The sequence below is a fragment of the Aythya ferina genome (genome assembly GCF_964211825.1).
Source record: "Aythya ferina genome assembly, chromosome: 5".
In the NCBI taxonomy this organism is placed as follows: domain Eukaryota; kingdom Metazoa; phylum Chordata; class Aves; order Anseriformes; family Anatidae; genus Aythya; species Aythya ferina.
The window spans coordinates 63,080,286-63,224,464 of record NC_140301.1 but is presented as its reverse complement, the minus strand read 5'-3'; the positions used below and the strand labels follow the sequence as shown (position 1 = coordinate 63,224,464).

At 42.6% G+C, this 144,179-nt stretch overlaps 2 long non-coding RNA genes across 2 annotated transcripts; both read right to left on the bottom strand.

Annotated features, from left to right (window-relative positions):
- Positions 1-27,185: 27,185 nt before the first annotated feature.
- On the bottom strand, positions 27,186-133,717 carry LOC311437880. The gene is made up of 3 exons (XR_014693778.1): positions 133,503-133,717; positions 28,121-28,328; positions 27,186-27,362 (listed from the first exon to the last, which is right to left on the bottom strand). It is a non-coding gene; the product is annotated as an uncharacterized lncRNA (long non-coding RNA).
- Positions 133,718-134,887: 1,170 nt separating this feature from the next.
- LOC311437879 lies at positions 134,888-137,129 on the bottom strand. Its single transcript, XR_014693777.1, has 3 exons — positions 137,072-137,129; positions 136,431-136,503; positions 134,888-135,088 (listed from the first exon to the last, which is right to left on the bottom strand). It is a non-coding gene; the product is annotated as an uncharacterized lncRNA (long non-coding RNA).
- Positions 137,130-144,179: the final 7,050 nt, after the last annotated feature.

Sequence of the window (144,179 nt, the reverse complement as noted above, 5' to 3'; positions counted from 1 at the left end):
TCACAGATGAGGAGCTAATGCAGACTGGTGGCCAGGAGGGACAAACCTCCATGGTGGGTGCATTCCCCCTGCCTCAGGCTTCAAAGTAGTCAACTTATTCCATTGTGTTTCTGTACTTTAGTAGCTTGTTCCTGCTAGAAGCAGTGATCTCTTACTGTCTAGTGCAATGACAGTAGTGGGGAGTGTTCATATCCCAGTTTTGAAGGCCCACAAACATATTTAAATGATCCATTGCTTTGGAGAGTCTAATCCAGATAGCAGCTGATGAGGGTGCACCCACAAGGACTCAGATGCTGCAGCACCACGTGTGTGGTGCCATGGAAAATGTCCCCCCCCCCTCATCACAAAGAGGCCTGGTCTAACCACTAAACAAGACAGTCCCAGCCTGGATTTCTTTCCCTTTTTTTCCCTAGTGTACTCAAGTGCAAAGGAGCACAGCTCTGAGCCTGCTTTCCTCCAGAGTATTTGCAGCCTCAGGGTAAAGGTGCCCTCCTGGGAGGCTCTGGTGTGAGCAGAGGGTAGGAAGAAAGTCTCCCGTCTCCTGGTGGCTCTTTTAAACGACTAGGATAGTAAAAGCTAAAAATGAACAGGAAGAGAACAGAGGATGTTTAGTGTAAATGTCCTCAGTGGAGCCAAGCCTTTGGGCAACCCAAGTGGACACGGTTAATTCACCGCTGCTGGGAGGCCACAGGCATGGCCTGGGCCTGCGCTGCTCAGGGCCTGCCAGGGTGAAGGCACTGCCAGGCCTGCCCAGGGCTGTGCTGATGCCTGGTCCCAAGGCCAGACAGCACCAAAGGGTGGATTTTGGGGCTGGCAGGTGGCTGTGTGATTAAGACAAACTTCAGCAATCAAATCCATGCTATCTCAAACATGATGAGCCCAAGGAGCCAGCCTCGGGTAAAGCCAGGGGCAGCCTTAGCTTTCTTGAATCCTGTCTGCGTGCTGTCGTCCTGCTCCCCTCTTAAAGCAAAAGTGCTTTCTCAACTTGTCCGTAAAAGCAAAAGTGCTTCCTTAACCTGTCTGTAAAAGCAAAAGTGCTTCCTTAATGTGTCTGCAGCTCTGGAGGGGGAGCAATCCTGAGACCTCTGGAGCTGGCAAAAGACTTCTACAGCAAACAGTGGAAGCCCAGAGGCAGGATAACACGTCAGTGGTCCTTAACTAGCATCCCCACAGGGCTGGCAGTGTAGGATTCACCTCTGTCCCAAGGGCTGCTCCTTCAGAGGAACAAGATTTTCTATGCATACAATCTCACATTTTCGTCCTCTTGTTCCAAGATGATGTTAATGTACTGATACTCAGGGTAGGAGAAATTGTTGTTCCCTCCTCGTGTGGAGCCTGCAGCTTGGTCACAGCTGTGTGAAAGATGTATTACACTAATGGAATTTTCTTGTTTTCTTGTTTTCATTTGTTTGTTTATTTGTTTGTTTTTGTTTGCTTGTGGGTTTTATTGTTGTTTTTCTTTCAGATTGGGTAAATCGGCAGTATGGCTGCATCTGATTTCTAATCCATTAGTCACCTCTCACCCCTGTTGGAAAATGCTGAGTTATATTTTCCATATCCCATTGCCATTGACTCTTCCTTCCAGCTTAAGCTACATTCATCTTTGCTGTTTTTAACCACAGCTGTGCTCAGCATCATCATTTGTCTGGATCCTGGTGCTTTTTGTGCCTGCTGCAGATGGAACAAGACCCTGGGGACGGATTCAAAAGGACTTTGTTGTCAAGACTGCATGACATGGCCAGGGCTGGCTTTGTGTACCCTCAGTCCTGAGTTTTGCAAGCACACAGAATACAGCATTGCTCAAAATTGCCATCGGGCTGTTTGCAATCCTGTTCATTCAGATCTGGTCCAGAATCCTTAGCTGAAGGCTTTCTGTGTCCAGAACCATCTTTTTGGTCTGTGTCTCTCATCAGTGAGCTCTTCAGCTAGCCAGCTGTCCCTAGATAGCATCATAATGAAATGACAGTAACAGAAGGTTTCATTTTGATTCCGAAGACCAGGAGCCTGCTCATCCTTACCTGATAAAAGAGAAGGATATGTCAGCAGACCAGGTTATCTAGAAGTGTCTGAGTATTTCCTCTCCCTGGCTGTGCCGTGACGCTGGGCAATGTACGAGTGTCACCTCCCCATGCCACCCCCTGCTACTTTAATGAGAAGCTAACCCAAAACCGAGCTTGTGCTGCACTTATTTATCCAGCCTTGAGGTAGCCAGACTCTCATTTGTGTCAACCTGGGTGTCCCTGCTGACAGCCCAGAGGTTGTTTGCTCACTGTTCATAACAGAAATGCACTTGTTACCTTTGACTGCTGATATTTTCTGTATTTCTTAGCGTTCAAAAAACTTATGCAATGACATGGAAGACATAAATGTACCATGTCAGTGCTTTTCCTTTCATTCTGTCTTCTGGGAAAGGTTGAAATGCAGCCTGCTTGTTTCATTGCCTTGTGTATGTCTACCTGGTGCTCTCCATCCTCCAAGGGGCAAGATCATGCTTCACTCCAGTGCTCCTTCCTCTGGGACTACCGACTTCAACCAGGTTGCCTGCTTGCCCACCACAGACATCAGCAAGTCCAAAGCAATGAAACCAGCCACCACTGGCTTTGTTACCTCCTGTCCAAAGGCCTCCCAGGTTCTGCACAAGTCAGTCCCCAAGGTTTAATGAAGGTAAAAGCACTCAGCCCTGCCCTTGTCAGGTTGTATGAAAGAGATAACATGGTAAGAGATCGCAGTAGGAGGAGGCAGAAAGGGCAGTGCTGTACCATGGCATGCAGCCTGCAGAGCATGTAGGGTGCCTCCCCTCTGCAAATCAGTGCAAAGCCTCCTTGGCAGCGCTCTGTGGCCTGAGATCCAAGCCCTCAACTCACCTGGTGAAGCATCCTGAAACTGAAGGTGAGGTGGGAAATTTGCAGTGTCTTATCAAGCGATACAAACATCAGAAAGAGACCACATTCACACCACTGCAGCTGCCAAGCCCCACCTGATCATGCTGGGTGAAGGAGCTGGATTATCTGCTGGTCCCGATGTAACCAGGGACTTTGAGCAGAATTCAGAGCAAGGCCAATGTGTGTTGATCATGACTGTGCTCCCCAATTTCACCCAATATTCAGATGCTATTTCTGATCTCTCACAGCACAACGCAGGTTGTAATTAGCAGCTCATCAGCATGCCCTGCCTGACTTAAGGGTCTAGTATGGAGAGGCTAGCAGGTCCTGAGGCCATAGGAGAAGCAGGCTGCAGGGATGACACTGACTTACCCCAGAACCTTGGGCTCTTACCACACTACAAGAAGATTTTGCAGCCAAAGGATTGTCCCCACTGACTGAACAACACTGGGATCTCAGATGGTCCCTGCTCCAACCATCACTGGGAAACTATCACAAGAACTTCTTCAATAATCATTTTACCTTCTGGGTCCAACTTCAGCATGATAAATTTCAAATCTTTCCATATTCCACTTGTAAATACACCTGAATGTCAGTGAAATGGCAAATGGATGACAATTTTCCCATTGCTTTACTCCAGCTTTACACTGCTGCAAATTCTTTGGAATCCAGCGGAGTCATTCAGAGGCGAGTGGAATACATATTGTGAAGGATTGCCCTTAGCCGTGAGGGTTACACCTGCGATCCATTCTCGGTGTGCTTTTTCCTACCAAGTCCTGCCAAGTGCTAACATAGTCATTGGAGAGGTCACCAAGAGTTCAGTGTTCTCAGGCATCTCATGTTATGTTTATTTGGTTCTGGCAGCACAACAGCACTGCTTAGATTTAATTCTCTTGGAAAATAAAAGACAGCCATGCCTCTTAGTACAAGATTTCAGGCATGTTTCTTAGTCGATAATTACTCTTAACCCATCATGGCCCTTGCAAAATAATCTTGTTCCTCACACACAACAATCTGTTACAGGAATGATTACATTACGCTTTCAATAATAAAGCTCACAAATTGATTTGTTTTCTATTAACCAAAGAAAAACTGCAATGCATCACCTAGCTGTGCTGCAGGAAGGATGAGAAAGTGTTGGGCAAATTCTCGCACCTACCTCTAGCCATTAAACATTACCTGTTATAGTTTTAACAGCAAAGTGTTATTCAGTTTCTATCACGAACATTTTTCTATTTAATTTCTACCTACTTCATGTCTTTTGAGGTCATTCTGTGCTTCATGGCGGGGGGGTTGGAATTGAACAATGTTTAATGTCCCTTCCAACCCAAGCCATTCTGTGATTCTGTGATTCATGAGAACCTCTGTGCCTGTAGCTAGTGGCAAGACACACCGAAATATGCATTTTCCCCTTGGGTAAGTCGAGAGCCCACAATTCCAAAGAAAAACAAGCAGGAAGTGAATAGATATACATAATTTATTTATGTCAGCACATCCTCCCTCCACAGCACAAAAAGACACATGCATCAGACAGCTGCCAGGAGGAGGGGGCAGCAAGACCACAAAGGATGCAGCCCCGATCTCTTTGCTCCCTTCTGGGAAGCACCAGAGGCTCTGTTTTTTCCTGCAGCTGGGCCTAATGCAAGGAAAGACACAAGCTTACTTCGGGCACTGGCACAGCAAGTGACAGGAGGTTTGACTCCAGAGTCAAATGTGCAAAGGGCCGTCTAATAGGGCAGGGCCCTGGTCTCTGATCTCTGCTCTCAGAGCTGCTCTGCAAAGGCTGTCTTTCATCTGCAGCAGCACTAAGAGCAATTTGTGCAGGCTGGCCTCAAAACAGACAGCATGCCCTCTGTGCCTACCCGCTCTAATTTCTAGGACACACTGTGACCATATCATTTGTTTTCCCTTGCTCCTTTTGAGCTTTGGCTTATTGTCCCCAAAAAGGCACACCAACAGAAGAGACAGGGTCCCTTCCATGACCATGAAGGTCTGGCTTTTTATCCCCTGCAGCAGAGCTGGGGTTTGAACTTCGGGCCCATGAACTGGATGAGACCTCTGCCTACACAGCTACCATGCAAAATGAGTGTGTCAGTATGTTACAAGCCATTATACCCTAGAAAAGAACAACGTGCTGCTCAGCTTTAAATTTAGCACAGAAATCAAGGCTCATCCAAAGGCTATAGGTGTGAGCTGAACAGTAGCTGGATATACGCATTTTCCTACAGCCCTGACAGGATAACCTGAGGCTTGTATAGGGGCAATATTTAGCCCCCTGGATGCCCTGATAGCTCTCTGTCAGAGACACTTTGCACCCAACACATGCAATTTTCTCTCTTGCCCTGAATATGGAAGGCAGCTCTAGGCCTGGATTCACTCCAGAGCATCCACCTCAACAGGGGCATAGGACATGTTTCTTGCCTTTCCATCTCTACTGCAGCAGTTCAGAAACCTGAGTTTCAGGTGAGGAGGCAGAAAGATGCAAGAGGGAGGGCAAACAAAGATAAGTGGACTGCTGAAGCCAAGGGAAAGCCTATAAACATGTGCTAAAATGATGAATTATCACATGCAAATGCAGTAAGGACATGATGTAGACAGTCAAGTTTCAAGGATAAAAGGAGAAGGAAGGATTCATTTCAAAAGTTTTTGGTCAATAGCACTCACAGTTCTGGGAGAGTCCTTCTTTATGAATAACAGAAAAGCCAATGGATTTTGAAAACTCCTTTTGTCTCTTGAAAACTAGCTAGGTTTTGTCTCTTGAAAACTGCCTGAATGCAATAGGCACACAAAAACCTGGCCTGACAAGACTCTAAAAAGCATGTTCCATCTATTTGGGCTACAGATCCGTTAAGGATGAGATCCTGCTTTTAGGACACGTGCCATCAGTAGCTGAAATAGCAGAATTTATAGTCAACCTAAATGATCAAGCATGGTATTTTTTAAGAGCAATGCAGGACTTAGATTTATGTACTTAGATATCCATTTAATGTGGGAGACTTGGAAGGACTGATTTGGCTACCAAAGCATAACTAATTCAAGCTTAGTTATATGCCAAGATTTAGAACAACATTTTAAGGTAAAAACTTAATGACAGTGATAATGGAAAACAAGATTAATTTTATTAGAATTTGCAGGTATACTGGACTAAACTCTTTGACAAAAAAAAAGAATGCCACAGGTAGAATTCATTTGGTAGCTTTATCAAAAATAGATTTCACCCTGTATCAGATATGAAATTATGCAAGAGAAGATGAGGCTTAGGCTATCACTGAAGTGGAAAAAAAAGGAAACTAGAAAAAGGAAACGGTCTTACAAGAGTTAACGTATCTTTACAACAAGGCTACCAAGAGGACTTCCATGGAGAATATTAATATTTATATCATTGGACTGGGCACTCAAATACTAGTGCTCCCATTAAACCTGTTAGAGCATTGTCAGCTCTGTGGAAAGCAGGAATACCAAGAGGAAGAACTGGGTGACCTTAAGGCCTAGAGAAATATAATTCAGTGTAGCCATTGTGTTAACATACAATAACACTTCTGAAGAGACAGCAGAACACTCTGCAAGCACAATGCTTGGGGAAGAATATCTGTCACGTGTGACACTTGCATGCGACACTCACCAGTTGGCAGGAATGGACTGGAAATCTAGCCCCCGATGTGATGAGGACATAAGAAAAACAAATACAGCCCTGAAATACATGGACAGAAATAATTCCAGTTGAAACAGACAGGTGAGACCTCACTGAGGATTTGGTTCTCACTGGGAGGATGAGGTAAATCGTTTTATGGCAGTGGGGATCAGACTAAATCAGGTTTTATAAGTTCCCTTGATCCCATCATGGTGGAGAGAGTCCATTGCTGCATATGCAAAGTCAGAATTCCTTATGGGTTTACAGCTGCTGTTATCTGGAATCATTCTCGCTTCCCTGAACTTTTTGCCAACATCTCTGTTTATTTAGCCCAAACAGAATTACAGTAAATACCTCGATAACTAGATCAAGAATCAGAATTCAATAATTCATGACTGTATGAACACTGTATCGTTTCCACATTAGCAAGATGTTTACTCTATGACTATCTAGAGCTGAATCAACAAGGTTGTTAGGAAACAATGCAGGAAGGCAAAATGATATAAATTTTTATGAATGGTTAGGTGTTCGTCAATATCAGCAGCTCCAAATCCACAACACTGAACATTACTCTTGCCTAAAAAAAACAGCAGCCTTCTGATAAGAAGTCATGCTGAATAAATTACCATTTTGCTGCCTCTTCCATGAAAATCTGCAGTTTAAGCTACCACAGACATCAAATGGACAGCCTTCTCTTCTTTTCCATGCAGACCTATGTATTATAGCCTGGGGCATTTCCAAATCCAGCATTTAATCAAGAGATTACCTCTGAGGTGTAAAAATTGCTCTTTAATCTCCAAATCCCAGACAGCTGCCATGTTAAATACAAAGATACCTTATTACTCTCTAGTACCTAACCCTTAATCAGACACAGTGACAATGAGCTGGAAACAGTCCCTCCTTACTTCCAACATCTAATTTTAAATTCCAGATTCTCCCTTAGATGTTCTTGCAAAACACGTTCACCCTCTGGGAGGACAATATGACCTGGAACAAGCATTCTCCAAACACAGCAGCACCGATTACCTGTGGAGTATTTAGCTTTTAAAACAATGCTTTGCAAGGCAAAGATAAGTATGTAGAGGAGGGCAACGTTTTTGATTTTATTTCAAGTCTGGAAATCTTGCCCAAAAGCAAAAGGTGTAATAAGCTCATCTTTAGTTTAACCATGGGATAGATTCACACAAACTAAGGCACATGAGGATCCACGACTGAAAGCAGACGCTGGGAGAAATCTGGCTGGAAATACAAGCTGCACTTCATGACCAAAGCAATTAGCTAGTGGTGTAATTTACTTGTGCAAGTAATGAGTTCTCAGCCATGTGAAGTCATTAAATCAAAGCAGGGAGATTTTCCAAAGGAGATGTCTGAGCTCAGTCAGGTAACTTGCAAGGGGTCTGGTCTGTGGGGAGTGGTACTGAAGGTAAATCACAGCACTCTGAAAAAAGACACCACAGAGATGGAGGAGAATGCTTTGGAGACAATTAAAACCTCTCTCCACTGTGAAAGGTTTTGTCTTTGTCTCAAGTCTTTGTCTCAGTTGCTGCTATCTCAGCTATTCCCTATCCTAATCCATTACTTTGCTACAACCCACCAATGTACTACTACAGCTCAGTTCATCACTGGTCACTTATTAAACCATGACAACTCCATCCTCCACTCACATGCTTGATTCCTGAAGACATTGTTTCAAAGTAATGAGCTTTATTTTTTATTTTTTCCCTTTGGCTGTCTTGTTTGCCAGACCCTAAATTGCTGCATGACAGTTCTGATTACTTTTAGTAATGAATAATTTCTTTTCAAGAAAATTCAGCATTTGACAACCAAATTTGGACAGTGCTCTTGTGCCGCTGCTTCAGCATTCTTGCATCTTGGTCAGACCCATGCTCGATGCCTCTGTGGATGGAGGAGGAAGCTCCCAGCACCCCAGGTAGCCTATTGCCCTACTCCAGTGCTAAACCCCTGCCTTCTGGAGGCCTCATTAACAGCTGATGCCTCCTTTGCTGCATTTCACACCCACAACTTCTTGCACCAGAAATGGAAAATGGGTATTTTCTCTCTGCAGCTGTAATTTAAATATTTAAGCTCTCTTTTTTCTCCCCTTTTGTCTCTTACACTAAAAAATGCCAGCTCTTTCAATCTGCATGTTTTCTAGATCCCTGGCCATTTTTATTGATTTTTTTGGTTTGTTTGTTCCTCTGGATTCCTTGCTTCCTGGGACCCATATCTGGACAGCTGAGACCTCTCCATAAACACACAGAAGGAAGGGTTTATTACGCATACCCCAGCACATACAACCCAGGACATTATTTTTTTTTTAATATATTTTCAAATAGTCTAAGTTTTTCTACTTTGATTCTTTGCAGACTCTTCATCCACCTGTCCCCAGCTGGAAGAAAAAAAAAAACAAAAAAAAAACAAAAAAAAACAAAAAACTAAGTATACCAAAATGCAGAAGTTCTCCAACTTATCCAGCTTGTTGTACTTAAAATCAAAGTCTGTTCAGCCTTCTTCCCCCCTTACCCACTGCAGTGCTGTATAGAGTGGCAGCAGATAAAATTTCCATTTCAAGAGGGCACTTTCAGTGCTGGTCAATGGTCTCTCTCTCAAACCCTCCATTCTGCCACAACATTAGATTTATTCCAATTTTTCCACTCTCATTCCAGTTTCAGTTATATATCTCCAGAAATTCAAATTATCTGTTCTGTGGTTCCACTTTCTAAACACAGCACTGCTTTTTGATCTTTTATAGTCTTTTGGCCTCTCTTCTATGCTACTTGCAGAGGCAAGGGGCTAATGACTGAAGGCTTTGACATTGTTCCTGTTGAATCCTTTCAAATAAATTTCATCATGCCCTTATATAAGTATTTGAAACACTTATGAGTCCAATGATTCATGTTGTATTTTCAGAACTAACATGACAATTTTAAAGGGAATTTAGATGCAGAGGTTATCAATTAAAGAAATAAGATATTTTTTCAAAACCTAAACATAATCCAGAATCTTCATCTACACGGCTAAGAAGTCTTGAAAATGCCACCAGGACCCAAAATCTTAAGTCACAGAGGTGACTGAGGACTTAGGAGCTAGGGGATGGACAACAAAAAGGAACTACACGTCATGTGCCCTGCCCCTATCTAGACTTTGAGGTGCCTAAATGCCTTTCACAGGAAGGCCCCAGGTGGGACAGGAGGACCACAGATGAGCATGGAATAAAGCACCAATTTCTCAAGCCCAACAGGAGCCTGGAAAGCTTTGTGCTAGTCTTACCTCCCAAAGAGGGATGTGGTTTTTCTGGACCTTCTGTCTGAGTCTCTGCCGAAGTGCAGTTTTTTAGTTTATGATAAAATTAGATGTAATGAGACCATGACCATCGCATGGCTACATAACAGCTCAGTAAATCTGGTTTCCATGGACTTTCCCAACCTGTCCCAGCACTCAGCCCTTGCCACAAAGGAGCACACATCTTAAATAAAGCTGCAAGACAGGAAGGGTTACAAAGCCATTTTTCCAGATAGAGCGTCAGGGGAAAAGATGATTAAAGTTTATTGATGCATGGCTTAATATGATACAGAAAGGAAGTGATTTTTTTCAAATCCATGATTCAAATATGTGGGAGAGTGGATTTTGAACTAACATCACTGAAGAACAAGTGAGGGAAGTCACTGCAGTATCACCAGTCATCTTTTTCTGCACACAGCCAGACTTCAGCAATCACAAACGTAGACTCAATTTGGATGTATCTGAGGCAACAGAAGTGGGATTTCACTTCCCCCTTTCAGATTTTTTTCATTCACTATGCCGTTTACTGTGGGAAAAATTAAACATGTAGTTAATGTCAAATCATTTCATTCAATTTATATATTTTGCATACATTCAACAGAAATGAGCAGTGTGTGAACAACCACTTCCTGAGACAGCACAGTGTTATTTCTGCATGAACAGAGCCATCACATCTTATTTATTTTCTTAAGCTAAGTGAAATGTGTCCCATTTGAATGCCAGTTATGCTGGTTTATTTGTCAATGTTTCAGGTGTACAATCCTAAGATTTTAACAGCTTATAGCATTTATGCTCAGTTATAGCTTATTGTCTCAACAGGAGGTGGGTATGAGGAACTCTGAGGACCTTTGGTATTAATACTGACAAAAATGTGGCTGAACTGCATTTAGTTGGTTGCATGCTTGCGGCAAATATTTCACTCAAGATGAAATACTGAATGGTCAAATTAATATTTTCCCAGCTGCACCTCTACGTCTTATTAGCTGACATTGTCAGCAGCATCTCAGTGTCTGTTTTTGCTCCCAGTCTTAGAGAACTGTTTAATATCTGGGAAGGATTTGCAGGTGCTCGCAGCCAGTTACTCTGTGAGTGAATCATGTGCTGCTGTTCTTAGTCAAAAGGCAAATCTCACTGGGAGATATTATCAGGAGAGCTGGAGGTATGATACAGGATACTTTAGTACTATCCCATCTTCTGAGCACTGTATTTTAAGGAAGGAAGATGTAAGAAAATGGGAAGAATTTTAATAAGACAAGCAGAGATTTTTAGTCATACAGCAAGCCTACACTGCTCAGACAGGCAGAGGGATGTGGTCTGACAAAGGGAATGAAGGGGGAAATAACAGTGCTTCTAGTGTTTAGAAGAGGTCATAAGGGTCAGAGCAATCAATTTTTCTTCCACTACTTGAGGAATAAATGCAATTATCACCACCAAGATTTTTTATTTTTTTTTTAGAGAAACATCTTTAAATGTAATGCCACTAAAGCCAGGAGCAGAAGAGTTCTCCATGGTGAATATTTGCAAGAACACAAGGTGAGCAGTCTGTACCCAGAGCCGGGCAGTCATAAAGGATATTTTCCCTCAGTGCAGAGCTTTGAAGTACCCAATCACTAAAGCTTCCTTCCTACATTTCTACAATTTACGCTACTGAATGAACTTGTTGATCTCAGGCTATACAAAGTGGCCCTGGAGGCTCCAGGGGGATCAGAGGTTTCATTTATAGCACACTAGACAAATGCAAACTGGGAATCAATTCCTGCACAGAAAAGATCTCTTTGAAAACCTCAAACTTGCCTTAAAAGCAGCTAAATGCACATTCTCTCTTTTCAATTTTCTTTTATTGGCCAGAACAATCATTCTGGGGAAATAAATAAATAAATAAAGACGCAAAGAAATTTAATTTCTCAGGATTTGCAGTTATCCAGAATCCTGCTAGAAGATCCTCATGCCTAGAAAGTTCCAGAAAAAAAGATCCCTCTGTCCACACTGCTGGCCCAGTCTCAGTATGCAGAGCAAGTCCAAGGCATCCGGAGTACAGTGTGCAGTCTCCAAATACTTCTCCTGGTCACCTACAGCTGTGACACTTAGATTCAAACTTCTGTGGCATTCATTTTCAAACAGTATTCCTGAGGGACATAACAAACTAACACACAACCTATTTCATTAGCTACAGCCCAAAAGTCATAAACAATGTTCAGTGAGTGCGTGGAGGCCTGGCACAACTCTCTTGGATGAAGTGCCTGCCACTACATGACACAATGAAAATCATGGTATCATGGAATGGCTGGGGTTGGAAGGGACCTTAAAAATCATCTAGTTCCAAGCCCCTGCCATGGGCAGGGATGCCACCCACTAGATCAGGTTGCCCAGAGCCACATCCAGCCTGGCCTTGAACATTTCCAAGGATGGGGCATCCACAACCTCTCTGGGCAACCTGTGTCAGTGCCTCACCAGCCTCTGAGTGAAGAACTTCCTCCTAATCTCTAATCTAAATTTCTCCTGTTTTAGCTTAAAAGCATTCCCCCTCATCCTGTCAGATGTGGACACAGGGCTCCAGATGGGGCCTTACAAAGGCAGAGCAGTTCCCTCCCTTGAACTGCTACATCTGTCGATGCAGCCCAGGATGCAGTTGGCCTGAAAATCACCCTTTTTAATCTTCTTTAATTAGATAAGTTTCCCTATTGTCAAAAGAGTGGAAAAAAAAAAATATATATATATATATATATATAGCTTTTGCATCTCACACTACAGAGACATCTTCCAATTTCTCTTTCACAAAATGGTAGCCTTTGATGAACCATAAGAGCTGCCACAATGTACTCTTTGCCCCATTCCTGAAGCTGGGTTGGAAAAGAAGTAGGATGTAACAGACTATTTACATTGCACTTGCACCCACATGAAATATTTTCTTTAAATGAAGTAGCCAAAGAGCTTCTGCATGGAAATACAGTGTTAGAAACAATTCCAGCCAAAGCGTCTTAAGCATGAGTTGTGCCAAGCCAAGCCACTCCAGCTGTACTGAAGATGACCCTTGAAACATTTATTTTGTGCAACAAGAACATAGTGTAAATTTGACTCAGCAGAAAGTCCTTAAAGCCAGGCTTTAATTTATCCAAAATAAAAAGAGAGCAAGGACTTTCATTTCTTTGAATAATGGAAAAGGGTCCAACTTCCCTCAAAATAATAATAATAATTACTGCAGCGCAGAGATTGAGAATGCAAAAGTTATGAGTAACTGAAGACAATTTGGCAATCCCATTTTAAGCTCAAATCTTCCAGTGAATGTAAAATACACAGATCCGTGGAAAGCTATGTGCATTCTGAAAGGATACCCCTTTCAGCATTTAGTTAATGTTTTTGAGGCCTCTACAGTGGTGTAAGGCCTCTTCAGCTGCAGAAATAAGTAACTCAAAAGATTCAAGGTTTCAGGATTTGAAACAGATTTTTGGACAAAACTTGTGAATAATACTTACACTCCAGTGTAAACTAAAAGGAATGTTGAAATCTCAACCTTCCTGTGTGACTATTGCATACAGATAGTTTTCAAGAGACAAAATCTAGCTGGTTTAAATCTCAATTGAAGAACAATTTTGTCTGGATAGTTATTTTTTTGCAAGTGACCTGAAGCAAAGAAAGAGCCAGTACATCACTCATGGAAACCAGGGAAATCAGGAAATCTTGCATTGACACATACTTAAAGCACATGAAATTTGCATGGCAAAGATAAACAAGGGAGGAGGGCCAAAGAGATCCACTAGTTAATAAAAAATTGTTGCACACATCTCTCCTTTTCAGAAGGTATAACATACATAGCATACACCTTTACATGCATACACATGTTTTAGGTTTAAACAATTCAAGGTTACAAGAACACCACTCCTTAAACTAAATTAGAGTCCATGGTTTGAGAATGAAAAATGAGTGTTCAAAATGGGATTTGTACCAGTTTAATGGAATCATTTGAAATTCACACTTTTAATTAACCTCTGCCAATCTCCGCGACTAGGATGCCTCATGTTGCAGTCACAGCTGCACAATTACTGCCCTATCTTACTCCACGCACTCCTCTTCTTCAAATCACCCCGGGTGAATGGTGCCTGGGAGCAAGGAGTCACTGCAAAGCTCTCCATCTTGTGTCTGCCTTGCCCAGTTGTGGGGCCATGAGTAATGGGCCTCAGACAAGTATTCAGGAATACTATCTGCGTGGTACTAGTCAGAAGCCACTCCTAAAATAATCAGCATGTTTTCTTGAAAAATACAGTATTGGTGTACATATTTCCAGTGATGTTGGAATTTCTGGGTGTTGTAAGTTTCACAACACCCAGACAGTTGTTCCATTGGTTAATTTACTGTCATCATCAGACATGTATATTATATCTACTCATAATTTGCCTGGTTTCAGCTTCCACTCTCTAGATATTGTTACATATCAGCCTGCAAGATTCAACAGTCCATTATCTAATTTCTATTCTCCATGTAGGCACTTACACATTACGACCAAGTCATCTTTTTATTTCTTTCTAAATCGCCTACATTGTGCTCCTGTAGCCTCTTGCTACTAGGGCATTATTTTTCAGCATTTTCAGCATTCGTTTGGTTCCAGTATGAGTTTTCTTCAGCCTATTAACCTTCACCACAAACTGGACAAAGGACATAACTCAGTAACACTGTTATACACCCATCAGCACTAAGAACCAATGCAGCAGAAGACCTTTGCTCCTCCTCAATAATTCCCTGTGTTTGTGTCCAAATATTTCATTAACCATTTGGACCACGGCATTGCATGGAGAGGTCTTGTCCATCTGATTATTTGCCACCTACTTTTTCAGATCATTTTTTCCCATAGCAAAGTTCTCCAAGGATCATTTTTCATGGTACAGGTTTTGGGAAAGTGTTATTTAAGCACATGCTATTTCTTTTCCTCTCGCTTACCAATTGCATTTTGTGTAGTGGATTGCCCTTTTTACTTCTGTCAAATAAATTATCTTTAACTATGTGTAGGTAGTAAGTCTGTTTTCCTATGGAGGCCCTGGCCTGAGAACCATAACAGATGCTGGGCTAGAAAGAATAAAATTAGGCCAGCTTTCATTGTATGCCTACAAGCCATCCCCACATTATTTAGTTTCCTGTCATTCTCATTTAGCTCCATAAACGGATTTAGCTGTAAATGATGAGTTCAAAGAGAAGAAAATAAATATATGTATATATTTTTTTTTCTAAAGAGGCATTCATTTACTGTAGCTGGTGAACTGGCACAACCCAGCCACTAACACACTCTATCTTCAAAACTGCTGGCTGAAAACCAGCCTACAGGAGCAGCGTTTGTAATCAGCAATAGTTAGCATATTTGCATGACTTTGTGTTTATAATGTGCTACTGCTGCTTACTGCAAAACAAAACAGAAATATTAATTCAGTGCTGAGAATAAAAATGAGTTTGCAGAAAAAAACATCAGGCTTGGCACAGGAAATCTAAAATTGTACAAGAAGAGCATGTTGCTGTCTAGAACCTGGATTTTTAAATGGCATTGCTGTGGCTGCCAACCTGTTCCTTTGGTTCCTGCCAACACACTGAAAGATTTTTCAAGGTTTCTCTATGAGAATGCATCTCTTCACCCTCAGAGGCTCTCTGCAATTTCTCTTCTATAGAGGGATCAAACTTCTGCCTCCCTGAATTTTTCCCTAGACTCAACTCCTCTGCTTCCCTTACCTCTGCCAAGAGGCGAATCACCTCCTTGACATAAATTATCTGCTCTGCTAAGAGTCTCGGTAGCATGGGGGCAGAAATTTAATTTGCTCCTGCAGGTAGAAATCTTTACAATCTCTTTTTGGACTTTATCACTATAGTAGTACTTCGGGCCTGGACGGACAAGTGAAAGCAGTGACTTATCACAGCTTAATAAATGTATCGCTGTCAGCCAGGCTGAAGTAATTACCCACCGCGCGTACTTCTCTGCTGCCTCAGCGGCAGGGCGAAGCCCATTCAATCCACACACCTGCACGATCGCTTGCTAGGCTGCAAAAACACAGTCTTTTGCCATCATTTGTTCATATCCATTTTTGCTTTCTCTCCTGGGCATACTGTCAATGTGTTCCTCCACTTTTCAGCTCTGGAATTTGCTGCAAAAACACTCTCTCAGCAGTCCTCGTGTTTTGCTCCAATGTTTCATTTCTATAGAGTGCTTTCTGTAGAGCACAGTTTTTACAGCAGCCTCGAAACAAAGAATGAGTGCAACCCAGACCACGACTGCCGCTGCTCTCCAGAAACATTGCTTTCAGCTCCCCAGCACTTACTCTTTTTTGACAGCACTCCATATTTTCAGAGGCTCAGGATCTATTTAGTTCATTTACAAAGAAGCCCTGAATCCATCTCGAAATCCTAACTGGATTTCTTTCCCAAATCCCTGCTAAGGTTTAACCAGGAATTACAGATGCAATGTGGGTTGTGGGGTGAGCATCCATGACCCAGGAGGTCAGGCGAGATTTTCTTGAGGCATGACCCTTAACAACTCTGCCAGGCAATCACAGCTAACAATGTTAATTTCCTCTGTGGTCAGCTCAAGCTCTCTAAACAGCCTTTTCTATTTTTCTGTATTCTGTGTTAAAGATAAGCACAGGGTGTATGTAAAATGCATTGCTTATAACATATTCCCAGATACACTTAGATGTCTATGTTCATAGATAACAGAATGGTACATGAGCAGAGTTATTTACCATGGATCTCTGTTCTCAGACACATTTGTACTGCCTGAGACGAGGTAAATACTGCCCTTTCCCCACCATTCCCAGCACTGACTGGCCAGGACAATGTCATTTTTCCCCAGACTGCAGGGATAAGGCACTGGAAGGAGAGCTTCAGTTTTCTTCCCAGGCTACAATGTGTGATCCAGATCCTTCCTCATGAAATGGCCATTGCCTCTCCAAAAAAACATTTTTTTCCATATAAACTTGGAATTCATTCTCTATTTTCTCCCCTGGCAGTAGAAATCTTCTCTCAGTGGCCATGGCTGTAAAAGCCCAATATTTGGGCCAGTTCACCCAAATATTTTATCATGTAAAAATTGTTCTCTATCTGAAACAGACCCTTCTCCTTCATGGTGTCCTACATCCAACCACCAAGTCCTGGAATGGCTGAGGTCGGAGGCACCTCTGGAGGCTGTCCTGGGCCTTGGGCACCCCCAGGGATGGAGCAGGCACAGCTCCTCAGGGCAGCCTGCGCCAGGGCCTCACCACCCGCAGAGGAAAGAATTTCTTCCTAACATCTTATCTAAATCTACCCGTTTTTAGTTTAAAACCATTTCCCCTTGTCCTATCACCATCTGCCCCTGTAAAAAGCCACTCTCTAACTTATTTATAGGCCCCCTTTAAGTACTAAAAGGCTGCAGCGAGGTCTTCCTGGAACCTTCCCCTCTCTGGGCCAAACAGCCCCAGCTCCCTCAGCCTCTCTTCATGTCAGACATGCTCCAGTTGCTTAATCATCTTCAAAGCTCTTTGTGATCCATTAAGTCCTCAATAGTCCTGTACTGGGTAGCCCAGAACAGGTCCTAGCACTCCAGATGTGTCTCACAAGTGATGACTATGAGAAGTTTGGAAATGCACATAAATGTATGAGTAGATTGTAAAAGGAGGCAACCTGTTATTCTGTGGGTTTTGTGCTGCCATTTGTTATATCACCAATTAAATTTCAGAGATCTTTAACGGGAAAAAGAGCAATTTGATTCTTTAATTTCTACTTCTGAGAAGATTATGAGGCCTAACAACCTGAGTGTGTTTCAACCTTGTATTAATATGTTTTGTTATTGCCGAAGGCAAATACCTCTGCTGCTTGCAGCCTGCAGCACAGGAGCACACCCTGAGCTCCAGTTCACAGCACAGGTGCAGGCGACCAGATGACAGGTGTCTGCATGAGGCATGAGAGACCCGGAATGAAGGAGTGAAATAATACTGACGAGCATCGGTGCTGCTGACAACAAACCAGCTGTCCCCCTTCTATGAAGCATCGTTTTGTACATCACAGGTGGGCCGTGTTAAGGTTCATGGTCTGACAGATGGAAGCACGGTCTCTGGAGAAGATGCAGGGGGCCACACAGAGCAGCTTTTGCAAAGGAAAATCCAGCAGGTGAGTTTGGTGTGGATTTACAGTCCTTTGAAGCAGGAAAGGAGTTAGTTGAAGAGATGGTTGTTTCCTTCTAACATAGGTAGGGCAGACCATCAAAGTGTAGCTAATGTGACAAAACTGGATAAGGTGAACAGCTGGGGGCAAAATGACCTGTTCACTGACATGCAAACTTGAACAGATATATACACCATTGAGAAAAACAGGTACTAATATGAAAGCCCTGGTAGCAAGACCAGGCTGGCTTATTGCCAGACATCCCTGGGCTTTGTGAACATGGAGCTGGTCCATGGAGATTCAGGTGCTCAAACTACAAAGCATGAGCAAACTCAGAGTGTTCCCATGCTCACCCATTCATGACCATGTTCAGGTCACCCCTTATGATCTTCCAGTTCTTTTTATGCAAGTTGGTAACATCTCCACTTACCCCAGTAACTGCTTGTTTTCCTTGCTGGTTGTCACATTTCTTTTATCTTTCCAAGAAAACTTGGAATCACACAGTGACAACATTTCTGCTTCTCACACTTTTCTTTGATGTTGGCAGTGTGTTCAGTCACAGGTAACTTCTGCTAACTCTTTCATGACAGCTACAGGCTACCTGGCCTACAAATTCTCACACTAAATATGTTCCTTTTCTATCCTGTGACAGTTTGTGTCAAAGGTAGATCTGTGCTCTAAAAATCACACTCCTGCATTTATTATCACCAAGCATTTTAAGCCAATCTTGCAGCAAAATTCACTTTACGTTGTGCAGTGCCTGGGATGGAGATTACTCCATCCTATGGGATACAGCGGGGAGAAAGTGCTCAGCAGAGGGTCCATACTGTAGCACCTGTAACAAAGGCTTGCAAATGGCTGTATTATTTGAAGGGAAGGACATTTTTACCACCCAATGATCCCAATAAAGGAGAAAAACTCAAACAGCAATGTCAGGGAAGAGGAAACTGCTGGGCCATTAAGGTCAATCCCTGCAACCACCCAGCAGTAGCACATGCTGGCAGGATGTCCCAAATGTCTTCTCTATGCATCACTAAATCACTACATTGCAGAGAACCGCTCCTCTAACCATTACGATTAATCTTTAAATTAATCAAATTAAAATTTAAATCAATTAAATTTAGATATCACCAAAATCCTGAGGTACAGTGGGAATTTTGTAAATGCTATCAGAGCAAGGATGTTTTAAACACAGCTCCCAGGTGACAGACTTGGCTGAGCAGCCTTGCAGGAAAGCAGTCAGCCTTAAACCCACCTCTTCCAGTTCACCCAGCCTAGGTCGCAGCTGGAGCTCCAGAAATAGATGATTTATTCACATTCCTCCCACCCTGTGAGTCTAACTTCCAGTGCCAAAGTGTCTTTTCTTGTAGAGCTCACCGTACTAAGTGAAAGCACCCTTAAGCATCCTTGGGCCCTGCAATATCTGCATTCCATGGACTGACCCTCTGCTCTGTGCACCTTTACTGGCAGGGAGCAGCACAGCAGCAGGGGCCTATGGTCCACGTTAAACCTATCCAATGTCACATCACCACCCCCAACACCAGAGGGCTACCACTGGGGTTTTATTGTTATTCCAAGGATTGTGGATTTAAGTTGGGTTTCAAATCCTCATGGAGCTTAAAATCATGTCTGTATCACTGCGCTGATCTACACTGAGTGGAGATATATCTTTGACTCTTTAATGTGATAAAATCTTCAGTATCTATTCCTTTTGCAGTAAAGCTTTTATTCTTTTTTTTTTTTTCAATTTTATTCCCCTTTTAGTAGCAGAAACCTATTATCAGAATGTCCTGCCAGATGTAACACAAGGGCTGGGGAGTAGACTCAACACAGATACATTTTTTAATCAACTTTATGTAAGCCTAACAGATTGAAATACCACTTTTATTACAGTATTTAGTTTTCAGGATTCCCAAAATAATTATTAAGAAGGTCTATAATTTTACCATAAACCCCATAATTATTCCTTAGGGATGCCTGTTAGTATCTGAATGCTTTTATAATTATTGAGAAGTAAATACTAAAATGTACCATATAAAGAAGACATAACTATTAAAATAACATAGCATGGTGACTTCTATACCAAGCCTAGCTCACACGTGCCTAGATAATATCTGCAATCTATTTTTCTCATAAATAAAACTTAAGAAATCAACATACATACATGTTAGATAGAATGTTTCCCTTTCCACCTTTCCCTCCCTGGAGAGTTTTAATCAACTTGCTGATATTTTCCTATCTGAACAGCTCAAGAAAATCTCATTTAGGCTGGTTGTGAAGCATCATTGCAGAGACATAAAATGGATGCTTGGTAATAAGGTTCTCACCATCTCTGATGATATTTTAAGGACAAAGGCGCTTTCTTACTGACAGAGGATGAATCACACTGCAGTTATCTTTTCACAGGCCTGGAGAGCCATGCCGACAACTTGATCTACCCAGATCACTCCTAACATTGCACAGCCTGTTTTTTGTACCAAAGTTAAAAACTCCCCATTGGCTGTGACTTAAAATGCAAAGCAGAAGTGCAGAACAAGGGAGAGCGGGAGCAGACAGGAACCTGTCTGTCCATGGCTGCTCACCTGAGGTTTCAACATTGCAGCCGTACCCTTTCCTTGTCATGAATAAACACTTAGTTCTCTTTTTACCTCTCAATAACTCTTGCTGAGAATAATACAGGATATGCATATAAGCCTAAGCATCTGCATGAAAAATCACTGCATTTCACTTCTGGGCAAAATTCCTTACTGTTCAAGTAAAATATTTTTTTTAAATTGCTTATAACAGTGATCTATCAGATGTGTATGAGCTGTTAACAAAACCTTGGAAAAAAGGTGGCTCTATTTTTGCTTCACTCTTCATCCACTGCACAGTAGCGATGAACTAAACACAATGTACACAAAAAACACAATGCAATATCTGGCCTTCAACTTCAAAAGAGCCAACACAGTTGTACGAAGCAAGAATTCCTAAAAAAAAACATCAGTCTGTACTCTGTGAATAGGAAGGTGCTCATATATAGAACATTACACTGGACAGTAAGGGCTGTTCATTTTACCACTGACGACATCAAAGGGCATTATCCATCTGTTTTAAAAATATAACAACCAAAAAAAGCACTATATAAAAAAAAAAAAAAAAAAAAAATGTTCAATTGGATTCAATAAAATGTTTGCACAGTGACCTACAGGATTGTCAGCATCAGTCCAAGCTTGGGTGAAAAATGCATTGATTAAACAAGGATACACAAAGAGGACACTGCATTTATGTAGTTGTCCTCCCCAACCAGAAATGGAGCCCTGAGCTGAAAACCTGTAAGAAAGGACCCAGAAAAATTCCAAAATACACAAGGTTCATATATCTCTGGCCTGGGACATTTTATTCTTTGGTTTTTAGGAAGCTTTTTTTGAGCCATTTCACCTAGCAGCTGCCACAACTCTTTGAAGAAAATGGAAATGGGACTGCTGCATGTAACCACATGGCAAATAAGACCGTTGAGATCTAGCCCAGGAAATGTAGGATCAGGCAGTTCCACCAGATACCATGGGAGAGAAAACTGTATCCACAATGTGCTGTACTCCTGATGAAGCACTGAACATGCTCTCAGTGCCCCTGAGCATGTATCCATCACAGTCGTAAACCAGAGGAAGCCAGAAGGCTGCTGTACTTGGGTCACTTTGTTGCTGCACATCCCCCTTTTTCCCTCTAATCTAAAGCAAAAACCTACAAGCATCTCCAGCATCCTTGTTTTGCTTTTCTCTCCCATGCTACCCACCCAGCTTTCTCTCTTCATTCTCAGTTCTCTCCAAGCGCAGACACAGAGTTCAGTACCTGAGCACCAATATGCTTTATGGGTAGAGATAAAAAATAGATTTAATCATGTCCATTAACTTCTCTAGAAACACACACTGACATACTCTATTAACTGTTCCTCCGCAGACATTTTTCATTTACAGTGTCTAATCCTTGATTCTAAGGCATTTAATTACTCTCACTTTGTTATAAGGTCCTACTAAATCTCTTGACTTATGCAATGCACCATAAATAAGACCTTTTTTCCACATTGCCTGGTTACTTTATGATTGCACAGGTTTGTTGAAGACATCTGCATAAATTTTTATGGGACTTAATAGTCCACTTCATATCTTCCTTGTGTACTGTTTTCCCCATGAATCAGAACTGGCAATCACTGTCCCAAGTACCACGCAATGTAATTACCCAGAATATTAGTCTCCGTGTGTATTACTCTCTCCCTTTTTTTTTTTCACAGACTTAACATTATGAGTGTTCATACATGAGTTATTGGGATTATTTGCAAAATAGGATTAAGACGCAAGGCAAGATTTATTTGGAAAATTACTCATCAGTCTACCGAGGAAGAAGGTCAGGAACTTCATTAAAATAGATTAATGTAGAACAACTGTTATCTAATAAGACTAGAAGCCTAGAGGACCTTCTTGCTTATTGCAGAAATACTACGCTACCATGCATTATTTGTGAGAGCAACACAAGCTACTCGAGAAACACTGCAGCCACAGCCTGGAACATGACAGGAGATATATTCTCTTTAGCCACTACAGCCATTGATAAATTAGTTCTTGCCTGAAATTGGCATTCTGTCAGTAAGCTGAAGGGGACTGCAGCAAGTGCTACAATTAGTGCTCCCCACGGAGCCAAGGCAATGACAGTGTGCCTGCCTGCGAAGCTGCTGAGAATTCCTGGGCTGGTTTATTATGCAGCCTTTACGGCTTATCCACTCCACTCCAGGCTCCAGGGAACAGCCTGGATAATAATTCTGTAACTTGAGTACTTAACCTGCTTGCTTAGTTTGCAAAGCCAAGTCTTCATAAAGGAGTGACTCACGAGGAGTCCCACTCAGAGACAGGCTGAGAAGCATACGCTGAGTGTTACGGGCAGAATGAGTATTGCGGTGATTTCATTTCTCCTTTCCTGCCTCCTGTTAACCATTGCATGCAGGCAACTCCCAACATCTGCTGTCCCATTCCCTGAAGCTAACCAGGTCTAAAGAAACCAAACAATAAAAAGCACAATAGATCTGACAAGACATTTGCATGCATGTGCACACATGGGCTTTTACCATAGGTGGTCTAACATAAAAAAGAGGTGTAGAGTTTTTAAAATGTAGGCAGAGCTAAAATGGCTCTGCTACATTTGTGGCCCTGCCGTCCAACAGGTGACAAATTCTGGTGGGTGGCTGTGGCTTCTAGAATAGCACCTGCCTCTCTCCATTGACCTTGAGGAACGATCAGGCCACAGGCTGAAATTTGTTACGCAGATTTATTACCAAAAATCTTTCCTCTGCAGTACCTGTATCTGCTTTTTCTAACCATTGAAATGGGGGTTTGTTCTGAAGTACCAAATGTCACTAGGAAAAATGTAAAGGTGGGAAAAGAGAAGTGTAATTCTATTAGTTTGTAATTGTAATTACATTTTTAAAAAAGCAGCAAATGTTGTCTGAGATTTATAATGCACGACTAAGGAATGACCTACCTGAAGGTAGTAGAAATTCAGGTCTGTACACAAGCCAACACTTATTTAGGACTAATTTGGGGATGACTTCAGAAAGATTTAAGTTCACTTTGTGCAACAGCAAAGGAAGATTTATAAAAGACTGAGAGTCTGTTTGTATTAAGAAATGTCTAATAGCTGTCACCAGGTGAATATGCCAAGATTTGAGAGGAGGAGACTTTTTCCAACTACTTTTTAGCTGTGTCAGAATGATTAAATGTTTACGCTCTACCACAGCTCCATCTATGCCCTGTTTGGGTCAGCATCTCCTCCATATAGACCTCTGCATCTCTCGCTGCTTCTCCTTAGGCAAAATTTGTTCCAAACAATGCCAACTGGAAATACAGATGTAACTTCCAATGCATGTCATCTGAAGGAATAGGCTCCCTCCTGTTTTTAGACGTAATATGAATATATTCAAAATAACTTGATTTAGCATACAAGTGATATATTAAAAATTTGTTTGGATTCCCCTGTCTTAAAAGCAGAGCCGTCACATTTTATTTTGAAGCCTTTATTTAAATTTAAGCCCACAGAAATAGAGAAACTCAGTCAGAAACTGTTAATGGCACCGCCAAACATTCACAGATTTTGTGCATGCCAAGGTAGCAGAGAAGGAGCACAAGTCAATTAATCTCTTCTTCCCCTTCTTCCCTTCTCCATTGTAACCCAAAGGTCATATTTTTACATTTTTGGAAGAATTTTCATATGCTCAGAACACATTCAGGATGAGCACTAATCTCTCCCTGGAGCCTGCAGGCTTCATGCAATCAGGGCACATTTTAGGTTCTAACCTTTCATATCTGCACATGCAACATTTACCACCAGTTTTTAGGCTATTAAGGGGCTCAGAAAAAATCCTGGTGCTGTCAGTGGTGTTGATATCTCACTCTAGTATGGCTGATATCCATGCAAACCTATGCTTTGACTGTCCTTTCTGCATAGCAAGCAACAGCCTGTAGTGATCTCACCCATATGTGCATAGTAGAATGATGAGGGAAACAGCACTAATTGCAACCTTGGGGACTACAATTAGATATAAGGATTATTTTTGTTCATTGTGATGGTAGTGAAAACTGGAACAGGAGCCTGAAGAGGTGGAGAAATATTTTGAAGATACTCAATATTTGACTGGACAAGTCCTTTAGCAATCTGATCTAATCAGGTCTACTTTGAGAAGGGGTTGTGCTTGAGAACCCCAGAGATCCCTTCCAACCTAAATTACTCTGTGATTCTATAAAAACCATCACCATTAGAAATGAGTTAGCTATTTGTGGAGGAGAATAAATTGGTCGAGTCCCTTAGTGGTTTTTTTAAGGCGCCTTGGGACTTAGACTTCTGGGAAACGCAACCCATGGGTTAGCTCTGAGCATATTTAATATATGAAACAGCATCAAAATGAGCACACAGCTGCAACTTCTATCTGCATTTTATATAAAATCCTGGTGGACTTGCAGAGGAAGCAGGAGATCCCAAAGGGAGTATTTACACTCTGCAAACACTCACAACAGGATGATGCTCGCCAAGATGAAGCCCCACTCCCTTTTCCTGCCTCCTCTCCTATTCCACCTTATCAAATAACCCTATGGAAAAAGAAAAGGTAAAACCTTGCCATACTCTTATGGTCCTCAGTAGAGCGTTGTTTTGAAAGGAGGAAAAAAAAAATGAATATTCATAACACTGTTGGTTTCTGCAGTCTATCAGATGTTATTTTAATCACTAAGGAGAAAGCGGTTTCCCTAACAACGGCTCCTTTTATTTGCTTTGTCCATACAATGGCTGCAGGGATCTGTCCATCTTGTTCTGACTAAGGATCCTGATTTTTCAACGAGATACTTTCCTTTCTCTTTCTGACATTATTAGGATATATTATTTGAATCAGTTGTCTAGTACAGTAGCAAATAGAAGTGAAAAATTTGGAGCAGGACTGTGTGTGGTAGGCAGTACAAATTGATACACAGGAAAAAGAGATATCCCCAACCACAAAGGAATTAAAATCTGAGCAATAACATAATAATGCAGGTAAATGAAGCATACAAAATATTAAGATAATTTTGGTCAACATTATAAGCCAAGGTCCATTTAAACTTCTGCCTCACAGTCATGCAGTTTGGTAGATATTACAGCAAAGGCAAGAACTAAGGAGTATGGCGAGTGAAGTCCTCCCTGCTCCTTATCCTCTGTTTATCTGGACCATGTCTCTGCATGCTGGGTTTCCAAGCTCCTGACACCATCTAGTTGAAGCTATTCAGTTCCCAACAGCCAAAATCCCCCTGCTGCTTCTTTCAAACACACTGCATCTTGTGCACAGCACTTCATTCCACAATGAAAACTTAAGTTTTTCTCTCTGTAATGTATCACTCTGCTGGAATTTGCATTTTGTCTGGGTGATGTGTTGTGCCAGATCCTCCAGAAAACATAGGGAGGATCCTGTCCATCAAGGTGATGAGGCTGGGGAACACTCTACGTTACTGGTGACCTCTGCATTACTGGTCACTCCTGTTCAAGAGTGACATATTTTTACAACTGCAGAGGTGACCAAACAATTGGAAAGGCTGTTTGATGGTAGGACCCAGCAGAATACTCACACTATGCTAATTAGGCCAATATTCAAAGCTAATTAGATCAGAAATCATTCAAATTGTTAAACCACCTGGTCCTTACTCTGGGCATGCTTAGACTTCCCTGGAACCAAACCAATCTTACAAAATCCATTTATGCCAAAGTCACTGGATGTTGGGTCTGGCAAAACTGAAAGGGCAAGGTATTTTTTAATAAATGTATCCAGAAGGCGAAAAGGCAAAACAAAACTAAACAAAGAAACAGAAAAGCAGAAGGGCGCTGAATTATTTAAACTAAAGAAAAATGCTGAGACAAGAACTAATGGTGTTTGAAGAGGCCAGGAGAAGTTCTGGGCTAGAAATAAGAAAATGCTTCAGCTTACTTCCTGGGGGAGTATCAGTGTGTGCAGTAAGCCAGAGTGCTTGTAGTTAGATGATTAAGTTTGATAAGTTTTCTGAAAGAGATTATAATGCACAGTTGCTCAAAAACTAAAGGGAGGGAGTGGAAGGACTAGAAGGACTCTACACTAGTTTAGATCTGCTGTGTTCAATACATAGCTGCCAAGTATACGTGTAACTTAAGGCACAATCCCCCTCTGCACAGTGTTTTCCTCTATGCCAGTGCAGTGCACTTAATAAATTATAAATAACAGTAGTAATTTCTGAGATTCCTGTTTCATTTTGCACTTATTTATTGGCTTTTCCCATAAGGACCGACTTGCTGGAGCTGAGAGATAAGCTTGTTAGAAACCATAGCATAATACTTTGAACACATGATTTATGTGTTTTTGGGCCACTACTGGGTAATCAGCTTATTCTGGCTTCCATCCAGCCAACTTTGCTTGTACTTTAATCAGACCTGCTGTGATCCACCTGGACCACAGATTTCTAAAAACTTGTCTGGTCACTGGGCCAGATTCTCAGAGGTTTAAATTAACTTCCCACCACTGGCAACAACAGATTATTGCTGATTTACACCAGCTAAGCAATCTGTCCACAGTTCACAAGTACAGCAGAGCTACCACCAGTAATAAAAGGTGGGTAGGTAATCATTTATTTTAATAAATGGAGTTGATACATGGTGCGGTTGTTTGAATTCATCAAAAATATTTAGAACTTAATGTGGAAATGATGATGTGGAAATCATGTATAAGGTATTGTTAACAAAATCACTACCAATTAATTTACCCCTTGAATTAAACAAGCACTCAGACATGGGCTTTCTGTAATGGAATGCATGTACACATTGCTGAATCCCAATTTTAAAGTTATGATTGCTTAGATAGACACAAAGAAGCTAACCCTCTTAGGCTTCTGACCTAAAGATTCCTGCAAGTACATCTGCTCATCGTGTTTCTGTTGTTCCTGGGAATGAAAAAGAGATGTAGAAAGGAATTATTTATAGCCAGGGCAACTTTATTGTTTCACTTTTTCACTATACTCCTTGGCCCCATGGGAGCATCTTGGATGCCTTCCTGATCTGCCACGTTCAGGCACTGAGTCTCGCTCAGGCCCAGTGGCAGGCGATGATAAGGAAACTGTGACAGCGTCTCTACTGCTGCAATGGAGACAGCAGGTTCTCTTTAAGCTTATTTATTAAGAATGTCCTTAATTGATTTATTAAGAATTTCTGGAGTGTGTGGGGGAAAAAAAAAAAAGAAAAAAAAAGAAAAAAAAAAAAGTAATATTTACATTTCTTAGCTGAAGCGAACGTAGTTGGGTTCAAAACTCCAAAATGAGACATCTTCTGCAGCTCAAAGACAAGCACTAACTGAAGATGTTCCTCACTGAGACACCAGAAATACACATTTTAGAGAAACCCTTTGTCAAGAGCCTGTGCTTTCTTTGGGAAATGGGAGCAGTGTAATTCAAAATAGGTGGGCTTGGGCTAAGTGCCAAAAACAGTACAGAAAACAAAATGTTTTGTTCATCAATATCATATACTAATTCATAAAACTGCCCCTTTTCTTGCTGGTTTGTTCCCACAGTATGTGTAGCGGTGTTTTTCCCTTCAAAGTCCTAGTATTTTCCTGCATGACTTCAGCAAAATCAGAAGGTCTGAGAGCAGTAAGGTTCTGCAGCAGTCTGTCCAGATAGGTAATTGGCACAAGAAGGGTAATTACCTCTAAAGGTGGAGTGCAATCAGTACACCACACAGTTTCTCTGCTGTAGTTTCTGTGCAGACAGACCACTGGGGAGCCAAAGCCCGCAGCCACTGCCAGCATGGCAACTCCTTTGTCCTCAGCAGCACTCCAGGGCCCACAGAGCAGGAGCAGAGCTTCGAGGAGATGGCAGATGCAGGGCTGCGCTGCCTCTGCAGCAACAAATCACCTGCGGAGTTCACCAGAGGCAGAATTAATCATATTAACCTGTCTTTATGCCAATCCATGGGTTTTACCTTTTTTTTTTTTACCTTTTTTTTTTCCAAATCAGGGGGTTGGGGGATGAGGAGTGAATGAATGTCAGTGCGGTGCTTAGCTGCTTGCTGAGATAAACCACAACACCCTGACTGAGGAAAACATCCCAGTTTTGGAAGGCACTTAAGGGAAGACATGGATATGTCTGCAAAACAAGCCAGCCTACTTTTCTGGAAGATATTCCCTAGGCAAACAAAAGGTTTTGGGCTTCATTTGTCCAAGAAAGCGGGGCAAATATCTGGTCCTTTACAAACATGATCAGTCTCCTGAGGCTGCAGACATTTGAGTTCAAAGTACTTAAGTTCAGCTGAAAGAACTGGATATTATTTATGCTTATGTATTTCACCAAAAAAAGCATTCTGATGACTAGATGGTGGTGCTCCTGGACAGGGGAGCAGGTGAGATGCCATCTTTTTCTCTCCTGTTGTACAGTTTCAGAAGACCCAAGAACCTGCTCCTTATGCTGCTAGTAACCTTCCCCTTTCTCTGTGGAGAAAAGGGAGGACATGGAAAGCCTGCTAGCATCTCACTTCTCGGTCTGACAAAGGCACTTGACTTATCTGACCTAGCTCTGACATGACATCCCAGAGAGGGAGAGAACTGCACTTGTGTTACCTGCCCCAGCCATATTGTCCAACCTTCTGCCCAGGAGACCTCACCATCTAAAACACGTGTGCTGAGACCACTGGCACAACATTAACCCCAATGAAAATGAGCTTTGTAAAAATCTTCTTAAAAGCCCTCTAGGTGCTGATGGACTTTGCAGCAATACCCTCCTCAGAAGCTGGAGTGAGCCCAGCAGCTCTTTACTTTCAGCTGGGCTCGGCTCTTTTCCCTTCTCTTTGTATCTATCGCATCTGCACTGGTTAGTTGATCTGCTCTGATTTCACAGAGTCTGATTCCTCTGATGCCCCACAGGGTTTCTCATTGGGCTCATCTTTATTCAGTCCCCACTGGCTTCCTTTGACTGAGATGATCTGAAGATATGGATAAGAGATCAGGTTTTTTTATGCAGATGACATGCAGATTTATGTGAAGTTCATTCCTAATTATTCTTTCTCTTCTTCTGTTTTATCAGTTTGTCTTGAGGACATGGAGGCGTAGATGTCATTTTTTTTCCTGGTCTATATTTAATACTCCTAAAACCCGCATCTTAATTATTGGTTTCAGGCATTGACTTAAATACGCTTCTTCTTTCTCAAAATCTGATGCGTACGGCTGGCTGGGACAGTGCAGAGTTCATCCCTTCCCAGCACATCACTTGTGACAGTCATGAATCATACATCCAGACTGATTCCATCATTGCAGCTGCACTGGGTGCAGACCTGAGAATTGCTTTGGGTACCTGTACCCTTTCAACAGGAAAATACTGGATAAATAAAAACATGAAAGTGCTTTTGCCTTTTTTCTTTAAAAAATAATAATAATTAAAAAAATAAAAAAAAAAAAAAAAAGATAAAAAGATGCTACCCAGTTTTTTTAATATTTATCCAAATGGTTTTCAGGTATCCTGCACATATTGGTATTTTGGCCCATGCCAATAATAATTTGAAATCAGAACAAAACGAACACAATTCCTTCCAACAGAAGCAAATCCCAACAATGACATCCATTTTTGATCTTGGTGTTCAAATCACTCATAGGCACTATAAACTAATTCAACAAGTTATATACCTCATTCAAAAAGAGTAGCTGAGCAATATCTCAAGGTTTCTGACATATGTTGTTCTTAAGAGTTTCTTTTTTCTGATAGTTTATAACGAAAAATGGATCAATTTTTTTTGTTCATGTGCAGCACCATGCTGCGGCACACTATAGCTAAAGAATTTATTTTGCAATTCCAGATACTGAAATAACCACTAATGTGAAACATGGTGACTGCTCGATCACAGTCACAACTCTATACTCTGAGCCACTCATGGTTTTTAGTTTGCGTGTGAATAATTTTTGTTTGGTTGGTTGTTTTTTTGTTTTGTTTTGTTTTTAATAGAAATTGTGCATGAAATATCCAATGGCTTATTCTGGTATATCACCAACCTATAACAGGAAGAATTTTTAGTAAGCACCTATTTCTCTAAGTTGTTACTGACTGACCCTCTCTAAAATACTAATACTTGGAACCTTTGAAATTTTTCATAAATGAACAAGAAGCCATGAGTATTAAAAGTAGCTCTAGGTCTGATTTCAGGAATATGACTCACTTCTCCAGGTAACTCTATTACTAATGTGATTTTTTTCTTTTAGAAAGAACAATACACGAATTATATAGCAGTCATCCAAATGTCTCATTTTTCTATTTAAAATCTACAAGTCATCATCTCTTCACTTTGCTGTCCAGTGACTGTAAGTGACTGTAAGTGACTTATAACCTAGAGGAGGTAAATAACATGTTGTATGTAAGAAGGATTTTGCTGCAAAACACATGAAAAAAAGGTATCTATAAACTGAATGTCACGGCAAATAGTCATTCTTGTGCAAAATTCATGGCCTGCATTTAATTTCTCCAAGAGCTATGTTATACTATTTCCAAGTGACTGAATTAGTCAACTAGCAAATGAATGGGAGAAACAATATTATTAAATGTTATTTCTTCCCCATGACTAACATGTTATTATAAGCCAGGGAAGATTGGACAGATGGATGGAGATTCACAAAGCTGCATTAGTCATTTGCCATTTTCAATCTCTGTATATCCCCAGATTATTGAGAATAAATATGCAAGGAGAAAAGCACAAGTAAAGTAAATCAGCATCTTTCCCTGGGCTTAATCGAGCTCTGCTGATTTACTAGCGCACGACATTCTGAAACACTGTTTCCTGTAAAAAATATTTATAGAACAGATGAGAAATCAAATGCCTTCAGCGTGAAATGTAATTGAATTTGATAGTATTAGTAGGAATGGAAATGGCATGAAGTTTAGACAAGCGCCTTGCTAATACTTGCCCTATGTTCACGTCTTGAGAAAAGTATGAAAGCAACCTGAAAATGAACGATGTGTGTTGCAGGGTGGTTGAGACCTGCACCACCTTTTTCAGATGAGTAAATAAGAGCCATGTGATTTCTCCCACAGGGTCATTTATTCAGCTGGAGGTCAACCAGAATCAGCTCTGAACAACATATGCATTGAAATGGCACTGGGTGACATTTCGATCCTTCTGCTCATCTTGAGTAGTTTACTCATTCGAGAGTCTCATTAAAATCAGCATTAAAATCAGCATCACTAAGTACAAGCCCAGATACTTTTCAGCAGTCTGATGAAATATAAGAATCAGAGTTAGTGGGAACTAGAGATACCAATGGGAAAAAATGGGTGTAGCATTTTTCCATCGGATAATACAGGTGTTTTTTTGTTTTTGTTTTTGTTTTTTAAATAGATATGTTTCAAGGGGGCTAAATTCAGTGATTTTTCTTGGGGGAATGAGGACAAAAACCTTCTTGTAACATATATTCTGTTTGATGCTTTCACAGTGAGCTCACTTTCATCACCTTTTTTATCATCCAGCCAGGGCTGACTCTACTGATACGAGTTTTCTTGAAGACAAACAATTTGTAAAGCAAATTCTAAATTGACAAATATCAATTCCCCTGTAAACTCAACTTCAAAATTCACATTTATCTTGTTGAGAAAAGAACAGTACTATGTCACCTTAAGTCTGTGTCCAGCAACACTTTCATTTTAAATATTAAAAGCTCAAAGTGTTTGCAAGTATCATGCTGACCAAGAACTAATTCACAGAAATTTTGGTTAATAAGGCAGGTGCTGTATGAACTAAGTATTTTTTATTATTATTTTAACATGATTTCTATTGTCTCTGCAGTATTCTTACACATTTGGACCTTAACTTCACATTTCCTATGTCTCCAATGTTTCACTAATCTTCATCTAATCTCCTATTCACAAATGGGAAATGATCATAATGCAGTATCATATCACCACTATCATAACTTAATTTTGTTAAAGCACTTCTGTGGGAAGTTTATAATTTATTAAAAACCTTTATCTATTCTTTAATCATCTCTTCATTGTAATTGATCCTCTAGAGCTAACAGAAATTCTTCCAAGAGGCTGTCTGAATAAGATTGCTTCAGAACAATGAAAGGTATAAAGGAGCCCATTAAAATTCCCTTTGGCCTTTTTTTTTCATTAGATAGAGGTACAGGGTGGGCTTGTCCATTAGGAGAATAATGCTGGGTTGTGCAGCTGGGAGTGGGGAGCTGTGTGACAGGCAGTTCCTGCGGGACTGCTGGGGACACCAGGGAGCAAAGAGAGCGTCCAGGTGACCTTTCCAATACGCAACGAAACAAAGACAAGAAGAGGCAAGGTCTGGAAGCTCACTCTGTGAAGGGACCGAGGCCAGAAAGTTTTGGAGGCTGTAAAGAATGAGATGGAGATTTCCTCTGGTCGTATAACACCCGCTCAGGAACCCTGAGCTGTTGTTCATGGATGACTACTGGAGGAAGATGAGCACAGGATATCGTGCCATACACCAGCTCAGGGCTGGTCTTGTAGCAGTTGCAAATGTCTGCTCACTGTAGGATCAGAAAGTAAAAGTGTGTTGGTGAACTGCAGGTAGGAGAAATGTGTCAAAAAGCTGTGATCCTGACTGGCTTTGAGGGTGCAGGATCATTAGCTGGGGGTGCTCTAGAGGTTCAAAGACAGATTTCACTGAAAAGAAGCACCCAGGCTTCAGATCATTGCCTGGACCCTCCCAGACAACTTGAAAAACTCAGCTGAGTAGCTCGAGCAAATTATCTTCCCCATGAGACTCACTAATCCAGTTCAGGTGAGCTGTGTGAAAAATAACATCTTGTTTATCATGCTCTTACCATTTTCAGAATCAGGTCTTCAAATATTAAAACAAAATTTTCAGAAGTGGTCACAAAGCTGATTTATCATCACATTTTTTTCAGAGAAAAGCAAGCCTCTTCAGTTCTTATTTGACTCTTAGTTCAGAAACTTAATGTATTTCTCCTATCCAAGCTCCTTCTATGGAAGAGATTTCTTGAAACTTTTTTAAACTTTTTTTTTTTTTTTTTTTTTTTTTAATCAAAGCCAAGCTCCACTGTATGTTTCTTGGTTTAAGCAGCAGAAACTTTCAGAGAAACAGATTTCAAGTGCTGCTTGGAACAATTGAGTCAGATTTGGTAATATTTTAATCCCTGTCCCAACTTATGTGACAGCTCCTGAATTTCTCTGTGTTTTTATACTTCTCATTCCTGTCTTTGGAGGAATCTGAAAATGTCTGAAAATGAAGATCTGCATTTAATTAGCTTTTGCACTCATTTGAATAGGGAAAAAAAAAAAAAAAAAAAAAAAAAAAAAAAAAAAGAAAAAGAAAAGGAAAGAAAAGAAAAGCTCAGTTCAGATTCAGTTCTAATAATGTGCTGCACCAGGAGGGGAGTTTTTCCAACTTTATTTAAATCCTCTCCTCTATCCTTGAAGTGAACACATTAATATCCCTGTAGTAGAGCGAATTCCCTTGACCTTGGAATAGTAAAACCCTGAGCACGGAAGCACACAGGCAAGAGAAACCTCGACTTCTATTTAGAGGAGCACTTCAGCGAGCAGGCTCGGACAGCAAGTAACAATATCATCTGACCCCTAGGCAAAACGCAGTCATCCTGGCAAAATTGTTGAGCAGTGGGGACATGGGAGGAGCAGCCCCCTGCAGAACTGGGCTCCGATGGCTTGTATAACCAGCACACAACCTGAGGCCACCTCCGTGACACAACCTGTGCTTCGGGGGGGGGTTGAAAATAAGCTGGCAGCAGGAAAATTAGATGGAGAGTGCAAGGCATGAATGCCTTAGAAACCATCTGAAAAGGTGAAATATTTCTTATTTTAGAGACCACAACCTTTCATATTTCTCTTAACCTCTTAACCTAAGAGGTGACATGAGCTCCCATAAAAAGATGCTTTGTGTTGTGGCTTAGTTAATAACAACTGGCAGGCATAATTGTCAAGTATCTGTTATGTGGGAAAAGGACAAGGAACCCTACATGTCACCCAAACCTTTGGAAATGCTGTTTCTCTGGAAGACAGTTTATATTTCATGCTGGCCATCATGGTCTTTTATCTGAATGCACAAGATTGGAGTCAGGTTCTCAGATGTATATACAGACTGCCAACAAGTCATGAGTTGCACAAGGTTTAGGTGTTGCTAGTGAAACTTTCCAAAGTAGCTTTCTCCTGCAATGGTTCTTTAAAACATTCTCAAGTCTTTTGGAAGATATTCAGAGAAGATCAGGTATCCTACGAGAAGAACCCAGTGGGTCCCTGACTCAGAGGACCAGCACTGAGGAGTTTGTTGTGCCCATGCCCCAGCAGAGCCCCAGGGACTGGATGCTGCTATTAAAGCTGGGTGGGAGCTGAGTGGTCGTGTGCCAGCAGAGGACTCAGGTTTGGATGGTGTGGGGGTGTGAAATGAAATCATAACAGGACAGGTGACGGGCACTGCCGCTTTCATCAAGTCCAAGACCGAAGCAAAGCATTGAGGCAGCTCTCCTGGTCCTCAGCACAACCTGCCAGGCTCCTGTGATGACCTGCAGAACATCTGCAACCCACTCCTGGGCCCCAGGAAGAAGAGGCAGGATGCGAGGCAGCCAGCAGGGACTGACACAAGGCACTGAACGTAAATGCAGGAGGTAAATGTCAACCTGTCAGCCTGTTAATTGAGCCTCAGAAATGAAAACGTCTCAGTTTGGTGGTCTTGGACTGCCCCAAGGAGCTGCAGAGTCAAGTTCTTCTCTTTCTCTCAAAGCAGAGAGTTTAGTAGGCTGCAAGCTGAGCTGCTACAAACTGCCAGGTTATCTTTTAAAATCCCTGGGCAGGAAAAGGTGGTCAGAAATGGTGAGCTGGCTTTGGCAAGTGACACCTGCGAATCCTGTGCTAGCTGATGCACCTCAGCTGGTTTTAAAAATATCAAACAAACGTTCAATTTCTCATCAATATTTTAAATCAAACATCAGGTACAACCTGGGACAACTGGCAAGAGGAGGAAAGCTGCATTGTTTGGACACGGTACAACGTTAGTGAAAGAGCACTTCTAAAAAGCAGAGAACATTAGGCTGTATTTTTTGTCTTTGTGTGAAAGCTTCTAACGACAGCTTTGATGCTAAAATGAGAGGGAAAGCTATTGCCAGATTTGGCATTATTTATTACAGGTATTACCGACTGAGCACTTCCAGACTCACTGAACACCTCGAGCAGATTGCCTCTTCTGCAGCTTGCTCCCCGTAATTGTTATGATCCGTATGTAACTCCGCAGTTGTCTTTTATTTACATAGATATATTGCAGTAAATGAAGGACTTGTGACTTCCACAACATACACGACATGACCTTGTGTGCAAGCAGCAGCTAAGCGGAAAGCAGAGCTCCAGCAAAGTCTTCGGCTGTTTCAGAGAAAGGAGCCGTGCCAAGAATACAGAAATAGGGGAACAATTTCTCTCCATTCAAAAGAGGTCAAAAACTGTGGGGCAGAACCTCTGCAGTCTGAAGCCCAGTTCTGCACAGAGCTCAACAGAAGGTACCACGCAGGGGCTTCTCTGGAAGCTGGAGAGCCAGAGCTCCACAGAGGAGCTGATTCCACAGGCAAACACACAAATCAGGATCCTACGAACTGCAAAGGAGGGTGTGATTCACACCTAAATTCACTAAGGAGCATAAGGGCTTGCAATGAGTCTGGAGCCTTTGCTCTGTTGAGTTCTGCTCACACTTTTCTGCCTTCCCTCTGCAAACCAGGTTTGCATTCAATAGCACTTACACATTCAAACATAGGGGCAACAGCATCTTCCCCTTCCCAACCTCAGAGAGCAAACCTTGGATTTTTAAAAATATCTCCATTTGCAGTGGTCCCTAAAAATTTCATTGGGGAAAAAAAAAGTGTGAAAGGCAAGATACTTGTACAGCAATTTTAATCAGACCAAACTGAGGCAGAGGACTGATTACAAAGTTATTTAGATGATGCGCTTCTGTCTACAGCTTTGTAATCAAATGGCAGCTACTATTCAGCCACGTAATAACCAGACGACTGTACATCTGCCTTGCTGTGCACAGCTATAACGAATGCATGGCTAATGTTTTTGAACCTCTGTGAGCTAAATTCTCCATAATTAGCTCAGATACCGTGAGGATTTTTCAGCGCCCAGGCTAGCCACATTTATATTTACATTGAAGTTGTCCGATCTTTTAATGTCCTTTTGGAAACAGACAAGGATTTATCAAAAGCACAAAGTACACATGGGATAATCTCAGAATAAATGGACACATCAAGGAAGTTCACTTTCTGTGAATACTCGCTTATTGGAGTCAAAACTGTGCCTGAAGCAGAAAGCAGTGGGTTTTATGTGCCATGCTCAGATCTAACACAGCCACCAAAAGAGGCCAGCCTTCTGGTAGACATCACAAGTAGACAAAACAGCCAAAAACTGGCAGCAGACTGGAAATCAGTTTGCAGAGACTAAGAGATTTGCTAGCTTGTATATGTAGCCTAGAAGGATGAAGGACAAATGCTCATTTCCTCAGAAGATATGAGAAAGACAGAGTGATTCTTTGGTTGTTTTTTTCTTTTTTTTTTTTTTTTTTTTTTTTTCCTTTTGCTGAACCTAACATGGGTGAAAAATAATCCTTTTCAGTTCACCTGACCTAGTTGTAGGCTCCCTCTACTAACACTATTTTGGTAACACTATGCTTGGATTTACCTCAGATGTTAAGATGTTTAACATGCGTAAAATTGCCACTACAAAAATAAATAAATAAATAGGTAATGGGTTTTCTAGAGACAGAACAAAGCACTTCACAGCAGAAGAAGCTCAGCAGGTGACCAGACACCTTGCTAGAGAGGGGATTCCCAAGCTTTGCTAAAGCCAAGGCTTCCCACCTAGTGCACAAATAGAACTAAGAGTTATTGATTCAGAGGAGCTATTAAAGGCTGCTTCGCCTGGGTGTATACAGGTGATATTACTGCTATAAAGGCACGTGTTAATGTATTAAGCAGAGCCCATATCCACGAAGTCACTCATGTCTTCCATAAACTTGTATGCAGAGATGAAATTTCACCAAGGACAGCAACATCTGTTCCTTTAGATCACATCGTTACTGCTATTCAAACATAAGGCACAAATTGTCTTCAAGTTATTTGGGCTGGAAAGCAAGAGGTCTGCTGCTGCTGAAATCACCTCACAGTTATGATACAGCAGTGAGACTTTGGGATGTGCAAGCATGTGAGGCTGTGCCTCATGGATTAACTCTCAATAATTCAGTGCTTCAGGTGCAAAAGCCACGCTGCTAACATTGCTAGCCACTCCGCCTCATGGCGCTGGCAAGAGCAACACAGCTCATAACTCACCACCTGGATGAAGCAGAGGTGGAACACTGTGCTTCCTCCCCTTCCTCTGGAAATTGTCAGTGCCATGGTTTATTTCTAACCTCTTTCAAAACTACAGTGCATTGTAATTTCTAGCACAGCCAAAGAAAAATCCGTTGTCTCTATTTTTTCATGTTCAAACCAAGGAATCCCAAAGGGTTTCATTTTCACACCCGTGTTGTTTTTCTTTTATGTGGCTCATATCAGTAGAGATCTGATGTCACATTCCTCATGGTGATAACATTCTTTGCTCTCAGTATGGATTTAATCTATGAAAATTATACAGGGAGATTGTATTTCCATATGGAAGTTGGTTTAATTAATATTTTCTTCTTAATGCCCCAAAGGCCAAGATCATATTGTTTAGAAAGAGAAATTAAAAAGATGTATTGAAGCTCTTATTAGCAATGTACTATTGAGATAAAGAGAGAGTGTAGGAAAGAACCAGGTGCACAGATAAACAAACCCAGACCATTCCCCAAAGCCCAGGTACTTGCACCGATATCAAATGACCTCAGTGTGGACATGGTTTCTGGCATCATGGAATACCCCACCCCTTTTCTGGCTTCTGGGAACCATGGGCATAACTGAGATATCTGGCTGTGTTGGCAAAAGGTCAGAGTCTACACCTGATTTTAGTCTCAGATGAAATGTTGACCCAGTCCTATATGGCATGACAACAACCAGAGAACACATCACTCAGTCCGCTTCTTTCTGTTCCTGGGGAGATGATGGGTGATATGCAAAATGCCACAAATTCAAGCATCCTCAGGGATATTAGAGTCAGATAAGGACGCTCAGGGTGGTCAAGGACTGCAGTATGCAGCTGCCTGGAGGACACCCATACAGACGTCCCATGGGAGAAGATAACAGGCAGTTCTGTGCCAACCAGGAGCTTCCTGTCCCAAGGAGATTTTCCTTGTCCAGCCAACCTCTTTTAGCCAGTCTGTGTCCATTTTCACCTTGAGCACACACTACACATCTACGCTTAGCACTCCCTTCCTTGGTATCTCCAAAAATGAAAGGAAAAGACAATGCTGTTTCACTGCTCATGGTGGTTTCCCCTGAACCTCCCACTCCACAGAGCTGCTTTGGACTGCAGTGAGGAGCACCTCCCAGCTCCCCTGAATATCAGCACCATGGCTTGCCCACTCTGGCCAAAGCCAAGCAATTTGTTTTTTTTCTTTCCAATAGGGCTTAACAGGGCTTAGTCGAATCAAAATCTTGACTTGCCCTTATAAATGGGTGTCTCTGCCCAAAGCATTAGTGGGTTGAAGAGAAAAAATGGTCTCTTTCACTGATGGCTGGATGGTTTGACTATCTTAATTATATCTCCTAGAAATGGGAGCTTTTGCCACATTTATACAATCCCTTTCTGTAGAAGAGAAAAGCATCTTAGGGAGAAAATGTCCTTCATCAAAAGACCAGTCCCATTTTTCCTGTTAATTGAAATCATTTGGCTGCTGATGTTTGTTAGGCATTGCTTTCAAGAGCTTAACAATGAAAGTGCATTTTAAGCCACAAATGCAATGGTCACTACAAAAGACTACATTAAATGCATGCTGATTTAGTGAGCGTCTGTGGATCTTATTTACAAAATAAATAAATAAATAAATTGTCAATGATATAATGTCAAATGTAAAAATTAAGGAAAGATAAGAGATAAAGTTGCATATGCAGATTTAGCCTCCATGTGGAGCTGTTTCTGATGCCATTTTTAATTTCGTCATACTTTTTCGTTATTCCAAGTCCTCTGGCTCATTCCTTGCACACAGAATGGAGACCATTGCCTTAATAAGAGAAAATCAATATTTTGCTTTTTAGTATTTTTCAGTGTATCCTCTGAATCCTTAGTTATTGTGTGCTCCTCAAACTCTGTTCAAAAAATCAAACGTATTTACCTCCCCAGTGAATTTTCTGTGTGAAGGAGAGATGCTTTTACAAACTGAGAGCAGCTGCATAGAGCGCTCAAGGTCAAAAGTCTCCACTAATTGCCGACATTGTTTCTGAAACATCAGTTACAGTACTTTTATGTTACTCAGCATTATCAACGGGTTCTGGGTCTGGTACTCTGCATGCAGCTGTAAGTGCTTGGCAGTTGTGTAACCACCAGGGGCTCAGGATGTGCACCCAGAAATCAAGGAGCACCAAACTGGAGACTGCTCATGGAAAATCTGACTTACGAGACAAATCCACTAAAACACACTGCCACGTCTCATGCAATGGAACACAAAGCCTGGGATATTCTGCTCTGCATGATGAAAATCAGGCACTCAAGAAAGGCAACTCTAAAATCTTGGTACATGAGGCAAGAAGTTGCCTCAAGCTAGTCCTAAGGAGATACCAAGCAGAGGAGTGCATCTCTGCAGCTTTGCTGAAGTTCAGGAAAGGTCTTACTGAGGAGACATATCCACCCCTCCATAATCCAGAATCCAAAACACAGTTCTAAGGATGCTTCTTAAAGGACATGAACAAGTTTTCCTCTAAATCTCAGAAAGAGGAGGAGAAGGAAGAGGACTCCGGTGTGGTAATGACTTGCCAGCCCTCCCCACCACCAGTCTTCCTTTGGTCCCATTTCCTTCTCCCTACTCCTGCCAGATAAAAGTGCTCAGGCATTGCTCCATAGGGTCCACACCAGAGCTCCCCAACTACGTGTGCTGCCCCTGGGCTGTGGTTCATTAGGGAAAGATGGGGCTGGAGCTATGGGCATGAGAGCTGTGCAGGGCCAGCCCCACCTGCTCACTGCCTTCCCACTGCCACCAGCTGCAAGCCCAATAACAGAATTTATGGCCAGCCAGATGTTGATACTGCCAGATGCCAGCCAAAACTGTTTGTTTTCATCCAGAAAAGCGCTGTGAAATCTGTGAGCCAGAGCCCTTCCTGCAGTCAAGACTTGAAACATCTGCTCCGTTTTGATGATGACCCCAGTATAGAAGAGCTCCACTGGTGGGTGCTCCATTCATTAAGCTGACTTAGTGGAAGGCTGGGAATGTACCAATTTGCCTGTGTTGAGTCTTAATAAGATGATTAGCATGGAGCACCTTCCTTGCTTAAAGCACAAATCATGACGATCGTAAGAAAAGGAAAAAAAAAAATACATATGAATGGTGTAAGAGGAACAATCTGAAAAATCATAACTTTGTACTGTTGGCTACATCCATCCTGCTAAATAAAATGACACACAAGCACAAAGTCAAGACGTGGGCCATAATCATCTATGCTCCTTAATTGGAGGTGGATTTCCTTTGGTCTGCTCCAAAGAGTGCTTTCCCAGACAGGGCTCTAACACTGCTCAGACAACAGCACAGGGCAGGGACATTGCCCAGTAGGCAGAGGCAGGTCTCCAATTCCATTTACTAACACAGAGATATCTGTATTGATCCACTCTAGCAAAACTTTTGTGTCAGACAGCTGACTTACCAAGTTGTTATCCACCCATAAGAGTATGGGAAGACTTTTTCAGCAACAAAGAGGTGCTTAGTTGTTAGAGGCTGTAGATTGGATGCTCAGGGTGAAAAACTACAGTTTGTTACCATTTCTGTGAGTGGCATGCTAAAAAGCCAGGCTCTTCTTGCCAATATCTAGTGCTAAAGAATCAGTTTTGAAAGGGATAGGGGGAAAAATGGTTTGTTTTTACGTTTCTGGAAGGTAATTATTTCTGCAGCTGCAGTACTTTGCCATTTATCTCCTTTATTCTTACAGCCTTTCATAGCTCAGGGACAAGGGCAAATGTCTGTGTGACACGGGTGATCGTAAATCAGCCCTGCTGTTCCATCCATCATGGCACTGATGGCAGCAGTGTGTGTCCTGCCTCCACACAGCCGGTTGTGGCATGCAAAGCTCCCTGGCATGCAAAACTCCCTGTGCTGAAACAAAACTCAGACACTGCACAGCCTCTGTGAGGCTTTTAACGTGTCCATACTCTCAAGAGTTGGACTCTGTGATCTTTACAGGTTTCTTCCAACTTGCAATATTCTACAATGCTGTGGTTCTTTCACCCTCCTTCTTGCATTAATAGGTGGTTGTCAATTTAAGTCACTTCCCAAGGGACTCAGGAGCTACAGCACTTAATGCTGTGTCAGAGACTTGGTGTGGATTGAAGCAGCCCTGAAACAAGAAGGAAAACTCTCACCTCTGGCGGAAATCCTTTTAGAAGGTCTGCTCTGTGTGTATGAGAGCACAAGTTGTTTCCAATAGCGGAGACCAGGAAAATGAGAGGTGGTGAAGTGGCACAAATACCTTTAGTAATTGAAGGGGGGAGGGAGGTATTCACTACTGTCTCCTGTAAAGAGAGACAAATTTCTCAGGGCAGAAATCTTAAGGCTTGAAGAGCGTGAATTTCTGTTTTGAGAGGACCTGTGGGTGACACCTGCATTTCCTCCCATGGCTGTGGAATTTGGCACTACAGAAGGAATAAATTTGGCACTACAGAAGAAACACTACAGAAGGAAAAAGCTTTGGGGCAAAAACAATGAAAACTATTAGCAGTGGAGAAGCTGGAATCTTGACTGGTGCCTTATCTGCTACTCTTTCAGTAGAACTAATCCTTCATGGCTTTTAGTCTCTAAAATTCAAGCATCTAATCACAACCACGTACCTAGCCTCCCAGAAGGGTGGCACAGAGTTTCAGGAGCTGATTCATCCAAAGCTAAGATACAAGGAATGAACCACTCTGGAGATGTTCCAGACGAAACTTCTTTCCCAGAGAATCCCCCGTGTATCCCTCCCAAAGTCCTCAGGTCAGTGCCGTTTTACACCAGTTGCCCAGCCCCAACAAGGCCCAGCCACAGCTGAAATTACTGTCTGCAACTTTGCAGATTGTTCAGTGGCTATGGCAGAAAAGAGAAATTCCAGTTTGGAACAACAACAACAAAAAGATTTTACACTTCCCTGACCCTTCACTGCATCAAACTCTCTCATATGTTTCCTGTCCAGCGTAGAAATATCAGATCAGAAAATGTAGCCTGGGGTCCCTAACAGCCTGACAGAGCAAACAGGGACCTCTGGCCTGGTGATGGGAGCAGGTGAGCATCTCTGCCAAAAAGAGTGGGTGCTCAGCACTAGGGAGAATCAAGCCACAGACAGTCCCGAACTTCTCATCTAAGGTTAATGAAAGCACTAGCGTGGATTTCAGATGGCTGCTTCGTCTCAAGAGACCTACCTCCTACACAACAGATTGCTCTTCTGTATTATACATCCCAGGGTGATATTAGCCTGTTTTATTGTGAAAAACACATTACCATTATTTCTTATGTAGTGCCTCCTGAAGTTCATTTCAAGGAAGAAAAAAAAAAAAAAAAAAAAAGAAAGAATGCTCGGGAGCCATTTTCCAGGCTGATTATGCTGTGTTTCCCCATTATTCCCACCTAATCTTGTAATACTCAGGCATATACAATGGTCCAAATGATTGCTTGTTTCTCTATACACTTGGAACTGCTAAACACAGACCTTGCAGCACTATCTTCAAACCAAAATTGTCTGGGTTGTTTTAGGTGATGTCCGCAAACTTCATAACACTGCAAATTCTGCTGGTGGCAGCCAAATCCATGTTCATTTAATGCAGGCAAGACAAAGAACTTTTGTAAGTGTCAACCAAAGGCTTTAATGAGGAAATAGCAAAAAAAAGCAACTGAAATGTTAGCTTGTACAGACTGAATACTCTAGGGCTGAAGCAGTATTAAATGCCCATCAATTTTATCCTGTGTAATGGCCTCGGGGATGCTGGCACAAAAGACACTGATAATGAAGACATTCCTATTTGGATATACACCAAAATATTCATTTGTTCCCCTAATTAAACTTTCATATAGGATTTTTGGTTTGGTTGGTTTCTAAGATTATGCTGTGCTGTGCATTCTGAGTCTGAAATATTCATAGCTGCACAGCCCAAATTCCTCAGATGTTCTGCAGTCTGTTTCTTTCACAACAGCAACCACTGCCATTACGATACTGCAAATCTCCTTTATCTGCATGGAGAAGCACCGGAGTCAGATGAGTCTGGGTCTGTTGCCTGCAGGTAATCGAAGTTCAGTACAAGAACAAGGTTTTTTTCCTCCTGACTAGAGTGTTAACAAAACTCAAGTTGATGGCCTGACTTAACACCCCGCTAGCCATGACAACCTTCAGCTTATTTTCACCTTCGGTGATGCTCTTTGGGAGGGAACGGACTGCAGGAAGGTTGTCATTACTGGTCCTGATGCTGTCATTTTGCCATGCCCATTGCATGTCAAAAAGTCTACCTAATTTCCCTCTTTTCTTTTGCCAGACTTCTCTTTGATTTTTACTGGGAAGGAAATGAAGTTCCACTCCCTGTGCTGCAGTCTGTGTAACTCTTCCCAAAAGTGGGAAAAACGGTCTGGGAAGGTTCGAGAGCATTACAGTCCTGCTGAACATACACAGCCCAATGGGGAATATATGGTATGCTGCCCCAAAGCTAAAATTACAGTATTTTTACTCACTGGTATGTGATTTTATGCATAACATTTACCCATGATGGTGTTATATGGAAGACTAGGAAATGTAATTTGTCATTAAATGTGACTATAAAGCTCATCCAATGCATGGAATCACAGGGGCTTCGTGATGGTTTTGAAGTGTTTGCTAGAGTTTTGCTCAGTCTAAAGTAGCGCCTCCAGTGATGAGACACATCCATCCTTTTCTTCTGGGAGATGGCATTACTCCGTGCATCTCAAAACTTTCTCTTTTCTTTTTCTTCTTCTTCTTCTTTTTTTTTTTTTTTTTAATATTCCTTTGTATTTAGGGAAGAAGCAACAGAAAAATATCAGGTTGTACAGCAATTATCTTGCTGTGAACCAGGACCTTCTGCAACCTTTCTCTGAGCTTCCCATTTGTATTAATATCAAGGTCAGATGTCTGCCTCTGAAAAATTCTGCTGCCTGTCCCTGCTAAGCCACTGGTCTCAGTAACCTCTCTGGAATCACTTTGTTGTGCTTCGTCTTTCTTTTTTACAGGTATCGTTGGGGAATGGGGAGTATTTACCGCTCTGTTTCAGATGCGTAAATAGGGATTTTGGAACCTCTGCAATTTTTATGCTGCTTTACCAGGGGCATTGTTTGTTTATTTTTATAGCTACTGAAAGTCATACGGCGTGGTAGCTGGGAGACAGAGCTATTCAAAAGACCAGTTCACATTAACATAGCTCATGAGATATTCCAGCAGTAGAGTTGCACTCACATTAAGCGGCTGATGTGCTCCGACATGAAATGTTCCTAAATCAATTGTTAATATAATGTCACAAAAATATGTAACAAATCCTTAGTGCTGAGCAAATTCAGACAAATGTATTTGAATATGATGCATTGAAGCCTTGAGCAAAAGAGTGAGATGCTTCTGGAGAACTATGCTTGGTAGGATTTATTGGGGACACAACGTGATATATCAAAGAAGGACTCCAAGGAGCCTCTTATGATTGTAAAATGGCCTTGCATGGGGAATCTGTTGCATGTAAAAGAGAAAAACTATATGCTGCTCACCTCATAATGGAAATAGTTCAGTCTTCAATTTGGATGGCAATAGAAATAGTGGAAGGAAAGCAAGACGGCTCAGGAAAGAACATGAGCTGCAAATGAAAGCCCATAAAATGTTGCAGTTTCTTCACATGAATAATGACTGACTGAGAGCTCCAGCCTTCCCTCTTCCCTCTTCCTCTTTCTCCTTATTTTGTTGCTGTTGTTGTTGTTTTGTTTTGTCTGCTTCAACCAAAGTTTTCTCTTACAAAAATCACAGTGAGAACAACAAAACTTCACTAGTGTCATGCTGCTGAAGGAACACACGAGCTGTCATCATCTATCACTGGCATCTTTCCTTCTCATCTGATGAAGCCATCACTGCCCTGCCTGTTATTCACACTGTCTTTTAATCTTTCCACCTTGCCATTTCCTCTGGTGGTGTGATGCCACTGTTTGATCTAGTCAAACACCCCAAGTGAACAGTATCCAGCTAGGAAGAAAGGAAAAGGACAATGTATCTGGATTTATAAACCCTTCATGGCTTCACCATGATGAAAGACAAAAACCCAGATTCAAGCTCTGATATGGTTAAAGAAAATAAAGTCGAGGAATCAAGGAAAAGAAGTCAGTGATGGAAGATAAGAGGCCTCTGTCCCTGATTATAAACACAGACTGATCTGTGTCACTGCCAGGATGTAGAAGCAGACATACAGATTAGAGTGCTTGAGCTCAGAAAAAATAAAAAATAAAAAAAAAATCACTGAATCATTTGTATGGCTGTCCCAAATAACAAAATACTGAATTACACCTCGTTTTAACTCTAATAATTTGTGCTTAGGTCAAGTGTAACTTCAGGACATCCAGCCCCAGAGTAACCTTTAAGCAATACAAGATGCAAGATGGGACGCAACCATCACATTAAGACATCCTTTGATCTCACTTTGCTTTTCCTATCACAGCACAGTGACAGAGGAGAAGCCCATATGTCTCCTTTTGACTCCAGGTACCTAGAGCAGCATGATGGCACCATAAAGCACACTGCAATTAGGCAAATGAGGATTCTTAACACACTGCAGTCTTCTACCCCTTTCATTAAGTCAACAAGGGAATAAAGTTGCGTATAAAAGTTCATAAAAATCCACTGCTTGAAACCTTCTTTTAACAAAACTGTTACAGCTTAACACTCTTAGAAGCACAACATATCAATCATAAACACAAAGTAAGCTGTCAAAACTCATATTAACTCTTTTCCTCCCTCTTATCTGTGGCAAGCTGTTGCCACTTGTCATATTACAACATCTTCTTACCTTGGAGAAGGAAAAAATTCATGGCAAAATGGGTGAACCTGCAGAGTCACCAGTGTAACTGTACGCAAGACTCCTGTAACATGGCTATATCATATAAATAGTTGTGAATCAAGCAATGGGACGTGTCGTGGATGCTCTTACCACTCTATTATAACTTTCTTTGGCTACTAACAGAGTCTGTGCAGATTTCCCTACCCTGCTCTGCTCTCTACATTGGGAAAAGGAGGTCATGGGGCACAGCTGTGTCTTTTGCCTATGTTACGCAGAAAATAAAAGGCTGTTGGCATAAACCTGGGTGCAGCATTTCATGTTTCATTGGTCAGACCTCGCTTTCTGATTCTATTTTTTTCTCTTCTTCAATTGAAGAACAAACCTAGATGTTTCATTTTGGTTTGCTTTAAAGAAGAGATGAGAGAATCTGAAAATAGGAAACAAAAATTATACCACTTCCAAAGTTCCCGCAAATCCAACACCAAAGTTGGAATATAACATAATTTTATTTCTAAATTGTAATTGTAACAGATATTTTTGTTTTGGGTATTTCTTGTCAGCATTGTATCTTCCAATAGAAAACATTAATGGCCATGGAATCAAACTTTTCTTGCCTTTTTTTTAAGTGAAGAGAACGAACATGCCTTGGTTCTGAATCAACAGATCAACATCTGAATCACTATTGCTCAGATTTTGTCTTTTCTTATGCCACTTTTACTGTCACGTAAGTGATTTCAGAGATTTTTTTTAATGCAGGAACTTTAAAAATGAGGAACTTTAAAAATGGATGAGCATACCCACATTCAGCTAAATTATCATTTAAGAACATCTCCAAAGAAGCCGGGCTAAGAAATCCTTGAAGTGCAGTCATGTCAGTAGCTCACACAGCTCAGGGGGAACATCATCCAAAGGTCCTCGTGGAAAACAAGGGCAAGAAGAGAAGGGAAAAAATCTGCTGCCTATTTATCTCTGTGATCAGTACCAAGAGAGACCTGTTCTCCAAATATTCCATCAAAACGATAGCTCCTGCTAAATGCCTGGAGTGGCCCAGGCCTCAGCAGTGTTTGGCTGATGGAATTACAGCCCCTTGAACTGTGCTTCTGCCAGAAATATTTTGATATGAGTCTCAACAAAACCAGACTGAAAACTTCTCTTTACAACCTCCAAAAATCATCGATCCACTCCTCAAAGATGAGACTACTGTGTTCTTATCAAAAAGTAAAATAAATCAAGTTAACACACTACGAATATAGGAAGGCTGCAGGTTTATGGCTGTTTCAGTTTATATTACTACTAATAGACAAAGAAGCTCAAGCAGAGCTCTAAAAGACTAATCTGGTAAGAGCTCCATCCTGAGGGATTTGCAGACCAAAAATAGCTGAACTCTAACATCTCAGCTGCAAAGCTAAATCTGGCAGGCAGGGAATTGGAAGTGCACCAAATTCAGCTCTGGTCCCACTGTGAACACAGGTTTACGCATTGCTGGCAGTAACCACATGGCCAGGAGACCTGACTGCGGGTGGACAGCCCCATGGGGCCTCCAGCAGAGGTGGGGTGACACCTTCCGACGCCAGAGGTGGGGTGACATCAGAAGGACACTGCAGACACAGCCACCATGGGGACTCTGCTCCAAGTGCCCCCTTGCTCCACACGCAGCACCGAATGATTTCAAGACACGGGGAAATAAGGGAAGGCATTTGACAAAATCATTAAGGAGATAGGAAATAGCAGGTGGCTTCCCATGAACAAATATATTCTAATTTGGTTTAATTAGGAGGAAAGCTGCTCTTTGGTGTATTCTCACCTTTCTATTAACTGCATCAATTGAATTTGGGGAACACGCAGAGAGCAAATTGTCTGGCTTGATCCAGATCGTATCATGCAGCTCACAGGATTGTTTAGGGGCTGGTTAACAGAGAATGGTTATGTGGAAAAATAGGCAGACACCTCCCAGCCACCACAAGGACCTGGCTCTGTGTGGGGAAGGAAGAAGCTCCCGACATTCTGGCATCTGTTGAGTGAATTCCCACTTCCAGCCAAAGATGCCACTCTGTCTGCTTTAGCTTGCATCTTCCTCATCCTCTTCTCAAGCCTTTTATTTCCTTTTCTGCCTTACACCCATAACTCTATTACTATTATTTCCTCTATTTGTAGGCTTCTCCCTTCCTGAACCTTTCTGCCCCAATCCCCCACACATTATTTCTGCTCCTTTCTACTCCAGCAAAATTTCAAGGGACTCTCCTCCTTCTCTGACATTTTGGTGGCACGTTTTGACTATTAATTGAGGGTATTAACATGGATTAGAGGGAGATGACAATATAAGTCAAGAGGAATCCATCTTTTCTTGCTCAGATCACAGGAGCTTCATTGCCATGGGTTTGTACAGCTCCTGGCACAACAGTTTGCTGTCTCAGTCACAGCACTGCAGAGAATGAATGAGCACTGCAAAATCTATATGGCGGCTTTACTGTGGTGCTTCTTGTCGAAAGCCAGGTGCCTCCACTAGCTTAATGCAGGATTAACAAAGATTTCTGCCAGCTAATTGAACACCAGTTAGCTGTTGCGTGCCTTTCCCTAATCAATCTCTCTATAACTAAACCCCACAAATCTGCTGATTGCACTTTGCTAAAATAACATCCCAGCTTTAACTCAGAAACCTGAAGCAATTCATAGAGAAAGCCAAACTCGGTGAACATCCAGTTCCTTGTTAAGGATGATCTTTGAGATGCTTTGTCACAACATGTTGAAGGCAGGATTCAGCTCACCTTCTACTGCACTTTGGATCTGTTGGTGAGTCTGAAGTTTGTAATGTCATGGATTTGCCCACATGATCACAGGTTGGAAGACTGAATTTACACAAGAGCGTTGCTTGTAAATCCACTGCATGCTTTTTGCTGGCAGTTATATTCATCACAAACGATGCAGCAGCACATTGATCCAATGATAGTGTTTGGGCAAACCTATCTAGATGGTTACCAGCCCAGGATCTGCATGATGGGTACCCCACTCATCAGTCATGCAAAATTTGCTGCTAAAGTAACAAAGCTCTGGGTCTAGGGACTTGCAGGCCAGTTGCTAGATGCTGTATGAGACAGCAGCCCATCTTCTGGCCTTTCTGGCTTCTGCATAATCTCCCAGTCTGATACTTCAGTTCTTGCATCCCTTAAATTTTTCAGTCCTCAGCTTGCTGTGACTTTGTACCAGTGTCCCGTGCCTATTCCCAGGTCCAGCCAAATGTGCAGTGCCTGGGAGCAGTGCAGACCCCACTGGGGCACAGGACCTGGCTGGAGTGAAGAACCTGCCTGGAGCTTTCATCGGGCAAATGGAGGGTTGTTGGGTTCGCAAAGGAAAAGAGCAGCCTGCCATCCAGAGGTGCTGATCCTGAGCAACAACGCTTGATCCTGGGTCCTGCAAAGGGCAACCTGCTGGTAATTCCTTGGTCAAGACACCCCTGGGAAGGGAGGCTGTGGGGATGAGAAAATGACACTGGGAGTCCCCATGGGGGGTGTCTGGGAGCAGACTGGTAGGCGGCTGTCTCCCCGTGTCACCCTGTGCAGATCTCCTGGGTCTGCAGGCCTGCCCGACTTCATTAGTGGACGGTGTCACGGGCAGACAGCCCCGCATCCCAGCTGCCTGCTGGAGTTCATTACACGTGCACGATATAAACCCCAGCACGAGGCAAATATGAGGGACAGAAAGGTATTAATAGCAGGATTCATTAGCTTGACTTCCTCGGTTTTTCTGTGGGCAGCAGGTCACTGTGCCGCTATTACAGAGGTCAGGGCATCTCCATTGCAAATAGGTTCCCTTTAGAAACCGCTTTCTTCAGTTATTCAACAAAAATGCCAGCGATTACTCTGTCATAAACAAAACCACCGTGCTGCATACTAACATCAGCCTTAGGTTTCACCTCCCTTTAAGTCTTCATTCATAGCCTGGCATTTCAGGGCACAATTTGAATTTATAATAACATCATCCAAGACCTATTTTATGGATTATAGTTCCATTTGGAGCTTTTTCAGTCATACCAGAGTAAATACTGGATCATCTTTGCAAGAAACTCCAAATTAATATATCTGCCAAACTTTCTGACTGAATAAAAATCACTTCCTACTACTGGGAAGTAGGCAACCTCTGCTCTGAGCATGAAGAAAAAGTAAAAGAGAAAAGAAACGAAAACAAAAAAAAAAAAAAAAACACAAGTTTTTCTTTTTTCTTTTTTTTTCTCCTTCTTCAGCACTAAATTTATTGACAGACACTCAGGCCTAGTGAGGAAACCATCCTTTCACTTGTCACTTCTGTGCTGTCTGGGTGGCTTTGCCCATCGGCGGCCTCGGCTGGTGTGTGTCAGAGCTGCTTGGCCATCACACCTCTCCTCCCTGGCATGAAGGCTGCCCATGCTCTCTGCCCACCCCAAAACATTCGGAGCAAGGCCCTGGGGTTCATGGGCTTCGGTTCTGCCAAGCTGCCTGCTTTTGATGCAGCTGCTTTGATTTACAGGAGCTGAAAGGCTCTCACCATGGGCACTCGGGCAGCCACATGACAGGTATATTTATGTGGCCTTCATTCGAGATTGTTTTAGCATACCCTTTGTACCAAAGCAGTTACCCTTACTAGGTTAAGAGAATTCAGTCCCAAATATCCCAGAGGATGCATTTTTTAAACAAAAGATTATTGATTTTTTGGTGTGGGTTTTTTTTCTTTTCATCTCTGAATTTTAAAATTTAAACTTTTTTTTTTTTTATTTCTCTAAAGCTCTCCATTGCATGACTGGCATTTTGACCATCCAGCTACAAGCATCTCTTGACTGATATCACTGTCCTGCTGCATTTAATGCACAATCCCACAGCCCACAGCATCCTACCAGTAGAAAGTAGTCAGTCTTATCAAGGCCAGATAATGTTACACTGTCCTTATATTTCCATTATACATAAGACCCAAATATCCTGAAAAAAAAAAAAATCAGCTTACTAAAAAAAATTAATAAAAAAAAAAAAAAAAGAGGTAGAGAAAAAAAGGAGAAGGAGAAGGAGAAGGAGAAGGAGAAGGAGAAGGAGAAGGAGAAGGAGAAGGAGAAGGAGAAGGAGAAGGAGGAGGAGGAGGAGGAGGAGGAGGAGGAGGAGGAGGAGGAGGAGGAGGAGGAGAAGATTCTTCTATACTCTCTTGACTCCAGGACTTGTGACCTTGTGACTTGAAGAAAAACAGGCACTTATTTTACAAAGCCTAAGCAAGCACATGGGCTCACTCCACAAGCCTCAGCACTGATTTCTGGGTGAGGGGATTTCTCCTTCCCACTCCACCCCTCTTTCCCAGGGCACTTCTGTTGCTACACAGCTCTTTACTTTCATTCTGGCAGGTGATATCCAGCGTATGCCTTTGTCACACCACTCCATCAGTCCCTCACGTTCTCTTGGTGTTTTTGCAAAGACCTGGGACTGTATTTGGATAATGCCAGACTAATAGGTACAGCAAAGACTAAAAAGCAAATTTTTATCTTTATGCATCTTTGAAAATTTGATCTGACCATATAAAAGTAAGAGATACATTTAGAACGCCCCTAAATTTAAATGTTGAAGATTGTGAAGCAAAATTTTCCATAATATGATTGTCATGCTGTTCGTATGCCAAATCTCAAGCTAACTGCAACTGGGATTTATTACTTTTTCATTTGCTATGTAAATCAAAGTGAAGTCATCAGAAAGAACAAAGGGAGTGAGGGGAAATGCTGTTCAGAAGGTGTCATGGACTAATCAAATGTAATCCTTTATTCAACATTTAACTGGGAAAAAAAACAGACATTCTGTCACCCAGGCTTGAAGTACATGGAAATACCAAGTAAAACAAGACAGTTCCCCTATAAATCTGTAGGAACAGAAGTCAATCTGTACAGTAGGTATGTACAAATGCTAATCAAGCCCCAATATGCAAATGCTACAGACACAAATCATTTTATTCTGGGTGTGTTAAAGGAATAACAGAAAAATAGGACTGGATGGGACGATCTGGGGAGGTCATCTGCTCTACCTACATGCCCTAAGGCTGGGCCAAAGATATCTAAAACTATGGGGTACAGCAAGATGAGTATCACATTTATATTTTAATTTCAGATCTTGAGGCCAAAAATAGTCTACAAGATTTTGTCTGAATCTCATACATAGCCAAATTTTGGAAAATAAAATAGTGATGGACCCACTGGGTGGGGCTTCGAGGCATGAACATGGCAAGGATTAAGTAACAGAGAGCTGGGAACTGTCATCGGTCCTCACCCTGGGAGACGGATTGCACTGGGGACTAAAGGGAGGGGGGAGATGCTGTGCTGCAGGACCAGGTCTTCCTGATCTGGAGTGCAGCTCTTTGATGTCAAAGTCCACAAATCTGTGGGAATAAAAACTCCTAAACCTGGAGGATTTTAGAGTTTGGGGGGAGGGGGCTGGAAATAAATGTTCTCAGCTTTAGAGAGAAGAAGGAAGGAAAGGTTTGAGAGATGGCGGGAGAATCATGCCCTGGGAAGGCTGTAAGGAAAGGCCAGCATAGTGAGCTCTGTAAATCTTCTCTTTTTCATGCATTTTAGTATCTCAAAACAGAGGTCAATAAATACTGCTTTCACCAGGGTGTTCAATGTATAATAGAATTTCTCCTGTGCCACTTTATTTTATGGCAGTGGCATGACAGTGGAAAAGTCTGCCTGAGACCTCAGCCGAGGCAACAAGCATTTCCTATAAAAAAGTTTAAGCCTTGTTCCATATCAAGGTATTTTTTAACATGCTTTCACATTGTATGAGGTGACCCTCAGCACCAGCAAGTGGGAATAACACAGAAGCTGCAGGCAGTTCTCATGCATTGAGCAGAAGGCCACCTGAGCTGCGCTACAGCCTCTGGCAACCACTCTCAGAGGATCTTGTGCCACTGCAACAGGAGTTGGAAAACAGAAATAGCTCCGTGTTCTGCTAAGTGTTCTCTCCTGACCTTGCCTCATGTACTCCTACCATGCAGTTGATTAAGGTCCCACAGGAAAGAGAACAACTGGTTTTGGTTACTAGTTTCAAGAGAGGATTTGGGGTGAAAGGCAGAACATCGGTGAGGAACTGAAGTCTTCTACACAGACCTGCAAAAGAATCAATTCCTTGGTCCCCAAGATGTTACCAGGTTAAAGCATGCTGTCACATTTAATTGTGCAACTCCCTTTAGGGCTAATGGGTCTATAAACCTCCACACTAGCAGCAAAATGTGTCCTGCAGGCAGTGTGAGCTTGACATGAGCATCAGTTGTAAGCCCTGTACCCCCTGTTACTATTTGTTATGGGGCCATTATTGCAATGCAGCACTCATCTGAGTGGTTTTCAAAGGAAATGAATTTGAGGGGACACACTGAAGATAAAAGAGAACTGTCTACCTGGGAGGTCAGTGATAGATTAGTAAATCTCTCTGTGGAAGGCAGGCTACATCTGTACTACAGGGAGATGAAGAAACATGCAGCACGTGCATTGCACAGTCCAGCCATGTAGTTACAGTTGTGTCACTCATATCTTCACATTCATCTTAGGTGGTAGCTCACAAAATAAGACACATTAAACCAAGGGAGAAAGACTGGAGCCTCGCTATCAGGCTGCAAATCAACAAATGATTGAACTTAGCAGTGACACACGGAAGACAGAAATTCCTAAAGAGTCAATTCCTAACACATCTCCAACATTGCTTTGCTTTCTTAATGATGTCATATGGGATCTTTCTATCAAAAATATCTCATCTTCGGAAAGCTGATCACTGCTGGAAGTCAATGTGATGTTTTATTGATTGGCCTCTTACAAGGAAATATGTAATTCGGCAGGCATCCAAATCAAGCTGAAGAGCAGCCTTTGGCAAGACAGGCTTCCAGTTTTGACCATCACGTCTCACAGCATCAAACCCAGAGGAGGGATGGTCTTTCTAACAGGTTTGCCGGCTGCCACGACTGGAAGAGACTACAGTTGCAGTGTTGTTGCTTCTTCATGCAGTGTTTGAGCTGGTTGAAAGGAAATTTTTGGTCCCAATGCCTTCTCTCTTTTCCTATCATTTCTGTGGCCCCATGCCTTCTTCGCCTGGAACAGGGCTCATGATTTCATGGTTGATTTGCCCTGCACAAGGCATGTTCATTATGACATTGTCACCACATGGCACCTCTTGCATTTCCAGAGTGAATTTTAAATAGTTGCTGTGCTTGCTCTAAGCAGCGTATTTAACCTCAGAGGATCTGGGTGTTGGGAAGGGAAAAGGAATATCTTTATTTTTCTGTTTGCCAAGAATTACTGGAAACCCTCTGCTCAGCTCTGATTGCCTGTATTTGTTTATCTTGCCTGCTTTGCCCCTCAGTTAGCAAAGTCCTTTATCCTGCAAAAATACTGTGTGCAGGAGAAGGAACAAAAAAAGTTCTTGCCATCTGCCAAAGTAACCTTCTGCTCCTTCCAACCTGGTGTGCCCAGATGGATGGCTGCAGAGCCAGGGGCACATCACATGGACCTCCCCCAGGTCAAACAAGGATCTACGATGTTGCTTCTGTATGTCCATTCTCATTGAGTTTTGTAGGAGAGGGGAGGAAAGTAAACCTTTTTGTGCTTTTTTCTCATATCCCCGATCTGTGCTCCCAGCAATGCAAAAATCCTCGTCCCAAAGAATCTGCCCCAAAATTAGCTCAAGAGATGCAAAAAAAATAATATTTCTCCACCTAGCTACAAATGTGGGGATTTTCTCTACAGTTATGCTTGATGGACAGAAATAAATTGTGTTAACCAGAGCTCCACCGTGGCTCTGAAGATCAGCCCCAACATTTGTCACCATCCACCACACCGGCACCATACCTCTTCTCCCTGCGAACACACTGTTTGATCTGCCACTTGCTTTTTTTTTTTGAATGCTGTGTGCTTTCTAGATGTATTTTTGGAAGAATATAGATGTGTGAAAACTTGTCTAATTGAATTTATTGAAAAATTGATCTCAAAAAAAGAACATTATAGAGTAACAATAACTGAATAACTGCTCTCTCTCTCTCTTTTTTTTTTTTTTAAGGGCATCATTGACCTTTAGTTAGATCTGTCCAATTGACAATTTTGATCCAATTTGGACTGACATCAGCTCTGTCCTAGAAAGCCAGAAGTGGGGCCTCTGATGGGTCCCTGTTACGTTTGAATCCCTTGTTATCACAGCATGAAACTTTCACAGAAAGGCTTGGCACCAAATAAAAACAAACAAACAAAGAAAACACCAAAACATGATTTTCCCTAAACTTTTCATGAAGTAATTTTAAGGGGTTTTTTTGTTTTTTTTGTTTTGTTTTGTTTTGTTTTGTTTTGTTTTTTAAAGGGAAAGAAATTAAATCACATAAAAATATGCTGATGAATATTAAAAAGGACGAGCTTTTCCAATGAAGAACAAAAGAGTTGAGAATATCTAATCCCAACCTCACTTTTCCATTCACAAAGATTCAGCCAAAAACAATTCAGCCAACGCCAGTTCAACCAGATGGGAATTCCTATTTTACAGCACAGCAGTGGAGTATCAGCCTTTCACAGAATGATGGAGATGAAGGAGATACAAGTAGATCTCAGAGCCTTTTCTTAAGCAGCATGACACACCATGCCCTATTATGTGTGCTAATGGTATTGCTTGAAATTAGGATTACACCCTCAAATTGGCCCCATTGCCACACTGCATTGCACCTCTGTGCAGAGCCCTGCACTCCCCCACGCAGCCAAGCCTTTATCGCACAGTCCTGCTTTTCGCTTAGACACGCTTGTCACTATTCAAGTGATGCATCAGTGCTTGGAGAAGGACAGGGGATCTCAGCCCCCCTCATCTAGCACAAAGCTGCACCCTAAAAGCCACAACCCCACCATGCAGAGGATTATCGGCACTGAGAGCTCTGCTCAAGACAAGCCTCTGAACAGGAGGGAGTGGAAATAACATTTAAAATTATCTTTCCCCCATCCCCACTTCTCCCTCCCCTGGGTCCTTAATATATCTCTTAGCTCTATGCAAAGGTTTAAAAAGCTCATATTTTTAATCAATGAAATCACCCACTTGTAATTAACTAGGAAGCATCAGCCTTGTCAACTGACCTTTCTGTTTGATGGAACAAATATAATTACATTGTCACTTCAGTATGGTTTAACAAACAACCAGAAAATGTTCTTTAATAAGCTGCCACACTGAGATGGCAGTTTATGATGGTTTAAAAGAATGTTTAATCTTAGTTAATTAATACTGTCTAATCTACCAGAACTAATGAACTTTCAACTACAATAGTAGGTCACTGCCATTGTATTCAATGACACATAAACAGTACAAGTTGCAAATTTATCAAAGCAGAAATAACAATGAATAAAAGTAAAATGTGACCTTTGCTAAATTTATATCTATTTTAATGTTCTTATAATTACATGGTAGGAGAAAGAAAAAGATCGACCTACTTACATAAAACATAAAGTTGCCGGCGTTGGAACCCTACACATACAGATAGACAAAGCCCTAAAATTAACAAGCAATTATGAGTTATTATCAATAATCACTATTTATTAAATGATCTGAGTAAGATTTCTCCACCCACTCACCGTCCCCCTAACTGCACGGCATGGCTGTGTTATTCAACAGGGAAAGAAAATGAAAGGGATGGGGGGAAATGCTGGAGGTGCCTTCCAGGACATTCATAAGCCTAATTTTAAAAATATATATAAATAAATAAAAAGGAAAAGTAAAAGTCACCCGGGGAATATCTAATTAATCAGTCAAACCCAGGTGAATTTCAGCCAAGAACACTGAAGAAGTTACTTGAGACAAATCTCTTCCCAACTGCTATCAAGTCTTAATAAGTATGAAAACACAGAAGTTCCAGAACTGGAGAAGTCTGAATTTGGTGTTAACATTCAAAAGGCAATTGTGATGAAACGAGTAACGTACAGGCTGATTAATCTGCCCTCAGTCCCAGGCAAAATAATGAGGAAGCTGATTTGGAAATCAATAAGGATTAAAAGATAGGGATATAATTAATTCCAGTCAACAGAGTTTTATGAAAAATAAGTCATGTCAGACAAATCTGATTTCATTCTTTTATGAGCTTATAAATTTGGTGAATAAAGGTATTTGCATGGAAGTAATGTAGCTGGATTTTTGTAACGGACACAGGCTGATATCCTGCGACAATATTTGCAGTAAAAATCATGAAAAAAAATGAGATTATTTCTGAAATTTTATAAACTGCTGTGGTTACCTGTGACCAGATGTCCTGGTTTCAGCAGGGATAGAGTTAATTTTCCTAACAGTGTCTGGTGTGGTGCTGTGTTTGGGATTTAGGATGAGAATAAGGTTGGTAGCACACCGATGGTTTAGCTGTTGCAGAGCAGTGCTTACATTAGGTCAGGGACTTGTGGCTTCTCGTGCTGCCCTGCCAACGAGGAGCTGGGGTGCACAGGGAGCTGGGAGGGGACAGAATGCCACATATCATGGGACAGGGATGTCCCATGATATGTGGCATCATGGGGAAGCATAAAACCGGGGGATTTGGACAGGGGGGATGCCACAGCTTGGGGTCTGGCTGGGCATCAGGTGGTGGGTGGTAGGCTGTGGTGCTGTGAATCACTTGTTTTGTGTGTTCTCTTATTATTAGTATTATTGTTCTCTCTTTCTTTTCTGTTCTGTTAAACTATCTTTATCCGAACCAATGGGTTTTAACTTTTTTTTTCTTTTTTTTTTTTCTTTTTTTTTTTGAGAGAGAGAGAAAGAGAGGTTCAAATAAGTGATTCTGGAATGGAAAGGAAAGAGAAACCACTTAAGATAGGAAACTACAAGACTTGGTGATAGATAAGAAAGACATATGATAAATGGGCAGTTGTGTGCAAAAGACTTCCATTGCAAGAACAATGGTTTTCTTTTCTTGGTTTCACCAAGAAAAGGAAAACAAGACATTCATAAGCAAATAACAATATGTAAGCAGTGGGTATGATTGGATGACTACAGTGATGGTCTGGAAAATTACTTTCTGTCCCATCCTGTCTGCTGTTCCCAAAATGTGAGCCCCTTCCAATGTCTGTAAAGTTCACAGAGAGTGCACGTAGGAACGGCTACATCACAGGCTGGTACTCGTTACCACGAGGGAATGTGCTGAGGAAATCTGCAGATAACCGAGACCAGCAGAATGGAAACAAATGCTAAGGACCAGGTATTTACAGAGAACAAAGGATTGGAATAAGGTAGGGCCACTTAAGCAGTGAATTTAATTTGAGTCTTGTTCAGGGTCATATATCTGAGACAAAGAAATCTGGTCAGACCTGCAAAATAGGGATCATGCTTTGGAAACCAATGACTGGAAATTGTGATGGGTTTACAGTAGAAAATAGCAATTCAGCATAACTTTGCTATATGCTACTGAGACTGAAGCAGCTAATGCAATCTTCGGGTACAAATGTAGGCTTGCAGAAAGCAAGAACAGATAACCTGTTTTCTTCATAGAGCACTGGGGAGACTGCACAGGCATACTGAGCATAGTTCCAGCATTTACATTTCTAAAAAAAAACAGATGAAAAAATTGGAAAATGTGCACCAAGAAAATTAAAAAGATTCCATGGGCTGGAAACAAGATTCCTTGCAGGGAGTTTTGCTGGCTCACATCAGCAAAGAGACAGGTTGAGAGGCAATGAGCCTCTGAATGGTTAAAAGTTCCTCTAGCCCAGCTGAGAAAGGAGGAACTGGGACAAAAGGAGACTGAAACAAGACAAGGTTCCATGGAGAAGTCACCAGTTCCATTGGAAAATGAGAGTGAGTACCACAGGAACAGGGAGGAGTAAAGGCATCTCCATCCCACTGTGCACCTTCCTGCAGGCCTCACATGAGTCTCAACGAGAGCAAAAATGGAGTAAAATGGCCCATGGCAGACCAGCAGCCACTAGCACCAGAATTGTCTCACCAGATCTAAGCTGTGTGAATCTGCCAACAGTATAGTTTTGTATTTGCATCATTATATCACATAGGAAGATGAGACATAAATTAGATATCTATATCCCAAGGTGTTATATTAACAACAATCAGAAAAACACACTTGCCAAAATACTGCACAGTTCATGGATGGATCTGGAGAGCTCTGTAAAAAAAAAAAAAAAAAAAAAAAAAAAAAAAAAAAAAAAAGAGAGAGAGATTAAAAAGGGACTCGCTGCCTTAGGTGAATTAGAACTTCTATGTATCTGTGAACAAAAAGCACAGAAGCAAGAGGCAAAATTCTGCCACATCTTACACACAAGGTCAGGACTAGGTAATCATTATGGATTCTTCTCACCTTAAAACTTAAAATGTGTGAAAAACAATTATTCCCTTAACTGAACTGGGTATCTGTAGGGGAAAGGAATAGAAAATAAAAGGCTTTCCTTGCAATAATTTAAGGCCAGTTTTACAGTTTGGCACCCATGTCCTGTCATACAAGCTATTTCTATAATCAGACATGAACTTTCAAGTGCTCTTCATTACCAGTTGATGCTCATCTACTTAACCATTACTGGACTACAGATGTACTGGCAGTAGATACAAACTTGATCTAATACTGTTCTCACTGAATTCGTGAGAGATTAGGATACTTGGGACATTTCCATTGGTTGGTTTTATGGTTATTGTGCAATTTTAAAAGCAATTCTGTTTAGCAGTGAGAATACTCTCCTACCACACCTGGTTTGTTCTGTGAAAATGAGCTTGAGGGAAGTATGCACATCTCCTTACATGCTCACAGGACTGAGCTGGCAACAGGCTGTCTGAATATTCACATTAGTGGGAAGATTTGTTGGTCCTCGGACACCACCTGCTCCATCTTGATATTTATTTTTCTGCAGACGTCTCTATAAGGATGGATATAGAGCTATTCCTCCACTTTCCGGCTGCCAGATGTGACATGTTTCCTTAAAAGTTAAATGAAGTTAAATTTCACAAGGCCCAGCCCTTAACAGAGGACTACATGAAGACAGAGAAGGAAAGATAGACGACTGGCTTAGGCTGTACTGGAGCAGAGGAGTTGAAGACAACTCTCTTGGCTTGGCTGACTGCTGTTCATTAGCTTCTAGACTGCAAAGCTGGAAGTCAGAGACACAGCAAGATACGGGGGTCAGCAGTATTAACCAGACTATGAGCTACTTTGCAATTCTTTTAATTTTTTTCCTCATCATTTCTCCCACAGCACTGGAAAAGGACACAGATATGAGTGCAGAGAGTGCATCCTGAGAATGACATGCCCTGTGCTTGGATGAGGCAGTAAAGGAAGGTCAGCAAGCAGCATAATCAAAGCCTACAGTACTTGTGAATCAAATGCAGTTAGTTACCATCTCAAGGCCCTCAGCTGGAGCTATCGTCCATGTCAGAGCCAACACCACATCACAAGTACTTTGAAGGCAGGTTTACCGCAGGATCCTGGGTCAAACACACTCATTTGGAGGAGATGTGTTAGGAAAAACCTGCTCACCCTGAAAAACCAGTATGGGGCTTGACAACTCCTGGGCCAGGCTGCAAGCACAAATTTTCTTTTTGCCCCTTTGGAAGATCCTTACAGAAAAATATCCCATACATTGGGAAGCAAAGGCAAACATGGCCAAGGACATGTTCTGGGAATGACAAGGTTGAGTCCCTTTGGGTTAGGATCACCGGGAAGGCCAACAAGGCTAGCGTCCTGGTCGGGGTCTGTTATAGACCGCCGAACCAGGATGAGGAGACAGATGAGGAGTTCTACAGGCAGCCGACAGAAGTTGCGAAATCTTCAGCACTTGTACTCGTGGGGGACTTCAACTTCCCTGACATATCCTGGAAGCACAACACAGCCCAGAGAAAGCAGTCTAGGAAGTTTCTGGAGAGCGTGGAAGATAGCTTCCTGATGCAGCTGGTTAGTGAGCCTACCAGGGGTGGTGCCCCGCTAGACCTTCTCTTCACAGACAGAGAAGGACTGGTGGGAGATGTGGTGGTCGGGAGCTGTCTTGGGCAGAGTGACCACGAAATGGTGGAGTTCTCTATTCTTGGCGAGGCCAGGAAGGGGACCAGCAAAACCACTGTATTGGACTTCCATAGGGCTGACTTTGAGCTGCTTAGGACACTGGTTGGCAGAGTCCCTTGGGAGGCGGTTCTGAAGGGCAGAGGGGTCCAGGAAGGCTGGGCGCTCTTCAAGAAGGAAATCTTAATGGCGCAGGAACGGTCTGTCCCCACGTGCCCAAAAACGAGCTGGCGGGGAAGAAGACCGGCCTGGCTCAACAGAGAGTTGCAGCTTGAGCTTAGGAGAAAAAAGAGGGTTTATAATCTTTGGAAAAAAGGGCAGGCCACTAGGGAGGACTATAAGGATGTTGCGAGGCTGTGCAGGGACAAAATTAGAAAGGCCAAAGCTCATCTGGAGCTCAATCTGGCTACTGTCATTAAAGACAACAAAAAATCTTTTTACAAATACATCAACGCAAAACGGAGGACTAAGGAGAATCTCCATCCTTTACTGGATGCGGGGGGAAACCTTGTTACAAAAGATGAGGAAAAGGCAGAGGTGCTTAATGCCTTCTTTGCCTCAGTCTTTAGCGGCAATACCGGTTGTTCTCTGGATACCCAGTACCCTGATATGGTGGAAGGGGATGGGGAGCAGGATGTGGCCCTCACTATCCACGAAGAAATGGTTGGTGACCTGGTATGGCACTTGGATGTGCACAAGTCGATGGGGCCGGATGGGATCCACCCAAGGGTACTGAGAGAACTGTCGGAGGAGCTGGCCAAGCCACTATCCATCATTTATCAGCAGTCCTGGCTATCAGGGGATGTCCCAGTTGACTGGCGGCTAGCAAATGTGACGCCCATCTACAAGAAGGGCCAGAGGGCAGACCTGGGGACCCATAGGCCTGTCAGTTTGACCTCAGTGCCAGGGAAGCTTCTTTACCAAAAGGGTTGTTAGACATTGGAACGGGCTGCCCAGGAAAGTGGTGGAGTCACCATCCCTGGAAGTCTTTAAAAGACGTTTAGATGTAGAGCTTAGGGATATGGTTTAGTGGAGGACTGTTAGTGTTAGGTCAGAGGTTGGACTCGATGATCTTGAGGTCTCTTCCAACCTAGAAATTCTGTGTGACAGATGCAAAAGGAAGGCAAAAGGAAGAACATGAGCATAATACTGGTATTACAGAGGCTGTGGGACACTGAAACTAGCATGACTGTGCCCTTGGCACAGACAGAGATATTATTCATCTACACGTCTCATTGCCACATTTCTGCAGTGGAGGAGATAGCCCTTCCCTGGCCTGTTGAGACTTGGAGGTCATTGTAGAAGGGACATTTTCTTTTGGCACTGAGACAATCCAGGAAGTCACTGGAAAGGATCAACCACAAGGCCAGGTCCTACTCAAATATCTTTCCCTCAAGGTTCACTTTCCAAATCAATTATCTATTTTGTGCCAGCTCCTCGGCAGCCTCCATCCATCCTACAAGCACCTCACCTGTATGTGACACACAGCTCACACCCAGCAAGCTGTTCTTCACAGATGTCAAGGTCTCTTCACCAACCGTAGAATAAGCAAAGATTACAGATTCAAGCCAAGTAGCAACTTTTAAGATGGATAAGACAGGATGTAACGAAAGCCACCAGAGATAATTAAAGATAAAAAGGAATCAGGTATTTATGCTGAAGTAAATGACTTGGGTTTTATTCACTCCTTTTGCCTTTGTAAAGTTCATCATTATATAAAGTTTGAAAATTCACTGGCATGATCAGTTTTGATTATTTTCATTTGATTTTCTTACTGCACTTTTTCCTCTTCACTTCTCTTATTCATTGTGTTATTACATCCTTAAAAGGTATTTTAAATTAATTTACAGCACTCTGTGAACACTAGTAAAAATATTAGCTTTCAAAGAGTTATGTCAATGAGGAAAGCATGTTCATTCTTCCTTGAAGAAAGTATATTATAAAAACTGTAACCCATAAAACAAAAGCTTAGTTGCATTTTTCTGCTCTTTATATCCATCCCTGAGCTAATGCTATGAAATTTAGCACTTAATTTATAATAAATATGCATGGAAAAAACAGAACACCTCACCAACAGGCATATTTACAGCGTCAGCTGGGAGGAAATTATTAGTATATCAAAGGAAATGGTCACGCTCAGCAGCAAATACAAAGGGTGCTGATGGAAATTTGTATGAAAATGATTTTTTTTCTTTTATGTTACCATGGAAAGCCTTGACGCTGCACCTGACCATGCCACTACAGCTATAATATTGACATGAAAACAGGAATTGACAGCTAATCATTTTTAGCTCCCAGGTTACAAACACCTTTCAACCATGAAATGTATGACTTAGAGCTCTTTCTAGAGCACTGGCCAGAAAGAAAAACCTTTTATTTTATTTTATTTTTACTCCTAAAAATGCCACTGTCCCACCATTATTATTTTTATTTTATGGGGAGCAGAATCAAGGTGTTTTGCATGTGTTTGCCAAAAGGAGGAGGGGACTAAAATCCTCAGAATCAAGAGTCACTGAGCTCCAACCTTTTTCTCAATTGTTTTCTCCCCTTTCCTCACCTCCATTTCTCTTCCACATAGGTTTGACCAGAAAAAAAACTTTTCATTTTTTCCCAGAAAAACTGTCCCTGTCTGTCATTATCAGCTCTGGAAAATGGAAACAAATAGATATTTGTATAGGGTGATGCTTTCTGACAGTTTGGTGTACCAGGTAGGAAAAGGTGCATCAGGAACAAATCTGTATGCTTTGAAATAGCTACTACCTACCATCAGGCAAAGATGTGAAGCATACTGAAAACACAGAGAGGATGAAGTTCACTACGTTTTTGACACCCACTTTGCTTTCAAACATTATAAATGTCAAAAAACCTGTAAGAGCTTCCAAAAAACAATAATAATGTGATTACTTGTGACAACCTAGATTTGAGTTAACTGGAAAGTAAAAGGCTTTAAAATAACACAAGTGTCAGAAAAAGAAAGGCGTCAGAATGGCCACATTCAGCACATGGACACATCAGGATTGAAGGGACAAAGAAGCAGGTTGACCAGGAGGGCTTCTGAGAGGAAAGAAATCCACCCTAACGTGGTGATGAAGCATAGACGGCAAGAAACAGATGTACGACCAAATTAGCCCTGAGAAAGGATGGCCAAAACATGACTGTAATGGCCAGGATTTTAGGGGCATTTACTAAAAGCAACAGCCCTGGTGCTCCCAGTCTGTGGGGCTTTGATTGAAAACAGTGGGATTTTGGCTTTAAACTGCTGCTGCAGCTCATGCTATTGCAAACTCCAGCACCAGAGCGGTACACAAATCAGGCCTTCAGAAATGGTTTCTGTACCACTTTTTGGAGAGTGATTTATGATGATCGACCCAGGGGCCATGTTGTGAGCGTGCATGAAGAAGGTGTATTTGAAAGTTGAGTTTGCAGCTTCCCACTGACACATTTCACTTGCTAGCTTTTAAGGTCTAAATGCTTGACCTTCACTCTGAAGTGGCAAGGTAGTGTTTTATACAGGTAGGAAAGAGCTGATCTAAAGTGGAGTGAAGGCGAAAGTTACTTTTGGTGTATTTGTAAACTAATGGGTATTGTGACTGACTTATGAAATTGCTTTCAGCAGGCTCTGCTCATGCAGTATCTTAAAATCTATCAATACGCTAAATTCTGCCTCAAGTTCCTATTCATAGCCTAATAAAGCTGTCAGAATAAAATGTTTGCAAAAGAAATTTCCATTGAAAGTTGCCTTCTGCTAGAGTTTTAAAAGTACAATTGTTTTATCCAAGTCCGTGGTAGCAAAGCAAGTAAATGCAAATTGATTTACAGGGAAAATATGTCAAGAGTGTAATTCTCGTTCTTCAAGTAAATGGATTTCTTTTAATAGGCAGAGAGTTTCTGAGTTATTAATTAAGATGCTGCAAACAGGAGAGGAGTTTATTTTAGAAGGTTTGAGATCAGCTGCAATGTATTAGACTTGACACCGGTGGCTGGAAATTTCGGCAAAAAGCTTTGAAACAGATCTCTGCTTTTCTTTATTCCTTGCTTCCTACATTTTGAAAAAGAATAGAAGACCTGTCCAAGGAAAGGAGCAACCTTTCAGTCTGCCTTTAAAACCTTGCAATATTCTTTTGTTAAGGAAAGGAAAAAATAAAATAAATAAATAAATAAATAAACAGATGACAAGCCAGACAGCAAGAAAACAAAGGGAACATCTCTTTTACTGAACCCAAAAGGCACTTTCCTTGCTGTAGTTGTGTTCATAAGAGCATAGCTGGGTGGGAGCCTGAAAAGCATTAAGACTCCCCAATGATTTTCATTGAAATGGTCATCCTAAAAGTTCTAGCACAGCACTCACCAAGCCATATGTAAGAAGGCTTATTTTTGTTCTTATTACTTTTATTATTGAATAAAAGTATTGAGTTATAACGAGTTTAGTCTAAGTGAACCAAATCATGTTTGCTGCACTCAGAGAAAGAGGGCACCAGGAAAAAAATTACACCACGCTGAGCACAGCTAAAACAATACCATGAGCAAATTATATGCTTCAGTCACTGTTACCAGCTTTCACAGATATATCTTTAAAACTGCAATATATATTATTTTCTTACAGCTCCAAAAGTCCAGAATTTAATTTTAATTTTGCTTTAAACTTCAAAGTTTACAGCTTCTAGTTAAGGGGTAAAATTTGAAAATATGAAACCACAAAGCAAGAGAAGTATTAAGAACTAACATGTATGCTTAAAATACCACTTCTGTCATATTTGTTAAGCCAAATTTATGATCCTGAGGGTGTGAGTCACAAGTTTTAATTCCTGTACCCAACAAATTTATGGAGAATAATAATAATGTTTAAAAAAAAAAAAAATCCTTCTTTGGTCTTATTACAACTGCCAATCTTTTCTAATTGGGTACCAGATATAATACCTTCCCATTTGGCTGTGATAGTTGGGCTGGAAAAGCACAAACCCACCGGTGTGGGATGAACTCTCGGCACTCCTCAATACCCTGAAAATAAGAACTAGGAACATTGATGCTAAATACAACTTTTATTGATTAAAACTGCCTTATTACTTGAGCTATGGACACAGATAATAAATTACTGCAAGATGGGCTAGACTGCCTGTAATTCATACACCCCAAAAGCAAGCTGGAAGCAGAAAAAATTCCAGTGTGCTTCTGGCACACGCATGTCCTCATGGTGTCTGCCTCTGCACAGGGCTGTGCTTCTGATCTAACAGCGACTTTGTCAATCTTTTGCTGTTAAACCAGTAACATTAATGCCACCAGGCATGCTACTTGCCACAAAGAGGGCATAGCTGCTTGACCTAAGAAAGCTTATCACTGCCATCGCAATGACAAATACTTGCTTGGTGCATCCCAGGTTTGCACTAAAAGTGACCCTTCCCTAATTTCCCAAAGGTAGAGCATTTATTAAAGACTGATGCCCTGGAGGGACCCTGAAAACTTTGAGAGATTCTGTAAGTATCTCCAACAGTCCAGCAGCTCCCACCCCATGTTATGCCACAGCCACAGCTTCGGGGTAGCCTTTATACCAAATATAACCAATGCTAAATGGGAGGGATGTCATCAAAGCTGCTGTCTTCTCCCTGAAGGCTGCTCCCTAATCTTCTTGACAGGAAATTTTCTAGGAAAATGAAAAAAGGCACCTACAGGGACACTGCTGAATACTGATAGTATCTAGTTCCAGAGCCACGGCAGACAGACTTGTGATGTGCTGGGAAAGAAAGTGAGGTGCTGATGGCTCTGGCTTCACTGCACCCTTGTAAGTCTGCATCTAAAGACTGGATTTTAGGAATCTTGTTATAGCAATAACACAAAATTGCCCTTGGGCATTAATTTGAAGATAGGCATTTTCATTTCCAATGCACTGTCGTTGTACTTATTTTGTACTTATTTATGTCAAGCCAACACGGAGCTGAACACATCAAATAGGAAAAGCTGAGTTTCTTCAGGACTGCAGAGATGCAGGTACCACCCAGGCTGCTGCTGACAATGCACCAGATGGCTTTCTACTGGGTAGGTATGTCTCAGATGAGGTATAATGGTTATACATTAATAATGCGCCTGGTTGAGGCAATAAGAAGAATTGAAAGGGCAGGTTATCATTAGCCCCGTGCAGCAAGCAGGTACCAAAACTGCAGGTCATTATTTCAGCTTGTCCAAGTGCTGCTCATCTTAATAGTAATATATAGCTAGCATGTACTTTGTGCAGCCCTGTAAAACGTATTTATTTGGGTGTACGGCTCAGCTGCTGCCATGTTGGGTCTTAGAGGCTGTAGTGGTTTTAATTGTGGGTGAAGCGATCTCTGCACGCAGCAGTTGTGAAGTCATTTTAAGGGAAAGGTGCAATCAGTCAGTCATTATCGAGCCTAAGGGCATGGGAGTTTCAGCCACTTTATTGCAGAATCTGTTCAGTTTCTCTTCAGTAACAATACAGCTATCATTTCTCCATGATTATCTCATTTTAAAGGGCTGTGTGCCTGTTGAAATATTGATAATGAGAACTTTAGAGAAAAAAAAAAAAAAAAAGAGAGAGAAAAAGAGAGAGAAAATAAATTTTCGCTCTTTTAAGCTTTCCTTATTTTTGGTGGAATTGTTCCTTCCTTCGCAATACAAGACCAAGTATTTTCCAGAAACACTGTTAATTATGTTTTTTTCACAGTACTTACTATTAAACACTGTAATACTTGGAGAAAATGTAGAGCAGAGGAGAACTGCAATATTATACCTAAATCTGCCATGGTTCTAGTTGCTGTTCCAAAATGTAGTGAAGCAAAGGAAATGATTCTCATTTTGCTCACTAAGGAATGGATGGGGTTCCTACGGAAAGCAGAAAAAAAAGTAGCCTTCAATTTTTTTCCTCAGAGTTTGGTCTTTCGTCCTTATTCCCTGCCAAGACCCTGCTCTGTCACTCAGACATATATTTCGAGAGACATTCTGCTTCAAGTTACAATTATTTTTGTTTATACATGTAAGTATTTTCTCGGTTTCTGGACAGTTCAGCAAAAGATTAGATTTAATTGGCATGGTCATGCATGAAATTATTTCTTTTCAGGCAAGTAATGTTACCAATTGACATCAAGAGAAGAAATTATTAGCTCTAAGCTGGTGAAATGTATGAAGTTAAAACCTTTTTGACTCTACCATAGCTACAGAAGTTCTTTGGCATGTTTCTGCAGGAAATAACCAGCAAAATTTTAATTTCTGCTTGAGTCTGTAAGAGCGGTCTGCCTTTACTAAGAAAGAAACAGAAATAAAATACTCTGCCCCTGTAAGGAAACCACATGCAGGTTTGTTTTTTTGTCTCAAGGCTTCCAAGAACCGGTCAAAAGAAAAAGGAGAGGGTCAGGAAGTTTCCTACAGACACACAGGTATGGGAGGACAGGAGCCAGATATGTTGCTGCTCAGGACCTGGATGTGCTGTCCAGCCAACTGGCTTGTGAGTTCCCATGACATTTCTGCAAGAAAAGTCAAATTCATAGCCCACGAGCCCCATTTCAGGGGATACTGCTGAACTGCTCAAAGTTTTTGTTCAGGTCGCTTCCTCTATTAAACCCTGAGGGCTTAAAGTGTCCAGTTTCTCTGTAAATCCCCTGCTACTGACAAATACTCTAACCTTGTACCTTCAGTAAATGATGGAGCCAGGTCAGTCACATGGAAATCCTCAGTTTGGTTTTGTTAAAAGTCTCCTATAGAGAAAATATGCCTTTCCCAGAAAAGACTCTGGCTATTGCATCTATACAGTTCTAGGTTATCCAGAGAGAATTTAGCTAATAGGAGCAACAGATCTCAAAACTCATTGGGAAATTGATTTGGAGATTATACCAACTGAATGCATAGCATGATCTGATTCAAAACATTAGAGATAATGCAATCTGTCTGCACACACATCGAACAGACCTGAATTGCCAGGGACCATTCTGCAGTGATCTATGAGATGCAGAATAAATTGTAACTCAGGGAGGCACGTTCCTGAGAGCGGAAATTGGGAGTAGCTGTCACAATAGTCTGAAGCTCTGAAAAAAAAAAAAAAATGTTTCTGCAGTTTAGTCAAAAATTATCTCCTAATACTGTCAAAAATTGGTTAAATGCAAGTAAATCTACTTTGTATCAACAAAACGATGTGTCTAGCTGGCTTTAATGTAGGCAGAGACGGTTTGCATTACTATTGTTGATACAAGAAAGTCAAGTAAGATCGAGCTGTGGAAACGAACTTGTTTGCTGTGCCCTTGCTACTGCACAGTGAACACAGTTCAGTTTGGATGCGCATCCAACAGCAACACATCTTTGTGTCGGCAATCAGAATGGAAATTTCCTGAAAGAGCCCTTTCCTCATGCTATATGCTATTTTTCTTGCTGTTTTGTTGGATTACAGATACAATGAAATGCACACCCCCTTTGTTGAAGAAGGCTGGGGCAATAAGAAAAAAAGGGTATCAGCTTTTGGAACGTGGCTGAGTAGCTGAAGGGAGCAAACCCACTGATACTATTAGGGTAAGGACAGTGACTTTGATGTGAGTGTCTATGAAAAAGTAGTAGGCTGCATTCAAATAATATAAAAATTGTTGATTGGTGGCAGCCAACATGGCTTCACTAGGGGCAAATCATGCCTGACAAATCTGGTGGCCTTCTACAACAGGGTTACAGCACCTGGAGCTGGAACACCTCTCTTATGAAGAAAGGCTGAGGGAGTTGGAGGTGTTCAGCCTGGAGGTCCCTTCCAGCTGAAACCATCCTGTGGTTCTATGAAAAATATAAGTCCTTTGATATTGAGGCTGGATCCAGGCAGACAATGCAACAGACACGCACAGAGGACCTTGAAAAACCATCACATCTACCACAGTTCCACTTTGCTGGTGAAAACCTGCTAAGTGCAGTCACTATCAGGGTACAGGCTATGAAACTCCAGGATTTTTTTATAAAGGTGCCTGAAAAGCAATTGCAAATCTAACTTCATACTTCCTGCATCCTTGAAGACCAGGAGGCTCTGAGCTTCCTCAAGTATTTTCCCTGCACAAAACCCATATTACACAAAGGAGTATTAATAACTTCCCAAACTTTGTTCCAACCTCCAAATTGCAATATTCCATTTCTTTTAAGTCAAATCTTTGGAAGTTACTCTAATTACTTACCTGACATTCATATTTTGATCTGGATGAAAAACATTGGGCAAGTACACAAGACTAGAGAAAAACAGTATTATTAGTGGTATCTAATGACTTACTAGTGACAACAGATAGAAACTTTTGGCCACTGCTCATGGCAGTTTTCTTTTTAGTAAGATTTGAGGTAGTAGACCATGAGCAGGAGTAGAGATTCTTTTAGGATAAACTATACAGCCATTACAATCCTATTATGGAAAATCAGGCAGAATTCACAAATGTAGAGTAGAAATTATCTGTGCTGTCAGCAATCATGCTAGTTTATGCCAAACAACTTTTATGCTCCTCTAAGAATGAAGGAGGAATTAAACTCTTTATTTTTAATACTAGTGATGGGTATTCATTAATATGACTAATATTAATGAGATAAAACATAAAGATGCTCTCTAAATAGCAAGGATTAGAGGAATTTGAAGTAAAAAAGGGAATTAAATATAAATTTAAAGAAAATATTAATGTGCTTCTCTCACAAGGGTCTTGCAGTTACTCTGGTTTAGCCTAAATATAGCTTTGGACTGCCAAACGGGGTTCATCCACTTGTCTTGTAGCCTAATGGGGATCATGGATTGATGAGTGAGAGAAATTTCCTTTAAGAAAAATCTCTTTAAATGTAGCTCCGTATTTTGCAGAGTCTGTGGGGCAGTAAAGTGGAAGAGGACTTTGGAAAGTCACATTCATCGCAGGGTGCTGGAAAGCGTTACGCAGCCTTTGGGGTTTGACAGCTTGTGGAAGGGATGCTCTGTAGATCCTTCTGGATGAGATACCCATTACCAGCTTGTCTGCAAGTACCAGGCAGCCACTTCAGAGACCCTGAGTGTCCTGTTCAGCGACATGTACCTACCACCAGCACAGTCTTACCACTCTGTAGCCTAATAAGTCACTGTCTTCCAGCAACAAATGGAAAGGAAAAATGAAAAAGCATCACAAGGTTACAACTGCAATCAGGGCACGCAAAACAGGCAGTTTAGGATCTTTACTGAGCTGACCTCTTTATAACCCCTGTTTTTCCCAGACACCAAGTGTGACTGCCCTCCTTAACCTGCTGTGAGATCAAAGCTCAGCAGTGGAGAGATTGGCCAGGGGAGGACCTGGGATAAGAGGTCAATTTTGTCAGATGTCCCTCCTCTGATTTTCCCCCTGCACCACTCATCGGCTGAAGACCACAAATGTGCTCCAGACTGCAAAAATGATCTTGAAAATATTCACTTCTTCACCTGCTTAAGACTGAGGAATGATTGCATGTACCATTATTTTATGATGACCATGCTTAATCATGAAATCCAACCCTTCTGTGACTTATTTCTTTCTTTTTATTCTAAGCCATTTGCAACAGGGGTCACCATTACCTGTCATTACCTATGTGTTTGCTAAAAGCAAGTAAGCCAGGGGATTTAAAAAGGGGAAAAAATAAAAAATAAAAGTCATTCAAGTAAGGGAAGACATACTTTTACAGATCCTTCATGCTGCAGCTCATTCAGTTTAGTGATGTCTCACTCATATCCTTTGTCATCTCAGATTTTCTCACTAAGAAAAGAAAGTTAGTTCTTTGGAAGCTATGTATAAAGAGGTCTTCCTCTAGTTGCAAAACAGCTTTTACTTTGTTGATCCACATGTTCTGAAAAACTTACAATAATTGGAAAAAAAAAAAAAAAAAAAGAAAGAAAAGAAAGTTGGAATGGAGATGAGTATCTTTGTATTTGTTATGACAGTTAGACCTGTACTTGAAAGCCTTCTGATTAAGGGTAAAGCCTCAGATTAAGCAGTTTTCTGGGAAATTTGCAGTGAGTAATTATCTACATGACCCCAGCTAAGACCAAGTTGTGAACACAGACCTAGGTTGGTAGAACACTGGGATATAATGTTATTAACCTAACTGCATTTCTTATTTTTGCTCCTATTGGTGTATTCAGGGATGCTGAGCATGCTATTTCCAAAGCTCCTTCTTCTCTACGGTCAGAGACAGCAAAATTCATTACAGCTGTGATGCATCCTCCTTTTGGTATGGAATTGGGGAAACGTCAATTGTATACACAGCAACATAGCGCTCTGCACTTCTGAATGCTGCATGCAGTGGTTGAGCATCAAAGCAATTCCAAAATCAATGGCACAGCTCAGAAGGAATAGCAAAGCTTCGGGGTAGCAGCATGTGGATAAGCAGAGATACTGAAGCTGAGTACTAATCACTGTAATTCAGTCCCTGGACCACTCCTAAAGAGAAGTTTCTGTAGCATCTTACACATGGACACATTAAAAAAATGTCCATTTAGATATAAATGACCATTTCTGTCATTGTTGTTGCTGGGGTAAGATGCAGGTAGGAGAGCAACATGGACAGGAGCCTAAAAATGGTGCTGTCTTCCCATCATATGCCATGGAGCTTGCAGTACACTGGGCAGTGAGAAGAAGGACATTTCATCTCTCTCACAGTAGGCGTGTATCTGTAAAGTGCTGCAGCCAGCTCTGAAGACCCAGCATCCTCATGGTTTACATGTTTTATTTTGGTCTAGCTCTGGTACTGTGCCCACAATGGGTGTGCATTTGGTGCACTCTTTTCTGAGTTACACCCCGAAGAAGATCCATTTTCACATGCCAAAAACACTCCAAAGCACAAAAGTGCAGTAAAGTGAGGATAATCAGAGATTTGCTGTAAAAGTGAATTCCTGGTCTGAACCAAACACTGGCACAGTTGTGCACAGAAGGAACAGCCAACCTACATCTGCAATCTGTGCAGGGCTGAGTTCAGCCACAATCCCTGGAGTCCAGCCTAATACCTGAGAATCCACCTCTACTTCGCAGCACTCCTCTAGCTCAGAATGATTTCCTTTGAATTAAATCTGTGTTCAAGGTACCAGCTAGGGATATTTTAGAAAAATACTGGAAGTCATGCATTTCAAAGTGAGCTAATAAGAATATACTATATATACTTTCACATATGCGTCTTTATACATAATTTGTTCATCTATTTGTGTTGTCACACTGCGGTAATAACATACTTTCATGTGTAGCTCATACAAGGATGTTTCAATATGCTACTTGTTAGCACCACAATATGATTAAGAGAAATGTCTCTAATTCTTGACATATAAAATTTCCTTCCTTTTTAAACAGTAAATTCCGTTTAGCAGCAATACATTCTCAGGGTTTTTATTTATTTATTTCTCATGTTGGGGAAAGAAGAAAAAAACCTACCAGCAAAGAGAATCTACAGAATTTAACAAGATAGTAAGCAAGAAACAGGTTTCAAAGTATTTGATTACACTGCCACACACCTCCCTCAGCCTTCATTTCTGCTACACCAACCAGATGAGCGTGCTTTGCTCCTGAAGCTAGGCACAATTAATCAAAGTAGTTAAAGCACAATTAAATTAACATTTTACAAATCCTCCTGCTAACCTATTTAACTTAATAATCCCGTGAAATATCCAGAGGAACAGATACCCAATGCACTTGCAGCATGTTCAACACCACCATGTACAATACTATAAATGCTGGAGCTGCACAAACCATGGAGTAGCAATTCCAGCAGACCAAGGATAATTTACCTCCACTGAGGATCTGGTTCAATTATCCTGACCAGAAATAACTTGCAGTCAAGAGCAGAGAAATTCCCAGCCTGGAACGGAGCCAAACACCTTACTCCTAGCAGCTACCAGCAGAGCAGACTTTTAAGAGGAGTTACACAAAAGCCCACTAACAGACAGGTGGAATAATCTGCTTCTGACGATTAATTTCATGCTAATCTTAGAAGATGGAGGTTGGTTTAATGCGTTGAAAGGGGATTCCCCCTCCTCCTTTAACTATAAGAAATCTAGTTATTTTAATTATCCAGCAAAGCATACGCAGTAATGCTGATTCTGGCTTTAGCTACATTTTGCAGTTCCCCAGTATAAAGTGCATAAAAGAATACGTTTTTTCTTCTCAGCCTTTCAGTTTCACTGAATTTCCTCCCATTCCGGTGCTCATACACCAGGGGAAGGATGCTTCTGTTAGCAGACTGTGCCCCTTAGACCAGCCTTTACAGATAAACTCACACCTTGTGTCCTCTCCAAGAACAAAGGTGTTTTCAGATGCTCTTCAGAGAAGAGGTTTTCTTACCGCAGCCTTTATCATTTGTGTTGCTCTTCAAAACCCTTTCCAGTTCTGCAATATCTTTTTCACAAATACCGCATAAGGCTCCCACAGAAACCATACCATTGATTTCAAATGTTTTGTGAAATTGCCCTTGAAGGTCTTTCTCACGGCCCTTTTTTCTGCCACTGTCTTGCTTCAGTTTTTTTTTGACTGCTCTGAGCAGAGACTTTCACCACAGTATCCATGCTGGCAGTTTGGTCCTATTGCTGAAACAGGAGCTTTATAATATGTTTATATATATATATATATGTATGCTAAACAGCACATACCATTAAAGTTTTGCATCATCTGACACTTCATCCTCACATGCCAAAAATCTCCCAGAGTGTTCAGATCTCTTTGATGTTCCATTAGTCTTTCCTTAACATGGCTATCTGATGGCAAGGAATAAATAAAAATAAAAAAAAAAATTAAAAAATAAGAATAAAATAAATATAAATAAAAAATAAAAACATTTTGCTAGCTCAGAGCTTACCTTTCCAATTATTACCACTTATTAATATGTCCATCAGTGTTTTGGGGAGGATTACTAAGAAACCAATTAAAGCACGATCACTTGGTACAGAAATTTGCAGCTTCTCCCTAATCTTTTTGCCATGATGAGAATGAGCTTGCTATGCTCAGCCCCATCACCGAGTCCTTGCTTGTGATATTTCTCCCAGAAGAGGTGGCCAGCAGACTTCATGGCTAGGGAGCCACAGTCCCACATTGCCCTCTCTCTGTTCCCGTTCCCTTTCTTCGCTAGGCAGAGGTTTGTGTAAGCTCCAAATCACAATGCAGAGGGCTCCTCTGCTCTTTGTGGCTTCTGCAGCTTACATTTCCTTTATACCCGTACCTGGGAAAAGGTCAGCCCTCATCTCCCTACTGCAGCAGGAGCTACCAGAGAGCCACAGTCATTTCTCTGCATTTTTTTCCATTCCTGTGTGAAAGGAGAGAAATCACCCTCACAATCGATTGCGAACTTGCATAAGGTTCATGAGGAGTGGTGCACCAAGAACTGCTGAATACACAGAAGCCACATCTGACACAGAAAGTCTTTGAACTCATAAGAGCTGCGACAGGAAGAGCTATCGGGGTAAAGTATCAAATTTAGCTAGGTTTATTTTTCATGTCCTTCTCTGGGCACTCATTTGTGATCACTGCTGGAGTCAGGAATATTGAGGCAAATGAATCTTTGAACTTGACCACTGGACCCATTTTTGTGTTAGATTGCATTCTGCCTCCCTGTGATAAATCCTTGACAGATATGTCTCACTGTGTTGTTTTTTAACATTTCTTAGCAAGCCAACATAACACTGGCAATTTTTGAGGACCAACACCACAGCTTCCCTTTCCCTACAATGTTGTCTTGAGACTATTTCCATCTATTAGCATCAACATTTTATTTTTTATTAACAAAGTGTAGGGCAGATCAGCCAGTTTTGGAGGAGAAGACTTTCCTTTTTCTTTCTTTTTTTTTTTTTTAATGAACCACATCCTGCTCAGTTAAAGCTGTCTTTTCCTAAAGCAGACTGTGAAATATTCACTTCTTAATAGCAGATCCAGCTCTGTTCAAACCCAATGCAGTGTTATGCAAATGAGTTCCCCTTTTTTCTGCAGACATTCTGGAAAGGAATTCCAATGGTAAAAACTTCAGAACGTTTAAAATATGAGAATATTATAATTGTAGTTTAGTATGCTAATGGGAACTGGGAAGAATTAAAGTAATTTGCCATATATTACTAAACCTGTGACAAGGTAATATGGGAGTTTGGACATCTTTATTAATTGGAAACATAGCATAGAATTTATTGGACATAACTCTAAAGTGAAAACATTCCTTGAGATTGAGTTTAATAAACTCTCCAAACGGGGTTTATCTTCTTAAATTGTTTCTTAAAAACAATTTCAATCATAAACAAGCATAAAATAAATAAATAATTAAATATCTGAAAATGACATTAATCAAAGCCACAGATTTTATTTGGTGTTTTGAATCCTTCAAGGTGAAAGAGATGGAAATTGGACTCAAAGCATCACTATTAACTATTGAAATTCATTGCATATGCTCACACATTAGGCACACATTTAGAGAAGCTGGAGGTGTTCTTCAGAAGAGTTTCATCTAACCCTACCACATTGTGTTCAGGTTCCCACAAGCCCATCACCATGAATCCAACTGCCTAATCCCTCTGCATTAGGACATCTAGAGCAGTGAAGGATTTCACAGAATCACAGAATTTCGAGGTTGGAAGAGACCTCAAGATCATCGAGTCCAACCTCTGACCTAACGTTAACAGTCCCCACTAAACCATATCCCTAAACTCTAAATTTACAAAGGAAATAACCCATTTCTGAGGTCCTGATCTTTCCTGGTAATTCACAAAGGATATAATAAAACAAGCCAAGCCTATCGTAATTTCTCATCTCCTCTTGCCCGAGATGCGCCAGCCCAAGGAGAGGAAGGAGCAGAGCCTTGGCTGCAGGAGGAGCCCTCCCAAAGGAAGAGTTACCACCCTCCCTTGCAGGACTTTTTAAAGTGCTTCTCTCCATTAGCAAACTCTTGGGTTATTAGAGGAAAAGGAAGACATCCAAACAATTCAGATTCATGTCCAGTTAGCCAAAGCATGTGGGTGCTAATACACAGATGTGTCCTGTGAGTGGTTGAGAAGACAAAGACCCAACACACAGAGAGACCCAATGCTTTTGTCATCATTGGTGATGTACCATATTTTAACACACATATTTGTAAGCCGTATTATCTTCATACTGTAAAGGGGAAGCATTTTCAGTATAATCATACACAGGTTCCTCGTTATTCACAGGAACTGAAATAAAGCCTCTCTGTATTTCTCCTGTTGCCCAAGGATGCAAGACACTTTCTTAAATTATAGTTCTATCTCTGGAAAAAAAAATATAGTTTTCCTGAACATCAAAGGGAGCTTTTCTTTACAATCAATGTGCAAAAAGAGAATGCCATAACCAAAATTACAGCCACTCAAGAGGGAGAAAATGAAAGACATGAGAAAGCATGAAATCCAGGCCTGGTTCAGCAAAAACAGCCATGAATAACCTCCCCAAAATGCGTGCTGTCTTCTTACTCCTGGGTGTGTGTGAAGAGAACACGATACTTTTCTGTGAGCCACCAGGAACCAACACAGGTAAATGTATAATGCAGCCTGAAACGTCGTACATATCTGGGTAACAATCCATATTTTCTGCCACACAAACTAGCATCTAGCTAGAGATGGTGAAATGCAACAGAGATCTCTTTCTAAATAGTAACAAAAATAATAAAAAAGTCATACATTTCAATATTTTTCTGTTTCTAAACGTTACAATACCCACATGCTGCTCTCGTCCCTATTCAGCACGCAGGGACTCTCCCATGTCTAAACGTGCAACTCCCACTTTGTCTTGTGCTTCAGATCACTGGGATGCCTATGCAAATATAATGAGATATTGAATCAACCCAAATTGCACTGAGAATTTTCCCCTGATGCTCTGACAGTCCTGATGCTCATGCACAAGTCACCTCAGGTCTGCTCGGAGCGGAGCAGCAGTGCCGCTCTCGCAGATCAGATATCTGATGGAGATATTGCTTCCCGTCCCTCAGGACCCTGATCAGCAACTCCAATTTGAAGAGGTTTTTTTTGTTTATTTTTGTTTTTTGAAGAGAAGATGTTTGGGAGCTAATAGGATCAAAAATTGGTCCTGGTGTGTAATGTATGGCAGGAGCTGCAACTTCCACAAGCTGAATTTAAATCATTCTCCGCTGTGTTTTCCCCACAATGTGGATGCAATGGGACTTGAAATGTCCACTGACTTACACTAGCAGTTCCCTCTTGTCTTTCCAAGGTTTTCCTGAAAGCTAGATGAGGTTTCCAATCACTCAAGAGCAGCGTGGTTCTTTTTAGACTTTTTTAGTCTCCAAAATAACAACTTCATCTCTTTCATCAGAGGAAAGAAAGAGCAAGCTGATCAAGCTGATTCTTTACAAATATTTTTTTCTTCCTTTGTTTTTTTGTGGTTATGTTACCAGGAAACTCTCCTTGTTCCACTCAGTGAGATGCAAGAAAAGCAAGTGCAATGAAATTTGCTCACTGTCACGCTGAGAGTCAGGCTGTGGTGTGCAGTCAGCATGCTCCTGGGGCAAAGATCACTTGGCCTGAAATTATTTACAGACAAGTACAAACCAAGAGTATTTTGAATTGTTCTGAGCACACCGTGTTGTATATGGAAGGAAAGCTCTTCCCACGAAGTACAATTACAGAAAAAAAAAAAAAAAAAAAAAAGTAATTAAAAGGTAGAAAGCAATAAAAATGGCAAATATTTTTTATACATTATAAGCTCTGTATTGCCCTCAGATAATGAGTGAAAGTACACATAGCATAAGGTTAAAGTTAAGAGCAATCCAATGCTTCAATCTCTTCCCACTAGGTTTGTTTTTTCCTGGCACCCAAGGTGCACCTCTCCTGCACACCAAGTTCAGCAGCACGCTAGAGACAAAGGTCACTCCTCCAGCCCCTCACACAGGAGCCACTGCAGGGAAGTGAGGGGTTACTCAGAGGTCTTTTTGTAGGTTCACAGACCAGGAGAGAAGGAGGGGAGGCTCTGGCCACCCTTTCCCCATGGGTGAAGGGGCATCAGTTAGGCTCAGCCTGGAGGGGCTCAGCCTGGAGGGGCTCTCAAGCACCCTGAGCATCACGGTGTTGTGGCAGACCTCGAATGTATTTGCAGACGGGTTTCTGTGTTTTTGGACAAAGCACTGGGATTTTGAAATTGGAAGGGATCTGAGAGGGTGCAGAGGAGGCTGCTGATGGGTGTGCACAGGGATTTCCACCTCTCCCGAGGCTCAGTCCTTGCTGCTGAGGCAGCTGGTATGCAGGGCTCCCAGCTAACTGGAGTCCCAGTGTGCTGCAACAAATTTGACACAAGGAGATTTCGGTCATTCACTCCTGGCCACTCTCCCCAGGCTAAAAAAAAAAAAAAAAAGGAAGCTCTCTTAGTCTGCAAACAGATGTTGGAAAACAGGGTTTCTCCAGAGAACAGAACATGCGCTCCCCTAAAACATGCTCTCCCCCACGATTGCCACCAGGGCCACATTGCTACCCCCCAAGGACCCATCCCAGTCCAATCTGCCCTACAGTGAAGGCAGACAGCTAGGCTGCTCACATGTCCCACAGGGGAATTTCTGCCTTCCTCAGCAGTTCCCTGCCAGTTCCCCAGTCACAGATCTTGTTGGAAAAAGCACTTTGTGCGTCAGCTGTGCCATGTTTCAGCTCAATGGCACATTTGTTTCAAAAACCCTGACTTTGACTGCCTTGAAATTGCTCTGCTGACACGTCCCTCATCCTGCTCCTAACAGTGTGCATCTTTCAAACCAGGACTGGCCAAAAGAGGATGGGAAAGTATCAGAAAGCAAACCTTCAATCTTGTCTAAGTCACAAAGCACAACTGCTGACGGAGGCAGCTGCTCAGAGGGAGTTAAGCCCAAGTCTCTCTATGCAAATAAAAGGTGTGAAAAGCCCTGAGCAAACACACAGTTCTTCCACTCTGTCTGCAACTGCAAAGACATCAAACCACTTGTAGGAGAGCCTGTCCTCTGCCTCAGCACCATCTGACAACAGGGAGCCTCCTCCTCCAGCCCAGGCGCACGCAGAGCTTTCTCCTTGGCAGCTTCGTGGGCACACTCAGCTGAAGTCTGCCCCCTGCCCCCAGTGCTGCGAAGGTTAAACCCCAGGCCAAATGTCTTACTTTCTAAACACATTTCACTCAAGTTGGTAACCTTTCACAGCAAATAAGGCAGCAGAGGGTTCAGCCGTCAGTCACGTCACGGGCTGTTAGAAAGCGTGTCAGTGCAGGGCAGCAAGCCAGCAGGTGAGTCTTGTAACAGGGCGCTCGAGACAGGGAACATCCTGGGATTGAAAGGACACGCAGGAAATGTTCAGTGACCACAAAGAAAGGAATTCTCTTAGTTTCCACTACAGCTTTCCAGATTACAATGCAAAGATGCAGGTCAGATCCTCGGTTGATAGGAATTGTCAGCTGTCCTGCTTGTGGGCTCAGTAACAGAAGGGCAGGAGGGCCGCAGAAGAGGCAAGGGAAGCTCACTGTGTCTGGTTCATGTGAGCACAGGTTTTGAGGCCACACCAAAGACAAGCAGGTGCTACAAGCAGGTGGGTCTGCTCTGAGCAGACCAGAACCGCCAGGTGGAGGAGGGCTGTCTCAGAAATGGGATGAAAAACCTCCCAAGATGATCATCAAGCAGGGTGTGACGTATCACCGGCTCCCTTAAACAGACACCTATAAATGTCAAGAGCTGCCATTAGGGTGGGATTTGTTCCAGTTCTGGGACATAGTCTGCAAGGCAAGGAAACCTGCAAGACACAGTCAGCCCATATCATCTAAAAGTAGGATTTTCTCTTTTATATCTACCCTTGCCCTTTGCGCCTGAGATTTCAAAAGTGATGCCTGCAGACAAGGAAGACACTCTCAGAAGCAGAACATTTCAGTAAACATTAAAAGTAGCCACCGTTTAGGCAGAAGAAAAGGTATCTTGCTGTTTCTGAAAGGCAGTAAATACTTGAACATGAACTACAAAGCTGAACCATAAAACCAGTGTTACATCAAAACCCAAGTCAGCATATGGGTGGATGCTCTATCTATGGTAGCTTAATTTAAAATCTTGAGAAAAATAAGACACTTGCAGATCCATGTGGAAGTCTCAATATTAGCAAAGACAAAGTGAAATGCAGACACTACAAGGGAGGAACCAGGACAGTAACTAACAGCTCAGTTAGTGTGCGTTCAGCCACCAGCATCAAGCAATTTTGGGAACAGTGCAAGGTGAGCAGTGCACTGAGCCACCAGCACAAGACAGATCACCCCAAATCGCAGACAGGAGGAAAGCAAGGGTGTAAACACAAGTGCTTCCATCCTGCCCACACAGCAGCACTGCACAGCAGACATCTGCACAAGAAGCATGTGAGCTGCAGTGTTACCTGAGCCAGAAAACCAGCAGCCAGCATCAACACTGACATCTCCTGACACGCAGCCAGCTCTGTGCATTAGCAGAGATAATGCACAAGGATGGCATCAGGAGCAGGCAGGGGCACAGCGCCAAGACCCATCCACGTCTTATGCAAGCACAGCAGCACACAGGGCAGCTGAGACAACGGGAAAGGTGTGCTTTCCAACAGGTTACATGTTAACAACCTCTGACCCAAGAAGATGGAGATCAGTCAGGACTTTGCTGGCACTCCTCTGATAACCTCCTCATGCCTCAGGCTGGAAGACTTGGGGGTTGGACCCGATGATCTCTTGAGGTCCCTTCCAACCCCTACAACTCTGTGGTTCTGTGAAGACAAGGATGTCATCTATCTGAGAGCTTTGACTCAAAACTGGCCTGCTGTGCTCAACCCTCATCCACCAGCCCCACTGCAGAAACCATCCTGGTTGCATGAGCTTAGCCCATGGCTATGCACACTGAAGGCACTTAACGCCTTCCCCATTGCAGACAAGGAAAAGATGAATTTTTAGTATCTAGCACAGTTTGGGTGTACAGATGGAGGCTTTAGCAGTTTGTTATGCTGCAAAAATTTAATCCGGTGTTTCAGGCCAAAGATATTGCTTAGTGGGTAGGGCTATGTACGTGCACAGTACTGTCTACTGAAAATAATCAATTAGGGTGTTGGGTTTGGTCTGACAAGCTCTTTTATGTGAGCCAGATACCCTCCAGGAATTCCTTGCACACTAAATTTCTGCAGAGAAAGAGACACTTCATATAAATTGCCTGTATGGCTTCAGGTCCCTAAAATGGCACAGCGTTCACCTAACACACCCTGTGAGCACGGCAAAATCAGAGTGATCAAGGAGTAAGCAAAAGAGCAGCATACAAATACAGAGTTCTTTTGCTTAGTTCTGAGCATCCCTGATACTCTTTGAAGGTGAAATATGTTTTGCATACACATCTGCAAAAACGGAGTATCACGTTTTAATTATTACACTCAATTATTACATGAAAGATGTATTTGGGGAAGATAGGCTTAAATTCACTACACTGTGTTGTGCAAGGTTCTCCACTGGCCTTTGAGGTCTGAACAGCTGAGTCAGGATATCTGTCTTATAAGCTAAGGAAAAAGAGCATTAACTTAAGGAGTCAACAAGAAGGCCAAGGAAAAAGTATTAGCTTTGCTTCTAATCCAGTCCCAGCATGATTAAAGCCGTGGATCTGCAAGCAATTTCTTGCAGCAGACCCTTAGTCAGGTTTGAGAAGTACTCATTCACATGTGCTCTCATGCTCCCAGTCTCCCCCTACACCCTGAATTCCTCCGATGAGCTTTATGGATCAAGAACTACTTTTTCTATCCAACAGCCTCGCAGGACAGCATCCTGGATGCTCGTGGATACCGCCACCACTTGTTGAAGTATATAAAAGTCAGCCCCGCTATATTGCTGTCTATGAATTAGAGCTTAGCAGAGAATTCACCAGCTCAGCATGTAGATGCTGTCTTTTCCAGACATACTTTAGCAGTTCAATAGTGACTTTAGCAACTTGACTCCGTGTCAAGCCTTACCCTGAGTTCTCAACCCAGCGCATTCAGTTGCCAGGAGCATTCAGGTTGTCATACAGAAACACAACAAAACAGAACAAAAAGGGCACTAGTCCTGTGTGCGTTTCCCCCCTGGTTTGCAGATCAAAAGAAACAACCCAGCCTTTGAAAACTGAGCGCAGATTTGCCCTTTTTCAATCCATCACCTTGGCAACTCGAGTCACAGCCAGTGGACCACTGTAACTGCCAGACGCCAGCCCCACAGCACTGTTCAGACCCCAGGATCTGCTCGAGTTCTGCTCGGCCACCCCACAAAGGTGAGTGTGATGGGCAGCTCCTTCCAAGGGCACACCCTGCTCCCAATCCGCTCGCAGAGCCACGCAGAAACACGCTCATGGAGGCCCATCCTTCCCAGGGGTCTAAGACAGGCAGTGGGGTTTATTGCATGATAATCAACACCCATCCTCACAGGTCCTCCTGCAGGGCCGCAGTGGGAGGTGTCTCTCTGAGGTTCCAGCACCACACTGGTGGTTTCAAGTTTCTCAGCACACAGGGAGGGGATGCTGCATCTCCGTATCTGCTCGTCGGAGAAGCTCTTCAGCAAAAATCTGTCTGCTGATGAACTGGAAATGCACCCTCAAAATAGCTGGAACAGTGAAAGAGAACAAAGCCTGATACAGGAGAAATAACAGCAACATGAAAATTTGCAACCTATCTGCTCTCTTCTGATTCAACAGACTTCATGGATTATATCCATAATATCCATTATATCCATACGATTCTATGGAACAATTCTATGGAACAATTCTATGTTCTGTGATTCTATTCTATGATTCTGTGATTCAAAATGAGTCTGGGACTGAGGTTTCTGGGAGCCACAGGTCTTAGCACTGGAGTTTTTGATCTGAGTGGTCTGAACAGCTGCAGCATTTATTGAAGTAGGCAGACAGAAAAGGACTAGGCAACAGCAGCTCCCTTACCAGTCCCATAGCTGCACTGCTGCAGGGCTGTGCCAGTGGTGTTCCTCCACAGTGCCAGATCCCCTGGGGAGCTCCTGCTGCCTTTCAGCTACTGCAGTGTCCCCTGCAGCTCCAGCCACGGGGTTGCATCTCCCTGTTCCTTCTAGGTAGACTCAGAGGTGCTACAGCTCCTGGTCCAGCTCTTCGGATGCTTTCTGCTTCCTTATGGCCAACATCTGGCCTGTCAGCCACCGGCTGGGGCAAAGCTTGCTCTCATTCAGAAGATTTCTGCTTGATAACCACCATTCTTCTTCTTCCCCAGCTGAATTACCTGCATCTCTGCAGAGTTTCCGTATTCCCAAGCACTCGTGGTGCAGTTTCACAGGCGGTTTTTCAGGCGTAATGCAGCAGTCAATAACCTCCTAACAGGACAGCAAACAGCTCCTGAGAAAAGTTCCCCGCACCAGAGATGAAATATACTTTTTTGACAGATCATTGCCACTCAGGTGCATGAACCAGCAGTCAAAGCAAACTCCTATTTAAAAGCCAACCGAACGCTGATGAATAATATCCCTGGCTGCTCGTTGCCTTCTCCTGAGACCTCTCTCAGAGCTCTTTTCAGCCAGAAGTCAAAGCATTTCTAATTTTTAACCATGTTTGTTTCAAATCATTGTTGATACTCATTTTAATTTAATTAAGGTGCTGTTTTTTTTTCCTTTTTAACAAATACAGCTCCTCGGTCCCAAATGGCACGGCACTGTGTGCAGACATCTGCAGGTAATCAGAACTGAACTTCCTCTCTGTCCTGCTCATTTTCAAGCCTTTCAAAGATCAAAGGGTTATTTTTAACCCAGAGCTTTGTCATTATTAAAATGGCATTAATAGCTAAAGATGGCTGTTTCCAAATGGTTGGGTTTGTATCATGGCTCCGTAATATCCTCACTGGAGACAGCAGATGACTCAGAGAGCAGATGACTCTGAGTGAAACCTCAGATTTATCCAGATACAATATCTGGATGGACAGCACAAAATGATCTGCTGCTGAAGGAGGTGCGAATACCCGTGAATAGGCATTGCCTGTTCTGCCAAAACTTACAGTAAGGAGCCCCTGAGCACAATGAAAGAGGAATTACAGCACTCGTTAAACAAACTCCCAACCCAAGTTTTGCTGTAACTGAGCAGTCAGCCACCCTGACCCCAAAGGCAATGAGCTTGCCACCTCCTTTGCTTATTTGTTTATTTGAATGGACTCAAAAATGTTTTTTTAAATGAAGCAGCATCTGTAACCACAGCTCTGCTCTGCTGGTACCAGCCCCTGCGGCAGGTTTGAATAATGCCATATCCTCCCCTTGCCCACAAAACCGACCTCTTATCAGCGTAGCCATGTCCACACACCAGCCCCTCCTGCAGCAGCCACTGCATCAGCTATTCACATCACATCCTGACGCTCCTCGTGCAGAAACGTGTAACATTGACCTAGTTTTTCCTGAGGACCTTCATCATCATATGCTTTGGATGGTACTTTAGAGCAGTGTTTTGGGAGCCCAGTCTGCACCAGGTAGCAAACAGTGTCATCCTGGACTAAGGAGGGCTCTGAGCTCCTCTGTGCCCAGAATCAGCACTAGGACAACAAGAACAGGACAGGGGGTGGGGTGGGTTGTGTTAACCATCTTGTGACCGCATTTCTCATCACTCGACCTACTCCTTTTTCAAGCATCCTTTTCGCATCTCCCTATTTTTTTTTTCTTTTTTCACAGTTAGAGATTTTATTCTTTGTTCTCACAGTTCTCAGAAACTCAGTATTATTGTACTACCTTTATTGGGGGGGGGAGTGGCGGGGAGGGGGGGAAACAGCAGAAATTGGAAGCTGCCTTGCCCTTTTGGCTGAGAGATGTTGCTGTATGACAGCAGCAAGAAGACCTGTTTGGGATATACTGGGAATTTTTTTAAGCCAGTGTCCCACTAGGCCGTAGGATCCCATTTCTGTGATATATCTGGGTTTTGTCTGCCCTGACACATACCATCTATCCCTATTGTCTCTGTATTATGTCGCTGTTTATCATCCACTCACATATTTATTTCCCCTTTCAAACATCATCTAGGAACAGGGCTAGAGTTCTGATAGAGAATTTGCTGCTACGTGTGACTGCATAGATTGGCTCGAGGTAGTGATCAAGGATATCAATCTGGTATTTTAATCTGGGTACAGTCATCCCATCTCTTATTTTCATCCAGGAGAATTCTCTTATTTTTTATTTTTATTTCCTCCAGTCAAAAGCTGCAGCTTTGCGGAAAGCATTTTTTTCCCCTTTTAACTGAATATTTATTAAATCTTATGTCAGCTCTTTTCAAAAATCATGGGCTGAGATAAGAGCAAATAACAGCATCTCTTTTCCAGCCGCTTCTTTTTCATGGTTCTGTGCACTATGTACATCCTGCAAGATGATGAAGAAAATAAACAGATGTATCAGCTCCCTGCAAGCTGAGTATCGACCAGGCAAAAGAAAAATGAAACCTTCTGCTAAGATTTATTTGGGATATCCTCACAGATTTCAGGAAAATAAGTATATAAAAGGTTATGTCCATCCCCATTGACTCCGTGTGTTTATGTGAAGGATACAAAGCTTTCCTATAGAAGCAATGAAGCCACGCATTTACTAAACCCAGTGTCCCATTAAGGCTTACGTGTGAGCCACTCGAGGAGGCAACGGTGACGTCCTCTATCTTGTCTCACAGCAAAAAAAAAAGGGCCAGGGAGTATGAGGTTGCCCTCAGTTTACAGGATGTGAGGCGTCAGTCGGTGCTGATGAAGTGAGCTGCTTCGCTGACTCACACCTACTGGCCAGCGCAATTCCCTCTTGGAGAGTGCCCGGGAGCCTGTGTAATCCATCCTGCCTGAGGCATCGTGTCAGAACCCTGAAAGAGCTTGTGAAGCACCATGAGGAATTCTTATTAAATTGTCAGGGATCTTTGTGCTGGAGTCAGACTTCCAATATTTTACGGCTGACACTGCCTTTTTTACATGCAGCAGATGGGGAGTGCACTGTAAACCAAGGCAGTCGTGGAGACATGACAGATCTCTGCTGCTACAGCTATTAGTCTGCGGAGGAAAAGCTGCTGCTTGCCCTCCATCATCCTCCATCCTTCAGAGCTACAGATGCAGATGAGGATAAGTAACCACACGGACTAGGGCTGGCCTCCCAGGCAGCGTGGGCTGAATTCACTCTGAGAGCATGGCCTGTCTGAGCAGCGAGACCAGGCTACAGCTCCTGGAGGGGAGGAAAACCATTCTGTTCAGCTTTGTGTATGGAATCTGAGTGTCTGAACCAAACGTGTCACCTACGCAGTCTCTACAGTCAGGGGAGCACAAAGACCTCCAATGGGATATGCTTTATGCCATCTGTATGTGATACCTACGTAATGAATCACTCTTTAGAAAGGGATGACCCCCGCTACAAGCTGGAGAGGGATGCGGACAACCAGGTTAGACTGGATGCCTATTTTCTGGATGTCTGCTGTGAGCTGAGAGCTGCCTTCCTTTGTGCCTGTTCCTGGATGAGTGGCACATAAATATATAAACATAAACATAAATATATATATATATGTGTAAATATAAACAATTATACATAAATATAAACATAATTAAACATAAATATATATATTTCATCAAAAATCTTCTCCCTCTCTCCCTTCCAATGACAAAGTATTCAACATTTCTGCCCTCTTTCATCCACCTGTAGCACAGGCTGTAGACCTCTAGCAGGCAAAGCAGCAATTTGTCTCCTGGCTGGGGAATTCGGGGTTGGAAAATCATAGAACAGATGAGGTAAGAAGGGACAGTCACTCTTTTGATGGCAGAGTTTCTAACCACTGAAGCAGCTTGTAAAGCAGAGCGGTAAACTCTCCAGCCTTCACGCTCTGGGTAATAGAGTGTTTTTCAGAAATAGCAGGTCTGCTTTAATCAGAAGTTATTGGGTTCCACGCAGGTAGCATTGTTAATGACAGACGGCCAGTGAACCGAGGATGTCAGACTGAATGTTCACATGATGAAACACTGCCGTGTTTCCTACTTCAGCCCGGGAGCATTTGTATTGTTTAAGATGCATCTTCAAGATGCTGACTTAATCAAAATTCTCTGCTTTTGCCTTGTTAGGGCTCACACCTTAGCATTCTAAGAAAGACATACTGCCTGTGGGAGTGGTTTTAGCTTCAATAAAAGAGTAGTTCAAGGCCCAACAATTTTTTCTTCCAGAAAAAAAAAAAAAAAAAAAAAAAATTAAGCAGATTAATAGGCTGCATATGTATTGATTTGGTTATGGCCTACAAGCACCCCAAATTTAAAAAGTAAAAATAAAATGCAGTAGAAAAGCAATTAGTCTAGCTTTAAAAGACATCCTGAATTCTAGCAATGGGGGATGGAGCACAGAGCAATGCAAACTACAAATAAGACAGGCACTGAAGGTAACCAAACATGAAGATCAGCCTATACCTTTAGAGGTTACCTTTCCTGCAGTCCTGCTGTAGCACAGCTCCAGGTGCCAAAAGCCCCGCTGACCCCCAAGCCCTGCATATACCTTCCCTTTGCCACAGATCACTGGGGAGCCGCTGCCTTCAGGGACAGCCCTGGGACACGCTGCTGCGCTCAAATACATTGTGAAGCCATCAGAATACTAGTTCAGCAACATCGAGCCAGGAGGGTGATCCTGAATTAAGTCCAGATCTGATCTTTGCCAGGTTAGGCTCCAAGAAACATTTCCATATATTTTCACACAGAATCACACAGAATTTTCTAGGTTGGAAGAGACCTCAAGGTCATCGAGTCCAACCTCCAACCTAACGCTAACAGCCCTCCACTAAACCATATCCCTAAGCTCTACATCTAAACGTCTTTTGAAGACTTCCAGGGATGGTGACTCCACCACTTCCCTGGGCAGCCTGTTCCAGTGCCTCACAACCCTTTCAGTGAAGAAGTTCTTCCTAACATCTAGCCTAAAACTCCCCTGGCTCAACTTAAACCCATTCCCCCTCGTCCTGTCACCAGGCACGTGGGAGAACAGGCCAACCCCCACCTCGCTACAGCCTCCCTTGAGGTACCTAAAAAGAGCGATAAGGTCGCCCCTGAGCCTCCTCTTCTCCAGGCTGAACAAGCCCAGCTCCCTCAGCCGCTCCTCGTAGGACTTGTTCTCCAGGCCCCTCACCAGCTTCGTCCCCCTTCTCTGCACCCGCTCAAGCACCTCGATGTCCTTCTTGTAGCGAGGGGCCCAAAACTGAACACAGTACTCGAGGTGCGGCCTCACCAGAGCTGAGTACAGGGGGACGATCACCTCCCTAGCCCTGCTGGTCACGCTGTTCCTAATACAAGCCAGGATGCCGTTGGCCTTCTTGGCCACCTGAGCACACTGCTGGCTCATATTCAGCCGACTATCCACCATCACTCCCAGGTCCTTCTCTGCCTGGCAGCTCTCCAACCATTCCTCTCCCAGCCTGTAGCTCTGCTTGGGGTTATTGCGCCCCAGGTGCAGGACCCGGCACTTGGCCTTGTTAAACTTCATGCAGTTGACCTCAGCCCATCGGTCCAGCCTATCCAGATCCTCCTGCAGAGCTTTCCTACCCTCAAGCAGATCGACACACGCACCTAACTTGGTGTCATCTGCGAACTTACTGAGGGTGCACTCGATGCCCTCGTCCAGATCATCGATGAAGATATTAAAGAGGACCGGCCCCAGCACCGAGCCCTGGGGGACGCCACTAGTGACTGGCCTCCAACTGGACTTGGCTCCATTCACCACGACTCTTTGGGCCCGGCTATCCAGCCAGTTTCTAACCCAACGAAGCGTGCGCCAGTCCAAGCCAAGAGCAGCCAGGCATTGTGTGTGTATGCATTGACTTTTTAACCAAAAGTCAATGCATACACACACAATGCCCAATAGACATGACTTTCCCAGTGGAGAAATCTCTGCAGGGTTTCTCCAAGAGAAGAGACGAACTACCCCTAATAGAAGTGATGTGATTTCCCACTGGTTTCCATTTGCAGCACCTCCAGTAGTCTCTCCAGCCAGGTTCACCACATATCCTGGCAAGCGGTGGTACTGCTTTCAACACTGACAATATACAGATTTTCACTGATTCCAAAAATGCCCACAAATGCCACGAAGCAATGTAAATCCAGACACAGCAATGAGGGGAAAACAGAGTTCGTCTTGTCCAAAGCCATCCCCTGGTTACAGCCTGATGCACTGCACCTTGTTGTTGCTTGTTTTTTTCCCCACATTGCAGTTACTGCAGTATCCATAGGAGAAACCCTTTCCTCACGTTTTCTGGACAAGACAACAGTTTTTCTAACCCCTGAATTGATAAGCCACTCATAGATTAAAAGAAATTACATTTCGGGTAGGACAAGGAGTCTCAAAATTGCTTTTAAGCTCACCAATATATTTAAAAATCAGACTTCAGAAATATCTGGTTTAACAAATTGCTTTGGGGGGAAGGAGCCAACAGTTTCCTAATTTTCCGAGGGAGTTCACTTTGTTTGGCTACATCTCCTCCTTGTAAGCATTGCAGAACACGGGGTGTTTTGTGAGCCTGTGCTTTGCTGTAATTCACAAAACACAGGTGTAAATTAATGACGGTCTAATGAAGTAGACAAGGGAGAGACATGCCACTAGTGAATCACCTGCTAACGCTGTCTGCAGCTAGGGAAGGAAACCTGTTTGTTTATGTGCCTCACATTTCCTTATGCACCGTGTGGTATAATTTAAGAGATTTTATTTCAACTGTTTGCTTATCTCTAATTACCATATGCTGGGGTTGTGTATTACTTCAGCAACAAACCCTCACAAATCGCTAACCAGGAGCCATTTTGTCGGCAGGTCGCAGTACAGGCGCTCTGTGTGCTAGCCTGTAATAACAGAGCAGCAAGCTGGAGGTTTTTAAAGGAAAAAAAACCTTCTTCACATACACCATCAGGTGATAACACTCCTCTTTTTGCTACTTGCAGGGTCTCAAGATTTAAGACAGAAAAGACAATAAGCATGAAAAGGAGGATGAGTTCAGCAAGAAGGGCCCTTGGATTCAAAGAAAACTGGCTGGAGGTACCCACCAGCAAGAAAAGGGCCTCCTCAACAACGTCCTCAACAGCTTCCTGGTGTGGTGGTGGGGACACAGGGACAGCTGAGCCACCTCAGGGGTCTCCAGGTCCCCTGGGAGCCTGTGGCCTCTTGGGCAAGGGGAGCCCCTCCACATGGGACAGCTTAGGGGCCCCCAGTGTGAGATGAGGGGATCTGATCCCTGCATTGTAGTAGCTTTTTTCTGCTACTGATTTTAAAATTTGAGGCAGATAAGAATCATTGTGCTCTTAGAAAACCAGGCAAGAGCTGCGGGCAGACACTGATCGGAGGAGAAAAGGTAATTTGTTGCTGACTGTAATGATGCTAAATCACCAAAGGAGAGCAAGTCTTACCTACCCAGGTTATTGTGCCTGTCAAATTAAGCCAGGAATGTCCTGCACAAAATTAAAAATATAAAACAAAAAAGTAGGTAAACAGAAGCAAAACATGGCAGACACAGTCCAAAGAGCAATTGTGTTTCATAAGCATGATTAATTATCAGAGGAAAGATGCTGAAGGAGACCATGTGCTGCCATTGAGGCTGTTTGCTGGCCCAGCAAGGCCAGAGCAGCAGACATTGCCTGGTCACACACGGACAGGAGCAGAGAGGATCAAATTCTGCTGTCAGGACACAATCACAGAATCATAGAATGGCCTGGATGAAAAAGGACCTTAAAGATCATCTAGTTTCAACCCCCCTGCTCTGGGCAGGGTTGCCAACCCCTGGAGCAGGCTGCCCAGAGCCGCATCCAGCTTGGCCTTGAATGCCTCCAGGGATGGGGCACCCACAATCTCCCTGGGCAACCTGCTGTTCACTCACAGCAATGACAACAACCAAACTCAGTGCATTTTAAGGCAGTTCACACCATCAGGGCCAGCCCTATCAGGAGTAACTTAATACTGAAGCAGGGGGCAAAGAGTGGATTATGCAAATGGCAAATACAGAAATTACCTTTTTTTTTTTTTAATCAATTATCCAGACCAACAGCAATGCCTTTCTCACTCACCAGCTGCTGCACCCTCCCACACCCCAGCTTGTACTCAGGAGCTGCAGGACCATGGTGGCTTCTGCCACCCAGTGCCTTCACCAACCCTGGCCGTGCATCACTCTGTTCTTCCCTCATGTGAGACACGTTTGCTTTATAATAATAAAGCATAGCTCTACTTCCCCAAGGTGCTCACACACTTTGCTTCTACAATCTTAATCTGAAAAAAAAATAAATTACAGCTGACAGAAGAGGGGTTGGAAAAGATTCACCAGCAGCTTATCTAATCTTATTTCTGTAATTGTCTGAAGAGTTTAAGTTATTGTCATGTATGAAGCCACGAAGAGATACCAAACTTCCCTCTGTGACACTGCTTCATTTTAGCTCATTGCATGCTTAACTGTGCAGAAATCAGCACTTGTAAGCCCTGTGATCCACTGCAGCTCACTGCTTTGCTCCGTCTTTCAGCCAACACGCGATTTGGAAATGGGTAGTTATTTCCTACAGCAGCCTTCCTCTCAGCCAGGAGCTGAGCAGCAGCACTTCACTTAAGTCCCCACTTGCACAGCTGGAGTTAAATCAAAGAGCTGCTTCGCTGCCTTTACATCTGCTGCCATTCCACACCCCGGTGGTGCCGGATGCATACATGAAAGCAGGTTCTGTTGTAAGCAAACACTGCACAACGTTAAAAGCAGAGACTTGTTTGGGAGCTAAGAAATCTTCCACCACCCAGCTGCGATAACAGTTCCTCTTCTCAACTCCCATTTCTTGATTTTCATCTCGTTTTCCACCACAGCGAGAACCGCCACGGGATGCACTGAGGGTGGCACGCAATCAAAGCGAAGTTTCTTGTCACAAGTGGCTGTTTGGGTTTGGAGCAATTAGGCACTGAATGTGGCTTTTATATGTGGGGGGGGGGAAAGGAAAAAAAAATCAACTCAGAGGCTAGAGCTACTTCCAGGTTTGGTTTGTAATTAATGAGGTTTTGGAGTGGACTTCAACACAGCGGTTTCCTGAACGATTCAGCTTTTCATTTCCAGGCAGGTGGCAGCTGTCAGCCTGTTAGCAAAGTACAGCACCTGTGGATATCTTCTTAATAAGAAGAAAAGCAACAAACTTAAGCAACAAACTCCTCCATTATCAAGCAAATCCACCCAAGAAGAGCACCAAGTTCAGCCAGCTCTCAGGCCAGGCAGGGGAGCCACCAACCTGAACTACTTAATTACTTGTTGCAAATCATGATCCAAGCTAGATCTGATCCTAAAGGAGGATTTAGGCTGCTTTTAGGGACCTCCATGCAAATATAATCTAGAAATCATTTCCTTGATGGGAAGACAACCCTCAACATGTTAGTGAAAGTTCAAGATGTAGAAAAACAGATTGATTTGGGTTGGAAGGGACCTTCAAGATCACTTAATTCCAACACCCCAGCCAAGACATCCAGCCAGGCGTAACAGCTGATGGCTGGTGAGTTTGTCCAGGGAGCTGAAGACTCCTCAGCTTTGGAGGTGAGAAATCAGGCACATTTTTTGTTTCCTGGCTGCCTCATGCCTAACATGCCTGACCAAGTGTTTCAGACCACAGCAGAGCTGCTGTCCCCAAAGCAAAGTCACGGGAATTGGTCAGGAAGGTGCTGCGGGGGAGCAGAACAGGGCAGACCCCACCATTATTTGCAGAGTTGCTGGCAAGGAGTCCCACATTGCTGAATGGCCCATCATTCAGAAACGTACACTCTATCTCCTAAAAGTCCTGTGGTTCCCAACATTTTTGTTTGTACTTTTTTTTTTTTCCCCCAAAACATAGCAATTATTATCAAAATGGGCTACAGTTTTCTGCTTCTTAGCCAACAGTGCAATTCTTTAAAGCTGATCAAGAACTAAAAAGAAAACCCCCATGGAAATGATTTGCAAAGAATTGTCAGGATTTTATTTTTTTTTTAAGTATAGTCAAAATTTCACTGAAGTCCTATACAACAGATGGTGCCACCTTACCTGTGGTGGACTTCACTTGCTCCAAAAGGAGCAGTGCTGGGAACTGGAGAGCCTTACTGACACAGGCTGTTGGTAACTCACAGTTTGCGCCCCATGGACCTGAATAAGTTTGCCAAACAGTTTGGACAAAGGACTTCCAGCCCATGTTAAGTTTCTAGACCACTTCTTTAACTGTTCCTGAAGCACAGCTAGCTGCCAAAGTACACAAAATTAGTCCTGACCCTTAGCTGCATCACTTAAAATATTTCTAAGCAGAAAAATAAAAGAAGTCTCCAAACACTAGGTAAATACATATTTCCATTTTGGAAAATAGATTTTCAACATGCGGGTCGTGCAGGGCTCAAAAGAATCACCAAGAACACCCAGTGGCTGTGGAAGCACTCACAAATAACAGGGGGGAAATGGCAGAACTTAATGCTGCGCTTTTATTTCTGTAAACATTGCTGGATCTGTATTTCCATTATTCATGCAGCATGAGGTGACCAATCCTCTAATGCTACATTAAGTAGGACACGGAGTAGGAATGTGTTCCTGCACTTATTTAAATGACTTAAATATTTCAGGAACATGATGCTTCCATGAAGAATCAAACTGAGGCTAATGCTGGCTTTTTCAAGGGCACCTATGGACACCGAGCATCCCCTCAGCCATCCCTGGGAAGAAGACAGCTTGCTTAGCACCCCACAGAATTAATCCCAGAGATGTATGTGTGAACATTAAATTGTCTTATTCATTTATTAACCTTGATGAAAAATTATTTTAATAGCCCTCATTATCCTATTCATTTATAATTCAGGCATGATCAGGAGTGAATAACTGCTTAGCTTACAAAAATAGAGCTCTGTATTTTTATTGTGCAGGAAGGTAAGGAATTGTCTCAGTAGCCCAACTCACCCAGACACTCATCCCTTTCTCTTGGCCTACGAGGACAAACAGAGCACCCAGCATCTTGAAAATTAAAGTTTCTTCTGGGCATCTTGCAGGAAAACATGCATATTTTGAATGGTCATGTATGTCCTGGCCTGGCCATTCCCATACAACTCCCTAAACTGGGAAGGAATTCAGGCATTTCTACATTGTGCATTTTCCTCAGAAGAAACTATGATTCAATGAAAGAACATACCACTTTTTATCTCCCCAACCTCACTTCCCTTTTACTCAAATATGCCTTTTAGACATACATCCTAATGGTGTATCAAACTCCTGCAGCCCCAAGCATTGCATTTCTGTGTTCTTCTTGAAATGCCTGGTGTGCCTATTGCAGAATCACAGAATTACAGAACGGTTGCGGTTGGAAGGGCCCTCTGGAGATCATCTGGTCCAAAACCCCTGCCAAAAAGGGTCACCTAACACACATTGCATAGGATCACATCCTGGTTTTGAATATCTCCAAAGGAAACTCCACAGCCTTTCTGGACAACCTGTTGCTCTGTCACCCACACAGTAAAGAAATATTTTCTCAGTACACTCACCCATACTCCATTCAAGCTCTTGAAACCATGCTAGGTTTACTTGTAGCCCATCTACAGCCCCACCAAATGCATTGACTCCAGGTAGAAGTGAAACTTCTTGAGTTTGGATCTGCCAAACTCAAGTTTGGTTTGTTTTGGTTTTGTGTTTTTTCCCCAAAGCAAGAAACAAAGAAGGTTTTGATTTCTCTATCAGTAAAATTTCTCATTTTAGTTAAAAGAAAATTATAATAATCTGACTTTCATCTCCTACAGTGAGGCATGCAGACCGCAGCCCTGCAGGGGAAGTAGCAGGAAAGATGAAGGGTCTTGTTTTGCCTAAACACAGCCTGGCAAAGAGTGGTGAGACTTTTACTGTAATCTTTTGTTTGACTTTCCTACCACTAAACCTTACCCTGTTCTTGGGAAAATTTACAAGAAAAACAAAAGCTTTCAACATTTTCCATGGAAGAACAAAACCAAAGCAACAAATGGCATTTTTCGGGCAATCCAAATTGCAGATTATTATTCTCACCCCATAAGACAAAAGGAAACCTGTGGAATCATTCCCATAACGTGCTGCAATTGAGTTCAATTCTGGGTAAAATGGTAGAGATGCTCAGGATCACCTCTTCACAAGAGCAAACAGCAAAGAGAACAAGCTGTCTTCGAGCCCCTTTATAATACCAATAATTAAGGCTTCCTATTAATGCAGAAATTCTGCTGGTTATCTGTAGGACCACAAATGAAGGCTCAGTATGGAGATGCCTACTACTGGACCCAACATTTATTACCAAGAGAAATCTCTGTTCCCCGATGGGTGATAAGTGTTGATTGGACTTCTGACTCTCACAGATGCTTTCTGTGTTACCCATAACCAAGAGATTGCTCAGCTCCAGCTGATGAGGGAGCATATGGAGAGACAAAAATAGAGAGCTCTAAAATTGGAAATCCACACAGAACACTGGGGGGTGCACAGAGAACAGCATGTTTCCACGATCCCATTTTAATTTTCTGTCTGACACCTGTCAGCATGAGCTATGTACAAAAGTAAAAAGCCAAGAAGAAGTAGGGTCAGGGCTCACAGCAAGGCAGACGGATCCCTGTGATGTGAATAATACCGAGTCTTCTCTGACCCAAACCGAGCCTCACCCAAATATGAGCTAATGAAGGGTTTAGGTCTAAAAGATGCCAATCTGCTGCTTTCTTTTGATATGGAATTCATTGCGAAAAACTTAAGGAATGCATTTATCTTTTCACAGTTTAATCCTTCGGGAGGCATAAAGCTGTCATAAAGGCTGTGTGGGTTTTAAATGACACCGTAATGACTATAGCAAAAGATAAGAATCAGACCATTTCAAAAGCCTTCCAACATTAAAAGAAAGATGGGACTGAATTATTCAGCCTGCCTGCAGTGTTATTGGATAACTGATTGCAGGTTATTGAGTTTAAAAAATGCAGGTATTGCAATAATCATAATTTATCGCTGTACAGAACTTTAGTTCAAGTTCCTGGGGGCATTAAATCAGCTGATTATGACTAACTTTAGTTTGTTTTTATGTTTTTGGGGCACTTCCTCTAAAGTGAAATCTACATGGGAGATGTTAGCAGGATTCTTTAAGTGGCTTATGTTTTCCCTTTCCACTCTTTGTCTGCACTTGTATTTTCAAAGTTCCCACTCAAAAAAAGAAAGGTCCTTGAAATAATTTTAATAGCTCCTTCAAAGAAGAGCTAACTCATTTTTTTTTTAATAGTAATGAACAGCTTGTACTTTTGTTAAGTACCAAGACAGAGGACTTATTTTTTCGAATATTGCATTTTAAAATCAAAGAAGCAATTTAACATTATATTTTATGAATTAGAATGAAACAAACATAGAAGTATGGGAGGGGTGTTTTCATTTTAAATACCAAAAATTTCCCTTTCTCTGTTTTTGGTGGTCACTGGTTTTTGGCATTACCATTGTGCAAGCATCCCCACCACTGCTCTCCATCCTCCCTGCTGGGCAGGGGTGAAGACAAGGGAGGGGACAAGTGTGACACTGCTGTGTCCCTGTCTGCTGCTCTGCTCTCCAAGCCTGATTTCTTCATGCAAAAATCTCTTCTACAAAATCCCTGGAAAAGGGGAAACATCAGACCTCCACGCAGTACACTTAGAGCCTTTGTCTACTGGAGACAAAATGTATTCATATAATTAATTTTGGAAGAGGACAGATGCCATTACTCTCTGTCCCACGCCAGACACTTTGTTCTTAGGAGTGAAAGATGAGAGCTGAATCTGCACAGATTTTTGATGGCTCCTTTTTAGGGTCTGGATCTCTCAGCAAAACAGCAATTAAACACAGATTATTTATTTCACTTTTGAACCCAGCCTCATTATAAACAGGGGGAGAGAGAGAGGGAGCATCTCTCCCCTCTTCCATACACGGCTACTCATTATTGAACTAGAGGTCGGTGAGACCCTCCCCTGAGATGTCCCCAAAGTCACCAGCATACCTTGGGGTATGGCAAGAAGCTGAACCAGGCAAACAGCAGCACAATCTCATAACCTGGCCAAGCAGTGGTGATGGCAGCAGGAGATGTAACCCAGAAGCTGCAGCCCATCCTTTGCTCCTGTTGCAGAGCCAGCGGGATGGCATATTCGGGCTCATCATCCAACTGTCAGCTGAATCCATCACCAGCTCCTCCAGGCAGAAATCATCTCAGTATTTATTAATTTATCCTTGGCTGAGGATACCTCCAGCAATCCGAAAGTTATCCGAATTAACCCCAAATTTCAGACGTTCTTTGGCACTTGCGACTGCGCTGCCATCGATGTGGTTTTCTACCTGTGACAGTCTGGCAGCCAGCTGCTTTTGTAAGGAACTGGGACCCCTCAAGGACTTGCACTGCATCAGGTGCAAAATTCAGTGATACTGCAGCACCAGCCTCACTTAGCACCAGCCTGCTAAGAGTTGCCAAGGCAGGGTGCAAGACGACTCCTCAGTCTACCTGATTCTCAGTAAGAGCAGACATGACGTGACACCTAACAAATCTAGAAAATAATTGAGGTGGGATTTTGCCCTAACTGGTCACTTTTTGAGGTTAGGAACCCACAGAAAGCAGTTGTGATCACCACAATCTTCAGATCAAATTAATCTCTGTCCTGGTTTCAGTTAGAACAGAATTAGTTTTCTTCCTAGTAGCTGGTGGAATGTTGTGTTTTGGCTTAGGATGAGAAGAGTGCTGATAACACCCCGATGTTTTAATTGTTGCAGAGCAGTGCTTATACCAAGCCAAGGACATCTCAGCCTTTCGCTCTGTCCTGCCAACAGGCAGGCTGGGGGTGCAGTAAGAGCTGGGAGGGGACAGACCCAGGACAGGTGACCTGAACTAGCCAAAGGGGTATTCCATACCATCTGACGTCATGCTAAACAATATATAGGGGTGGCTAGCCGGGGGAGGGGGCCGGACTGCTCGGGGTTAGGCTGGGCATCGGTCAGCGGGTGGTGAGCAATTACATTGTGCATCACTTGTTTGTACATATTATTAGTAGTAGTACTATTATCATCATTGTATTATTATTATTATTATTATTTTCCTGTCTTATTAAACTGTCTTTATCTCAACTCACGGGCTTCACTTTCCATTTCTCTCCCCCATCCCAGAGAGGGAGGGGGGAGGGTGAGCGAACGGCTGCGTGGTGTTTAGCTGCCAGCCGGGTTAAACCACGACAGTCTTTTTGGCGCCCAACGTGGGGCTCGAAAGGTTGAGATAACGGCAGATCTGACCAGAGTGTGTTAAACTAAAATTGGTGTAAGTATTAGACCTGCTTAATAGTCACTTGTCATAATGCTGATTGCTTTAATCTCAACTGTGCTGTGCCTGTTTTCCAAATTGAGTATTATAGCACGTTATTTTCCGTATGTGCTCTCTGTCATGTTGTTTATCCTCTCCGGGCCCTGGTTTCAGACCATTATGGTACTGTGTGTTGTATCAGTGGCTTATGAGATGATGAAATATCTGGCCATGACTCTAACCTGGTATTTGTACTCAGTAACATCTTCGATTCTATACTTTGGAAACTGTATTTTGGAAACTACTAGCAATTATATCTGTTGCCTTTTTTCATTAGGGAGTCAATCTGTGGAGGGGAAAGGGGAAGATAATTTTTCTTACTTGATCACTCTCCCTTTCTCCTTCACCACCCCTGTACCCTCCTTGATCACTCTCCCTTCCTCCTTCACCACCCTCTTATCCTCCGAGTTTATTACAATAGCTCTCCAAGATATTGAATATCCTTGGGATACTCAGACCAGCATAGTCCTGTTGTTCTGCCTCCTGAATGCGCTTCAGGTTCTGCTTAAAGTTAAACAACTACTTAGGAAGCTCATCCGGAGATCTGCCCGGAGGCAGTATAGTTGTGGGTGGCAGGGAGTATGGGAGGATATGGGCAGGCATCTAGACCAGTTGGCACCCCCAGTGTTTTGGAAATTCACCCCTGAACAAGTGCAAAATCCTCAAAAACTGGCAGAATGCTTGAATAAAAGGTGTCACGATTCGGGAAGTTCCAAAGTAACACAAATCATTGTAACATGCTGGGGCCTGGCTCATGCCTATCGAGCTGCCATGGATACTGCTATCAACTTAGTGACAGACCCTGTGGCCACTCCAAGTCCCGTGACAGATCCAACGGTCACTGTGACCCCTACGGTGGACTCTGCAGCCGCTCCAGTCCCAGCTTCTGCAGATGCTCCAATCCCAGCTCCTGCAGCCACTCCAGTCCCAGTTCCTGAAGCCGCTCCAGTCCCAGTTCCTGAAGCCGCTCCAGTCCCAGCTCCTGCAGCCGCTCCAGTCCCAGTTCCTGCAGCTGCTCCAGTCCCAAAATAAATCAAGTTTTTAGACTATTATATTATCAGAATTGCATGGGCATGCTTCTACTTTATATTGGAAGTAACAAGTTGGAAGAGAATGGCAAATAGGAAATAGAATATATAAAATAAGAAGAAAAGGCTTCTCGTGTTCCTCCACCAGGTACGAATAGCACATAACTAGAGATGCATTCCCTTCTCTTTACAAATACAGTGGGATATTCACTCAGAATAACAGACCCACCCAGCAGAAGGTTTCATATTTCTGATACCCAGCTAAGCATCTTAAAAACACACAGGAACCAAAAAGTCATCTGCAAAATCTTCATACTTTTACCTTGCTCACCATGGGAAAAGCCTTCATGTTCCATTTTCCACATGAAAGGTAACTGCACAAAAAGGCTTGTGCACAGTCTGTATAGACAAAAGCGTCTAAAAGGCAGAAAAGTGGATGGATACATTATCACATTTTATTTTTGCAATGATAGAGCAGAAATTTGTCTGCATTTTAGAGAATTTTAAAAGATAATTGACAATGGCTTTATACCCACAAAGCTTCCAGAGGATAATATATGCATGGGCTTTGGGAGGAGACATTTCCTTTCATTTACAGTTTTTTGTTACATTTATCTCAAACTAATGAAAGCGTACTGGAGTTTCCTGCTGTTACCTTAGGACAAGTCTCAAGTGTCAAAGAATTGCTGCCCATAAAAAAAAATCTAAATGTGTTTATACTGCTTCTGAAACAGCTTTTATAACCTCTGAGTGTCTTCAATTTTCTATATTATTCGTTTTACTCTATATATATTTTAGAAAGTGTGCACACAACTATAGGATGTTCAAATAACTGTTTTTTATAATGTGCTTAACAAAAATCTTCCATACCAAACGGTACGTGTACTAATAGTGACAAACTGGAAAACTAAGACAATTTGGTCAACAGCCATTGCATGAAGATAAGGAGCCTCCTCACATCAGGGTATCTTCTACAAGACACATATATAAATATAAAATATATAAAGTATCTTCTTCAAAGCCATGAAGCAAGACTTCTCCATCCTTCTCCAAATGTAAAATTTAAGACTATCCAAAGAAGTTGAGCATCTTTAAAAATAATAATAATAATAAACAAACACATAAATAAATAAATAAATAAATAAATAAAGGAGAAGAGGAAGGAGAAGGGAAAAGAGAAAAGGGAAAAGGGAAAGGGAACCTCTGAAGAAGTATTTACATCTGTACAATTTTAGGAACAGTGAGGAATGGGAAATATCCACCAGAGAAGACTGGCTCCTTCCAGCCCCTATTTTCTTGCAGTAATGTAAACCTAAATTTTTGAAGGCAAGTCACAGGTAACACAGCTGTCACTCTCGTGCAGCAGCTACCTGATACTTGATCCAAATAGAAAAGATGGCACTGTACAACACAGCAAGGTCACTCGATGCCAGTACTCACTATGAATGTGAGAAGTCGTGTAAGTGATTTAAGTGAAAAAATTAATACTAAACTGGGAAATCAGTTATCTGGCAGTGCTGCAGCTACTTCCTCACCAGTCTCAGCAAGACAAGAAATACTTCTCCAACAGTCATTAAAAAGAAAAGACGATGACTGCTTTATTGGCTCTTAAGTTATGAACTCTTTAAGATTTAATTACATTTCAAAAGAGAGCTTGCAAGACATAGTAAGAGCAGGATTCTTATTTAAAACAAGATTTTGACTCCTAAGAAATTGTGAAGTTAACTCAGTGCCCCAGAAAATGAAACAAATAGTTTGAATACTAACTTTAAGGATGTTCCAAGAATTCCCTGTCATAAACAAACAAACAAATAGGGGCAAATAGAAATGTGCCGTGTATGGATTAAATGGACTTTCTGCTCAGGGAGCAGACAGGCTGGCGAGATGAATTCACAGAGATGGTGAGCAGGAGAAAAGGATGACAGCAGCTAATTTCAAACCTACCCAAGCATGGCAGCTGGGTGGTTTTCATCCTTTCAGGAAGTGAGGGAGAGAACAGACGATATAATGCACCTGATCTGAGCAGACACACTTCTCCCTTCGTCCTCAAATTTCAGCTTTTATCACAAGTCTCCCACAGCGCTCACACGAGCAAGCAGCAATTAGGCCAGCAGTAAGCAAAGGAAAAAGCAATGTGGCATCAAGGGGATTAAACCTTCAGGTTCCTCCATCCTCACAGCTGCGGTGAGATGAAGTTGTCAAACTTCACCCAGACAGCAGACTTGTGTATGTCCCAGTGATTGCTTTAATGGGATACTGAAATCCAAGCAACATTTCTGACTGCTGGAGCACATTGCCCAGGCGAGTTGTTTCAGAAACTGCCTCGGGATCCCCCAGAAAACTATCCAGAGGATTCAAAAGAAGCTCAAACTTTTCAAAGCACCAGAAAACACTATGCTTGTTGGCTCTGCTCTAGGTGGTGGCAGAGCGAGGAGCAGCCCTAGTTGCTCCTGGTAAGGATTCATGGCCAAGTGAGGACTGCTGACCTCCTGGGCCAGAGGCTGGCCCCCTGACATCTCCAGCTAACACCACAACGTGTTCAACTTCCACAGCATGTCCTACTGAGAGAAAAGAGGGTAGCCAGCTTTCCTAAACAGAGGGCAACAATGGGATTTGCTTCAGCTTTAGGACTCTCGGTAGCCATTGATTTGTCTGCTTTGACACAACTTGCGTGGCTTGTGGTAAGTAACTGGCTTAAACGCTCCCATCGGTTTCGGGAAGCTTTAGAGAAGATTACCTGCCTACCAAACAGGATTCTCCAGCTCTTAAATGGAAATCTTTGCTCCTCTGTAAAGTGTTTTATCTTTAGCAATGCTTCACTAAGACAGGATTCACTAAGAACTTGGGGAAAAAGATGCCCCAAAGACAGACCTCCACTTAGAAGCATAATCTCTCTTAAAGCTCTTTGAAGAGGGACTTAGAGAAGGAACTGCAGACTGAAGCAACCACTGCTTAATTCCTCCATGTTACTACTAACACCCTTCTCTTTCCTGATTGAGGAAATGGATTTCAGCAATCTCTGAGGTAGATTTTCATCCCCTACCACCTCGAGTGACTGTAACAGCAGGTCAAAGCCCTGAACCAGCTCCAGGTCATTGCTGTTGGCAGCTGGCACTCACTGGCCTTCATTTTCTACTGGTATTCAGGATATATATGGCTTTCAGTAGTTGAAGCTCAGGTAATAATTTGTCCCTCCACAACTAAAATCTTCCCTTGCAACTTTGATGTGTTTTCAGAAAATTAACAATACCAAGTTACGATGAGTAAAAGCACACAAGAAGGATTTCTATAAAAAAAAAAAAAAAAAAAAAAAAAAAACTTCTTTTAAGTTAACTTACAAGTAATGGTAACAGTCCAGCCCCAAGGAGGGGTGAACATGCCAGGTATCTGGTCACAGGTAACCACTGCAGTTAAAGAGGGTCACTAAGATGAACTGCAAGAATATTTTTTCTGTAGACATTTCTAAACGGACTGATAGCAATCTAGCAGTCACTCCCCTTGATTCAGCAGCTTATTTAGTCCCTGGTTTACCTGTGAAACATGAGTCCCTCTGAAATGAGCGGTTATCTGCAACCAAAATATCAAGTTGGGGAAGGGATCTTTTAAAAAATACACAAATGCTATAAGCTTTCAAATGCTGTAGATGGCTCAGGAAATGAAGTCTGTTCTACTGATATCTGAAAAGTTGATAGGCTCCTGGCTGTCTTATCTCTTGTGGGAGGATAACTTGATCCTGCCTGGATTTGGAAATTACAGCCAGATTTGGAAATCTGGGGGCACAGAGGCTGAAAAATCACCACAGGACTTGTTCTCCTTTTATATCATGTGGAAGGAGTAACAACTCCATCAGATGCTGATGGCCCCATCACCTCCAAGGCAGTGTTTCTCTGACGGCACCTCCAAGGCAGGGCTGGGGACAGGGTGAGCACAGGGTCTGCTACCAACACAAGCAGCCCCGGCACCCTGATAGGATCTGAAGATGAAGTTCGTCATCCTCAGAGGACTTTTCTGGGATTTCATCACCTAGTGCAGCAGTAAGTCATTCAATTTGCTGAGCATGTAGGTAGACACTTCCTGGTGAAGTGAACTTGAAGTATCTAATAATATTCCAGCTTCCAGTGGAATTCCTCCAGAGTCTGAAGGTAAATTCCCTTCCTCTTTGAAGTGTGTCCTATTTTTTATTGGCATGCATAATGCCTGCTTTCACGGTTTCCACTCATCTGAATGAGTTTAACAGCTTGCCTGAGTGCAAGATAAAAGGTTTGGAAATTCAGAAAGCATTTTACAAAATGTTCTCTTTTATTCTGCAGTAAGTTTGGGGAACAGGAAGCTTTTGAGCTAGGCAAGGTACTAAAGTCAGCACAGACAAATGAAGCCAAGACATCTTTGCAGGGGTGTTTCCAGCAAAAGGCCGGGCTTTTTAGCAATTTTCTCTGAGTTATCTGGTCTCTAGAGCAACCCAGGGTGTTGTGGGCTTGGGGGAGGGCTCCAGGAAGCCACCTGCTCCATGGGGAGCCAGCACCCGGTACAGCATCCCCAGGCATTCCCCATCCACATGGGTACCGGTTTGCAGCCGGGGGGGTACAGGTCAGCATTTTAACCTCGTCTGGACCCCCTCAGCCAGCTGCAGGAACTGAACTGAGCCTCCCCACAGGGTCTGGGTATCCAGCAGAGCCCAGGGGAACCTTTTTGTTTGCCTTTCCCCGTTGCCCCAAGCAGAGTCTTTGGATTACATGGTGCAAGAGTGAACAGTACCTGAGCCTTAATGGATCCAGAAAGAGCCATGCACATCTCCTGCCCACAGACCTAGGGGTTGTGCTGGGAAGCTGGAACAGACCCCAAGAGATCACACCCAGAGTGCTGCACTGACAAGGGCATCTTGGCAGCTGGTGGGGCAGATCCAAGGGCGACCATCAAAGGAGGATTTTAATCTCTCTTTGAAATGCCAGGGGGGCATTTTGCCTGTTCTCCACCAGCAGAAGCAGAGACATTTGCAACGGGAGCAATAAGAAGGCTGTTAACAAAAGTCAGGTGAAGGATGCAGGGAGGGAAGCGGAGGAGGACCTGGCTCGCAGGAACAGCAGCCCAGAAGGTGAGGGACAGCACCGTTTCCAAAGGCTACTTGCCAAAACACATCTGTTTTAACACACCTGAACAAAGCAGTGCTGCTCCATTTCATTTACAACCCGTTAAATAACAGAGCAGTGCTATCTGTTGTGTACAAACACAGTCATAAAAGCAGATTAATGCACAGCCAACCAGCAATATCCTTTTTTTTCTTCAAAAACACAGTATCTGTTCCCTAACAATGACAACATTCTCTCTGAATCTCACCCTGTCGTGTATTTCAACACCTTGGTTAAGCAAACCACGGCTTTGTACTCCCAGGGACCGCAGCTTCTCCTTAGTCAGCTGGCAGTCCCAGCGACCCCGCACATCAACACATCAACACGCACATCTGCTTACAGGGCTATAATATTTGTTTCTTGTCAACAGATTTCCAATTGCAGCTCACAAAGAATGTTATTTTTTCTTACCCACACATCACTATTTTGTCAGAGAGAGAGAGAAGCTTTATAAATCCTCTAAATAGTTTGCATGGAATAAAGGCCCCAAATATTCCAAACCTCTTGGAATGTTTTCACACTGCCTTGTGGTTTGGGTAACACATCCCATAGTGCTTCTCAGGAGCTTTTTATTTTCAGTGTCTACATTTTAGAAAGAATTTGCTATTTCAAGCTAACTTGGTTTCTTTCAATGCTTACACAAAACCATTATTTATTTCTCTCTCTACTTTATTATTATTATTATTATAGTATTGTGATAATATTAATATTAATATTATCGATATTAATATTAATATTAATAATAATAATAATAATAATATTTTAGGTGGGGTAAAGGGGAGAAAACCCATTAAGTCTTATTTTGAAGAATTCCTGAATCCTTCTCTTCTTTTCCCTGGGAAAACAACACAAAAGAACAGCTATCTAATAACTTTAAAGGGACTCTGTGGACTCAGCCCTTTTCATGAACAGACTTGCATAGGTTTTGCTGGGTGTTTTTTTCTTAAGCTTCAATTATTGAAAGCACATATATTTTGTAGGGATGTGAACTACTCTTGCAAGCAGATGCCCAAGTGGTTACAGTACAGCTAGAGTAATAAATATGCAGAACAGCTCCACGTATTGATTTCAGACCGTGGGAGAAGAGTGCATCAGCATAGCCTGCAGATATTTGAAAGACTTTTGCTGTCAAATTCAAAGCCCAGGAAGCTATTGTCATATCTTTGAGGGCTTTTGTCCTGCCCATCCAGACTCTTGGCTCACTGTTTGGCTGGGAGCCCACATCAGGTTTGGGTAATTGAACTTTTCCTCAAAGAATAGCACCAACCCAGCCTTGAGGCCAGGTTCTCCTAACCACAAGCAGAGCTTTGGATGGAGTCATGGCTCCAGCAACAAGGTGAAAAGAGAAAAGGTTTGCTTCCAGGTTTCCTTCCACCCTCTGAGCACCTCCTGTGAGCAGATGCCACCTTCCAACGGGGTGACCAACACTATCCCACCTCCCTTCGCACCCTGATGTGTAGTGTGAGGTGCTGCTTTGACAGCTCACTCTAGAAACACAGTGATGCACACACAGGTGTCAGCAAACCCTTGATACAATGGAAAAAAAGGACCACTCAGAAGCTCAACGCTAAAGCAATGTTAGCAGATTTGCTGGACTCGGTCAGGGTGCTTAGCTTGTAGCATGGTAGTGCTTTAGGCTTCATGGACAACAAAACCACTAGATGCTGACTGCTGGGATAAAAGACTGCTGACAATATTTCTAATTAAAACTATGCCATTTTTAGCACCTTCTAAATGTTCTTTTCTAGCAGGCACACCAGGACTGCTCAAAGGCTGAGGGAGATGAAGCCCAAGAAGTGCTCTGTAGAGAGTCAGAGCTGGTAGTGCCATGGGGCTCATGACCCATGAGACTGCACCGAGACACGTAGGGCTTTCTGTCACTTTGCTGCCCTGCCAGCACTCCTTGGTGTGAGGGGATGCTGCGAGATTTGGCACCAGGGGACACTCCACAGCATCCACCTCAGACACGCTGTTTAGCAAAATGTGTGCTCTAGAGGGAGCTGGGAAGTCCGAACACATCTTGTTTAAACAAAGAAAGCTTGTTTGATGTGGAAAATGCTCCAGAGGTGATGGTGAGGAAAAAAAAAAAAAAAAAGAGAGAGAGAGAGAAGAAAGAAAGGGAAAAGGTAAATAATTTAGAATATTAATTACAGAGGGGGAGGAAATGACGTGACAATGCCTCAGACATAAAGAAGCAGTAATTAAATCATTCATGCATTTTAAAATTGTGTTTGGGGGGGATTAAGAAAGGGTCTGTGATTCAAAAGACTTAGGTTTTCCTCCCAGTTTTGGCATGTCCTTTTCTGAGGAAACATGTTTTGAGGAATGACGTGCCTAACTGCATTAACCTTCATTTGCAAGTGAGATGCTTTAAAAGGCAAACTCACACAAATGCCAGGAGCCTCAATTCATTCCAGTCTGCATCCTAAGATCCAAAACTAGGTGGCCCATGGGAAAGCATTATCTTGAATTATTATTTTTCAAGGTACAAGACGAGCTCTGCATAGATCATGCTAGAAAAGTCAGTTCTCCACAGAAGACTTCAAAGCTGAAATCCTTAGAGGTAGGCATGAGTAGGAAAGGGAAGGAAAGAATGATCCTGGTCCTGGCTTTATGGCATCCACAGCTGACATCCAGTGGGTGATTCCTGGTTGATTACTGTGTTACAGCAGCATGAACATTTCAGGCACAACTGAGTTGGTCCTCCCTCATCTTGGGTAAGAATCTAGCTCAAAAGTCAGAATGAGGAGATGAAGTAATATTATGGTTTGGTGTATATAAAATGGTTTGGTAATATATGGTTTAGTACTCCCCCATTTCCTAACCTTTACTTACTTTTTCACTGAAGTCCATCTCTCACAAAACTTTAATATCACAGAGAGCTAAACTCCTATGAATCTCACACAACATATTAGAGGGGAAAAAAAAAAAAAAAAAAAAAAAAGTATATATTTGCATCTATATAAATGTAATATGCAGAGGTATATTAAAGACATGTTCCTAAATAATACATGACCTCCACTAATCACCATTTGAAGCACCTAGGCAGAGCTCCCCATGCACAGCATTCTCCTCCAGCCACAGCCAGTTTTTTCCCCATATTCTCACACTGTGTGATTCTGCTCCTGTTCAGGGATTGGAAAATGCATCAAAAGGCAAATGACACAGACACTACACCAAGAGACATGCATGCAGGTGGGTCAGGACAACACTTGAGAGCTCTTCCTGGGAGGACAGCCACTTACAACAGGAGGAGAAACAACACCATGCAATTAGTTACCCACTCAGTTTTTTGCCCAGACCACTTATCAGCCTTTCCAACAGCTTCCAGATGATGTTCCCAAGACCATTTTTTTAAAGACCATCCTACCTACCCTACTTGGGGTGATTAAAGGAGCTTGGTAATACAGCCAACCTGGCGCAGTCAGCCTCGATGCCAAAGAACTGTCCCAGGAATATTTTACTACGAGTATAGTGATGGCCTCAGGACCCTGTACAAGAGGCTGAAGGTTTTATCCAGCCCCTTCAGCACCCAACATGTGCCAACAAAGTGTTCTCACAAGCTGAAAATTGTTCATGGAAAATATGCAGAAAGTGGGAATAATTGTGCAGTGGTTTACAGACCAGTGATAAAAAAAGGACTTTTAAGGGTTTTGTTCCTGTTCTACCACAATCTGTAGCAAATCTAGGGAGAAAGGGTGTAAAATAAATTACCAAATGTCACCGGAGTGCTAAATGTCTCATTACACCACGGTTGAGACTTGCGAGGTCTTTTTACAAACTTGTTCACATCCTATCAAAGGATTCCCTCCCAGATCAACATCTAAGACAACTGCAATCTCCCTATTTACTGCGTATTTATGCAGGCATGTGTGGACACTTCCCCTTTTCCCCCAAACCTGTCAGCAGCTGCACCTGCTTAACAGAAACGGAACTGTGTTTTCCGTGCAAAGAAAGCTTTTGTGGTCTTTGATTACTGGGAAAGACTGTGAGACATTTTGAAAAATGAAAAGGAGCAATAAATTTTTCATAGAAATTCATAATGAGTTCTGCTTGATAGCTGTTAACACGGCCAATATGGATCTCAGCTCATTCAACAGCTCCTGTCTAAGTTGTAAAACACTGTGTGTGACAGCAAAGGCACGGATACCAAGGTACCACAGGAAAGACAGCAAAACCCAGGCACCTCCTCACTGCTCCAAGCAAGCACAGCCTCGGGCCTCCCAGTGTCAGTGCAGACTCTCACCTAGTGCCCACCCCTGGGGTTGGTCCTTGCACCTCTGCAGTGCTGGAAGAGATGTCCTCAGCATAGATTAATGCAAACCCATCAGGAAGAAAAAGTGTGAGCAGCTTCTGCAGGTCCACAGCTGTTCCCTCATGCTGCACATACACCATGAGGCATGGTGCACGTGGTCTCAGCTCACACGAATCTTCTCGTGAGAGGTTCAAGGCTCAAGGAGGTTCCACTCCTGAGCAAGATGTGCAACTGGAGGGAGTTGTTTTATCCTCATCTTCCTGCCTCCTCGATGAATTAAATCCCCTCCCCTAAGGAAAATCACAAGGCAGATACAGCCATAGATTCTTCTTCCCCTGCCTCAAGTATTTACGCCGCGATTCTCTTAAAAGAACATAATAAAGACATACAACCAGAGGCTGCTATAGGAAAAAGAAAGACTAATACAGCCAGATGGCTTTTTGTAGCTTTTACAGATGAGTCAGGGTGCATTTCATACAGCGGCAAATGGACAGAGCAGCCAAGTAATGACTTCTTTGTGCCCTGAATTCAAATGCTGGTTCTCGTAGGCTGTTTGCTCGAGTACTCAAGCATGGTCTGCTCTTTGTTGGATGATTCCTACAATAATTCAGAAAATATATATATATGTATGTTAAAAAAAAAAATGCAGCAAAAGGAAGAAGCAGGTGGATGGACAGGAGGAAAATGCAGTGTTATGCAAGCAAACTAGCATTTCTGTCCATAACATTGATGACCCCTACTTCTTGCTTGTGTCTCCAATTACTCCGGCTTTGCAATGGCTCCACGCAGAGGCAGCACAGCAGAGGCAGCAGCTCAGCTCCTCTGCCCTCATCATAACCTTGCACAGCTCTTGCTTAGCATTTATGGTCTGGTACATCTCAGAACCAAGCTCCCTGGGCCTCTGCCAAAAGTTATTTTTCTTTTTTTTATAAATCAGTTTAATGCCAGCTTAATTATTCTCATGGAGTGTGAAAGAAAACATTTGTGTCCTATGACAAGCACTGTCAGTCTTGGAAGAAAAAGCAGCATCCTGGTGTATTTGAGGAAAATAGGAACTAGAAGCAACAAGTTGAAAGGAGCCAACAGGACTCTGATTTCATTTATCCCTGAAAATTCAGATTTACTCCTTTCTGCACAGCTCCTGCCTTGAATCTGTGCTGCCACCGGCATGCTGAGCAGACAATTCACTACCCAAAGTTCTGGATTTCTTATGCAGCTTGATGCACGGAGCACGCATTCTGTACCAGTGCCAGGAGGTCTGAAGCCTGTTCAAAAGGGAAAAGGAAAGCACCTGGAGAACTTTATAAGAAACATATCATTTGTGACTGAAATGGAATTCAGTCTGTACCCTCTCGTAGGCTGCTCATAGCGCAGGGCTCTAGCACTGTATTTACATACAGGCTTCATAAGGGCTAAAAAAATTATGTTCACCTTTAGCTTGTCCACATCCAATATCTCCTTCAAAATAAAATAAATAAAATTAAAGAAGTAAAAAAAAAAAAAAAAAAAAACAAAAAAAAAAACAAAAAAACACTGGAAGAAAAATCAATAAATTTAAGTATTTTATTATCTGCTTTGGGTGTATTATTGGGGTTTTTTTGCACATAGGGGTGTCAGAGTGTAAATGTACCCCTTGAAAAAACACAGAACTTGCACAGAGTTTCAAATCTTATTTAAAAATATTGTATTACTGAGCAAAAAGGTTGTTTCTCTTCAGCTTTTCTCAAGTTTCTTCAAATGTTGATGTGGACAAAGATGTTTCCTGCACCACGCTTAAATGTTCCCTTTGTGCTAAAGTCAACGTCAGTGGGAATTAATCCCTGGTTTTACATCCCATGACAACCCCAGGCAAAAGAAACTCAAAGCCCAGTGCAAAAACCCATCTAAATCAAATGAAAGGCTGAACTTTCGCATCCTACCTGAGCAAACCTACAATGGCAACACAATATTTCAGCAAAGGAAAACTTCTCCCTGGTTCTTCCATGGGAAAAATGTCAACAGCAGTCCAACTAGCTGCCCAAGCACAGCAATACAGCCTGGGGAAGGTAAGGCTGCTTTGTCTGGACTTCAAGGAATTGGAGTCAGCAAGGAATGCAGAACATTTTCTACCCCTAAGAGAGACCAGAAGTCAGAAGTTCTGATGTGTGCTACCCTCACTCATCTGGAAATAATGACCTTCATGTCAAATTTAGGGAATTTTGGTTTTAATTTACCACTAGTTTCCTTGCATAACACTGCATTTTCCTCCTGTCCATTTTTATTATTATTATTTAGGGAATTTTGTTCTTAAAGACCAGTCTTACTGAAAAAAAAATGGCAATGCTGATTAGAGGTGAAGTACAATAGGAGCAAATTCTTCTTTTTGTCTGCCACTACCTTGACTTAGGTTTGAGGGACAGCATCCAGGATCTCCTGAAGTATGTGGGCTCTTATTATCTGATTATTTTATACCACACAATCAAGCGGGACCAGTCCTAACAAGGCCAAGTCTCCCTGAAACAGAGCAGAACAGAGGGACACCAGAAGAGGCTTGAGAAGAAACAAGGCACACATCAGCACCACACGTGGCTCAGACAGCTCTACCAAGCAGCTCAGAGCTGGCACACGGCTCCCAGAACCCTGCCCTAGAATCCCTGCATTTTGCCTCCAAAAAAAAGGGGGTAAAACCAGCTGGCAAGCTATAAAGCACTCCCCTTCACTAGCTAATTTGCAGCTAACACCCACGGCCTCCCTGGCAGCAGGGAGAGCAGATCTCCTCTCCTCTCCCCCCAGCCATCTCAGGGCTCGACGGCGGGGTTGAGCCTGTCGCACCAGCTCTCCTGACGGCAGATGAAGAGGGAGAGACGAAATGAATCACTGCCTGCAGGCACCTGGCGAGGACTTATTTTAGGAGGGCGTGAGTCACTGCCTGGCTGTGCCTCAGACCAAGCGCTCGCCACGCACTGCTGATGTCAGACAGGAGCAGTGACATCCACGGGGCCAGGAATAGCCCACCACTACTGACGCATGGGCAGGGAGCGGTGCTCAGAGCTGCACAACAGCCCTACGGTGTTTTTTGGTAGGTCTTCATGCATGAATCCAAGCTGTAGTTGCCCGCATATATCAGGAAAATGAAATTGTGATGAGAGAGGAGCTGTCGTGGTCCACGCGACCATGGGAGCAGGACCAGCAGGGGAGTTTTGATGGTGTTCCCCTCAAAGCTAACAGCACAGGGACAAGGAGAAGCATTTCCACCAGCAACCCGTCACCATCTCCTTTTGCAGCCACCAACAAGAAGCCTCCCTCACTGGATTGGCTTAAACTGAGTAATCATTACAGCAGCAAGGAATCCCGCACCCCTTGTCACCTCGCTCTGCTGCAGCCAAATTTGCTCCTCTTCTCCAGCCCATCATAAACAACAAATAACAAAAATATATTTGCGGTCTTTTTTCCAGCCGAACAGAGGTTTCATTAGTAATTAATGCAAAGAGTGCCCACATTTTAAAACAGGTAGAAACCATTCAAGAAAGAAAATAAAACTCCATGGTTCAAGTTTTTAGTTATAATCTCCTCAGCAAGAGGGGGAATGACCAGCCCCTGTCTGGTCTGAGAAGCAGTAGCATATTCTCAATATCAAGAAACTGAAACCAAACTCAACCACAGAGTTCACAACATGGTCTCTGCTGGCTTTAAGCCCATCTTCAGCATAATAGATGGGAAACCGTGCACCACAAGCTAAATATCACTCCTCTATTCTTTAGACTTGTAGTTTATTACATCTTTCCTCACTGGCAATGGATGTCCAATACCACAAATGATGGTTAAAAAAAAAAAAAAAAAAAAAAAAAAAAACCTGGCCTGAAATGGAGCATTTTCACAGCTGAAGGTGAGCCATAACCACCTGGCTATGAGGCGTGCCCTAAGTGATGCACAGAGCTCCCGACCCCATCACCGGCACACCACATCCCCCAAGCAGCACCTGGTTGGGCAGGGAGCAGGGAAAGCTCATGCTCAGTGCTGCAGTGAACCCCAGTTGTGTGGGATGTCTGCTGGCAGGGTAAATGGAAAGGGAACACCATTGCCTTTGTGCACCCTTAGGGAAATGGATTTTCCTTCACATCCAGGATGGTATCACCCTTATGGCCTTTGCAACTCTTTCCATGACAATGTGGTCTCTGCCGCACGTCCCTCCCCACGTTACCATCGGTGCAAGGAGGCAGCAGCAGCTAACGTTTCAGCAGTTGTTTTCCAGACTCTTTCATTAAGCACTTCTGTTGATGTTGCAAGGAGTAATCACACACTATTACCAGGCCCAGTCACAACACGCAGCCACACACTCCTCTTTCCATCAACAAACTGATTTCACAGCAACAACAACATCTGCGCGTCAGCCTTTCAGACCCAGGGACAATTACCATCTCATTTCTCTGTCTGCGAGGGAGAAGATGCAGAAGGGCCAGCTAGGCTGGGGACATCAGCACCTGGAAAGGTGCCCGCGTGGCTTTTACCGGGGACATCAGGAGAGATGCCACCTCCTCCCACAGACGGACGGAGAGCCCTTTGTGCCTCATTGCCAAGCAGCTGTGTGTAAGTGCAGGGAGCAGCACCCAGCTTGGGGCATCTGGATTCACCCCAGCCGTGGATAGCAGGCAGATGAGCACACTGCACAGCATCACTGCCTGTGTCTGAGTCCCACAGCCAGCTGGGTCAGGATGTGGGACAGCCGCCATGACACACAGCGTGAGCACAGGGAGCCTCACTGCTTGCCCTGAAGTCATGCCATGTTCAGGAAAATAAAATACTTTGTTTTGCTTTGCAGCCCTGCAAGCCCAAACTACTTTTTGTACACGACGACCTGCCTGTGCCTCAGAAATCCCTAACACCCAAAGCACGTGAGGACAAAGCACCATCACCTTACTGCAGCTCAGCAAGTTGACACCAGCACCAGCACCACGAAGGTCACCCACATCTGTCCCCCTGGGTCACAACAAAGCCCAGGGATGTCACGTAGCACAAGCCTTGCTCATTGAGGCTTGCAAACGGGATGTCGCCACTCTGCAGCGAGCTCCACTTCAATCGCACGGCTGCCTGCTCGCACACAGCACTGAAGGAGCTGCGTGGTGCCCCTTCCACATGCCCGTGTTTGCAGATGCTTGTTAGCACAGCAGGGAAGGTGAGCTGGAGCATTTTCTTTCTTTTTCTCTCCCCGACATAGTCAGGGCTGGTGAAATCGTAGAAAAGCTGCGTGAAGCCCCAGTTAATGATTTTCACTTTAATCACAAAGGTTCACCAGCCAGATACTCAAGCAAAAAGCCTTTATCGTCACAAGAAATGTAACACAAATGGAAACCCCAGCTTTGCTTTGAAAGGCAGCGCGCTCTTGGACTGTCACAAAAGAACACAAAGTACAGGCTTGCTTGCACAGCCCATGTATCTTCACGTAGAAGTAATTTATTATGGTATCGTGTCCAAAAAAAAAAAAAAAAGAAGAAGAAGAAGGAAATGCATTTCTTGGAGCAGATGATTGAAGCATGATCTACAGCTACAGGAATACACATCGTACAGGTTCTTGTGAGTAGAAGGAGCCACTGCAATACTCCAAGCTATTTATCTGTCATGGGCTGGACGTGTCTGAGCTGTTGCATGAGCAAAGAGTGAGAAACCACCTGCGTTTATGGCACTGCCACCTCCCAGGCTCCCTCCCCTCTCCTCACACCTGTCCCAGCACACCAGTCCTGCCTCAAGCCCACCAACACTTTCCCATATTAATACAGGGGATTTACCCCACAAGATTCCCCAAATTGCTCATCATCCCCAGGTCTGTTCATTCCCACCCACCACCCAAAACATCCCCAGGTCCTCCCTACACCAAAACAGGACTGCACGGACATTCCCCTGCCCTCCAAGGAGCAGTTTCCCCTTCCTTCCTCCGAGCCTTTCCTTCCTCTGAGACAGCTGCAGGCCTGCTCAGACCCACCCATCTCTTAATTAGGTATCTGAGATAATTACGTCCCCATAGCTTCCTCCTGCATAATCTGCTCCCAACAGTATCTTTTAGAGAAGCACTGAATTTTCATGTCTGAATCACTTGTTTATTCTCTCGTTTTCTTACGCTTCCTCTCCCAGAGAGAAAGTGTTAAAGTGAAGGAAAACTCTTCCCTAGCCTCAGCTCCATCTCCACCCCTCTCCTGTCTCTTTGAGCACCCCCCCAGGAGGTGGCAGGCTTCAAGCCTTTACCCCTTCTGAGTTGAAATTCCTCTTAATGTTGTCATGCACCCAGATTTGCCCAAACCCTGCCATTTTTTGCAACTCCAGCAGCCCCAGCCAGTTACCTGGGGAAGTCTCCAACATCCATGAGATGTTTGTAGAGCAGCTGAATAAAAACACTCCTGAAAAACACACTACAAGGTCCCAGGCCACAAGGCCCCCTCGTGCAGGGTGCTGAGCATGCTTGTGGGTCCATCAGGAGGTGCCACAGTGCAAGAAGGGACACCAGGGTTTACTGCTCCCCCTCTTCTACACAGTATCTTCCTCTCTTGCCAGATTAACTGTGCCTGAAACTTTGTGTCCTGACATTGTCTCTTAACGAGCTTCAAGTTTTAATGAAGACGGGAATTTTCTCAGTCATTATTTTTCCTTCCTGGTTGTTCAGGGTTTTTCCCCTATAGCACCCTATTAAGCTAAATCCATGCATTCATGCAGTAAACAACCCACTAACCAGGTCAATGCACATTATTCATTAATTATTCCAGAGCTCTGCTGCAGTCAGATTGACTTTTTTTTTTTCCTCCTATTTCCCATCCCTCTGTTCCCCATTTAAGCAGGGAAGGCAAAGCTCCCCTGCCACCGGCCACCAATTAAGGGCTCCTGCCCCATTACTGCTGGAAGGCACAGCACCTGTGGCCACAGTAGGGCCTGCATGACCCCGTTTTGTAACAGCAGGGAATTCCTGCACTGCCTCTGGTGCCTCTTTGCAGTCCCACTTGGGAAGCCAAAGGTGGGACCATCACCTATTTGCTGCCCCCGTTCCTAATATGATGGGGTCAGGAGTATGAACCATCCACCCCAGAATTATCTCACAGGGCAGAAAGGAGCCCGAAGCTTTGCTACTTAATTTTCAGCTGGTTTTCTCTTAGAGAGCAGCCTAGGGCCTTGGTTTCATCAGCTGTAATTCTGCTCTGCCTCCCAAAATGTCTTGAAATTGGCCCTGACAGCCCAGCACTGACCAAGCTCCTTACTACCACTTGCCACTGGTAACATGTTCATAGGGAGCCAACTGCTTGAGAATGCTCCTGCTCCTTATCCATCTGCCTTTCCTACACTGCTTAGAAGTTTTCACCTTCTCCTGGCAGGTTGTTTTTTCACCTCGTGTTTCCCTCAAAGCTGCCTCTGCGACTTGGCATTTTGTCAGCTTCCGAAGGAGATGAGCTCCTGCTGGAGCTGCTGGCCTCCTGGCCCCATCACTCCATTCACTTTACCCTCCTTTCTGGACTGCTCCTGCTGAGGAGCTTGTCTGAGAGTTCACCCCAATTCACAAGTTACACCTGCTGGATTTTTACCAGCACCAATAAGTGGTCAGCCCAAACTCTTCCCTTGCAAGGATTATTTTTTATTTTTTTCATTCGTGCACAACTGGGCTTTGAGACCCAGAGCTGGGCTACACGTCCTCCTCCCTCTTTAATTTCTCGACCTTTCCATGCTGGACAGAAGAGTGCTGAAGGTGCTGATAGTGTACTTTGCTTTCACCCCCGAGGTGTTTGCACAGATTGTGTTTGATTGCAGCCCTGTCCTCCTGTCCACCAGGGTTCAGTCTCCTATGAAATCCTCCTTCCTAACTCGCTGCAAGAATGGTTGATTAAAAAACAAATCAAGTTTCTCTGTGGGGTTAAACCCTGGCGCGTTGCCTACGGTTAGCACTGCTCTCTTTCCTATAGGCTTTTCTTCTTCTCTGACACTTCCTATCAGCAGCGGAGACTTCTCCTGGCTTGTTATTTCAGATGGGCTGGGACTGGAACATCTATCCTGCCAGGTGCCCTTGAGTACTCAATAAATTAAATGGCAGATATACCTTCATGTAGTCTGAACACGAGGGAACCACACTCTTTATATTTTTTCTTGAAGTATTGCCTTCCTGCACTTGTAGAAATGATATCGCAGCACCAAATGACTGTATTAGAAGTGCTGTGATTACTTCATTGGGACAGACTGCAGAGTCAGCCTCAAATAAAGACGTGTCGTTTTGGCATGCTTAGATTGATGATGTACCGAGTGCTAGCACGGGCACCACGTCCCCACAGCACTGCAGCTCAGCAGTACTGCCAAATGCTAGATGGCTAGGGCTGGGCAAATAAAGAATTCAGACTCTTTTCGTGGAATTGCCATTAAATTTAAATATAACTTGAAATTCAAAGCCTTGTGCAGCCCCGACTTACAATCTCACCAATTGTTTGATCTTCCTTGATGGTGAAGTGGCCAGCTCCCACCAACATCATAGCCATGGCAGAGGAACATATCCAAATGCAGCATAGATGCCTTGCATTAGTAAGTGGGGAGGATTTTGAAGCTGTGCTGCCTTATTCTGTCCTTTCACAGATTTTCTGACAGCACCAATTGACCAAGTGATGCTAATGCAGCACCAAGCTATCTCAGGACACTTCTGGATCTCATTTTTTTGATTTGCAGTGACCATCTCACACTTTTTCTCCAGCAAACTGTCATTCCCAGAGTCTCAGAATGGGTTTCCTGACCTCTTTTGAAGAGCAGTTGGGGTCTGTAAGGTCTTATGGCCTAACTCTACTAAAGCACCTGGACTAGCCAACAGGGGAAGTTGGAGGAGGCCTTTCCCTCTCAACAGTCTACGTTGACTCTTGCCCTTATTACCTGCTCAAGGCCTGTCCATCCTCATTACACCAAATCAGACCACTCTCATGAATTCCACCAGCAAAGGGGAATAAGCGTGTCCGTATGTGTGCAAACATATATACAAATGCACTAGGAAGCCACCAAAATCCTTCCAGGACAGATGACATTGCCCAACAGGCCACCTTTACTGGACTGCCATGTTTTGGGATAGGAATTATCCCTGCTGCATCCAACGCAGGGCAGCACAAGGATAAATTACAAGATTAAGGCTGAGTCAACATGCAAATCCATAAAAATGAGTAAGAGGAAAAAAGCACATTTAATTAGCCCCAAACAGAACCTTCTCTTTCCTTTTCCTTCTCTTTTTCCTGTGCATTATGAAGCATGTTGATACACCAGTAAATTGGAAGTTTTAACCCTGGGTCAAAAAAAGAAAACTCAGGTTTTTATAAAAATAATAGGCAAAGATGTGAACTGAATAAAGAGCTACCCACAGGTGAGCACACACTACATGCATATGGGTGGCTGACAGCATTCACTTTGGGGAAAAAAAAATAAAAAAATAAAAGATCACGTTTTATCTCTAAAATCCTCAGTAATCTCGCTAATAAAATCTTACCAAAAAAGAGAGAGAGGGTGAGTGAGAGAGACAATAAATCTCTTGCACGTCTCCTGGCTATAGCAGGGAATCTGAACACCCATCACAGGGTTGCAGAAAATGGCATTTGCATTCAGAATCATCAGTCACCATCTCAACTTGTAATCAGGAGATACTTGGGAGAGATTTCCTGGACCAGATATTCTATTTAAAAGGATGTTCATACCCTCTGGATTGCAGAGAATAACAAGTGAATCAGTAATTACTGGCCGTTTGTTTTAAAGTCTTGCCTATCATATTTCTTTTCTTTCCTTTTTCCCTCCTCTGGAAAACTGCTTACACATTAATTTTTTAAGAATTTAATGAGGCTTCTTTTGTTGCGCTATCTATCACAAACAGTTATTAAAAGAGACAGAAAAATCTCAGAGGGATGAGAACGAGTCAAAGGAGCTTGCCCCAGGAAGCAACAGATAGAAATCCTCTTAGCCACAAACCCCAGCCACAGGGCAAAGGCTTGGAGCGAGCTGAGACCCACAGGTAGCAAACCAAACTGCCAGCTTCGTGTTTTACTCAGTGCCAAGTGGGATAAACAACACACACTTGCTTCCAGTGAAGGCTTCCTGATGGTTTGGTCACCTGGCAAAATTATAAGATATTCACAAGCCATTTCTAACATATATTGGTACGTCAGCATAGCTCAAAGGGACTGGAAGAAAGCTCACATCATGCCTGCAGGAAGCAATGGCAAGCAAGAGTCTAAGAGGCCACAAGCTAAAACGTCTGCTGTCACGGTCCAGTTCTGAGCTCTCCAGCACAGGAGACATGGACACACAGGAGAGAATCCAACAAAGGGCCACAACGATGCAGGGACTATGATTGTATTGAGGAGCCACTGAGGGAACTGGGGTTGTTTGGTCTGGAAAAGAAGAGGCTCAGGGCAGACCTTATTGCACTCTACAACTACCTGAAAGGAAGGTGGGGAGCTGGGGGTCAGCCTCTTCTCACAGGTAACTAGCAATAGAACTATAGGGAATGGCCTCAAGTTGCACCAGGGGAGGTTCAGGTTGGAAATGGGGAGACATTTCTGCTCAGCAAGAGCAGCCAGGCGTTGGGACAGGTTGCCCAGGGAGGTGGTAGAGTCACCATCCCTGGGGGTGTTCAAGGAGAGGTTGGACGTGGTGCCTGGGGACATGGTTTGGTGGGCGACAGTGGTGGTAGGGGGATGGTTGGAGCAGATGATTTTAGAGGGCTTTTCCAACCTTAATGTTTCTGTGATTCTATTACAGGATGACAGGAGCATCTCTCCTGTGAAAGAAGGCTGAGAGAGTTGACACCATTCATCCTGAAGGAGGCTCAGGAGGGCTCTTATCAATATATACAAATACACCGCAGGTCTTGCACAATGGTTCAACAGGAGCAGATGAAGCTCTGGCTGTAGGATCTGGCAATATCAGGCTTGAACCTCAACTTCCTTAACTGCCTCCCTGCGTCAACTACTCTGCTCAGAGTTCCACCCCTTAGCAGGGATGTGTTTCCCATCAACTTTTTTTCTCTCAAAAAATGGCATCTCTTCATGAGGTTTCAGTTCCAACAAACCGGCATTTTCTCACAAATCCATTTTGTCAGGAAGTTTAACACGACTGTAATGGTGAATGATATGTTACCTGCTAAATCAGTACGGAAAACTTTAGGCTAACAAGTATGTTCATGCAGATTTGAGCACATGCATGGTGTATTTCTTTAGACATTTTTTTCTGTAAGAGGCCATTTCTTTTATTTGCCCAGAACTGTTAGAAAGCCTAGCTTATGCAGCTTCATCTGTGATTGCCTTTTGCAGAGCAGAATATGATATAGCCTAACATGATGCATCACAGATGTTCCAGTTGCAATAGCAAAAATAAAGGTTTATAATCCAGGGCAGTCCAATGGCTGGGTCTACATTGCTAAAGGCATCTGCCCTTGGAAGCAAGCCCTGGTACCACACTAAACGCTGGGGAGATTTACATCAGCATGTCAGAACTGACCCTCTCTGGAACACTGCACAGCTCTCACCTGGACCTCTTGCAGCACCCCTATGGCACCGATAATTACGATTCTTTTGTGATTATAGAACCCGTACAGGGCAGAAGACTTCTACGCTGATGGCAACAGAGTGATGGTGATAATGTATCACTGATGTCAATAAGACACATCCCTTTGTTAACAGTAGGAACCGTATAGTGATTAAAAGGCAGCTTTTTGCTGACAGTATCAAGAGAAGACTTTTATTTTCAGTGAGCAGCTGCTGCTTTTTCATAAAGTGACTTTCCAGTAGAAATAATACAGCAGACTGGTATTGCCGGGAACAGCCTAATGCCTGAAGTTTGTGGACTGGCAAACACAGCCCTATTCTGCTAGTATTTGAATCGCCAATAAACCAAATGGCCCATCTCCAGTTTTATGAGAACTGCAAGTTAAGCCAGGCTGGAAAAGAGATAGAAAAAAAAAATTGGGTCGCACAGATTGTTCCATTTTAATGAAAGGATCATTTGCAAACGTCATTTTTCCCCCCATCCACCATGAATTTTTCTTTCCCCAGATCTTCTCATGCTCAGCTTTAATATCTGTGACTCCATGCTTTCATTCCCCAAAAGCAAAAGTATATGGCCCACTCAGAAATAAATACAAAGAATATCATGTAATGATGCCTGCACTAAGCAGAGGCCATAGCTAATAGCACATATCTTCATCTGGCATAAACCAGCATTTTAATGCCTTCTGCTGCACTGCACTGCTCTCTGTGGAGCTGCCCTGCCAAAGGTACTTGAATTTCTACATTAGTTTACACCTGAGCAACTCTGCGACGTGGAGGTGCTTGTTGGTGGTGAGCAGGTTAATGGAGAAGCTCGAGGGAAACAACTTCCAGATCCTTTACAAAAGCTGTTTGGTTGCCCCTGACAAACACACAGACAGATACGCCCTGTATTTTCTCCCAGTGCGAAACAAAGCTTGATACAGTCAAATAAAAGAGCTGGCATCTAAATTTCAGTTGAAAAACAAATAGCGTCGAAACACAGCACACCAGGACTCAAGAGATAATAACAGAAATAAAGGGAATAGGGTAGGTGTCTGGGAATAATATTCCTCACTGTACAAAACACCCAAGATTTCCTTCCTAAAATAGTAGGGTAATGAGCCCTCATATATTACCTATCCCCCAGCAGTCCAGGCTCTAACCTCTAATCCTAAAATTGCATTATTCCTGAAGTCGTATTGATTCACATTTTTTACCACAAAGCTCTGTATGTTTCTTTACTGCAGGAGGTGGGCAGCAACCTCTGCTACTGTGGGCTCAGAGCACCAAGCAAGACTTCCTGAAGGTGTTTTAGAAGCACTGGTGGGGAGCAGGGGTAACTCCAAGGTGTTAATATCACCCCTGTAGCACTCTAAACACAGAAGGTAGGAAGACATTTAAGGTGCCCTACTAAGTGCTCTAGCAGGGCTTTTGTTGGGCACAGACCCTGACAATGCAGGAGATCTCTGGACCTGCTCTCATTGGTTCTCAGCAGGTCCCAGAGCAATGAGAAATGTGATATGGCAAAAGGGAAGCTGCACCTGGGCTGATGCTCAGAAGCAATAGCAGGGCTTCCATGGTGAGCTTGGGCAACTTGCCATATGCCTGCCTCACTGGGCCATCACAGAGCTTCATGTCAGCCTGATTTGCCTGGTAAAGATGGATGAGGATGGATAAAGATGGACTGTGGCTCTTCAGCAGTCATGCACATATGAGAAAAAGAACACTGCTCCTACTGACAGGAGCCAGGACTTCTTTGGAAAAACAATTATTATCCATGTAGCTACTCATGTCTTCTCAAGCAAGTAGCCACCAACTCACAGGGTAACACTGGGTCATGGTGCTGACATGGGAGGCAAGAACAGAGCCCAACTGCTCCCCACAGCAGGCACAGCTGTAACACCAGGAAGATGCTGGAAAAGGGCAGAGGATGACTACAGAATTGTGACTAAGGAAAACTTTCTTTACAGAGAGGAGCCAGCGGTGTATTAACTAAAGGAAGCTTGATGACATGAGATGTGATGAAAACAGGGTTGGTTTAGTTGCAGTTAATAAACAGAGGTCATCAAGCTTGTAACCTGTGAAGTGCACATCAGATGGTTACATCTGGTTCTATATTTTAATAACCCAGAAGTGAAGATACTCAGAAAGGATCATAAGAATAACTTTCTCCAAAATCCTTGCAATCTACAAAATACGTTGTTATTGCTGCTGGCTTAATCCGAGAGTGAAATCCTCCTAAACTCCCCCACACAGCCGTGGTTCTGCCAATAGCAAGGCGAGCATGCGCACACCAGCTGCACATCAGCCCTGGCTTCATGATCAACACCAGCAAGAGCATCCTTCATGCTGAATATTCCCACAAACTACATTTAGTGAACAACGTGTGGTAATTTGACATGTTGAAAAAGCAGAAGTGTTTTATTCTGAGACTGATTTTCCCAAGGTATGTTATATAGAATGATACCAAATGTAAGAAGGAAAAATATATATTTTTTTTTTTCAAATTTACTAAAATTTCATTGGAGTTGGAATTGTTCTCTAAAAGCTTTGAACCTGCAGAAACAATATTTTCTAAGGAAGTGGTCCTAACAAAGAGCACATCAGATTCTTAATAATACCTTGTCAGGGATTTTGCTGTGCGCTAAGAGCATGTTGAATGAAATAAACCAGTACAAAGGCAGGCAGGCAGTTTCTAGGGCTTGGAAAGCTGCAGGACAACCTCTAAAAGCTGCCACATGCCAGTGAAAGCAAAAGACATTCACTTGAATTATGCTTCCGTCTCCTTGAAATGAAGTTTAAGAGAACTTAAAGCCCTTTTCAGAAGTAGGTCTTTTCCCTAAGACCACAGCGTAGAGAGGGAGCAACTTGCTGGGGTTTTATATGTTAATATTTATATTTTGTTCATGGACCAGTCCTGTGTGCAGTGCCTCTCACCTAGAAATTAACTATGGCGAGACTCTGCACTACTGCCACCCACCAGGTCAGTGCAAAACAACCCCCTTAACACTAGTTGAGAAATTATTTTATTTCCCTATTCCTACCATCTCTGTGCGTCTCTCAGCCTGTCCTAGGAAAGGCAATTTAGATATTAGGTTTAACCTAGCATAAGCATAACACTGTGTATTTTTTACTGTCACAAATGACCACCCAGTCCTCTAAAGAGTTCCTGTAGTTTATCCAGCTACTGTTACGCAGAGCATAATAGATTAGACTTGCCTGAAGAATAATTAGGTTTTGGATCAAGTATACTTCAGGGATGTTTTTACTAGTGCTGGAAATGCTGGTGCTAGAACATTTCATAGCATCTACAATTCTGTGAAATACATCAACAGAAGCCAACATTTACAATAGCGGTTAACCACGCCTGTATATAAAGAATTGTGTCTAATTCTTTTTTATTTTTTATTGCTCCAGTTCCCAGCAGTTCATTCTTTCTCTCCCTTTTTACTTTATTAAGACAACTTTAGGAGCCAACATTTCTCACTGGGAAGTCACTTACACAGATCAAGTTACATTAATCTCCTTTTCTGATTGACCACATGGATTGTGTTCCTGAGTTATTTCCCACAGCCCCAAGGCTATTCCACAGAGCTCCCCTCCTTTCAATTCCTGTGGAATCACCCAAAGAGTAACAAAATTCAGCCTCATTTCCCTGGTAAGGAATTGTGCAATACACAAATCACCTACTCCAGTCTTTGAAACCTACCCAGAATGGCAGGTTGTTTTTTTGTTTTGTTTTGTGTTGGGTTTTTTTTGGTTTGTTTTTTGCCAGCAATATGCCAAAATTACAAAGAGCTCCTCAAAAAAAGCTGAAAAAAAGTCATCCAGAAACCAAAACTTCTGAGTAGTGCTTTTATGAACACAAGCTTCGCAAGAATGAATCAACATCATGACTTTGTAAAAATAAACAGCTTGTGACATTGATATCTAACCAACCAGATTTATGACTTTTGATAAGTTTTGCAGCCATTACTTTGATGTTCATGTTCATGTTTCATGTTCAAGGATCATTACCTTAACAGTGAAAACACCTGCTTTACTTCTGGGCCTAAGCCTGCCTGGACAACACTTAAGACAGGACTATGTCTTTTTTAAGACCACCTGAAAACATTGTCTACATTAAACAAGTCATCAATCAAGTCCATATGTAACCAAGCTTTGTCACTCTTTGTACTTCTTTCTATAGAGTGTTGGAGAGAGAGCAAGTATGTTGCTTATTTAGAAGGAAGGATGAAATTTGGGAAAAAATATTAGACCTAAACCAGAACTTTATGCAAAAAGACATTAGCAAGTGGTTCCTGGCATGGAAAACAGATGTTGACTTAAATGTCCAAATGCCCTTTACATTAACTGGGGAGGACTGGGTACCTAAGCACCAGATCCAGAGCTCTAGAATAGAGAGGATTTTCAGTAGAGAGTGGCTCACGTCAACCAACAAAAAAAAAAAAGCGAAAGAAACTGTCTTTCACTCAGTCTTTGGTGGTTAATGCTGGACTACATTTAGACATCTCTTCCAAATATAGTTTCAGAGCAGAAATCCCCTGCGTTTTGGCATCTAAAGCATCACATTTAGGTTCAGACAAACAGCTCAGCTTTCTCTTCATGGAGACAGAAGCTTACAGCTAAAGCAGATTAGAGGAAGGGGGAAAAGGAAATCTCAAATAAGGTTATTTTCTGGCTTCAATATATAAGCCTCAGACTATATTTGTCAAAGGCTTCAGTGTTTCTTGAGATTACATGGAGTTAGATTCAATGGACTTGGAGTTTCTCAAGCTTTTGGTTTTTAGCTACTGAGCAGTCCTGATTTGCACATTGTCCTTAACTAGCAAAGCATCACAGTCTTGGAAGACTAGAGGAAGATCTATAAAGGCACTTGGACAATGGGCAACTAATTTGTGCAACGGAAGTTTGCTGCATATGAGAGGTCCTCAGAAAACCTGGATGACAGATTTTAGATAACGAGCAAATCTTGAGGCTGGCCCCCAACACAGAGATATGACAGTTTGTTCCCCAAAATATATATATCGGAGACAAATATGTATATGCATCCACACATGCCAGATTGCAGATTGAAAGTTAAGATTGTAAAACTACTAGCAAACAAAAATACCTCTTTGAAATGGAAACATTTGAGTTTCACTCAAATGAAGTACGAGCCTTCCAATGAACATCTTTATTTCTTTTTAAAAAAAGATATGCAGCAGATTTGTTTACACTACATGAGATAGACTATTTCTTTTTTAGAAATGGAAACTAATACATCTGTTGAATGCAGATACAAAACATTTGCAGTATGTCTGGGCTCTAACTCCATTTAGCTATGCAAATAGGTATTTGAGTGTGCATGTCTTGCACACAGAGGGTGTTTACATATATATTTTCTGCATAAGTAAATTCAGTGCTCAAATTAATATATATATTCTCAGTGTGCAAATAGCATTTATTTGAGAGATCAGTACTACATGAGTGAAGAATATCACACTTTTTTATAAAAGTATAACTTGATGCAAACATGGGGAAATAATGCATAATAGATGTTTTATTAAACATCCAGACTCTAGTTATGGCTAAACCCACCCCTGAACATATTCTGAATGCCGCATCACTTCATTACAACTCCTACTGATAGGCATTTGCTAGGAATTGCTGCTAAATTAATAAAAACGCGTAAGACTTCTACAAAACACCCAGTATTAATTGAAGCACTCAGCATCTCATTAGTTCTAAGAATATAATGGACTTTTGATTAGGCAGTTTGTTAAGCATCTATTCCCTGGTGTTCTCACCTGATTGCAGTTATCACCCCATCAGGTGTTGCAGCCATACCTGCAGAGTATGAACTGCTGCTGCATCCTCGTTCCAGGAAAAACATATTAAAGTAATCTGGAGCACCACACTGTCTGGGTTTCCCATTCATAGGAAACCATTCAGTTCCTACAAGATTAAATTCAAAAAATTATTAATTGGCTTACATTGCAGACCAACAATGTACTCTACATAAATATCCAGATCTTCTTATTGTTTTCTAGTGTGGTACCTGATGATTTTCTAAGATGAATGCTGTCATATCATGTTTATCTATCAATGTTGTCCTACTTCCAACTGATTTACAAGACTCGAAAGTGAGATTTAGTAATCTGCAATATCTCAGACCTCCAGAACCTTTTTAATTCATTCCCCCAACACTAACTTACATGAAAAAATATCTATTACTTTATTGAATAGGCCATTTAAAAGTCATTTGAGGTTGTTGCATGTACTGAGGAGATGATAGGTACCCGGACCTAAAAATTAATTTCATCATTTCCATCTAAACATTTTTATTGATACTTGATTTTGAAACCCTGTTCCTTCATAGATAAAGGCTCCAAAATAAGAAATTCTCAAAGCTCCTTCACATGCAAGTGAAACAGAAAAAAAATCAAGCTGGATTTTCTGTTATAGCATTATTCACTCCCATGAATTCATCTTGCATCATAAGCACTGCCTGGACTTGATACACCTTTACAGCTTCTGAAAAAGCTTTATGGTTTTTGAAAAGTGCAGATACTTGTGCTTCTTGCAGGGGAAAATTTCTCCTTTTATGAAGAAGCTGGACACATTTGTCCCTTTGTGCCTCTCTCCTATGGACTATAAAGGAACCCTGGAAAGCTAAATTTCAGATTTCTAAAGCCTTTTTTTTCTTTTTTCAGAACATGGTATATATTTGCTGTAAATGTCTAACATGGCAACTTTAAAAACTATCTATTCTACCTGCAAATGTTTTCCCTTTTCAGCTGTTTCTCTTTTTCAATAAGTGCCCTATCTGTATATGTAATAACCACAAAGCACTGAATTTGAAAGCATTATGGTCATTAAAACAAAAGTATCTTCAAGATATCCTGAATCAGCATCAATGCAGTCCTGCATGCAATGGAAGTATTTCTGAAGATATTAACATTGCAATCCATATCTCTATGGTCCAGTTTATATTTTGCCTCAAAGCCTAGTTTCCAAATCCCTACTATTTATGTCCCCCACTCAGACCATGAAACATTTACAGTTCTCATCACTCTAAACAAAAAACTACCTCACCTCACTGAAGGTCTTCTGCATCAAGGTGGAAAGCCACAGGTTTTATGAATCTGATTATTATTCAGTGCTTGATAATATCATCTAGCACTGTATTCCTTCCACTCATGAGCTTGGGATTGCCCAAACCAGGGACATCATCATCCACTATTGGCCATCATCACTTTGTCCCAAGATGTTTCTTCTCTTCAGCAGCCGAGGGGCAGCTAGCCTAGCTTCATCTCCAGGCTATGACATTTTCACCAAGTCTCAACATACTTATGCTCCAGCAGTTTAGACAACATGAGGCTAGGAGGCAAGATTTTGTGCCTGAGCACCATCACTTCCTTGCATAGATGCATATAAAGATAACAGTCACCTATAGGGCAGGTAATCATGTACTAAGTCAATATACTGCCTGGAGAAGCCTTCACCTTCCTTCTAGGCTTCTACATGAAGGGAGGTTATTTTTTCCTTACTAATCAGACAAATGGCAATAGGGCATTCTATCAATAATTGATAAGTACTTGTGTGGTTTTAGATTGTGTAGAAACCCCTGCCTGAAATCATACATTGACTTTGCTGGCTAGCTCTATGTTTGGGTTCAGTTTCTCAAGCTTGAGGCTCCCAGCAGTACCCTTGGTTATGTGAACACCTCTCAAAGCCAACACATCTAATGGTTGTGATGCTGACATTACACCAGAAACAAGAGGATACAATGATTGACAATCTGCTCCAAGGCTGCTAATATCGTGCAAGCCTTTAAACATCGTGTTCCTGGGCTGTCAGGGGAGAGCTGTCTGCTTTGGAGGGCTCTGCTTTCTGAAGTTTTAGAATCCCTTAGGAAGTAACCAACCATATAATGATAATACAATTCTCCAGCTGTTAGACATGAGCAATAATAGTTTTTCCCAATATTCATCGGACTTGTCTACCATATGTTACATTTCAGTACAAACAACCTCATGCTATTTGCACCACACTTTAAACACTCTTAAGTGATTTTGGTTGGAGAGCGAAGCATGTTGCGCCCAGTGCTGTGAGAATAATTGATTTCTTTGGTTTGTTAGTCAAACCAATGACACTCGCTGAGGGCCAGAGAGAAACTTACTCCAGGTTAAATAAAACATTGTTTTGATAGTCGATAAAAGCAGAGGAAATCCAGCAAGAGTTGCTTGAGCTAATAGTGTCACTTCAGTTCAAAACCATTTTCTACTTGATCAGTTCAGGAGACATTTTACCCAAACTCTTCACACTTTCCTCAAAAGACAACCCTAAAAAACATTCTGAAATATTTCTACATCACCTCTCCCAATGGCTTTTGTTTTACGCTGTTTGGAGTCGTGACCTGCATTGCCTTATGCCTGCTGATTGCCTTTGCCCAGTTTAGGAATTACTCATCCTCTGTCAGTCTCAGTAAACAATTGCTGTGCTTCACAAATAAGCAAAAGAGACAGTGTTTTAATGGCTAAAATTTACTCCTACAGAAAGGAAAGACTGTCGTTCAAAATCTGCCTCTGAAGTGTGGATCTGAAACAGGACCCAGTACAACCTCAATGAATACCCAAGCCACAGGAGATAGGAAGAAAAAAAAAAAAAAAATCCTCACCCAGGTTTTGAGAGTCACAGAGAGACTGTATTTCATGCAGGTCTCCATCTGTATAGCTCTACACACTGGCTCTAGCTCACTTAGTGAAAACCCTGACCAAAAGGCTTAGTTAGAAGGAGTTAGAAGTTAGTTAGATTTTATGAATGAAATCTACCCATGAATCTCACCTGACAGTTGTGAGAGGAATTTTCAGATAAAGCTTCAAGGTAGGTCTGCACTAGTATACAGAGTGGCCAGATTCAAACCAAGTGCCTTGGGAACCAGCCTTTTGCACATGCCACTGAGACATCCAGCTCTGCCTACCACCAGGCTGCACAAGGGCACAGGAGTCGTATTGACACCTACACAACATAAATGACTGCAGAGAAGGGTCCAAAGCAGTCCTCAACCTCTTTTGGTTATTCACTCATACAGACTTGGTGACTAAACCTAGAATCTAGACGAGAACCAGACATCCAGAAGCTTCTTCCAGATTCTTGGCCCCACTTACCCAAGGAGCCTTACTTAGTCTTTAGGGTCCAGAATGAGCCACTCTCCTCCAACACCTGTGGGACAGCAGACATGCCTGTGCTTCACACATGCCCATTTTATAACTTCTGTTCAGAGTTATTAACATAAATATTGAAGACTTTCAAAGCCACCACCCATACGTGACACTCCCTCCTCCTCCTCTTCCCTCTCACCTGAATCTAACAGCAAGGGATGCCCACCCAGCACGATCAGGTTAATGTCATGTTCAGCTATGGTAGAGACCCTTGACATTTCCACCTCCCATGCAAACGAGCAGGCTTGAGCACCATTTAGTAACTCTGCGGATGTCCAGCAAAATCCAGGTGTGGAAGGCCCTGGAGGTGCACCTCAAATGCTGTGTTTGATTCTGTAGCATAAACAGGTACCCTGGCACAAATGGAGGAACAAAAAACAGCTGGGCATAATAAAACCTGCTCAGCACAAAAGAAACATAACTAGACTCCATTAACTTAAAGAAAAAGTAGGAGGAAGTATAAAAAGCAACACCACATATCAGAGCATCATTGCTCCTGAGCGTCTTAAATATAGATTTCTGAACATCCTAGGACAAGGAGGAAGTATAACAGATTTAAACACAAGATTGGAAGTGCTTTAGACTTAAATACTCAACTTCGAGCAAAGATTTCAACCATAGCAGAACCACATTTAGAAATAACAGAAAATAACTCACGATGAAAGTAAAAAATAATAATAATAATAAAATAAAATATATGCCTTAATTCTTCAGACTTGCATGGATTAAGGTGTGGGTCTGAATAGTCACACTGAGACTGAACAAAAGCAACTCTTCACACTTTTCCAGTTACTAGCATCAAAGTCCTCCACATGGTAACATTACAAATCCTGTGTTTAAGAACTGGCATCAATTTCTCTCCCGTTTCCACCAGATAGAGATATTGAAAATAGGCAGCTTTGCGAGCAGTGGAATTTACCATGTCCTACAGCTTAAGGGAAATTGACCCATATATTGCATAATGTTTCGGACATAGGGGAGAGGGAATAAATGTACCAAAATTCCTGAGCATTTCTTTTTCTGAGGAAAAGAGGAAAAACTGTATGCAAAATTAATGTGCAAAATGTCATATGGCTACCTGAATACATCACCTGCTATATATTTGCATGAGGGAGCCTCAGACTGGTACATGAATTAAGATAACTCTTAAACCTGAATAAAGAAATCAGATTGGCTTAAAACATTGGTAATTGCTACGTAGATTTGGGAAATTACTCGTTCCACAAAGAATTTCAAATCTCTTTGCAAATATTCAAATAATTAAGAGGGTCAGGCTGGATTTATTTATTGCAGAAGATCCAGAAGCTGTTTAATACCTTGCCAAAAACTAAGCACAAAAAATAAAAACAAGAAGAGGCAAATGAAATATGCTAGTAGGATTGTTCTGTACTGTCAGACAAGCAAAGCATGAATATTGACGCATATTTACGTACGTTGTTTATACACAGTTTAAATGTAAATATTAGAACTTCAAAATGAAACTGAAGACGCTCAAGAGCTCATATGTTCAGCATATAAGACCAGGCACTAGTTCTTCAGACACCAAGGCAGGCTCACATTTGGGGGAAGAAGAGACCTTTGTCCAGCAGAAAGGAGGACAGAAGTCTTTCCATCACTGGAAAGCATAAAAATAAATCATTTTTTCTCCCCCCCCATCACCACCTCTGCAGCAGCACACAAAGGTGACACAAGCATGGCAGCAACACGTTTTAAGCCCTCAAGAACTAAAGGTGTTTTATTTGTTATTTAATTCAGAAAAGCAGCCTCCAGGGCTGTTGAGCACATGCACTTTGCACTCCGACACAAACACAGCTTTACCCAGCCAAGAGCTCCCTGGGGTTCGAGCAGGCGAGTCAAGGTACAGGCTATTTTGGGATACTGGAAGATTATCATCCTTTTATAAAATTTATTTTTTTATAAATAGGATTGAGAATACAGGATTTAGGAGTATTCAGATGGATGTCTTTCATATCATCTGTTCTTTTTTCACAGGCACAGCAGTCATTAGAAATAAGTAGCCCGTCAGGATTTAGACCATCAGTTGCCACTATATGCCTTAAATTAAGCAGCACAGGTTTTCTTAATCTTCATCGCATACTCCACAGCTAACATAAAACCAGTCAGAACTGGGCCATGTAAATTTCTAGAGACAGGAAAACCTCCTGGAGTCCAAAGGACAACTTCAAGTGCTGTAAAGGAACCTAACCACCAGAACCTCAGAGGAACAGGCTGCCTTTGTAAGGTTGTTGCCGATGCTTTTAGGTATCAAAGCAAGAAATAAGAGCTAAAACTTTTCACTTTTTCTGTCAGTTTGCAATTCTGGTCTCTGGAAAGCACCAGGAAAAATGAGTAACACAAGTGTGGCTAGAACACAAAACCCTGTCATTGAGTCATTTATTGGTATGAAAACAAATGCAATTATTAAGAATGATCCTGGATGGGTTTCTATCACTCTAATGGGCAGAGGTTAGAAATTAGTTTTATCTAGGTTACCCTTGCCAAAGAGATGAACACATAGGTCCAGGTTTGCCAGAAAAACATGCCCCCAAAATGTGCCACTATTTCACATGGGAAGTAGCTAAGTGATCCATAAAGAGCCAGGTCCTGTCACACAGTTGTCAAAGGGAAGCAAGAGTGTTTAAAGAGCATACAGGAGAACTAATAGGTATGATGGTATTTAGTTTACTAGCTGTACTTACAAAACAAGAAGTCTTTTCCTCATTGCAGCCCAGGACCCAGGGAGATTTGCATTGTGACCGGAGCACCAGTGAGCAGCACAGAAGCAGCTACTCAGCATACAGGACTCATTGCTTTCCAAGTAGAAACAGGAATTATGTTCAACTCCAACTGCAAAAATCCCAGGTTCCTAAAACCAGCCACCCTGCCCCGTGCTGGGGGATGATGGACTCATACCGCATCTGCCTGCACTGTGAGCTGCAGTCCCTCCCCACCCTGTAGCAGGGGGCAGCCCCCTCCAGGTGGACTAATTACTCAATCCAGCCTCTGTATTAAGGGCAGCTGGCAAATCTGACAGATTGTAGCCCAATCTCTGGCTGCTGGACAGTGGCCCAGCAGCCCCTGACACCCCTTCGTGAGGCAGCACCCTGAGGTGCCCCCGTCTCTGAACGCCAGCTGGACTGCTTGCACTCGGGGGCTTTGTATAAGGTAATTATTCCATATTCTTTGCTTTAGAAAAAGCTTCCAGAATCATTACCTCCTCCAAAACCATATCTCCCATAAGACCAGCCAATTAACAACCTTTGTACCTGGCAGTGCATGTCTTCTCTCTGCTGCTAACATTTGGTTTCTTTGGGCAAGACCGTCAGCAAAATTACAGAAGAGGCTCTCAGCAACAGAGGCCCTGACACCTGCATGCATGCAAGTTCTTAGAACACACTGCAATCAATCGCCCAGAGATATTTGAACATCTGGACTCAAGCAGTCGCTGCGAGAGGTGCCAAGATGCAGCGACATCCATGCAACCAGGTGCTTGTGCTACCTAGCATGCCCCAAACGTTTACGCCTGTCCCCACGCCAAATCCTGCAGGAAGGAACAGCTAAAGAGCTCCTGTCACACCTATCAAGGAGCCAAGCAATGCTACTGAACATGAGAATCTGGGCTGAGAATTGGTCTTTGCTCTTGTTAACTAGGCACGTCAGCCTGTAATAACTTGTTTCTCTATTAGCAATTGCACTCAGTTACATAATAAACAAACTAAATTAGAAATCTACTGCTTTGTCTAAACCAGCTCATTGCTTCAGAACTTCAGGATCATGGCAGAGGAGAAGAAAAAATAAATAAAGACAATGTTCATTCACTCTGCTAACACCAAGCAGGATTGGATTAACGTTTAAAAATCTTAGAGAGAATAAAAAAAGAAGCTATCAATCAAGTTTATCTAAATTTGTGCTGAGATTTTATCACTGCCATCAGCTGGCTTTCTCACTTGCTTTCTCTTCTGTATATATTTTTAGGCTTTTATTGTTAGGTGATTTCCTGATTGAATTCAAAGATCTCACGGAACAGCGTATTAGCATATTTTGAATATAAATGCAGGCTCTGTTATGGGATTCAATTTCTCTCTGAATTTTAATTCCAAAACTGTTCTTTTCTACATAGTTCATATGAGTAATCAAAATTTTAATCATATTCATGCACCTTTGGGTGTAGTGTGAGATGGGACAGCAGAAAATACAGGGCAGGGGGGAAAAAGAAGTTTGATAAGTTCCAACTTTCTCCCCAAGACCACATTAGCATCATAGGCAGCATGTTCCACAGGGCATGCTAATGCAAAGAAGGATATAATGGCCATGAGATACTACTAGAGATATATGAGATACTACACATCAATACCCCTAAGCACGTGCCAACAACTCATCCTGAGTATACATTCAGCATGCAGGACAAGTAAGGACACCCCAAAGTCACTTGTGTGGGTGCTCTGCCTCTTGGCCTGAATCAGGACCAACAGGTCACAGCAGTGACAGCCTTAGCCATATACAAGCAACACAGTAATGAGACCTACACTGTTGCTGCCTCCCTTGTCTGCAGAAAATATCTGAATAAAAAAAGGGTGATGGTTAGTACTGGGAAATGATGGTTCCTACAAGGTGTGTTGAATGGTGAGGAGCCAAGGGAAGAGCCAGGGCAATCTTTCTCTTTCCACTGCCCCAGACCCATATACTCAAGCAAGTGCTTTTCAGGGGAATTGGACATTCAAGTCCTGTCACATCTCCAGTTGAAATTATCTCCGTTGAACACTGCTGTGGCCATCCCTCAGAGAAAAAAAGACAATCACTAGCTAAGAATGTGCCATTTCTGATCATCCATACAGGATGATTAACCCAGAACCGAGGAAGAGGAAAGAGAGACTTCACTGCTATCTGGTGCAAGGTTTCTCTCTTCATCTAATGAAGCTGATCAATGGCTAGTTAGCAAAATCATTTTAACCAAAAGTGGCTCTTTTCATCTGTTAAATCCAAGCTGAATAAAAATACAAATCAGTTTTCTTAGCAAGATGCCAGTCTTTGAGCACTTTCAACAAAAATATTTTGAAGAAAATAAGAGGCAGAAATTCTAATTGTGTTTTCTTTTTGCTTTCCTTCAGGGTAAGAAAGTACAGTGGTAAATACATTCATTACTTTTTCATCAAACCTGTATCTAAGGGGTATAGATTTCACTGGGAAAGCATTTTTGGAAAAGAAGACTAGGAAACATGAGAGGAGCTCTTGTTTCCAGAGCCGGCTGAAATTTGGGGGAGAAGCTCTCTCTAATACTAAGAAAAAAATTGCCTCTTGAGCATTACCTAGCACACCAAGTTCACCATTAGTAAGAAAATATTTCCCACCAGCTCAAAGATCCCCATCCTACCCAAAATTTTAACACATTCCATGCCATCCCAGGTTTGTTAGGACTCCAGTTTCCTGCACTTAGAGCCCAGGTTTCTGAGATGAGTCACAGCCTCAGCCCAAGGTGGAAGGGAATAAAATAAATTAGTAATAATGGAAAAAATATTTATTGATTTTGAACTTGCTACCAGGTAATTATGCTCTGATCCTGTTGGATCTTGCATCCAGCCTGGCAATGCTAAATTTCTCTCTGCTACCGACATCTCTAAGCCACTTACTTGCCAGAGGATTTCCTGGGTAAAAGAATAATCAGGTGGCCAGGCTATTTCAGAAAGGCACAGCACAGCAGGCCTGAAAGGAAAAGGTAGTTTGGCAAACCACTATCACCAGTTTTTATTGAAATTATATCTGAGTACTCTAACAAGGGACCAGAGCACCATTAAAGGAAGTGCTGAGCAAATGAGATGCACCAAGATAATATCTGCTCTGAAAATAATCTTCACGATTTGGAATTTACATAAGTGGACAAGTGGTCTATAAAAACTGGAGCTCATGGTGCTGTAGGATGTACTTTTATACCCATACCAGCCAGCAACTCCAGAAATTGAGAGCATCTCAGACAGGACCACAGTGGTGTAGTAGGTAGGTTTGTTGGCGTTTTGAGGATTCAGCACTTAAACCGTCTCAGTAAGATGCAAACTGGCTCTTTGAGGATCTGTCCCCAGGTCTAGGCTTCTACCTCAAAACATGTTTATTGAGGTCACCCATGGAAAAGTAATCAAGCACTTCCCCACTGGATTCCTCAATACTGCAGAAAATATCAATCAAGAAAGAAACAGCAGAGCCCAGGATGTCAAAAGCAAGCAAGGCAGAAGTCTGACCCACAACAAGGGGCACTTACCCCCCACCAGACCCCTACCTTCCTCTGCTCCATACCCAAAACACATGTCCTGGTCCCCCTAGAGCTGCTTGCTGACCCTCCCCAGCCAGCTTCAGCCTAGGTGAGCTGGCTGGGCACCCAGTCTTTAAACAGCAGGTCCTCATTAACCTGATTCAATCTGTCTGAACCAATTAAGGAGGGCTCACAGATGTCATTTCTGTGGGAAAAGCAGCAAGGGCAGAGGTTTTTGCTGGGTAGTGGTTTTGTGGGAGTGTGTACACCCCTCCCAGGTGTCTGGCAGTACTCCCTGTGAACCACGGCCGTGATTTTGCTCTGCAGTACCTGTGCCACCAACACCATTCCCTGAAGTAGACTGATGGGAGATGAGAAATAAAACATGGCAGGTTTTGGTACTAGTCCAGTGACCTTTTCTGGGAGGTTTTTTCAGGGCCCAAGCAAGCCGTGGGGCAGCAATAACCATCAGCACCTCGAACTGCAAAGTTTGGTGCAAGGCCTTGTACCCTGTTAGGCTTAAAATAGCTCCTGATCCCATCGTGGCAGCTTGTGAAGCTAAACTGAGGCCACAAACTGTCCCCTTTTCTCTGCATCTCTGATCTCAGAGGGTCGGGAATGATGCAGGGGATGGCTCAGATCCCTGTGGCTGCAGCTGTGTTTCGAGGCACGAGGCTCTGCATGTGGCACCCCCGCAAACAGAATCCCACACACACACACAAAAAAAAAAAAAAAAAAAAAAAAAAAAAAAAAAAAAAAACATTTCTAGGATATCACCAAGAAATCAAGGGACGAAGGACGGGGTAGTCAAAGGAGGTGAAATTATTTAGTAGAGGTAGATAGGTGGCTTTAGCCTTATAACCAAAATCCAGCACAAATGCTAGAAAAACTGCAGTTCCAGAAGAGGCTTCAGGGTAATTTTCACCATAACTTTCACTATTCTTGCCGACAATCAGGTGTGCAGCTGCCCTGTCTGTCGAGTTAAAAGCTGCCTCCTGATTTTACATGATGCTGTCTAGAAGATGCTATTGCATCTAAGTGCATTCTCTTTCATCCACGCGCATTTTCTCTGCAACCATTATTTTTTCCTAACTCATCTTCTGCATTAACATCATCTCTGCCAGGTGCAATTGAAGTAATAATTCAATCTGAATTAGGTTCCAGGAAGGACTCACGGACTGGGTCTCTGCCAGGGCTTGGAAAATTGATTTATTGGCTTGCAACAGGCACTAAATTTTCCTTATAAACCACTGAGCATCTTCTTATGGGATGTGAATGGCTGGTGTCACAGCAGGCGCCGTTCATCTGATAAACATGATCACTCTCAGCGTTGGACAGCAGAGGCATTTGGACAGGAATCAACAAGTCCAGTTATTTGTTGATTTCCTGAGCTCGGGCTGTGTGCTTTGGAGACAAAGTGTGAACAGAATAGTCTTTTCTTATGGCCGAGGGATGGAAGAACGATGAGGGGGGGAAGGAAGGAAAAAAAAATATAACTATCACCTCCTTTCACAAAATATTTATGAAGAATCCAGCTTAGGAGATGAGGCTTTGATATGTAGGGTGAAAAGTGCCTGCTTTACCTGGAGACTTGCAGATCCCCAATGTTTTCCAGGTTCTGCTCAAAACTCAGCCGAAGTTATCTTTATTCATGATGAAGCTCATCAAAGAGAAGCGTGGGCGACCCGTCAGATAAACTGGAGTTTCCCTTTGAATATTTTGAATGTAAATATATAAAGCCAATTAAGTTTCATGGATCCATTTCCCAAACTGCCAGATAAACTGGCAGATATGTTAGCTGGCTATGTTAGCCAGCTAAGCTTGAATGATGTGGCTTCCAATAACCAGACCTTCAGAAAAAAGCTTTTATTGTAGGTAAGACAGCTTTTGCCACTTGAGGTGAAGTTGTTTTAATATGCAGAGTGGAAGCTTGTTTCTAATAGCTTATAATGCTGCTGAAAAATATGTTTTGGACAACTACAGACTGAAGGTCTTATCTTCAGAGAGATGGCTGGGGTTTAGTTGCTTAAAACTGGAAAAGATGAGCTTACACCATTCTACGGAATTTGAGCAACAACAAAGCAAATCAAGACAATAAATTTCCCTAATAAACAGCTCAAAAATGCTATCTGGTTTCCAAAAAAAAAAAAAAAATTATGAATGTTCATCTTTTAGTGAGATATAACTATTTTGAGGTTAGTACTTCCATAATGAGATCGAAAACAGAAAGGATTTGAGAATACATCTGTACTTGGTATCTTCTTGAGTAACTTGTTCATCTCCCTTTGCTTCAACATTTACCAGACACATACATTTATAGTATAGATTGATATTCTACAACATCACTCTATATTTTCATTTCATCTGAAATCAAAATTACCTTTGCCATTTTGCAGTCAGGCTTTATTTTTATGTATTTGCTTAGAACTAAGGACATTGAGCTCCGGGGTCCTGCAGAGGTATGGAGCTCTTCTACCCACATTACCAGTACTGGTTTAGTGAGAAATCCAGTATCATGAGGACACTCTTGTCCTATAGGGTTCAGCTCAGAAGCAGCAAGAGAACATTTTTCTCTGAGCTAGAGAGAAGTAGAAACAGAGGGAAGGAAGGTGCTCAGAGGGGAATGCCAGAGGACACCTGCTCATAAGGAGAGGGGTTGAGTTTCGCAATGCAGTGGAAAAACTAAAGCAGCTCTCTGCTTTACCACACTTTGTCCACAAAGAAAACAAAGCCCACATCTCTTATTTCGCACATATCTTAAAATTAGTCGCAGCAGTTTTTCAATGGGGAATGGATTATGCTGGGCTGGAAGGACATGGGCTCGCTTCAGCTGGGGAAAAGCCAGGCTGGTGGTGGGGCAGCTCCCAGCTCCCTCCTGCATAACTGGGAGATGTTCCCCTCCCGGACAGACAGCAGTGCACGTACAGACAGACAGACAGCTGATGGTCCAAGTGGGAAGAGACCTCTCCAGGCTCTAGACACGATTCATGGTGCCCCCATGAGGCAGAAAAGAAAGGCTTCTGGGGGCGGCTTCACTGCTGGTTTCCTCTAGCTCGTTGAATTAGCTTTTGTTTTAATGTGCTTTCAAACCGTAAATACTAATGCCGTGGATAGCTCACACTGTGCATTGCTTGCTTTGAAAGATAGTGCAGTGTTTCTATAGGAAAAATGTATATACTTTATATGATGAATATGTCTGGAAATTTCGAAATAACAAGGAGAAAAGAAGGAAACGAGAGAGAGAGAGAGAGAGAAAGAAAGAGAAAGAAAGAGAGAGAGAGAGAGAGAGAGAGAGAGAAAGGAAGAAAGGAAGAAAGGAAGGAAGGAAGGAAGGAAGGAAGGAAGGAAGGAAGGAAGGAAGGAAGGAAGGAAGGAAGGAAGGAAGGAAGGAAGGAAGGAAGGAAGGAAGGAAGGAAGGAAGGAAGGAAGGAAGGAAGGAAGGAAGAGAGAGAGTAAGGTGATAGAGATGAAAATTGTCATTCACTAATAAGAAATTCTGAAAAAAGTCCTTTTATGTGCTATTGCTAGTCACTGGAAAACATGCACTGCAAACTTTTAAAATACCTGTCTATAGCTATTTACCTCTCTCTATACACACATATGTACACATTGCTGTTAATGTTTGGGGAAAGATTCCACGTTATCTCCTGGCTGCAATGGCACTTTCCCATCACTTTCAGCTGCTGCAGGAATTAAAACCAACTGAAAGCCTTAGCATCAATTAGAGTTATCTCAAGCACTAACACAGTGCTTGCTCCTGCCAGTTTTTAAGTGATGCAGTGATAACATGCAACAGCCTCACAGTTAAAGCATTTCAGTGTCTGTATCTCTAAATGTTAATGATTTGAAGGGCACTTCATATTCCTGAGCTATGTATTTCTTAATATTTAATAGGTTTCTCTTAAATACAAATGCCAGCTTAAACTTTCCTGGATTTATAATTCTTGATTACGAAGTGCTTACTGAACTCCGTAATTTAATCTGCTTTTCCTGGTTTCTTTGCTGGATTTTCTTATAAACATGATCCAAGAAAGGACACCCAGGAAACTTCAGACTTCACCTAGGAAAACCTGGCGACAGAACAAAGTCACCAGAGCAAACACCCTTAGTGAAATAGACCCCAAAAAAATATGACTATTAAGATGAACTATTTCTGAGAGTAAAAATTTCCAGACCCCTCTTGTTTATTGTTAATGACTTGCAAGTCATTAAAAACCAACAATGGTGAGTTCCCCATAGAGGAGGGGATGAGAGGAAATTCAGGACAACACACCCAACAGAAGGGGGAGTCTCAGGCATCCCATCAAAGCAGATTTAGCTGATGAAACAGCACACAACATGTAGAGGGGAGGCACACTATGCCTTGTGTTCTACCTTCTCCAGCATTTTTGGGATAGTTCATATTGGGCTGATGGAGGGATAGTGACTGAGGGATAGTGACTGATGCTGTCTGCGTGCAGGCAGGAGTAAGGATGCCCACTGTTAGACGAAAGGACTGTGAACAACCAGACAGCAACCCAAGAACCTCCCGACCTTCCCACGCAGGCACTCACCCTTCTGCTGATGAGGCAGCTCTGCACAACGAAGGATTTCTCAGCACCGCGTGCACTTCAACTCAAACGCCAGCTTCGGGAAGAAAGAAGAATGGCTAATTCTTCTTTTGGAAGGCCCTGAGGATAAAATAGGGTGAGCAGCCAAGGGACACCTCAAAAGCAGGCATTGCCCATAAATTGTCACCGCTGAGGAGCAGTAGCTGCCTGCTGTCCTAACGCGGTTTGGTGGGGAGCTGTGGAAATGTATGGAGGTGAGTTTGGGCACTTGGCACTTCTCCACCCAGCACTGCACACCACGACCCCACAGCACAGAGCAGCTCCCGGTGTGCTGATCTCGGTGCCCACAACCGCATGTGAGGATTTATACATGGGGTAATGGGACAAGCTAACAAAACACCTGGTCTCCGATTCCCTACTGCAGAACAAACGCAATGCGGGGGCTGTTGTGGGAGAATACATATATATTTAAAAATAAAAAGACAATTTTCACAGTCCCCCAGTAAGAACAAGAGCTTTTTCAAGAGAGGATTTCTGCCTCGGCTGCCTGGTGCACAGGGAGCACATCTGCAATCCTCAAGCCACAGCATTTAATATTAAAATGTCATTTTATTTATTCTTCCTCTGCAATATCAAAAATGGTAACTAGGCAACACCTCAACTACGGAGTGGACTCTAAATCTCAAAACACTTAAATATGAGATCAAAGAGAAAAATGGCAAACTAATTTAAAACCCATTCCTTCTGTTTAGACCCAGCATAGGCAGTGTGCTGCCCTCACAGCCCCTGCACCATAATATTCGTGTGCACCGAGGCTCTCAAACACACAAAAAGTGCAGAAAAGTGAGGCAAAAGAAACTCACGGGGTGGTTCAGAGATATGGCTGAACACCTGGACATGGACACAACCCAGTGATATCGGCCCCAAAATAGCTGCCTGCTGCTGTTGGGAATCTCAGCAGCCCAACTGCAAGTTTCTATACGAAACAACACAGAAGCAGCCGTAAGATATTGAGCTACCATGCTACTGCCACAGCGTATGGACACTTCTGCAACCTAAGCATACAACACAGTGCCTTGGTCACTGCCCCTCTGCAGAGATGGGGCTGGAGCACGGGGACACCGATGCATCCAGGGGACACTGGGGTCTCGCACGTGCCCCCACCAGGTCTGCACCCCTGGTAGAAGACCCACTTCCAATTCTTCCTTCAGGAATTCACGTGGGCATCATACATGGGAGCATTCAAACCCCCCACTTGTTGGTTATTTTAAGAAAGGCAACCTCAAGGTCTATCTGGCCAGAGGAACAGGGAGAAGGAGCAAGAGCTGCATGCCCCAACTCCTCCTGAAGCCTCCCCTACAGGTTTTGCTGTGCTTATTCTGCTCTGAAACACCTCTGCTTCATTTGGCTCTAAGCAACTCTGCTTTGATTTCTCTTTACCTGTTTCATAACGGCTTGAATAATTAACACAAAAATGAGGAGATGTGGAAAATTTTGGAGATTCCAAACATGCATACCTGTTTTCTCTACAGCGATACCATTTAGCACACGGAAATGCCGCCTGTAGTATTTTGAACGTAGCTCCTAACATTTTCATTTCAGAATTGAGTTCCTTCCCACAAGTGGGCAAGGTGGCTGAAGCAGATTTTGTTTGCTGAAACGCTGGGGACAACTGTCATTAATATATTTTATTTAAAAAAATAAAAGGAAAATCAGCTAGCTGTATTTTCTGATGGCCCCAGAGATGTCCATGCTAGCTTATAAATCAGCTACTGTAAAAGCTATGTGGATGGATGGATCAAAAACAGTGTGAATCTGAGAGTCCCCCGTGGGAGCCAGGACAGAAAATGCAGCTGTGTGGAAGAGCCAAATGGCCCCCTTTGCTTTCAGCAGCCTTTACGAGTGACACAAAAAGCCACCAAAAATGGTTTAGGGGAAGTTTTTGTCTTCCTAAAGCGCTGCTGATGTGTGGGAATGATTTTACTTGTTAATGACATTACTCCTGTGAGTTGTTATTTTCCCTCTGACACACAGTATCCTAGGTGCATAGTGAGTAACTCTCATGGAGAGGTTAAGACCTGGCTGAGCTGCTCCCAGCACAACCCAGTCAAGGGGCAAACACTGCCCCACGGCCAGGAGAGGCACCTGAAGGATCAGGGCTGGGCTCGGGTGTGGGCAGAGCTCACAGCCCTAAGCCACTAAGCCTCTTAACCGTGACCAGGTCAGCTGGGACATTTAACAGTCCCAAAAAGGACTGATGAGTTTTTGACAAATTAAGCCTCTTTCTTCATTTGGTCATCTCCTAACAGAGCAATGTGTACATTAAAGCACTTAACGTTCATGCAACATTATGAATAAACAGTGGGGTGGCGGTATAGAAGCCACAAGCACAAGAGGACATTGATGCTTTACTAAGCAATAAATAGTAAACAGGTGCTTAGAAATTATTGCCACCCTTTGCTTATCAAAAAGCATTTAAGAGATGGATTTTCCTGCTAATATTCTTGCAACGAAAACTGTATTGCCTATGTGTTCAGTACAGTGTGCTTGTTTGTATTGGATTTTAAACACAGTGTTGATAAACA